The 144179-nt window shown below is 35.7% G+C and overlaps 1 protein-coding gene across 1 annotated transcript; it reads right to left on the bottom strand.

Annotated features, from left to right (window-relative positions):
* Window positions 1–38097: 38097 nt before the first annotated feature.
* On the bottom strand, window positions 38098–109912 carry LOC141482850 (uncharacterized). The gene is made up of 4 exons (XM_074176707.1): window positions 109906–109912; window positions 108893–109185; window positions 104428–104821; window positions 38098–38678 (listed from the first exon to the last, which is right to left on the bottom strand). Exons 1-4 carry the CDS (start codon window positions 109910–109912, stop codon window positions 38098–38100), a joined length of 1275 nt encoding a protein of 424 aa, XP_074032808.1.
* Between the last annotated feature and the right edge of the window lie 34267 nt (window positions 109913–144179).

Below are 144179 nucleotides of genomic sequence, written 5' to 3'. Positions count from 1 at the left end.
ACATCAATCAAACAAATACCCTATTTTTTTTTTAATGAAACAAATAAACAAACCATGGAGAAGTGGACCTACATATCACACAACTCTAATCACATACATCTTCTACAGACATTTATACATTGTAGTAATGTGTATTTTTCACATCAACATATTAGTGTATCTGTGCTCTAGGCAAACCTGAGATCCAAGCTTTGAGCTTATTTTTGAACAGATTAATGCCAAAAATAGTTTTGATATGTGCTGGAATAAGATTATACAGCCGAGGAGCTGAGTGAGTATAACACTTTTGTAAAGTATTTTTCTCTGGCTTTGGAACATAGGTGTACATAACTAATACGAGAGGTAATCAGTTTTTTGTTGAATCAGTTCTTTATCAAGAGGTGGTGGTATTGTAGTTGGCTAAGATTTTTCTAGTTGCGTTCTCAACACTATGTATGGAGGACATATACAGGGTCATAACTCATAGACAGTAACAGAATTTTCGAAAATAATTCACAGGATGGTCAAAATTTCCACCCAAAACATAACATCGAGAAAACTGATGAAACACAATTTTTTGAAATGGAAACCATACACTATTCTATTATTTTTGGAAACTATAAAAAAAAAGATATCAAATTCATGAAGAATACCTAAAAAACACCCCTGGCAAGATATATCCGATTCTGGGAAATATTTGAAATGTAAATCATTCGAAGCAATACCGGACCAAAAAAGCTTTGAAAACAAATGAAGTTACAACAAATATGTCAAAATTTGATGCGATATAATTGACGTGTATTTCGTAGTTTTCTAGTTGTGTGCAATATGTCGAGTTTGGGGTATTCTAATCAAGATTTCCTGAATTTATTAATCATTAATGGTGAATGCAGTAAAATAATGGACAGAACTTGTCGTGTTTTTGCAGAAAGTTTGCCAAAAATGGTATGTACTACCGCCATAATAGTCATTTTTGGGCAGCAGAAAATCCAAAGCTCGTTCACCATCGCGACTTTCAGGATTCATGAAGTTTTAATGTTTTTTGCGCTATAAAGGAAGACCGAAGTTTATGTTTATATCTCCATGAAGAGAATTTGAATAGCGATAAATATTCTCATATAATCAGGAATGTGGTTGGTGAATCCATAAGGCATGTTTTTGAACAATACCGTTTCAAATTATGGTATTAGATGGATGGAGCCCCTGCACATACTACTGATACCGTTGCTGGGTTTTTGAATGGAATGTTCGAAGATCAGTAGCTTTGCTACAATGGCCCATTTAAATTTCCTTCTCGCTCTCCAGACCTTACGCCATTGGACTTCTTCATCTGGGGATATATCAAAGAAAATGTTTATGCAGATCCTATGAGTGATAATAGAAAACATGAAACGGAGGGTTCTGAGAGCTTTCATTGATTTGATTCCTGACTACATACAGAAAGCTACAAATAGTGGTATGCAAAATAGAATATATTCTTGTTTGGAACAAAACGGCAATGTCTTTGAACATCTAACTGAACCATTGCTTGAATGGTTCTTTGAAAGCAATGGTTTTGGTTTTACCGAAGCTTATGATGTTTCAACACGTGTTTTGCCATACAATGGCTTCTTCAGTCGTGTCCTTACTAACCTGACCTCTTAGTGTGTCTTGATTGAGTTCGTATGTCGGAACGGAATTATATTTAAGGACACGCTCGAAGAAACCATTGTATGACAAAACACGTGTTGTGTTTTCGTTAAACTTCAAATTGAAAATATCAAAATGAAGTCTTTTTTGAATACGTAAAGTCTAATATTGATCATGATGAGCAGAACATTATGAACAGAACCATTCGAAAAGAACTGCCTTTTTTTATGAGCAATTAATTTAAATGGTAGTACTTTCGTTTCTGTGGAAAAATTCAGTAGACAATTCACTTTGTCTCCGCCTCTGATGAAATAAATCACTTGGAAACTACAGAAAATGCGATGAATTTCCAATTACATTATCTGCATCGATATCAAAAAACAATTTTCAAGAACTATTCTCATTCTTGAGCACATATAAATTGGTTCTATTTCTGGTTGATTATTGTAAAGAAGAGGGAGTCTCTAATCCATTCCTGGTAGTCTTTCTTATCTAAAAATCATTCTGTGTATACTCAATTCAATCAAATCTGAGAGACAAATCAGAACGAAAATCTCCAATGCAAGCAATCAGAAACTTTTCAAGCCCCTGCAAATGAGTGGGAGGTATTCACTTCCCATAAAAAAACTAATCAAACTGTCAATATTGACACCATAAAGAAAGAATAAAAAATCATAATAACCTCTTCTAGTGTCTTGATTGAATTTGTTCGGTTTATATGCCGGAACGAAATTATATCTACAGTCCGTCGTAAAATTCTCGAATTCGGCAGTAAAAAGCTGTAGGAAATATTGCTCAAATTCTTCGAGAAGGTTGATCCCACCGTGAAAAGTTTTCTGTAATTCAGATGGTGTTGAATGTTATTGTGAGAAAATGGATTTACCAAAAAAGTACTTTGAGTTACTGTATTCGTTGATAGAAATGAATTTCTATATTGTTCATTCTATTACTATTGCCACTAAAGTAGATGAGCTATGAATGTTCTAGGAGCGAAACGCCTATTTTCCCACGCATATCTTATGAGAAAATAGCAAGTTCAACATGTCGTTTATGTCACTAGATTTTTCGAAAAGTCAATAGATTTTCAAAAAAGTCACTAGATTTCCCCAAAATGTCACTATATTTCTTCAGAAAGTTACTACATTTACTCAACAATTCCCTAGATTTTCCCTAAAATAGTGAGAGTATGGGAATCACAATTCTCATTTACCCATATTAATCTACACAAGTGAAAAACAGATCAATTTTGTTGATTCTGTTACTGGATTCATTGAAATTTTTTTGATTTCATCAGTAGATTTTTTCATTCTATCACTATTGTCACAACAGTAGATGAGCTATGAATGTTCTAGGAGCGAAATGTCTATGTTCCCATGTATATCTTATGAGAAAATAGAAGATCCAATATGTAATTTATGTCACTAGATTTCCCAAAAAGTCACTAGACGAAACGTTTGCTACTACTTCGATCGTCTCTATCATCACGAAATCCTTTCTCGAAACGTGCTCTATCAGCTGAAATTTCCATATAATTCATAGCACTTCCTGTGAAGCGGAACCTAACCCAACTGATTACTATTCTGAAAACTCATTTGTTCTGGCTCCATATTAGATTGTTCGAACAAAACGAAGCCGATCCGATAATTATCGTAGACGTGGTAAGTTGGTCGTGAAACTTTAATTGATGCACTGGCTTCAACGGGAAAGTATGATTATAGATTAATTGAGTGTTCATAATTGATATCTAGATTGGATCAGAAAGAATACCGATTGAACAGACGCCATTAGCAACAGTGGAAAAACTAATCCGATCAGGAAGGTGGATGTAACGATTGTGCTAATGTGAATAGTCATAATAGTTGAAATTATTACAAAATTTCCAATGAGACTTTCCTTGTTTTAGAAATTTCCACCTTCCATGAATTGAAAATGAAAAATAATTGTAATGAAGAACTTCGTACAGGTGTAGGACGATAAAAATAAAGTACATTATAAAATTCAACTGTATGAATCGTGGAGTCAATATACACACCTCAAAACAATTGAAGGATCACTTATTTATGAGCTTCTGAGTTTTTAACGTTGAAAAAACTCATTATATGTTAAATTATTTTGGAAGGCAATATATCGAACCACTCTATATCGACTATCCTTCAGTTGAAATATATAGTTTGTATAAAAATATTCCACGAAAATATAAAGTTAAGTTTATCAGCTGCTCGGGCAGCTGCCTTAAAGAGAAATGCTCCAATTCCTGCTCTCTCATGGTCACGGACCATACAGAGAAGGGGATCTAGCACCATTCTGTCATGCAGACACTCCAAACGAAAAAAATATAATAGTAACAATAATAATAATAATAATAATAATAGGTCTTTTCTCCCATAATGATACAATAAGTAAACGGGAAAGGCTGAAGATCAGTTGGTTGCACCAAAAGATGCAACCTCTGTTTTTCATCTCAGGCCAAATGTTTCGAGCGAAACTTTCCGTATTGCGGATTTTCCACAATCCCTGCCGACCTCATATGCCTCTAGATACCGAAAAAGTTCTGGATTTTAATCATCTTTCCTGGATGTGAAGTAATCCACGAAATTACTGAATTCGTTTCAAGTTTCAGACCACAAGAAAGTTCAAAAGTATGATGGAAACAGCTGAAAGTGGGTATGACGAATCATGGATGAATTGTGGGTTTTCTGAAAGCCGTAGGCGCCAGTAAAATTACTGAGGGTGATTTATAAAAGGGCCACAAAATACACTCAACAGCAAAATCTGAGTATTATGAATGGAGACTGGCTTTTATGCGGTAAGATGAATGCAGGTAAGGAAAGGCTAGCCTGAACGGATTGTTCCTTCAGGTAATTTAATTCTTAGCCAGTTTTCAAGTATGCTCACCTACTATAGGTGAAAATCATTTCCCAATATGGGGATTTGGGCCAATCGCATATGCAGTTGGCTAGTATCTCGTCGACAGGCAGAGCGGTCGATGACAAACATGTTGCTTATAGTTCGCTTCAGCTTTGTCCGAGGTATGGTACTCTGAAAGAATTTGAGTTTTATTTATTGAAAATCACCGTAATCCTATTGATGTAGTACCTTGCACTGACGAAAAGCCAAATAAATCTTTTGAGAAGCAGCCTTTACAATTCCAGCGATATGATTGTGCCAAGACATATTGTTGTCCATTTCAACCCCCAACAAACTTATGGAAGCAGAAAGCGGAATTGTCTGACATGACATTATAATATCCGGTCCATCCTCCTGCTGCCGATGTCTTGGAATCTAAATGTAATGATAAGACAAGTGTGCTGTTGTCAGCAAAACAATATATTGGATTCTTGGTTTCCCCAATGAGACATTGAAATACAACAAATAGAGGGTTGGATATAATATGGATCCCTCGGGAACACCAGCGTCGATTGTGAAAGTTCAAGTTTCAAGTTTTTCAAGTTTTATTCAAGTATTGCATGTACAAAAAAAATATTACAATTTTTTTTACAAAATGGGGTAAGATTTGCTCTCTGAGTAAAACATACCTAGGTATAATTGCCTGTGTGTGTGTTTTATCCAAGGCTCCTCTGAAAAAGAAACTATAAGTATTGTACATAAAATTATCTTAAAAATTTTGGCCGGCAGAGATTCACAAGATAAAACAAATATACAAATAAGGAAGGTAATTAACTCTTATGTAAAGCATAACTTCAAAACACCTGTATATTTAATGTGTGCACGTATTTTTACCAAAATTCTGAAAGATATTCTACGATTTGTAAAGGACAGGGATAGCAGCAAATGGTGGGTGTATTTACTATCGTTGTAGTTTATAGAAAGTTTCCTTGTTTTTCAAGATATTGTTTTAATTTCAGTTTTAAAATTTCTCAGTTTGTCAATTTTTTTTAAATGTTCTGGTATTTCATTATAAAATTTTGGACCAAAAAATAGAAACGTTCTCTGGGTTATAGCTTTTCTAAATGTATGTATTGCTAATTCTTCATTACTAGTTTGTCTGGTTGGTTGGACAAATCTGCTTTGACGTGAGTATTTAGTTGTGTGAACTCGAATTATATATTGATAAACATACAAAAGACTGATTGGTAGGATTTTTGTTTCTTCATATGGTAATTTTGTGAAATACTGTTTCATTTTTCTGAATATGATTTTTATGATTCAATTTTGTATGATATGTAGAGGACGTAAGTTGTTAACGGAGGCTCCTCCCCATATTATAATACTGTATCTCAGAATGGATTCTACTAGGGAAGTATAAAGCATTAGTAGGTATTCGCGTGAGAGGATACCTCTTCAAGTGTAAAATCTGTGCAGTAATGCTCTCAGTCGTTTATTTAAATTCGAGATGTGCTCGGTCCAGCGAATGTGCTGATCCAGAGTCACTCCTAGGTATTTTATTGATGATACTCGATCTATTTCTGGGCAGGTACATGTATATGTGTCCGTGCAAGTTGTTTTGTGGAGGTTTATAGAATAATCTGTAGTTGGTTGTGTATCAACCGTAGGTGTAAAAGGTATGAGTTCAGTTTTAGAAACGTTTAGGGTGAGTAGGTTATGGCCCAGCCAAATATGCAAACTTCTTAGATCTGCTTCTGCAGTTGATTTCATTTCTTCCCAGCTTGTGCCTGTGAATATCAGAACTGTGTCATCGGCATAGCATATTATGTTGGACGACAAGTCTCGTATTTGAACTATATTATTCATATAAACCAAAACAGAAGTGGCCCCAGAATAGTCCCTTGTGGTACACCCATTTTGACAGTCAATTCTGAGCTCACTTCTCTCCCAATCTTTACTCTTTGTGTTCTGTATTTCAAATAATTTAGCATCAGGTCCAATGCAATACCTCAAATTCCATAGTATTCTAATTTTTTCAAAAGGATATTATGTGAGACCATATCAAAGGCCTTAGCAAGGTCAAGGAAAATAGCCAGACATTTTGATGATTCGTCTAACGCTCGCACTGTTTTTTCGAGGAAACCAGCTATGGCATTTTCAGTACTAGATTGTTTAATGAAACCGTACTGCCTGTCAGTTATAATTTTGTGCATGTTGAAAAAATCAAGCAGCCTATTTTCAAAGCGTGTTCAAATATTTTGGCAAAATTGTTGATGACAGAAATGGTTCTGTAGTTATTCATGAGAGTGATGTCTCCTGTTTTAAAAGGGGTTACGACAGATTCTTTCCATTGTAGTGGTATTATAGATGTTTCAAAGCAGAGGGGTGTTGTAATATGGTTGTGTATGTTCAATAGTTTTGGCTGTGATTTTATCATTCCCAGGAGAGCTGTTATTTTCAAGTATTGATATTATGATAATCATTTGATTTATTGTTACTGGTTGTAAGTATATTGATGAGTAACTTTTTTCGGATTTTGAAAAATTTGGTGGTAAAATTGTGTGAGCTATTTTCTTTGACATTTTGTATCCGTGTTTTGCGAAAAATGTATTGAATTTGTTTGTTTTGGTCTTATTTTCTTTTAGGTGCATATTTTGGTCATCAACAATTATTGTATTTTCAATGTGTTTATTTTTTTTGTTTTTTCCAGATGCATCATTTATTATATTCCAGAGTTTTTTGTAGTTCCCATTTGCCTCTTCAATTTTTGTCTGATAGTATTCATTTTTAGTTTTTCTAATCAATTGATTAGGTCTATTTCTGTGGTTTTTATATTTGATCTCCGAATTCTGTGGGTATTTCTCAATTAGTTGATGTTTAAGATGATCTCTTTGTTTGATTGATGTGTTTATTCCACAGGTGATCCATGGTTTGATTTTCTTTATTTTATGTATTTTTTCAATTCCAGTTGCATTATCAGCTATAATATTCCAAGGACATTGATAACTAACGAAATAATTTTATCACAGTTTTCGAAAGCACGTTATTTGGTAACATCCCGACGCCGAAGGCTGAGGGATGTTACCTAAAATAACGTGCTTGAGGAAGTTGTGATAAAATTATGAGTTATTTATCAATGTTCGAGGGATATTCGGTAAGAAATTTTTTTGCAATTCGAACAAAATTATTTATTGAACACACAGTTATTAAAAGAACAATTCGTATAATGATATTCCGTTGATCTTGCTGTATTTGCCTCGGTTACTGCATAGGTGTTTCCACGCATACTATTGATTATTTGGTTATGATGTTCCTGATCAATATTCAAATAAGGTTTTATGGAATTTCCATTATTGTGCCCAGTAATTTTCAACAATTGCTGTTCTTGAACTCCACTCTTAGCTAGTTGACTGACTGCAGTTGCTCTATTAGAGTGATTGGTTATTTTCCTCTGTTTCGTATCCAAGCCAATTGATTCAGCGGAAGATTTCGTCCATCCGTTGATTATATTTCTACCCAGAGGCATATTGTCATACCAGTTATCGCTTCCTGTCTTCCAGTGACGATTTGGCCTCGAAAATAATCTATTTGTCTTGATATTTGTGCCTCGTTTTGATAATAATTTAATGAATAATCTGACAGGACAAGCATTGTTATCACTATTTTGAACTAACCATTTGCTAGAGGCGCAGTTCTTTGAACCCCCTTGGCAGGTTTTACTGAAAATTGGATTATATTCTATCCTATTAGTTGGAGATCCATTGTTGTCCTTTTCGATATGAAAATAATCAACTAAGCAAGCAGCACCTTCACCACCTCTCCAAGCCAACTCCACCGCTGCTATGTGATAAAATTTGCGTAGGAGTCCAATAGGGTTATTTTCATCCCAAAAGTTTATAATTTTACTCATTTCATTTGAAGTTAATGGTACTGAGCTTGTTTTGCGTTTAGTGGGATCTGTTGGTAAATTTCTTCGTGCTGCGTCGCGTGCATTCCGCGCTTGTTTGAATGCAACACTTTCAAAGGGGTCTAGCATGATATTATACTCCTTGTAATACTTTTCTTGTAATAATTTGCTTGTTATATTCCATACGGTTTTAACAGTAGCCTCCTTAAACTCTGTGCTATCCTTTTTTCTCATATTAATCGCCCAATCCTTGAGTATTAATGCAAGCTCTTCGAGAGTACGATTTCCATCCAATTCATATTTTCTGGCGTCACAAAACTCCATAAATATTTTCCAAGTGTATTTTTTACTATTGACAGTATTTTTTGGTGTAAGCGAGGAAGTGACATTTTCGAAATAAATTGAATTACTGAAATGTCAAACAACTTTATTGTGTTGGTTGCTTAGCAATGTCATGACATAAGTGATAACTACCCGTGAAAACTATCCATGGGTAGTTATCAGTGTAATGATGGTTTCATTGGTTATTTCGACACACATGACTAGAAATAGACAAATTGATAGGATAATTTTTTTGGCAAAAAATTTTCTATGTAAGTTTTTAGTTTGTCGATGAAACAGTTGTAAGCTTGTTGTGTGTTGTATTGTAAAGTATTCGAGAGATATCGAGGAAACGTTCTTTCAGGAAGCTGAAGAACCATAGAGAAAAGTGAACAGACAAACCATTGTGCATCGAAGTTTGGCCAACAAACTCTCGTGCAACACACGCACAATTATTTTCTTTATGGCTTTGGCAAGTATCCATTTGCCCGACACTTTTGCTCAACAAAGACAAGTAAGTCTTCTCATCCCGTATACTGGAACCTGCAGCTGAATTCTGATAATTTAATAAACCAGATACGGTATCTGAAATATGTTGGGAAGGGCAACGTGGAATATCCTGGAATTCACCACATTCCACTTGGGTACAATGCGTGGACCAACATTGTCGAAACGCTACCTATAAAAAAGAGGGAGAATCCAGTATTATATACGAGAATACGGGCTGAAATGTATCCCATAATATTCTGGCTGAATCCACCGAACGATACGTTCGATAAAGTCGTATTTGGAAAATATTTACAGCAAAAGCAGCGATGTGGAGGCATGCAGAAATGACTATCGATTCTACAGAGAGATTTGAAATAGGTAAAATTTGGAAGGAGGTGATACACGATTTTGACTCCAAATAAATGGATAGCATATTATATCGACCCTTTTGTGAAATGTATTCCATAGGCGTGGACATGTTGAGGAATATTTTCTTCCAGTGCTGCAGTGTCTATTTAGATGAGTTGAAGAGTGTTTGAAAAAGCATGGGGTGTGAACACATATGTCTTTCTAGCTGCAGGATATTCGATTTTGCAATGAGCAAGACTTTGAGGCTTCAACGAAATGAATATTTTCACAGACAGCCAGGATACACTTTGGACATAGATGATATGACAAGTGACATCGAGACTGGTCCTGAAGAACTGAGGAAACCGACAGACCTAAATAGATTGACACTCTACTACATCCGAGATAATAAAAATAATGTTTGTTTTAAGGTGATTGACAATCTTTCATGATGAATTTCACTAGTTCGGATTTCCATTGTCTACTATATAAAATGATTTGAAATCCCTGAAACAACTAAAAAAGAAGAATTAGAAATGAATAGCTGAAAATGACAATCATATTAGGCAAAATAAACCTGAAATGAGATAATAGTGGAATAAAATACAAGTAAAAATAGAACAATTGAATGAATAAAGATAATGAAATAAAAATAAAAAGTGGAGAGATTCCAAGTCACGTTAGTTCACGACGTTTCGATTGTTAGTATCTACAATCGTCTTCGGGTGATGACTGGACTAATTCCTCTGAGAGATGACTATTTATAAGTCGTTCGAATACTTTCACTTATCCCAGCTTTCCATTTTCCGCTTCACTGGTTCCGTGGGAGATGACCGTTTTGGCGGGAGTTGGCCATTTTTCGCTTGATGATGGGTTTCCATATGTTGCGTATTTCTACGCTGGCTTGACTGAATACGTTGTTGGACAACATGTATGCGGCTTCTTTGAATTTTCTCCTGAACCAATGTTTCTCTCTGTGCAAGATCTCAGCTTGGGACCACTAGATGTTGTGTTGATAGGTCCAAACATGGTCTGCTATTCCTGATTTGCTGGTTTCCCCTCGTTGTGTGTGTTTCTTGTTCTCGGTAATGCGAACATTCAATGGCCTCTTAGTTTCACCAATATAGGATTTTCCGCACTCACAGGGTATCCGGTAAATGCAATTCTTGGAATCGCAGTCCGCGTTTGGTGGCCTAGTTTTCGTGAGGCTGCTACGGATAGTGTTACCGGATCTGAAGCAGGTTCTGATGTTGTACTTGGAACCAATTCTTCTTATCCTCTCCGATAATCCTCTGATGTAGAGAAGTACAAGCACTGGCTGTGACGGCTTCTCTTCCTTGCGAGGCTCCTGCTGTCTTTTAGCCAAATTCTTTTCTACTATCGCTTTGGAGTAGCCATTCCGTTGAAGATCATTTTTGATGATGTCTAGTTCCTTCTCGAGACCTTCCTTCGTATTACAGAGCCCAAAAGCACGGTCTAATAGAGTCTTGATGATTCCTCTTTCAGTCTATTGATGGTGGTTGGATTCGTGGTTCAGATACCGTCCCGATAATAATAATATTTATTTGATTACGTTACATAATACAATATGTTTGTGGCAAGTCATGTTTGGCTTTACAATACACAAGTTAAAATTTACAGAACATTTACAAGTTGAAATTTACACAACAATCACACTTTGAAAATCAAAAAGAAGTAGTGACTTGTATGTTACCACAAAAATGTGTTCTGAAGTCATCGACAGAATGGAAGCAATGCCTCAACGAATAATAATTCAATTTTCTCTTGTATGTGTTTAGACTGAGTTCTTTGAAATCTTGAGGCAAAATATTGTACAGAGAGTAATCTATGGATTTTTTTTTACGATAAGTGAAGACGAAATCGATTTATTCTAATGTGGTGAGCGTTTATGGATTTCGTGAGTGTTTTTAGTTTGTTTATATCAGTTTTTTCTTTGTATCGGGATTCATTTTCTCTTCTATTATTTTCTTCGAAGTTTAAATTTAGTAGTATTGGGTAATGATCTGTTTTTGGTGTTCTCACTATAAAATGCTTGGAATTATCATAATATGGTGTTTTTGTTTTGATGAAACAATGGTCGATGCAGGTTTTGCTGTTACCTTGAACCCTTGTATATTCATTGATTGTTGATGTAAAGTTATACTCACTCATTATGTTTAAGTACATTTCGCTAAGAGTGTCTGATATTTTTAAATCTATATTGATATCGCCAATTAGAATAGCAAAATCGAATGATTCTTTTGATATCGTTCTAGGTAAGTAGTTAAATCATTCAGAAACAATTCAGTTTTATTTGATGGAGGTTTGTATAATCCTGTTACATGAAATTTCATTTCATAATGTATGAACTTCGCTGATAGCACTTTGATATCTCCTATGTATTCAATGGTGTAACTAAACTGGATTGAATCATTGATGAGTATTATAGTACCATCGTTTTTATTCAACATGCCTTCATTGTAAATAATTTTATACCCTTTCATTTTGTATAAGTTTGGATCACGAATCTTGAATGTCTCGGATAATACAATAATATCCATATCAGCTTCAATCAATTTCTGACTGGCCACTGTCAACTGGGGAAACACCTCCATAATATGGGGTGTACAGGAAGATGAAACTGCCAGGCATGTCGTATGGATATGTCCGGAGTGTGTTCGGCGAGTCTTGGCCTTCACCTGCCGATTCAAAGGAGATGTCTCCCAGAGACCTGTCTACCTTCCTGAAAAGGAGAGGATATAATATCAGACAATGGAAGTCCGAACTGATGAAATTCCATCTCTGTCTCTCTCCAGCTTCATTGAAAACAAATCATATAGCGCTCGGAAAATCTTAAATACAAATAGTTTATCTCAGAACTGGTAGTGGAATGAACTGGTACAGGTTTTTTGGCAAACGCCACAGTATCTTGGCAGATAAATCAACTTACTTACTCACTAGAAGTCACAACTAAATCATGGATGATCAATGTGGTTGCCAACGAAGTAACGTATAATGCTTGTGCTAAAAAACACCCGGGAAATTTTAGGGTAATTTATGGGGCCGAAAAGTTGGGTTCAGTAATATATGGGATGTGACGGAACGGTAGGCTCTTGCAGGATTAACGGTGGGATCGTTTGAACTGTAGAGATTCTGTGAGAAGGAAATACATAGGGTGGATTTTGGATATAAAAGCTGTCTGGATTAATTTATGAATATTTTATTAATATAACTCATTTATACAACAAGTCAGTTTGAGGAATCATTCTCGTAAACTTTTTCAAAAATCTTCAGCTTTTTGTAGAAACAAAAATGCCCCTGAAGCACGAATTGTTTGCATGCAAACAAGCGATTCGTATACGAAAGAAGCCAAACAGATCATTATGAGGAAAAGTCAAATGACATAAAGCATATGATGAGAGACAACTGTCTCACTTCGCTATTGTCAATCGTCATCTTTCAGAAAAAAAAAGGTGAAATTGTTATTTTTCAAAATGTAGATGAAAACATTCCACTTCCTGTACTGAATGAGAAACATCTGTATATCGAAAACCTACTTACACAGGACAGTATCTGAACCAGGAATCCAACCACCATCAATCGACTAAGAGAGATCATCAAGACTCTACTGGACCGTGCTTTCGGGCTGTGTAATACAAAGGAAGGTCTCGAAAAAGAACTAGGTAACATCAAAAATGACCTTCAACGAAATGGTTACTCCAAAATAATGTTGGAACAGGCTCTAGCTAGAAGACAGCAAGAGCTCCACAAGGAAGAGGAGCCGCCACAACCAGTAATTGTACTTCCCTACATCGGAGGATTGTCGGAAAAGTGGCGAAGGATTGGGTCCAAGTATAACATCAGAACCTGTTTCAGATTTGGGAACACTATCTGTAGTAGCCTCACGAAAACCAGGCCACCAAACGCGGACTGCGACTCCAAGAATTGCATTTACCGGATACCCTGCGAGTGCGGAGAATCATACATCGGTGAAACGAAGAGGCCATTGAAAGTTCGCATTGCCGAGCACAAGAAACACACACAGCGAGGGGAAACCAACAAATCAGGAATAGCACAGCATGTTTGGACACATCAACAAAACATCAAGTGGGCTCAAGCTGAAATCATCCAGGAGGAGGAACACTGGTTTAGGAGAAAATTTAAAGAAGCCGCTTATATGTTGTCCAACAACGCATTCAGTCAAGCTAGCGTAGAGATACGTAACATATGGAAACCTCTAATCAAGCGAAAAACGACCAACTCCCGCCATACGCATACGGTTTTATACCTGTTTACCTGCCTACGAAACTCAACATACGACAAATTAAATAATTTTTTACTGTATGTTGGGTGGTTGGGTGGTGAACGAGCGATGTCTCGGGGGGGGGGGTGGCGATCGCCCCCTCTACCCCTCCCTCTGGATCCGTCCTTGCCCTTTACCAATCCAATAGGATGATATTTTTCAATAACAATATATTTTTCGTTATTTCCTTCTCATTTTCCACCACTAATCACATTTTTCCCCACTACATTTTCATTTCTTCAAATTCAGAAAGCTATATATAGACCTCCAATCTGAAATGTTGTTTAACGATGTTGCACCCCGTTCGTTTGATGCCTCTCTAGGAATTCAATCAAAATATTAATGAATGTCGGTCAGCTGACTGTATATTTCAATTGCCCGACATTCGTTAGCCTAATGAGCGGTAAAGTCAATAGTTATTGTTTTGCAACGCTATGCTATTATGTATGATTTAATTTGAAACAGTTGAATGGATTGCTCTATTCATTATATGACCAGATTGGGTTTTTGTAATTGGACCATCAGTTCAGATTACAACTCTGATATTGGCATTATATTGCTCCTTCGTAATTTGTAGGCTGTTATATAGTACGAGTCTCCAACTTGGAGAAAAATCAAGAAATCAAAATCGGGTTATTGAAAAAAAATCATATTTCATTGGCATTTATGATGTTTTTTCGAAACATGTTAGAATTTATTTCCACATTCCGAATCAACCAACACTCATGTGTATTATTCGTGATCTCAATTGCTCAACATCATCTGTCTCTCTCTTTCGAACTCAGCTCTTCAAGTAACCCTATCAAAAAAAGTCCACAGATGTGATTTTTCAAAATCTTGGTGGTCATTCTGTGGGCATTTTTCCACATGACAATGCTGCATCCAGACAATTGGAAACATGAATTTTGATAACAAAATATAGGGGTGCATAATTTTGGCGATACAAGATGTTTTCATTCGAAACTGATATTCAAAGATTGAGTCTCGTGGATGTCACAGATGGGTAGTTAGCTTAGCACCATCGATGTGTGTCACAAGACCCATTAAAACAGTCAAATTTCAAACTAGTTCAAAAATCTCCAATTATCCAGTTCCATTCAGATTGTCTTCAAAAATGATTGGACCTTCAACTCGATCATAAACAATTCCTGCCAAAACATCGACTTCTTGGGTCATTGATTGTTTCTCTCATCTCAACTAGTGCGAAATTTGTTTCTACCGAGTATCTATTGATTTGTTGGTTTGCCGCGATATTTGAAGTGAATGCCGATTCATCAGAAAATATTAGGAACTATTGAATGACGTCAACGGCGATCCAAATTTGATTGAAAGGGTCATAACTAGTGACGAATCAAGGGAATATGGTTATGACATTCAAAACCAAAGTTCAATCGTCACAATGGAAGAGCCTAGGGTAGACAAGACCAAAAAAGCACGCCAAGTTCTTTCCAATGTCAAGGTTTTGGTCAATGCACTTGCGAAAAGCAATAGAAAGGAAACATCCAGTATTATTTGAAAATAATGCCTCAGCCACCGTACGCACCAGATTTGACTCCCTTCGAGTTTTTTCTATTCCAAAGATGGGAGAGACCTATGGAGGAATCGCTGTGAAAACTCAAGGATATAATGAAAAATGCATGTCAGGATTGCTTGCAAGATTGGAAAAAACGCTGTAAGTGTATTATATGAATATTACTGGAGTTTTTTCCCAACACCAAATCGTTATTTTCAACACCTCGACACGTGTTTTGATCACCAAGTGATCATCTTCAAAGAGGAAGATAAAAACTAGAAAATAACTCGAAGCTAACCTTCATAGCCTGGAACATCGAAGAAAGGTTGAAGATTTGTCTCTCTTCTGTAGATATTTTCACGGGAAGTGTTCAAGTGACTTGGCACCTTTGATTCCACCAAGAGCGGTACATATCAGAAATACGCGACGGACTGTGGCTGCTCATCGTTTTGAGGTTCAACTCAGTACACCTCGAACGTCAGTGTTTAGGAACTCTTTCATCTGGAGAACTGCGTTTATGTAGAATAAACTTTCTGAGAATGTTTTTTCAAATCGATTTCAACTCCTGCGATTCAGGATTTTCCTGTATTTGTGTTTTGTCTTTAAAGAAAGGAAAAAGTCTCAACCTTCAACATCCACATTCACATTCAAACAGAGACACACAAAATAAACAGCAACAATCATTGGAAACAATGGAGAACAGTAGGTGTTTTCTTTGCAGAAGTAGGGCACTCAGTTTCAGAATCCACTCTGGAACAAACCCTAACATGATTTGGAAATTATCCTAAAATATGAACGACTCGGTGTCTATATGTATACAGGGTGTTCATTTGAAAACTTCCCACCACGGATTTATCGAAAACTACTGATTGAAAGAAAAAACGCCGAGACACGTCAGAAGATACATCAAAGGGGACAACTTTTTAACCAATAACTACTTCACCCCCTTTCACCCTCTGCACCCCAGGATCATTTCCTTGAAAATTTTAAATGACAAGGGGTATCGAGTGATAGCTTGTTTGAAAAGTCTTCCGAAGTCCTTCATTTTGACGTTTATTTTTTTCAAATCGGTCGATTCGTTTTCCAGAAAATTATAAAAATCTGCATTAATTTTTATTTGTTCCGATAGAAAACAAAAACACACGAAAATATCACTTTTCATTTCAATTACATTTAAGGTTTGCCAAATCCACAATTCGTTTATAATTCAAAACGAACGCTACCAACATAAACAGCAGTTCGAATGATTAGACGTGGCAATAACCAAATACCAATCCCAATTTTTTCCGCGATTTTTTCATCAACACAGATATCCTAGGCGAACTGTTTTTATTGTTTACATGTGTAGTTATTCTCAGTTGCTAGGTGAAAGAAGGAATTGAATTTCCTGTCAGTTACCTCTGTCACAGTTTTCAGATTGTGAAAAGTAAATCATTGATTCAGAATCTATTTCGAAAATGGTTTACACACAAGCCGAAAGAGTGGAAATTATTCTGATTTATGGTGCCCAAAATCAATGTGCTCGGCAAACTGCCGTCACGTTTAATGCCAGACATCCAGATAAGTTAACTTCGCATAGGTATGTTTTGGACCTAGTTACTAAATTTACTCAAACTGGATCGGTTGCAAATAAAAAACGTGATAATAGAAGAGTTTTGGATGAAGCCGCTCAAATTGAAGTTTTAGGTCATTTTGGAATAAATCCTAATACTTCGTTACGCAAAATTGCTGCTGCGACTCATATTTCATTAGGCTCTGTACACACAGTTACTAAACTCCATAAATTTCATCCATTCAAAATGAAAATATTGCAAGAGTTAACCGAAGATGATTTTGATAGGCGAGTGGAGTTTTGTGAAATAATGACTGCAGCGATTAATGATAATACCATTTGTGTGAAGAATGTCTGCTTCACTGATGAATGCACATTTTATCTAAATGGATTTGTTAATAAGCATAACTGTAGGTATTGGAGCAATGAAAATCCGCATGCTTTTGTGGAAAGGCACACCCAGTACCTTCAAAAAATTAATGTATGGGCAGGCATTTTAGGAAACAAAGACATTTATTTGGATATGTTGGAAACTACTATCAATCCGCTTATCACTGAACCCATTGAAAACCAAATCGAAGAGGATGGAAACCCTACACTTGATGAGGCTCAGATATATTTCCAGCAAGACGGTGCTCCTCCTCACTATGTTCTTCCGGTTCGACAATGGCTAGACAACGAGTTTCCCGATAAATGGATAGGGCGAAGAGGGCCTATAGAATGGCCTGCTAGGTCCCCGGATTTGACGCCATTAGACTTTTTTCTATGGGACCATTTGAAGTCCATTGTGTTCACTCCCCAACCTGCAAATTTGAATGAACTTCGTCAACGCATTATCGACAGCTGCCATGATATCCAACAACATGTATTTGAAAATGTCCGTCAGGAATTTGAACATCGCCTATATCATTGTTTGGCCACCAACGGGCAACATTTTGAACAATTATTGAAATAAAATGTAATATTTTTGTATGTATTGTTTCAAAAATTCCCAAATTAGGATCAATAATATTTTTCTAATTTTCTGGAAAACGAATCGACCGATTTGAAAAAAATAAACGTCATAATGAAGGACTTCGGAAGACTTTTCAAACAAGCTATCACTCGATACCCCTTGTCATTTAAAATTTTCAAGGAAATGATCCTGGGGTGCAGAGGGTGAAAGGGGGTGAAGTAGTTATTGGTTAAAAAGTTGTCCCCTTTGATGTATCTTCTGACGTGTCTCGGCGTTTTTTCTTTCAATCAGTAGTTTTCGATAAATCCGTGGTGGGAAGTTTTCAAATGAACACCCTGTATAGTAGAAAACACAAAGAATCGTTTACATGTTCATGGCTCGTAGTTTTGTAGAACGTCGTTGCTGACACTCGGAAAATCACCCACGAATCCGGGAACGTTTCCAAGTGAACCTCGAACTTCAACACTTGTTTTCCCAAAAGAAAAACCTGGAACGCATTATGGAAATGAGGTGCACTCAATCAAGACCCGGTTGCCCATTATAACACAGCCCTGAAACGTCTTTACTCACTTTAATTTCACGCCAGATGGATGTTCTCGTTTATTCCGCTGAAACTAGCTCATCTTACATTTTCGCGACTTCTTGGCGTACAGCCAAAGACTTTTTCCCAGCTCATCCGCTTTCATATTTATACAGTGGAAGGAGACTACTCGTATATTACGAGGCGGAAATTGAAGGAGCTTCATGGGAGTGTGTACATAGATTTGCGAAGCCATTATTGAAGCTCGTTCACGACGGTTTGAACGATACAACTCCACGATTTCTGGGAGTTCCACTAAATATTGTTGCTGTTGTGTTTGTTACTCGTAACAGTTAATATACTTCATTTGCTTTTCAACGGAAACTGTAACTGTTTCATTGCTGACAGTTTTTCAATAAATTTGGCAATATAATGTCGAATAATTCAAAGATGTGGAAACAATCACCAAGTGGAATGTTCAGCAGTGAACGAATAAATCTGAAAGGCAACGGATCTTCAAATGATTTTCACCCGTTTTAGTTTTTTGGAACCACCCTCTACCATGGTGGTTCCAGAAGTATCCAGCTTGACCTAGAGATAGTGGTAGTTGTTCGAAAATATCACTGTATCAGAAAGAACAACACAATCAATAAAGCAAATGTTTCAAGTTCGAAGACGCTACGTTGCCCAGTATTAATAATAATGATCTTTATTCATCTTTTAAGATCATACACATGATATACAAGTCATAAGATGTATATACACATAACTATATTACTTCAAACATATCGTCCATACAAACATATTTTTTCATTTTTGATATCACTTGGGAGATGATTGAAAAATTTCATTCCTTCATATTTAGGACTGTTGTAAAGTGACGTAAGGTGCTTTATACTTCTAAATAAGTCATCATGCCTCGTAGCATGATCATGAGAGTCAGAATTTTTTGAGAAGCTCTTGAGTTCAACATATGTTACAGTTTTATAAATGTAGATCGATGGTACCGTCAGTAATTTAAACTTTTTGAAATTATTTCTACACGTCATTCGGTAAAAGCCAAAGATTAGACGAATTAATGTGTGCTCTCACACAACACGTTCTAGATCAGTGGTCGCCAATCTCTTCAATGTGTTGAGCTACTTTGTTAATCTTGGAATAAACAGCGAGCTACCCACACGGAAGCCACGTAACGCAACGTAAATGAAATAATCCACAGTTAATTTATCATACATAGGTACTAATAATAAACTGATAACAAAATAACTAATATTACAAGTACGTACTTGTTCATAGCTACATTCCTACCTATCAAACGAAGGTGTTTGAAAAATAAACACAAACTTTTATCCAGCCACAACGGCATGTCACGTATGATTTAAAAATAGTTAATAATAACAACAAAAAAGTAACGCACTATCATGAACATAAACATTGAAAAATAAAAAAGCACGTTCAATGAGAAGGCTGACACTCAGACTCATCGTTTTTTTTTTAATGTTTGCAGTATAATTTGATGCAGCTATTCGAATACAATTATCTAAATGTTCATCTGTAAGTCGATTGTGATATTTGTTCTTAATAAACTTCATATTGGAAAAAAAAGATTCACACAAATAGGTTGAACTGAATAATGCTTTCACTTTCAAGGCAACACGGCATAGAACTGAATATTTGTCTTTACTTACAATAGGCCAGATACATTCAGTACTTGAGACTAACGATTTTAAGGCTAAATCATTTTGAAACTCAATGACTTCCATTTCTGTTGCAGCGATGTCTTCGCCAAAGTTCTGCATAACACAAGTTGCAAACTGTTGGATATCAATTTCCATAAAGGATGAAACAACAAACTGCGCGTCTAAAGCCATTTCATTGAAATCCTCAAAACGATTTTTGAAGTTATTCGTCAGGGTAGAAATTATTTCTACATGATATTTGTTGTCATAGGGTTCTAATGGATTTTGAGATATTTTTTCTGAAAGAATAGGAAAATGCTTGGCATCGCTGTTAATTAGGTTTTGTTCCCAAAACTCCAGCTTTTTGATAAATGCTTTCATATCAGAAATCATTTTCGCTAGTGTTTTGTCTCTCCCCTGAAGCTGCAAATTAAGTTCGTTTAATTTCTCTGTAATGTCCACGAGAAAACCAAAATCTCTAAGCCAAATTGAATGTTCTAGTTCCGGAGTCGGTTCATCGCGTTGTTTGAAAAATTGAACTATGCCAGATAGGACATCATTAAAACGTTTCAGCACCCGTCCACTACTTAACCATCGGACTTCAGAGTGAAGGAGTAGGTCCCCGTATTGACAGTCAACTTCATCGGCCAAGGTTCCGAATAATCTTCTTTGTAACGCTTGAGCTATAATCTTGTTCACAATTTTTACCACCAGTTTGATGACGTTGTTTAGTTTCAGGAAATTTCCACATATTGCTTGCTGATGGATAATGCAGTGGTAACAGAGAAATTGCGGAAAAGTTTCATCTTCACGACATAACGCTACCAGACCCTTATTACAACCCACCATAGCTGGAGCGCTATCAGTTGTCAAGCCTACCATTTTCGATATTGGAATTTTCTCGGAAGAAATAATATTTTTTAAATGAGAAAACAACTCATGTTCAGTAGTGTGTCCTTTCAGTGGAATCAACTTCAAAAGATCTTTAATCGTAAAATCACTAAAAACCATCCTGATGAACACGGCCATCTGGGCAGTGTCAACGACATCTGTTGATTCATCCAGTTGAAGTGAAAAATAAACACAGTTATCTAAGTCAGTTCTTAACTGTAAAAAAATAGCATTGCTCATTACTTCTACACGTCTCATCACTGTATTAGCAGAAAGTTGCATAGATTTTATAGCTGAAACTATCTCGTCTTCATTTCTAAAGTCGGCAAATAACGAATCAGCAGCTTCTTAAAACGCCTGTTTTATCATTTCCCCGTCTTCATAAGGTTTCTTTTTTTGTGCAATTATCTGGGACACACGGTATGCTTTAGTTGCAGCCTTATTTTTGTCGACTGTTCTTAAAAATATTGATTGTTGTCCAATTAACTACTTTTTTAACTGTTTCAGTTTCTCCTTTCTGGCGGCAGAATGTAGTGGGAATGATTTTTCAAAATTAGAATGTACAGTTTTATGATGTCTCTCTGTCAATATTTCCTTTTTTAGCAACGGAGACCGAAGTATTACATAACAAACACACATTTTTATCTTTAGCTTCTGTATAAGAGTATTGTTCTTCCCATTCCGAATGAAAGTGGTATGTCTTTACCTTTTTACAACTGCTTACCATAATATTATTTTTGTTGTTCTCTACTAACCCAACCGCTGGACGTTGGTTACGCGTTCAGTTTTAAACTAAGCGCAATGTCGCCGCGCCGTGCGTATTTATCCCGTTCAAAGCAATCCAGATCGTTCTCGAACACTAACGCGCTGGTCCGGCTGGTCGGTTCTAGCCGATTCTAGCTTGATGGCGTCAGCGGCAGATCGCTCACCGCAACGTTGCCGCTGTTTATGTTTAATATTATGACAATTGGATTTTTTTGTGGAATTTTCGGAAGCTTCTCTGATTTTTACAGTTTGTATTTTTCAAATTAAAATCGTTGTGAGAGCTACCAGAATTGCCTCCGCGAGCTACCGAGAGCTCGCGATCGACAGGTTGGCGACCACTGTTCTAGATAATGATCATTCAGTCAATTATACTAACACCAAAATTCTCCATTTCGAACTAGCTTCAAATAAAAGGCAATTTCTGGAAATGGCTAAAATCAAAATTAAAGAAAACAATATCAACAAAAAGACAGACATCGACAACTCAGCAAAATTTATTCATTTTTACTAACAAAAAATAAAAATCTGAATACATCCTGTAATATTAACACAGTATAAATCACCATGATGAACGACATTAAAAAATTAGAGAAAGTATTTCACATTATTCAATGTCAAAAAGTTGTCATTTTGATGTTGAAGACTTCTTTCGAACTTGAAATTCCAAATTAAATATCCTCACATAGCACATGTATGCTGTTTTATTCGTTATTATATTTTATATATATATATATATATATATATATATATATATATATATATATATATATATATATATATATATATATAAAAAACTATATAAAAAAAAATATAAATGAAATACTAGCAAAGTCAATTACATGGTCAATGGTATGAGAGATACATAATATTATATTAACGAAACGTATTGGATATAAACATTGTGAAGTCATACATTTTCAACAATATTTCTTATTTCTTTACGAGGTGTATTCAGTAACAACATTTTCCATTTAATTTTGAATTCATGGAAGATTGGTTCATTTTGTATATCCTGTGATAATGTTATGTATTGTTTAGGCCCAAAATAATTGGAATTTGTTTGTCCTATTGTTTTTTTCTTGAATGGTATCATAATTTTGTTTCCTGTATCATATTGTTTCCTATATCATAATAATTGTGAATTGATAGGGTCAAATTAGATTTGTTATTGTATTGTACAATAGCTAAACTCATGAAGTATATCATTCTGAGTCTCTATATAAAAGGTCACTAGGATTGTCATAGTTTTTTCGTAATATACATCCGAGGTAAGTTTTGGAAACTGAACCCCAGCCAACTATGCCATAGTTCATATGGGATTCTACCAAGCTCTTATAGAGTAGAGTATTCTTTGTTTTATATTCAGAATACCAATAACTTTTTTGAATTTGTAAAGAATACATCGTAATTTTTGTATTAAGTATTCTATTTGGTGGTCCCATCTGGGGTGGCAGTCTATTATTACACCTTAGTGTTTAATTTTTTTTCAGCTTTCATCGCGGCTTCTTCAGATACTACAAGTTCGTTTTTTTTTTGGTAAGTTAACATCAAAGCTACTTAAAGGTAAGTAAAAACTTTTGTTGAAATTGATTGACAGTAGCCTATAGTCAAACCATTTTTTAACTTCATACATATCTTGTTCAAGTTGGATTTTAAGTCATACCAATTATTGTCACTACATAAAATCACAGTATCATCCGCAAAACTGATGATCATTATTATTATTTTTATTATAATTTACCGAAGTATGCGCTGGTCAGGCCCTATTCCCCGAAGCCCCGATACATTCGGGAGGTCGCGCCAGCATTATCAACCAGTGACCACTCCTCACACCGTGAGGTAAGTGATCATTGGGTCCGAGAATCATTTGCCCTGAGCAAGCGCAGTCAGCCAAGAATGACAGCCTTCTGCAACTGTGCGGCTAAGATTTCTGCCTTAGTGCGGCAAGCCGGTATGATTTTAAGATTCGAGAGTAGAGAGGACATCATTCCACCAAGGACTCCAATTATCAGAACAACCATCTTGAAAGAGTGATCTGGATAGAGTCTGCGGAGTTCGAAGAGAAAATCTCGATATCTTATCCGTTTTTTTCCCCTCTTTTCTGACGATATTCGTCTCGCCAGGAGCTGAAAACTCCACGACCATGGTGGTCGAGAAGGAATACATCAGGCTTATCAGCTTGTATGAGCCTGAGGGTGGGGAACGAATAGTTCCAATAAATTCGGCACTTCTCGTTCCCCACAACGGATTCAATATTATTATTATAATATTACCGAGAGTATAGTGATTGCAGGAGCCTTTGAAGCGTGTTTGAATTCAAGGCCCTGTATGTATGGCAAATGTTCACGTAAGGCTCCGTGAACACGTATGTTTGGACAAAAAATCAACAATATATGAACATCTACAAGAATGAAAACACAAGAAAAAAAATTCAGAATCTTACACATATGTGTTGCAGGGAAGAAAATAAAATTGTTAGAAGCCATGGAAATTAATAAATCAATTGAAAACCCGAAATATATATCCCTAAACGAACAACTCGATGAATGTAGATCTCCCGTATAATATTCAGTGTTGAATTTTATAGTTGGCACCGTTGTTTATTCAACTACCTCGCCTTCTAGCTTACCCAAAAACTTCCTATAGAACCTACTTTTCAGATTTCACATGTTAGTTTTCTACTTAATAATGGGATAATCTGCACACTAATGCAGATCTCATGAAAAAATGAGTGGAACTCAATTTTTTCAAATGGAACACCTCGCATATTTCAACATTTTTGAGCTCTACATCCAATTTCAGATTAACTTTGTTCAGATAATACTATTTCTATTTTGAACCGTTTTCGAGATAAACTGTTTCAAACGGAAATTGACATGGTTTTCTTGTTCATCACTCATTTTTGTAAAACAGATTTCGTTTGATGTTTCTCAATTAGTCACAGATAATACAATAAAAAGATAATTATTAAAATACTCCTCAACCATCGAATGAAACTTCTCTTCAAACAATAGTTTTATTAACGCTGAAACACGAACTGAAAATAATAAACCCATAAATCAATGAGTTAATTTAATCGTCAATGTATTTCAGAATATGTTCAAACACATCTCCACCTCTACTTAAATAAACATGTAATCTCTTCAAAAGATTGTCATATGTAGCGCTTCTGATCAAGTCTGGAGTCAAACTATTGAAAGCAGTTGTAACTCTCGATTTCATATCTTCCATTGTTGTTATTGGAGTAGAGTAAACCATATTTTTAATGAAACCCCACACGAAATAATCTGATGGATTGCCATATGGTGTTCTAGGAGGTCAACGAAAAGGTCCATTATTACCAATCCATCTGTCTTCGAAGATTTCGGTTGAAGCTTCGCTGACTGAATGAGAATTATGGGGTGGAGCACCATCCATTTGGTACCATAAACGTTCTCTTCCTGATCTATCATTTGAAATCATTTGAATTCCATTCCTCAGTAAATCTTCATATTTTGATGCATTCAAATTATCATCATAAAACTCGATATGAAAAATTGACTCATTCTTTATGGCACAAAATACATTGAATTGCCATCTTCCTTGAAAACCCCTTTGGCGGACAACATGGGGATTTTCTGGCGCCTAATAATGACTGTTGTGTCTATTGAAAACTCCATTTTTTGTGAACTTGGCCTCATCTGTCCATATTATATTGTCAAGGAAATGTTCATCCTCTTGAGTCTTGACAAGTAACCATTCAAAGAATTCCACTCTACGAGATAAATCAGTCTGTTCCAAATGTTGGACAAAGTAGAACTTATAGGGATGCCATTTATGCTTATTAAGAATTCGACAATTTGTCACGTAGGGTATACCTATCTCCCTTTCAGCCTCGTGCAGAGAAGTATTTGGAAATGCATGAAAGTATTCCATAACTTTCATACCATTGTCATCATCATCCACTTTAGTCTTCTTACGAATGATTTTTGGACGGAAGGTTCCATTCAACCTACAGTTTTTTAGTAGTCGATTTATCACATTATTATTCGGCTTCGGAAATTGTGGATATCTTTCATGAAATACTCGGCATGTTATATTTGAATTTCTCATGCACTCACCATAAATTATCAATAAATTCAAGAAATCTTCATTACTGTAACCTAATCTTGACATTATTCTATTATAATTGGTAGCTATCACAATCAGTCAAAACCACCAACAAAAGTCTGACGTTAAATAATTGGTTCATTTATTTTTCTAAAGCACACTATTAAAAAATATTAATGTGTACTGTTGTACGTTAGAGACCAATACCTCAATGTATACAAATTGTAACTTTTTCTAAGGTAGGTACATACCAATATCGAATTGACTGATCTGAGACAGTTAAAAACTGGATCAAAAAGAAATATTACTGAGTATAAAAAAAATGTTGAATATCCAAAATAAGTGATGAATTCAAAAAAAACGAGCAAGCACTCCACTCCATTTCAAATTTGATCGTTTTAGTGCAAGAGAGTTCAAGATTATCAGCATTTGTAAAAGTTCATGTTTGGTAAAAAAAATATCGAAATTAAAAGTGATAATGAATCATAATATGATATTATATACAGGGTGTCCCATTTGAAAAATCAAAGAAGCCGCTACTTTATAGCAGAAGCGACAAAGCCGCTTCGTCTGAAATATTTTAGGCGTGTAGGTCATATTGATTTATGCATACTGTGGAATTTTCAGGTTAATCCGTTCAATAGTTTGTCAGAAACAGCTAATTAACGCTCATCATGAAAAGCCCTGTATAGTCGCTTATTTCATACAGAGAACTAATTACAATATAGGTATGCGAAAGAACTTCCAGTTATGATATAGCAGTTTCCAAACTGGGGCGAATAAACTAAACGGGCGGTATCCCAACGGGACTTCCAGTATCACATTTTAATGATGTTTTCATTCCCTGAGGAGTCCTGCGGCATATGTTTATCAACGTCCAGATTGGATCAGTTATACTGAACTCTGAATGGAATTATCCATCGGCAAGCAGCAGCGAATTTCTCTTTGAATAATAATCATACCGCAAATACCCTCCGTGTTCGGCTTATCGTAAACTACGTTTGGATCCCATATAACAGTGTTTTGATCCTCACAATTTATCGCCGAGGAAATATTGTTCACGCAATTGAAAGTAGGAAATGTATGCATCAGCAAGAAAATGGGTGAATATTGGAGTTGTAATTTCTTACTGAGATCATGTGTGTGATAGTAATTATAAGTCAAAGATAAAATCATAGCGGGTTCGAGTATACATTTTGAAGGTAGCAGTTTTTATGGAAACAGCCAATGAGGTTGAACATTTCCAATTCAGTGAAAGATGTCTTAAAACACAAAGTTTGGAGAGATCTGAGGAAAATATTATGAAATTGAAGAGAAGTATCAGCCTCTTCAATTTGATCCACACAATGAAACACGAATGCTAGAGCTTCTTTTGACAGGTGTTATTTGACAAAGCGATATCGATTTTGATGAACTTTTTCAGAATTTCTCTCACGGTATTCAGATTATTCCAGTAAGGTTTTTCTCCTACCGGTATTTAAGTGGTTCAAGCCGCAGGCTGAACGATCTATTTTCACTTGCTATCGTCTAACCCCTGTAAGGAATCATAAGTTAAAAGGTAAGATCTCGTTAGTCCTTAGCTCGCACAAGTTTCGACTTCTGAGGGTTGTCGTTCTTAGTGGTGTGACAGCTGCTTAGCGACCGTACTGAATTGAATATTAATTGGGATTTTTATGTGAAATTTGGCACTTCACTACTAATTTTTTTAGGAATTGATGAAATTGAATTGTGAATTTGACTTTTAGAGTATTTATGTGCGATTGAATTATCATAATTTCACCTTGTTTATTTCCGTATATAGTAGTTGAAATCTCTTCCCTTTTTTCATTTTTGCTCAGCATCTACAATTAAGTGGAACTTTATATTGGGCACTTACTCGTATATTTGAATAAAAACCCATAATTCAACATTGTTTCATTTTTACACACAATTTTCCAAAATGCTACTTGGTTGTAACGTAAGAATATGTATGTTCAAAGGTGGTTACCAGTGTTTTGTGGTGTATTTCATCAGTTCGGACTTCCATTGTTTAATATGATATAAATTGATTTGAAATTTCTGAAATAATATTAAATAGATTAACCGAAAAAAACAATTTCATTTAAACAAAAAAAACTGAAATAACAAAGAAATATCATAAAACCAAACAAATTTCAATTTCGATTCATTTCAAATTTCAAGTTCAAAAAATTAAAAGGGAGGCATTAAAGAAATACACTGTAGAGGATTATTTCAATAATGTACTGTTTGAAAATCTGTTTTTCCGGTAACCAGCTGTCGCATCCCTACGAACGACAATCCTCAAAAGTCGAAACTTGTGCGAGCCAAGGATTTACGAGGTCTCACCTTTTAACGTGTGATTCCTAACACGAGTTGGACGATAGCAAGTGGAAATCGATCATTCAGACTAGGGCTTGAACCAACGACCGACACGGCAGTCAATTCGAGTGAGTGAACAAAGCACCTACGCCAAACCGCCTGGCTACTGCCTATCCTGTACTGGTTTCACTATTTACCTTCATTGTGAAAGTCATATTGAGAGTTTAATCTTCCTCTTGAAGATGACCACTTGGTGATCGAAACACGGTTTGGTGTTGTGATGAAACTACAGTAATATTCATGACAAGGGAATATTCAGTTACTTCAGAACAAGCATTTCAGCGAATACTGATGCTATACAAATCGGTCTCGAATCAATCAATCAATCAATCAATCAATCAAACAATCAATCAATCAATGTACTTTATTGTCTGAAAGAAAAGACTCTTGTTGACAAAGCATGGTTTACATGTACGATACAATAGTACATGCCTATTAATTTGTCAGTGATTTATATAAAATGGTTAAAATTTGGACATATAAACAATAGATAATACATATATCTTTGGTCCAGTTGTAAAAAAAACAAAACATAAAAATAAAAATATATAAGTGAAAATATATAAAATTAAAAAAAAATGTTTTCCTTTTTTCCATCTTTCGATGAAATCATTCATAAATATAGAATACAGATAATTTAATCTTATAGATAAAATGCAAAAAGCTACAGTTAGCCCAAGATACTGTCACTATAATACTCCTGCAGGCTGTAGTATCCTTTAATTAAAAATATGCTTTTGACGGTTTTCCGAAAGATTCTCGGGCATGGTATATCTTTTACTTGGCTCGGCAGATGATTGAAGAGATTTTCAATCACAAATATGAGAGAGTGTTTGGTTAATGTCGTTTTTGGTAGCGGTAGGAGTAAGTCTTTTTGACGAGTATTATATGGTCTTAGAATTGTCATATTGGATTTTTCTTATGCATCAAGCACACTGTCTCAAGGATGAAAATACTGTATAGGTTCAGAATTCCATGTTTTATAAAAGGTGGTTTACAGTGATCCCTGGACTTAGCTTTTGATAAATATCTGAGAGCTCTTTTTTGTAAGACAAATACTGAGCTCATAAGCTGATAACAGCAAAAACTCCAGAACGAAATGCCATACCTTAAGTGTGATTCAATGAGAGAAAAGTAAGCCATTCTGTCTATTTTTGTTTCGAGTTCCGTAGTGATAACTCCGATTGCATAGCAGCCCGAGGCTAGGTTTTTGTTTATGGTCATCAAATCGTAATTTATCATCAATGTATATACCTAAGAATTTTATGCTGGTATTATTATTTATGATTTGTTCATTCGAAGTCAGATTTTCATAATTGAACTTGGAGGTCAGGATTATGGTTTTGTTCTCGTTGAAGCAAAGATAGTTTGAGTCACACCAGGTTTTAACTTTCTGTAAGTCTAGAAAGATACGGCCTTTCAGAATTTCTATATCACTTCCATGCCATAGTATGGTGGTATCGTCTGCAAACATGGTAGAGGTTCCATGTATATCAATCTTACTAAGGTCATGAATGTAAATAAGGAAAAGAATTGGACCAAGAACGGATCCTTGGGGAACTCCCCAGTTTATTTTTGAGATATCAGAGGAAAAACTCGGCAATTTGCCAATCTGATTTCGGTTCGAAAGATAGCTTGCAAACCAGTCGAGTGTCACTGCTTTGAATCAATAGCAATATAATTTTTTGAGCAGTACTCTATGATTAACACAGTTGAATGCTTTTGAAAAATCATAGTATACTGCTTCCATAGCTCTTCCATCGTTTTGGCCAACATACAGTTCATTCAAAAAGTTGAAAATTGCATCACTTGGAGATTTCAGTCAGAGAAAAAACACTGACGGAGATCCAGATTTGATAAAACACGTCCTGGTTCAGAAAATCATGAAACATTGTGCCTGAAATAATTCCTGAAACCCCGCCAAGAGTTTAAACGAAAGAATTGTATCCCAGTCACCACCCCGCATTCCATCATCTGCAATCCTCCGAGAGTATGGAAGAGTAATCGAGGTCACATTCACAACCTACTTCCACGTTTCCACGCGTGAGATCCATGAGAAGTTTAGGCCAGTGCAGCGGTGCCAGAAACCCAGATTAAACGTTTCAGAGCAAACGGCATGCGATATGTTTATTCAAGAGCTAAACGTTCAGCTTTGATAAATTGCGCATACTTCCAGGAGAAAATCCTTCCGAGAGTACACTTTTTATGGACCATTTATAACAGGTTCAGGACCTCGGAAGTCGAACGAAATTTTACGAATGTGAGTGAGAATTGACGTTAGAGTCGAAACCAATTACGTTGAATTTTTTTTTATATAGATGTCCCAGCAATTATTACGGTATAAACGCAAGATGCTAAAAATCAAAGTCTCCCTTCTCAAATGTCTATATGTTTGTCTTTCTGTCTGTCTGTGTTCCGCTAAACTAAAAAACCACCGAACATGTACCCATACAATTTTTGCCAATGGATGAAGTAATTCCAGGGGAAGATTGATGTGTAAGATTTATTAACATTTCGTTGATATTAACATTTGAACATTACTGTACTTTTATCTCAACACCAAACCGTTATTTTAACACCTCGACACATGTTTCGATCACCAAGTGATCATCTTCCAGAGAAAGATCAAACAGTTTACTCTTTCTCTAAAAGATGATCCCTTGGTGATCGAAACACATGTCGAGGTGTTAAAATAACGGTTTGGTGTGATCAAAACACGTGTCGAGGTGTTAAAATAACGATTTGGTGTTGGGGTAGAAGTCCAGTAATATTCATTATCACAGCATTGAAAATGCTGCCTCAACTATTTGAGAACGTATTTCCACAAAAAGTACTGGATCACATATGTCTATCTTTCGAAGATGGTGTGTATGTATGGAGCTCCACCCCTGAACATAACCTGAAGCTGTTGGAGTCCATCTAGAAAAGAGTCATTCACCTAATTGGAAACGCGAACATCACTCACAACCTAGATAGTCTGGAACATATCCTATCAATGATTACTAGATCATGCAGATGAATCAGAAAAAGGATAGGACCCAGAACTGAACCTTGTGGTACACCTGATGTATTATTCTCAATATGCGATGTATTTTCTTGGAGTTTTACAAGCTGCTTCCTGCCTGTTAGATAACTGTAAAGCCAGTCACCTGACAATCCTCTAAAGCAATAGCACTGAAGTTTAAATAATAGAACTTCATGGTTCACACAGTCGAACGCTTTTGAGAAATCACAGATTTCTGCACCAATAGATTCGTTATTATTTGAACCAATATATACATCTTCCAGAAAAGAGAAGATTACATCGCCTGTGTTTTTATGGCTTTGGAATCCATATTGAGGTTCGTATAGTATGTTAAGATTGAATGAATAATACTGGGGTTTTTTCCCAACACCAAATCGTTATTTTTAACATCTCGACACTTGTTTCAATCACCAAATGATCATCTTCAAAGAGGAAGATTTAAACTAGAAACTAATGCGAGCTAACCCTATTTATGCTATATAGGTATCCCATACAGGTAAACCATTCAGGCGTACCACCCATACAGGTATACCAACCTAAATTAATTTTACAATTTTGCCTTATCTATTATTTTACAATATCTGTTTATATAAAACAATTTTCAGCTATATAAAAATTAATTTCACAATATTGCCTATCCAAATTCATTTTTGCAATTTGTTCTTATGTAGTAATCAGTAAAGCCAACAACATTATTCTATTTCAACAAGCTATATAGTATGCTCTTTGGTGTAGATCCGTCATCGTTATTCATAATATTATTGTGTTCACTTATTTCTACACTCTCGTAGGCATCTAGTTGCCTGTTTTTGTTAACTTGTTTAACTAATCTCAATGAACTGAAGTCTAGGAAATGGTTTTGTTGCAAAATATGATGGGCGACTGCTGAGTTTTCAGGTCTTCCATATTTTAAGTATGCTATGTGTTCCTTATTTCTTACTTCAATAGATCTTTTTGTCTGTCCATAATATTTTGCATCACAGTCCTTATATTCAATTTCGTAAATTCGAGACTTTTCCGAATTCTCGACTTTGTCTTTTGGACTTCCCAAAAGGCTCTGTAATGAATGGCTTGTTTTAAAAACCACTTTCATACCTATTTCTTTCAAAATCTTTCCAAAGTTCCTCGTATATTTGGTATGGTATGGTATGGGTATAACAAAAAATTAACCAAAATACGCCAAACAATTTAATGACAAATATCCAGAGTTCTAGCGATCTTCCTCGTACTCGTCTCAGGATGTTCCTCAATTTCTAGCAGCACCGCTTCCTCAATTTCAGGAGTGCAGGCATTACTCTCCAGAGATTTTCCACAGCGTGTGAACTTCAGTCAGTGGTATCTACAAAGTATTGCACTAAATCCGCAATTTGAGACACAAATTTTTTTCACAGACGAAGCAAATTTTTCTCGGAATGCCATTCAAAATTTCCATAACAATCATGTGTGGGCTGAAGAAAATCCCCATGCAATAACCGAAACCCATTTCCAACACCAATTTTCGGTTAATGTATGGGCAGGAATTATAGGTGATCATCTAATAGGCCCATTTTTTCTAGCAGGACGCCTTGATGGTCGTTCTTATTTACACTTTCTCGAAGAAGACTTACCTGGGTTATTGGAAGATGTGCCACTTGCGTTAAGGAATCGAATATGGTACATGCACGATGGCGCCCCTACTCATTTCAGTGTAATTGTCCGAAACCATTTAAATACAGTTTATCCTAATTGTTGGGTAGGTCGCAGAGGACCTCAGCAATGGCCAGCAAGATCCCCCGATCTCAATAGTTTAGATTTTTTTTATGGGTTCACCTTAAAACTCTTTGTGTATACAAAAACTCCCGTTATTACTTTAGAAGATTTAAGAGAGCGAATAGTTGCCTCGTGTGAAACTATACGAAATACGCCGGGTATATTTGAACGGGTGCGTAATTCCATGCGTAGAAGGGCGGAAGCATGCATACTAAGTGCAGGTGGCCACTTCCAACAATTTTTATAATCAGTATTTGTGCTATTCGTTTAGACTTACTGTCACAAAATAAAATAAAACTCGTTTTTGTGAAAAATTTATTTTTTTGCAAATTATGTTTTCAAATATTATTAGGGAATTGGTAATGCGTTATGAAGCAATTTTCAGATTCTCATTCATTTTAGAATTGATCTAATTTCTTAATTTGCTTTCTGTCGATTTTTATTTTTTTGAGTGAAAATCATGCGTCGGACAAAGAAATACAAAGAGATCAAATTTTCTCAAAAACAAATGAGGATTTTAAAAATGATTTTATGCGAAACCCGTAGGGATGCCACTGTTTGAAAAAATACAAATTTGTGTACATCAGAGAAGGCGCCTTGAAGCATGGAACATATGTACCAAATATGCCAAAGATGTCTACAAAATTATCTCAGTTACATATTGAAAACTTTGCCACCCTGTATCTCAAAAGTTAAGGCGTTTAGGACATACGTCCATAGGAAGTTTTTTTCTTAAAATGGGTCTAAAATTATTATATATTATATTAGCATGTGTTTAAGGAACACCCTGTATAGCTTGTTAAAATAAAATAATATTGTTGGTTTTACTGATTACTACATAAGGACACATTGCAAAAATAAATTTGGATACGCAATATTGTGAAATTAATTTTTATAAAGCTGAAAATTGTTTTATATAAACATATATTGTAAAATAATAGATAAGGCAAAAAAGATGGTTTACCTGTATGGGATACCTATATAGCATAAATAGGGTTAGCTCGCATTAGTTTCTAGTTTTAATCTTCCTCTTTGAAGATGATCACTTGGTGATCGAAACACGTGTCGAGGTGTTAAAAATAACGATTTGGTGTTGGGAAAAAACTCCAGTAATATTCATTACTACACCAAAGGTTCCAAACAGTGCATCATATGTTAATATTACTTAAGAAGTTAATTACTCTCTTTTAACCAGTTTTTCAATTATTTTTGAGACTGTCGAAAGCAATGATATATGCCGGAAGTTTGATGGATCATTCATTTCAGCACCTCCATGAAGCGGAATGACTATTGCTAGTTTCATTCAAGTAGGAAATCTGCCAGAATTAAATGATTTATTAATGGCCTCAACAAGAATATTTAAAGTGTATTTTAGGAGATTTTCTGAAATTTCAACTGATATATCATCATAACCAAATGATGTTTTGTTCTTTATTTCATTTATAGTATGCTTCAGTTCATACATGTCTGTATCAAATAGGTGAAAGTTATCTGAAATATTTGTATTTTTCATAAACTCAGTAAGATGGATTGTCGGTTGTAATTCTGATGTTATTTTTTGTGCTATCATACAGTAGAAGTTGTTTAACAAATTATGATCTATACCCGCATCAGTAGGCAATATATTACCTTTTCCACGTAATTTATTTATTATAGCCCAGTTATCTTTTGCTTTATTTTCAGCCATGTATAGTTTGTCTTCAAAATATCGTTGTTTGGTAAGCTTTATATAAATCGTTCTGTAGATGGATTGTCGGTTGTAATTCTGATGTTATTTTTTGTGCTATCGTACAGTAGAAGTTGTTTAACACATTAGGATCTATATCCGCATTAGTAGGCAATATATTACATTTTCCACGTAATTTATTTATTATAGCCCAGTTATCTTTTGCTTTATTTTCAGCTATGTATAGTTTGTCTTCAAAATATCGTTGTTTGGTAAGCTTCATTAGTTTTCTCTAAATGTTTCTATATGTATTGGAATATGATATGAAAATTTAATCAGTTATGAATTTTTTAATAGTATGTAGTGATCTCAAATTTATTGCCGACTTTTTATACCTTGGTTTATCCAAGGCTTTTCTTCATTATTTTTGATTTTGATCTTTTCTATTGGAAAACATTTTTCGAATATATCTCTCAGGTAGTTTTGAAACATGTTAACTGAATCTTCAAAGTTTGCCCATGGTGTTATACTACATAGGTTTTTAAATGATTCTTAGTTTGTCTTGCTATATATTCGTCCATATCTATATTTACTTATTCACTGTTTGGAGCGACATTCCGAAGATGAGAGCTACATGGTCTGAAAGGCATGCTGGAACAGTCTAACAGCTAATATTCTGTTCTTCCAAATCTGAGCAGGTATAGTCAATGATAGTGACTGTTCTTGTATGTTCACTAACATGCATGGTCAAGTTTAGAGAGGTCAGTAAGTTATGTAGATCCTGCTTTACTATAAACTCTTCATCGTCGTTATTTATATCAAAGTCAACATTGAGTACAATCTTTCAGTTAACTGGTATGTTTTATAAAATAATTTCAAGTTTATTTAAAAAGTTTTCAACATCGGAGTTAGGCGATCGGTAAATGCAAATTATATAGATATTGTTCTTTTTTTCAAGCACCAAAATTCATTTTTTACTAAAAGACAGTCATACATTGAGTATTTCATCATTCGCTAGAATCATCGTTCCACCATATGCCGAGTTACTTCTGCAATATTTGGCTACAACATAATTTGGAATATAACATGGTGCGTCCTCTCTTAGCCAGTGTTCAGTGAGAAGAACGAATCCTGGCATATTCTGTGATTCAAGAAAAATGAAGAGTTCATAAGTTTTGTTTCTTAGTGATTGGATATCAAGTAATAATGAAGAGAGGGTAGTTTTGATATTGGCACATTGTGTTTTGGTTGTACTTTCCTTTCCATTTGGTGAATTTATGCGTACTCCAGTTCGTTCTGAAGCATTCGCGTGCATGAAAAATCACTATTTACATTTCGGTTGATCAGGTTTGTATTTTTTTCGATTGGATCATCATGAGTCAAATGGAAAGAGATGTCTCCACCTCAGGAAAGATTCTGTAGTAATTTCGATACAATCAGTTTATATCCACTTCATATGTGTAGTAGCAAAGACAAAAATCATTTATTCTGCATAATTACATTCACGAGAAATATTAAAACGGACTAGAACGCTCACATTGTAACTACTCTGATGGAATACATGTCAATGAAAATATTGTACAATCCTCCAACCAGAGGCATAGTCGCTAATGCCTGAATCAACAAGATAAACACGAAGTAATCCTATAAAGGAACTCTTTTCTTTCCGATAGACCGCTTTTATAGAATAGAACGGCGGATTTTCTCCAACAAAGGGACAGATAAGGAGAAATCAATCTTAACTGAAGACTATTATTTGCAGCAGTGTATCCCACAAATCCACCGGAAACCTAATGAAGGCTATTAGATCATGTAACAGCGGAGGTAACATCATCAGGACAATATATCGTCAGTCTCTTCTTGGAAGTATTGGATTCATCGGTGAAGGCATGAGACGCCCAAATCGTGTCTGAAATTGGTTGGTCCATGTCTAGCTTTGTCAGGTTGGGAAACAAATCAAGTTGTTGTTCATCATTGAAATGTTTGTTAAATACACATTATTATTCTCAGTTTCATTTCCATATTGAATGGCTATTTATGGTATGAGTCTTGAAAGTGAGGTTTTATTTTGAACAAAATGAAACCTACTTCTAACACGAATATCATACAAAGTTTTTTGTACAACTGTCCTGATTTCATAATAAAATAGATAAATTTCTATAAAAACACATTTTGACATCTCTTGTCAGTTAACTATTTTCATTATTCCATTTGCTGTGAAGTAGCCGTGTCAGGTGACGACGAATCACGCCTGCAGTTCACTGCAGGCGTGAAGAGTTGTGTCATTTATTGATAGAAGACATTAAATTGATGGATAAATCATTGATTGTTCAAATTCCAAAAACAAAAACCAAAATAGGTCGTTCGTTTTTGCATCGATGGAAAAAACATCAACGTTTTTTCTGGAATACTCAAATCATAAATGCATTGCCAACCCAGTTGGTATAAACACATTCGGAAAAATGTCCTCTCCCATTGTTGAGTTTCTGAACCTCCGGAACCAAAGGAATGTACAGGTCACTGTTTCGGAAGGTCTTCTACTTCTCTGCTAGCAGAATCAGGAGCAAATATAACAGATATTAAGAAGCACGGATGATGGAAGTTTACAACAGTAGCTGAGGGTTATATCGATCAATCTATTTTTCATAAAAATATTATTGCTGAAAGAATAATCTCAACAGCTATCTCCAGCGGTACATCATCGTCCGCTTAACTTGAAGAATTAAATGTTAATGCCTATAAAATTGTCAACTCAGCTAGTAAAAGTATATCACAAGGCTCTTCAACATCGCAAGGTATTAATATCAGCAGTTGTTCTAACTGTATATATATATATATATATATATATATATATATATATATATATATATATATATATATATATACATATATATATATATATATATATATATATATATATATATATATATATATATATATATATATATATATATATATATATATATATATATATATATATATATATATATGCTGAACTGGTTTTTCGGGTATTTGATCCGTGTATGTGATATTATCTCTAATTTCACCGACGTTTCGACAAAATCTCATTTGTCATTATCTAGGTGTGCTGTTACGTGTTCAGAAGTTTTGTTGACAAAACTTCTGAACACGTAACAGCACACGTAACTGAACACGTAACGAATACCGTTTTACCAGTATAGTAAGAAGTGAGTTGAGCAGGGTCAACTAACTTCTGAACTTTGAGGTTTTGTCGAAACGTCGGTGAAATTAGAGATAATATCACATACACGGATCAAATACCCGAAAAAACAGTTCAGCATAATTCTCGAACCACTTGTGGGTAATACCACGGATGCCATAGTGATATAGTTTTTTCAGCAGGATTCCATGATTCATACAGTCAAAGTCTTCAGCAAAATCGCAGAACACTGCTGCTGATGACTCTTTTTTATTAATGTTTCCCTAAACGTCATATAACAAAGAAAATATAGCATCATGGGTGTTCTTTTTTATTGAAAGCCAAACTGGTTATTGCTTATGACACTATTATTAAGAGAAGATGGTATGTTTTTTGTTAATTTTTCTGCTATGAACTCACCTTTGATAAAATCCACCGCCATCTCCAGCCCATACGTGTCCTTATCACAATCGTCCAACACATGCGCTCCGAGGGTAATATTTGGCAACACAAAAAAGTTATTGGCATTAATCTGATCGATCGTATAGAGCATAGCTTCAACCGCTTGCACGCCCCCTTGTGGCATGATCGGGCCGCACGTGATCGTGTCCTCTCTTTCGTGGACCATCATCAAACCGCCGATGATGAGGTCACCTTCGACCACCGCTTCCTTCTTCACCGGCCACGGGTAACTTTGGAGCACTCTCGTACCGTTAGCACTTTTGTCGGTCGCGAAATTGGGACCTTCCGTAGTACCTTCAGTGGTACGAATGGCTGTGAGAGAACGAGTCCAGATGTCGCTGAAGATGCTTGTAAAGTGTGCAACTGGTTGGTCTGTGGTGGTTCGTCGTGTGAGTTCATCGGGTGCTGGTGGTCCGGTTGGAATGGAATTCGAAAGGCTGGTTGTGTTGCCTGAAACGATAAAGTTATGTGAGTGTTTCATAAAAGAAATTTGGAATCGATGCTGGCATATGCACCAGAGCATTTTGTAGCTTAGCATAACACCACGTTCAGATTTGCAGATTTAAAGTACTTTTTGATGAGGCTTTGAAAAGAGTCACAGCGCAGAAATGGGAGAAGTGTGCTCGGCATGTGATATCGGAAGTCGAGACAAAGATGTGGAAGCTTGATAACATAATAGAGGCACAAATCGAGCCACTGATAATTCAGATTGGTGAGGATGACACTACTGATGAAGATACAAATACATCCAGTTGAATCATTTTGATTAATATTCCTTTTGATTTTACATAAAATAAAAATTATCAATAAAGAAATAATTACGTCTCTTTTCATATAATGCTTGAGTGCGCTGTGAAAAATCCAATGAAAATCTTTTTATATTACACGTATTATCTGCATTTTTCTCGTTAAACTTTTCCTTTTTCGTTAAATTTTTCCTAAGTATGATATAACATTTGCGATCAACAAGATGTTGGTTTTGAATACGACCCTGGCCAATTCTTGGGATTTTCAATATCATATGCGTAGGGCATGTCAATGTTTATATTCACTCTATCTTGGATTTGAATTTGCTTTAGTATTTACTAAAAAGTTGAAAACAAGCCTTTCAAGATCCATAATTTCAAATATCAAATCTCCATGGTACAAACTATGTGAACTTTTTGCTGATAACTACGAACTGCCTTATACAGTACTTTTTTCGAGTAGAGAGGAGAAGGAAATATCAAAAGCAAATCGTTGTTGCTTCACAGATGATTCAAAAATACCTTCAGGCTCTGGTACAGGTGTCTGAAAGCCTCATTTTGCCAATAGGACAGAAAGTACTTAGGAACTTAGCATTTCAGGCATTTACCGCCAAATCCAAAACATTATTTCAACATCCTTCTGTCACTCTGAGTCATATTTTGAACTGTTTGTATTATTACATTTCAAATAATTGTTTTCTTTTAATACAGGGATGTGGTAGCAATTTAATTCACTTCCAAATGATGTATCATAAATCGATTTCTCATTGACAATTCTGAAGTAATCGTTTCCAATGATGGGGGTGTCAATAGCACAATGATAACGTTTTTGGTGTAGACATTCGAAAATCGAATTGTTCAGCTACCTGCAAACATTTTGTTTTCCATCAATTCATTGAGAAACTGAAAATTGAAATGAACTTTTTGTATATTCATTTATTGATCTTTCCGGTTATTTCTGCCTGTTCTTCGTGAATCATTTCGTGGTCGAAATGATCATTTCGAATCAATCAAAAAACGTTAATCATGTTTCATCAAATACTATCTAGGAATGAAAATACGTCAAACACCTCATTGTTCCTGAATAACAGATGTCCTGAAAGTTTCAACCCTCTCTGTCGACTCGTGATCTCGCAATTATCCAAAACTGCTACGGTATTCCGCAACCTTTGTTAATGGTGAGAGTGTGACGATTCCTCAGACTTTGAAAGAAAGTTGGAAGTTCTGAGTTCTCCTGCCCATTTTGCTGAGAAGTTTTTCCGCGTGTCCAATTATGTCGCTTTATATATCCATCAGACTTGTTTTTCGTGCTTGATTGAAGAAGTTTGCGAAAGTTCTGTTTCATGGTCATGGCCATGATCGTGACTTTCCCTCATTTATCTCACACATACAAATCGTTTATTATTATTGGTCAAAATTCACAAACTTGCGAGCCCAGGCAAAAAAAAAGAAATCCAACTGAATGAAAATGGTTTGAAAAATGTGGATACTCCTTTTAATGAATTTCACTAGTTCGGACTTCCATTGTCTACTATATAAAATGATTTGAAATCCCTGAAACAAGTAAAAAAGAATAATTAAAAAAGAATAGTTGAAAATAACAATTATATTAAGCAACAATAAACCTGAAATGAAATGATAGTGAAATAACCTACAAGTAAAAATATAATAATTGAATAAATAAAAAATTAATGGAATGAAAAAAGAAAATAAAAAAATAAAAAAGTGTAGAGATTCCAAGTCACGTTAGTTCACGACGTTTCGATTGTTGGTATCTTCAATCGTCTTCGGGTGATGACTGGACTGATTCCTCCGAGAGATGACTATTTTATAGGTCGTTGAAATACTTTCACTTTCTCTACTTTCCATTTTCCGCTTCACTGATTCCGTGAGAGATGACCGTTTTGGCGGGAGTTGGTCATTTTTCGTTTGATGATGGGTTTCCATATGTTTCGTATATCTACGCTGGCCTGGCTGAATACGTTGTTGGACAACATGTATGCGGCTTCCTTAAATTTTCTCCTGAACCAATGTTCCTCTCTGTGCAAGATCTCAGCTTGGGACCACTCGATGTTGTGTTGATGGGTCCAAACATGGTCTGCTATTCCTGATTTGCTGGTTTCTCCTCGCTGTGTGTGCTTCTTGTGCTCGGCAATGCGAACATTCAATGGCCTCTTAGTTTCACCAATATAGGATTTTCCGCACTCACAGGGTATCCGGTAAATGCAATTCTTGGAATCGCAGTCCGCGTTTGGGGGCCTGGTTTTCGTGAGGCTGCTACGGATAGTGTTACAGGATCTGAAACAGGTTCTAATGTTGTACTTGGAACCAATTCTTCTTATCCTCTCCGATAATCCTCTGATGTAGGGAAGTGCAATTTTTTATTTATTCAATTATTATATTTTTACTTGTAGGTTATTTCACTATCATTTCATTTCAGGTTTATTGTTGCTTAATATAATTGTTATTTTCAACTATTCTTTTTAATTATTCTTTTTTACTTGTTTCAGGGATTTCAAATCATTTTATATAGTAGACAATGGAAGTCCGAACTAGTGAAATTCATCACGAAACATTGTCAATCACCTTCAAACAAACTCCTTTTAATGTATACGTGAGCATATATATTAATTACACACAATGCACCTGAGAAACTGAAAAGAAGAACTGAAGTTGAAGATATTCATTGAAAAATTTTGGCAATGAATAAGGCTCAATATTCCGAACATATCAAAAACACTATTCTTGTATATACATCCGGTACAATGTTTTTCTGCCAGTATGGACAACTGAATTTGAAATTTGCTGGCTCCATAATTCGGCTCTTATTTTGTGTTTGACAGACCATGTTTAGGAATAAGAATATAACCTTTGGGAAAGAAAGTTTTTGGCTTTCTACTACTCCATCTTGATACAAAAAAAGGTATGAGGGAATCTTCCAAAGAAAGGAAGGAAGTAATCAAATTGAAAATGAGTAACTCTATACATGGATGTGTAGATCATGCAAAGAAGTAACTTTTAGACACAAACTGAAAGAAAGTCCTCCTGAAACAGCTACTTTCATATAAACATTGAATCACACGAAAGAAAAAATTCTTTCGAAACAAAAACTTCTATATGAACACTGAATTATACAGAAGATACTTTTCTCTACTCAGTTTGTATTTCATACACTCGTTGTGGAATAAAAATCAGATATCATTCACATGAGTTCTACTTTGAATGAATGGCCAAAAACTCTCTTTTCCAAAAATTAATCACTCCTAAAAATATTACTCTCCCAATTCAAGAATATAACCCTTTCAATTTTGAGTCACTTATACAGCTATCTCTGGATACTCTGATTAATCACCTCGGCAATAATGGATTCTACACAATTGCATATGCGGATGACATAGTTATCTTCCAGACCGGCAAATTTGTGAACACACTGTGCGATAAAGCGCAGGATGGCTCAAATTAATAGAAACATGGTGTCGATCAATCCCTAGAAGACTGAGATGGTTTTTTTCATAGGAACAGAAGTTTATCGGGCTTAAAACCTTCCGAAATCTTCGAAAGCAAACTAAACTTCTCTGAAGAGGTGAAATGCTTTGGTACTATCCTCAACAGGAAGCTAACATGGAACTCCCACCTACAGAGTAGAGCTAAAAGAGCATATGTGACTTATGAGCTATGTCAGAGGACAGTGGGACGCGCATGGAGTCTTTCGCCCCGCGTAGCCACCTAGATCTACACAGTAATAATAAGACCTATGTTAACGAAAGGAGCCATTGCATGGTGACCGGAAGTTCTACAAGCAGCGGCCATCCAGAAATTATATCAAATACAGCGACTGGCTTGTTTAAACATCACATGAGCCATGATAACAACACCAACCGCGGCAATGAAATTGATTACTGGTCTGAACCCTCTGGACCTGTACATTAAGGAGGTTGCGTTAATGGTCATTTTACGATTGCGCATGGTTGATATATACCACGAATGAGTCAATTGAGGCTGAGCCTTTGGCGAGAAGCGCTGATGCAATTGATGTAGTGATGCAATTGAGCCCAGGTTTGTTTTTAATAAAACTCACAATATACAAATAAAACAGAACACAGAGTCAGATGCTACAAATACAATACAATACAATACAAATACAGTGCGGTCCATATGTATGGAATAAAATCATTTTTAGCATTATTATGTACTATGTAAAAAAAAACCTGAAACAGGTCGATTTTTATTCTCAAATTGACAATCTACAGTACGAAAATATTACCCCCCTCCAGCACCCCTTCTGAATTATAAGCACCCCCTCGAATATTTCAAATAGCAAGGTGTGACACCTTGTTGGAAAGGGATTTCACTCCTCTGTTCAGCAATATAAAGTTTTTTGAGTTTGGTGCAATCATAACTGAGAAAATTGATTTTTAGGATGTAAAATTTTGATAATGTCTCTAGGTATCACATTGTATTTACGTAGAATGGAGATAATAATGCCACATAATATTTAGAATGTATTTTTCAATGTTCTTGACGATAACCGAGGCGATTTTGGGATTCTCGTACAACATTTTGTATGACCTCGGTGGTTATTTAGTTGATTTCTTCCGTTATCCTAACTTTTGAATCAGCAATATTGTTTGGTATATTGAAATATACTTTAGATTTCAAATAACCCCATAAAAAGTAATCGAGAGGAGTCAAATCGGGGGATCTAGCCGGCCATTGAATCGTTCCACGTCTTCCAATCCACCTATTGGGAAACACCTCGTTTAAATAATTTCTAACTGTACGTGCAAAATGCAGTGGAGCTTCGTCTTGTTGGTAGTAAATAGTTCAATCTATCTCATTTGGATGATTAACATCAGGAAAATGTATTTGTAATGTAGGCACTGGAAAGTTAATCAAAAAATCTAGATGAACCTCACCATTAACAGTGCCCTCAAAAAAATAAGGGCCAATAATTTTATTGTTAATGATACCAGCCCAAACGTTGACTTTTATAGGATATTGAGTGTGAGTCGCACACATCCAATGAAGATTTTCTCTGCTCCAATATCCACAGTTCTGTCTGTTCACTGTTCCGTTCAAATTAAACGTCGCTTCATCAGAAAACAAATCTGCAAATCTGCGTTCATTCTATCCATCAACAATTCACAGAATTCTTGCCTTCTATCAGGATCATCTTCATTTAACTCCTGAATCAACTGAACTTTGTAAGAGTGGTATTTTTCTTTACGCAAAAGTCTCAAAATAGATGATTTACTTACATCATTGTCGGCGGCAAGTTCTCGAGTTGTCTTATGCGGATTTTCCTCAATGTCTAAAAATACATCTAACTTTTTTCCATCAGTAAATTGAACATTTCTACCTGGTTTTCCAATATTCTTGTCCAGTGTCACTAAACTTTTTTTTTATTTGGCTCACTGTAGACTGCAACACGTGTTGACCAGGGTATTTATTATCAAAAATTTCACGAACCTCCTTTTGAGTTCTTGTTTCATAACCACAACCAATCATAATTAAAATGTCTATTCTTTGAGACACGGACAAATGAGTCATAATTAAATTTAATACGCCCACAAATATTATACTGACGTCTTTTAGTAACTTTGAATACCTAAATGACAGCGGCCTACTAGATTCATATCAATCGTTTATTTGGCTTTTTATCTAATATTTTAGTATCTTCAAAGTTTTTTTCCAGAATTCAAAGTTAGTAAGGAGTGTGTAGACAAGGATGGTCTGTTTAATAGATCAGGTTATTGTCAAGAAGTGAATAATGGTGGTCATTTTCAACATTTAATTCAATTGTAAAAATTAATTTTCCCAGTTATGATTGCACCAAACTCAGAAAACTTTATATCTCTGAACAGAGGACTAAAATCCCCTTCCAACAAGGTGCCACACGACCCCCTTTGCTATTCAAAATTCTCGAGGGGTGCTTATAATTCAGAAGGGGTGCTGGAGGGGGATAATATTTTCATACTGTACTGTATCAATTCAAGAATAAAAATCGACCTGTTTCAGGTTTTTTTCACATACCGAAGAAGGTTCAGGATGTGGAGTGTACTCCAGATCACTGAACCTAAAGATTGAGTGGGGAATGGGGAAAAAAAGAAAGAACTGCCTGGTAAATAATCAGGAGAGAAATTTCAGGCAGAAACAAAACAATCTGTACTGATAGCAGACCAGCCCTATTACGTGTTACCTCAGGGATAGTACTAGAATGTGCCACCAAGATTTAGCCGAAGCCTCGGTAGATGATAACATTATCCTGGGGTGGGTTTAAGGACACGTAAGGAGTAAAGGTAATCGCATTGCCGACTCTTCAGCCAAGGAAGCGGCTGGACTAAGAATTTCAGGACCCAGTGACACCCACGGCCTGATGACTTCGACAATTGCAGAACTAGCCAAACGTCACACCAATGCTCAATCCCTGAAGAGATAAGATGGAGTCAAAGAATGCGATCTTGCCAGGATTAACCTGGGCGACCCTGGAAAACTGGATGGACGATGACCTAGGAGGACAACTCCTCGGGTCACATGTGGCCTAAGTGCTGTGGCCTAAGTACTGTAGGTCTACACTCACCCTCCCTATTCTACAGATACAGATACAGCTATCCCTCTATTATTTATTCGACTTGATTTCGTTTGTGAATAATTCAATAACACGGTGAAATTGATGTCTTTCGGATTTTGGAATGTTCATAAAAATATATTCCAATATCAATATTTCCATTCTTGTATTCTCAAAAAAAATGAGTTTGGCAATGGTTATTGAAAATATCTGTATTAGTGGAATTACAAAATGTTCTGAAACTATGAGTATCAAACAAAATGGGTTTCAAAAATATTTTGGTCCTCACTTTCGAATAACCACCATTGCTTTTTCAATTATCTGAGACACTTAGTGCGATTCAATTCAAGACGCCCCAGATAAACATCAATTTCAATTATAAATTTAATTTTTGTTGTTTTTCGCTCTTGATATCCGATCTGTAATAACCTCGAGAGAGAATATTAATATTGGAAGCACTGTCTATACCGCAGAAGAGTTTCATCTTCGTTATTAAGTTTTCCACGGAAACGGAAAATATTTGAGACCGCAATTTACTGAGATGATTCGTTTATATATTGCCCCATTATTAATTAATCAATATCCAGTTAGATGGCTGAATATACAGGCTGATTCACGGTGGATGGCACATTGAACGTTTCTGGTGAACCAGACAACGGATCACTTTGAAAATTTAATGGAGGGCATATTCGGACATTCTCTAGCCAACTAAAATATTTTCGACAATGCGGTGTTGCCGCTTCTATTAGAAAGCACTAGCAACTTTGATTTTTCAAATGGAACACTCTGTATATAATATTATTTTTGGAATCTCCAACAATTGCCCGACAACTTTTCTTGATATTTCCCTATACCTATCTGTTACCGTTTTCGAAATAAAAATTAATTTCAATTTTTTTCTTCGAAAATCATGACTTCTAAAAATGCCGATATCTTTCAGTTAAGGAGTACTATGATATCGAAATTTGGTTTGGAGTTAGGTGATACTTGGATACTTCCTACACGTCAGCCTAATCTCCGTTACTTCAATACAGGGTGGTAAAAAAATACAGTTTTTTTGTTTGCTTGAAAAAGTTGCTGAAATTTGATTATTTTGAATAGAACACCCTGTATATTATTGAAAATTCGGAAAGCTGCTGAAATTTGCTTTCTTTCTATGTATATCATACCTATACCTAACTAGTCAAGTTTCGGACTTATGAACATTTATTTGTGAAAATGTCCCTTCAGAATGGTATTTCCATTCGGTATTTGGTAAGCAGGCCATGATTACTATTTGACAGTGACGTTGTGACATTCTCCTAATAATATCGACATTTTCGTCACTTCAGAAGTTGCAAATACCTTCAAAACGATGGAACAAAACTATTCAAACGAAGTTCTTATGAATTTGATTATTATTTTTGGACAGTGTGACAAAATTATCAGCAGAACATGTAGAAAGTTCAATGAAATGTATCCGAATCTACCGCCAATGAACCTCAAGAAATTTATACGAATTCAGAACAATTTCAATGCATTTGGATCAACTTTAAAAGCACCAAGAAACTTGCCTCGACCCGTAACTTTCGAAGACAACCAGATTAATGTCTTAGCATATTTTCACGCATTTCCCGAGTCATCGATAAGAAGTGCTGAAGGAGATTTGGGTATAAAATATTCATCGGTTCAAAGAATCTTGCGAAGACATACAATGCATGATTATAAATTCACCAAAATTCAAGCAATGAAGCCTCAAGATCCTCAACAGAGAGTAGAATTTTGTGAAATGTTGTTGACATGCATTCAAGAAGATCCACTTTTTTTAAATAAAATTATTTGGACTGATGAATCGAAATTTTCGAGAGGAGGGATTTTCAATAGAAAAAATCGTCATTATTGGTCCAGTGAAAATCCTCACGTCACAAAAGAAGCCGGATTTCAAAAAAATTTAGTTTTAATGTCTTCTGCATGTTGATGGACAACAAATTGAGGTACGTGATATACGAGGAGTCATTAACATCCAGAAGCTACCTGAATATTTTGGAGAATACTGTAGACAGTTTCGTGGATAATCTGCCACTCGAAGATTATCGAAACTGTTGGTACCAACTAGAGGGAGCTCCTGCACATTGCACAAGAGAAGTGAGCGCAGAACTGGATAGACTATTTGACGATCGGTGGATGAGGCGCTTGGGACCATGGAATTGGCCAGCGAGATCACCTGATCTCAATCCATTAGATTTTTATTTGTGGGGAATGTTCAAAGAAAAAGTTTACAAAATACCCGTGCGTTCGGGAGATGAATTGTTAGAAAGGATTGCCCAAACATTTGAAAATTTGGATCCCAATGAAATCAGATCTGCCACCACGAAAGCAGTCAACGCCCGCATTTTAAAGTGCTTGGAAGTGAACGGCCAGCGATTCGAACATATTTTGAAATATTCCACATGATTGTTTTACTTTTTTATAATTATTCATATCAATATTTCCAATTTCAAGTTTCTTGGTGCTTTTTTAAAGTTTATCCAAACATATTGAAATTGTTCTGAATTCGTATAAATTTCTTGAGGTTCATTGGCGGTAGATTCGGATACAATTCATTGAACTTTCTACATGTTCTGCTGATAATTTTGTCACATTGTCCAAAAATAATAAACAAATTCATAAGAACTTCGTTTGAATAGTTTTGTTCCATCGTTTTGAAGGTATTTGCAACTTCTGAAGTGACGAAAATGTCGATATTATTAGGAGAATGTCACAACGCTACTGTCAAATAGTAATCATGGCCTGCTTACCAAATACCGAATGGAAATACCATTCTGAAGGGACATTTTCACAAATAAATGTTCATAAGTCCGAAACTTGACTAGTTAGATATAGGTATGATATACATAGAAAGAAAGCAAATTTCAGCAGCTTTCCGAATTTTCAATAATATACAGGGTATTCCATTTGAAATAATCAAATTTCAGCAACTTTTTCAAGCAAACGAAAAAACTGTATTTTTTTACCACCCTGTATTGAAGTAACGGAGATTAGGCTGACGTGTGGGAAGTGTCCAAGTATCACTCCAAACCAAATTTCAATATCATAGTACTTCTTAACTAAAAGATATCGGCATTTTTAGAAGTCATGATTTTCGAAGAAAAAAATTGAAATTAATTTTTATTTCGAAAACGGTAACAGATAGGTATAGGGAAATATCAAGAAAAGTTGTCGAGCAATTGTTGAAGATTCCAAAAATAATATTATATACAGAGTGTTCCATTTGAAAAATCAAAGTTGCTACTGCTTTCTAATAGAAGCGGCAACACCGCATTGTCGAAAATATTTTAGTTGGCTAGAGAATGTCCGAATATGCCCTCCATTAAATTTTCAAAGTGATCCGTTGTCTGGTTCACCAGAAACGTCTAATGTGCCATCCACCGTGAATCAGCCTGTATGGCTACAGTTCACTTAGTTTTCTTCGAAGATTTTTGAAAGTTCCTTTTCTTCAACTCCCCTAATCAGCTGCATTCTGATCATTTTCGAAAAAAATACGTAATTCTTGTATAGAATTTACAACAGAGTGGCAAAGAAATCTGCTCCGTCACAATGACAGACACCCAAAAAACTTTCATGCAATTGAATATCACAATGTCGTCCATAGAAATTCCATTCATTGAAAAATCAATAATTCCAGGAGAAATTTCTCTATCGGCATATCAATAGTAAGAATCGTCCAGAGGAGATAAAAAAGTATATTCTCCAATATTCTGATGAAGAAGATGGGGATTGAACAGGTTTTTTGAGAATGTCGTCTGAATTATCCGAATAAAAATCATTTCTGTTAGATCGCTGTGTGAAACAAGCCTAATGTCTCAATTTTTCATATTCGTCTACGAAAATAAAAGCATGTCTTCAGAAACTGCCGGATTTTGACATATTGGAACTCTTAATGAACAGCTAAATTTGACAATTTGATAATTCGAAGATGTGTACCAGAAATGTAACCGTTCCTTTTCGGGTTATTTGTTAATGCCGTTTCTCGGTATATCGGGCATCCTCAATTTCTCCTATATGCCGATGATCTCAAGCTTTTCAGAAGAATCGAAAGCGAAAATGTTTTTGATATGCTTCAAGATGATCTCAATAATCTATCTACTTACTTTCCAGTATCTGACCTATCTCTCAACAAATTAGGTGGTAATGTGGTGTCTAGCCAGTTTGGACATGGTATCCCTATTCAGCAATGTATATGAGGATGCATGCATAAGAGCAATCCACTAGCAATGGAACAATATTAAATTGCATTGTAGTCTCTCAGAAGACAATTTCATTAACCTTATTCAATTTCAATTTGATAATACTTATTTTTCATTCGATAACAAAATCTATAAACAAACGTTTGGAACACCAATTGGTGCTTCAATTTCACCAATCCTAGCTGCATACGTTATGGATAACCTATTAGACACAGTATTACCTGTCTTATCTTTTAAACCTCACTTTATAAAAAAATACGTTGATGATATCATCTTTGCATTACCAATGGATTGTACTGAAGAGATTCTTGACACACTTAACAGCTATGATCCTTACATTCAATTTACTATGGAAGCAGAAGACACTGACCACTCCGTGCCATTTCTTGACACAAGGTTTATAAGAACTACCAATAATAATAATGTGATAGATTGGTACAGAAAACATTGTAGTTCAGGAAGATATATCAACTACTGGTCATATCACAAATACTCGATGAAAGTGAATCTAGTGAAACAAATGAAAAATAGAGTGTTGAAAATCTCTGACATCCAATTTCACAAAAAAAATCTTGATATTTTGCTTAAACTTTTTCTGGATAATTCATATCCTTTAAGTATGTTAAAAAATATTTTGTTTAATTCCTCATCCATATCAGACATTAATATGACCTTACCACCAAACCCAAATATAATTGAAAACAATGGAATTAATTTTGCTCCAACTCCAGTTTTTTATAGTACTTTACCCTTCGTTAAGGAGATCGATCACCCGCAAACTCTCTAGAATTTTCAATGAATTGCCTAATATTAAAATAGCCACCAAAGCAGTTCTCACGATTAGAACTTCACACACCAGAGTTAAAGATAAACCCCTCATTACTTCTCGAATAAATGTAATATATAGTATTCCATGTCAATCTTGCAACAAAATCTATGTTGGTCAAACGTCAAGAACTTTAAGTTCCAGAATAACTTCTCACAAAAGCGATTGTAGACACCATCCTGAAAGATGTGCTCTAGCTGAACATGTCAATAAGTTTGACCACCATATGATGCCACTAAGGTCTTAGCTAGTGAAACACATCAAACAAAAAGGTCCTTTCTTGAAATGGCCTTCATTGCTGGAAATAAAAATTGCATCAACAAAAAAACCGATATTAATCATCTTAGTGAGATATATTCCTATCTTTCGAGGTTAGATAAAAAATCCATATAACAATGTTTCAATGAATTCACCCAATCTAGCATTAATAGAATAATGTACTTTATACTTTAATCCAAATGTTATTATCCTACATTCACTTTAAAAAAAGCTGCACAGGTAGAAATTTCCAAAAATAATTCTTTACAAGTCAAAGTTGGTAACAGCTTTTATCACTAGAACCACTGACATATGTCATGTCAACTATCTGTCAATCCTTCCAAATTAATGTTTTGTGAAATTTCGACATGTGACATTATTCTTTCTTCAAAATAATTTCAAACTGTAACGTTTTTCACAAATATTTTATCCAATATTAGACATCCTTTAACCAGTTTTATAAATGTATTGTATCAATGTTCATCCATCATGTTGTGTCCAATATTCTACATAATCATCGTATGAAACATCCTCAAAAAGTTGTAAGTCTAACCATTCATAATTATATATTAATATTACTTGCACCCTCAAATTATAGCATCCCTGATGATGGAAACAATTTATTAAATTTGGACAAACTTTAAAGAGTACTCTTTCATTTGCTGCTTAGCCCCATTATATATATAAATATATATATATATATATATATATATATATATATATATATATGAATTTATATATATATATATATATAAATATATATAATATATAAAATATATATATATATATAAATATATATATATATATATATATATATATATATATATATATATATATATACATATATATTTATATATATTTATATATATATATATATATATATATATATATATATAAAGATATACATATATATTATTTTAATGTTTTTATCATCTGACAACTCTGTCAGATGTATATATATATATATATATATATATATATATATATATATATATATATATATATATATATATATATATTACTGTATTTTTGTGAAAATATTTTTTAGTAGCATGACTGTATATATACATTGAGTACATCCACTTTTAACATCCGACAATCCATATTGGTATGCATAATTTTGGTTTTATTTAATTATCATGACCTCCTGCTCATTTTGAGCAGTTAGGATTTATGTACTACTATAGTTAGAAGCTTTGTCAATAAGAATTCCATCCTTCAGTTAACAAAGCATGCTTTGATTTGATTTGAAATATTTCTATCGTGTTAAAATCCACAAGTTGTTAAAACTTCGAAATCTGCACATATTTTGAACAACCCGGCACCTTGCTATGAACTGCAATTAATATTCTGAATGCACCCCAAGATCTTTGAAGTAAGTAATGAACAAATTTCTTCTTGAGCTGAGCTCTCAACTCCCAGAAGTATAAAGCTAACGTCTAGATATCATTCACATGAGGCGTGAGCTCATAACAGAACTTCCAGAAAATGAGAAAAAGGAGAAACGATGTGATTTACATGCAAATAAATTCATTCCAAGGACAGTTTTAATTTGTCTCGTTTGTAACGACGATCTTGAGGTCGAGGTAGAACTTTGTAATCCAATCAAATTCACTTTGATGGATACTTGGTGAGAACTCTGGTGTATGCACAGTACGAAGTTACCGGCTGAGTTCAGAAGTTACGAGGTATATGTTACACTTCACAAGGACTCTCTGTTTGTGTCAAATTATGAAGCAAAAATGAAAAACTCAGTAATAGAAATAGTGAATTGCAGATGGGTTTGAATATAGAATGTTGAAAATACCTCTTGTCTGATTTCTATTACGATTTTCATTTACTATGACCGGTTTCGGTATGTAATATTATTTTCAAGTAACTAACAAACCGGAACTGGTCCCAACAAATAAATAAATAAATTATGTTTACCCTATATCTACCTATACTGATATAGTTTTTGAGGACTTCGAACCTAACCTAACCTAACCTAACCTAACTTAACCTAACCTAACCTAACCTAACCTAACCTAACCTAAACTAACCTAACCTAAGCTAACCTAACCTAACCTAACCTAACCAACCTAACCTTTTTTTTTTCTCTCCGGGAGGAAAACTCATGTTCGCATCAGCCGCTTAGGGTCTAGCGCGTGCTGGCTGTGCCGGACTTTTACCGGCCAAAACCTCCCGGTGCCATAAGATGTATCGTGAAAGCGGTAGACCTTCCTAGGTATCCATCACCTTCACGTTGGCTAGATGTTTCATTGCTGCCTCATTCTTTCTTCCTGCTCTTTTTTCTCCATTATTATCCTCAACAAGTTGTAACCTGCGTTCCATGCCCTCTGTGACTAAGCATTTCTCCAACTAGCGTTTCCGGCGTGATAGTTGCCCCGATCTCCGTTTCAGCGTGATTCCTTTCGATTATCCATCTGGGATAGTGAAATATCGTATGCTCGGGCATATCGGCTTCATTGCAATAGGGGCACTTGTCCGAATCATACTTTCCAATTCTCTTGGTGTATGTGTTGAAAGAGTTATGTCCCGAAAGAGCTTGAGTGACGAAATAGTCCAGTCGTTTAAATTTACAATTTACCAATGCTTCTATGTTTGTAATTAGCCTTTTGGTCCACTGAGCGTTTGAACTGCCATTTCGCAATTGTCTCCATTCTCATGGCAGCCTTTCTTTCGTCATTTCGGCCTACGTTCTCGCGATATAACCTAGCTCTCTCTTCTATTTGTAAATCAATTGGGATTACTCCGCATATTACACACAAAGCATTGGCCGATATGGTTCGGTAGGCGGATGCAACTCTGATAAGCGCCTTTCCCTGCAGACTTACCAACATTCCCTTATACTTTTTGACTTCTAGGACCCTCTCCCATATGGGGGAACCGTACAGGACTATAGAATGAACAACTCCGGATAGAAGAAGTCTCTTCATATATCCGGGTCCGCCTATGTTGGGGGTTATCCTTGCAATTGCGGGCACAGACTTTTCGGCTTTCCTGATTGTTTGCCTCACATGCTCATTGAAAATCATGTTCCAATCCAGTCATATGCCCAAGTATTTAAGATATTTACCAGGTACTATATGATGTTCTTCCACCTTGAAGTAGATATTCTTGCATCTTCGGGCACCCTTCAGCATCACTGCTTCCGTTTTCGTTGGTGCGAGGGTCAATTTATTCTGTGGGAGCCAATTGGAGATACTAGCCAGCGTGGCGTTTGTGGTTTCGATCAATTCTGGTACTTTTTTAGCCCTTGTTATCACGGCCACTTTTTTCAGATTTGTTATCCGACGTTTCGTGTCCCTGCCACCATCATCAACTTTATTTTTTCTTATGGGCGCTGCACTGGACTTTTTCTGTTTTGGATTGAACCAGATTTTACCTTTTCAATGATGTATCGTAAGTTATCATTCTTTTTAAAAAAATTGGAGATATTGAAAACAAATTAATTCTTATCAAAATAGGCTTTGACTTTGGTGTTTCTAAATTTGACTTTCAATTTGTTACACTCAGTGACATTTTGTTATTTTACAAGTCATTGAATTTTTGTCGAAAATTGGCTTTCACGAATGAAGAAAACAGAGATATGATACAAATTTATTACAAATACGATAGAAACCGTATTGGGACATCGGAAATGTATTTAAACTTGTATCCCGAAAGACGACAACCACATCAAACTATGTATAAGTTCTTAGATCACAATCTCACCGAGTTTGATCCATTTGAAAAGCCGAGGAAAAAATACGGAGACAGAATGGACCAGGAAACTAAAGAAAATTTGATAAATGAGGTATGTATGAGGTATGTTGGACATTGTGACGTTATAAAAACTGATATCATTATCGTTTTGGGTATTCAATATAGATGAACTTCGTCTTTTTCAAAAGCTTTTATTTAACTTGACTTGTATGTATGTTAACAAATCTTGCAAGTTCAATTTGACCCACTTCCCGGTATCCGATTGACCTGAAATTTTGCATGGTGGTCCAGAACCGATAACAATGCATGATAATCATAAACGTGACCTGATGCTGCCAGGATTGGCTCCGTACGAGAGATCGCCACAGCGGTAAATTACAGGGACACGAAATTTTGTATACGCATTCGTTTATGATGGGCAGTTGGTAGGCCCACCATGAAATAGATGCCACATCCAGGTTTGCATTCAGTAAAGGAAATATATTTCTAGAAAAAAAAATTAAATCAAGCTTTTACTCCTAAATACCTACTTCCCGACTTTAAAAAGAGGACAATAAATGGTGTAGTAGTTTGTCAGAATCCATATTCATTTACATTGTGATGAAATAATTGCACAAGACAGTCTTATAGATTAATTTCACTAACGTGACTTGGAATCTCTACACTTTTTTATTTTATTATTTTCTTTTTGCATTCCTTTAATTTTTATTTATTCAATTATTATATTTTTACTTGTAGGTTATTTTACTATCATTTCATTTCAGGTTTATTGTTGCTTAATATAATTGTTATTTTCAACTATTCTCTTTTTTTTAATTATTCTCTTTTACTTGTTTCAGGGATTTCAAATCATTTTATCTAATAGACAATGGAAGTCCGAACTAGTGAAATTCATCACGAAACATTGTCAATCACCTTCAAACAAAAGTCTTATAGATTGTACTACAAAAAATGATAATATTGATTCAAATTATATTATACCATCTGTAATAAACAAGACTGCTCTAAGACAAGCTCTAATTATAATTTCAATTCTGTAGAGTCGTAAATGAATGTGGTTGATGTGATTTAAAATTTTATTTAAATTTCATCTGACTGAATATGTAGATTTCTTTTAGGCATCGCGACAAGCTTTTATTATAATTTCAATTCTGTAAAGTCATAAATGAATGTGGTTATTGTAATTTAAAATTTTATTTCGATCTTTATAGGGCACTTGAATAAAAGCTTGTTTAATTTGGATGCATTGTTTGAAAGTTTTCACGATAAGAACACCTTGATGCAACTCAGTAAGCCACGACGCGACGCGTCTACTGTACGACGACGGCGGACGATATGCAGGTTAGAGGGGCGATGTAAGCAATAAAGCGCCATCACAGAGAACGCGACCCGAAGGCATTGAGGAAGGGAATGATGAAAACACCTCAAGCCAATACATTACATTATTTAACACAACTAGTTTTATAATCCAGTCATTTAAGCTTAAATTAGGTAAGAATCTCGGAATTCGAGATACCCAGCTGTAAATCTGTAAATACTTGTATATTGACACCCTAAAAAATGTCTCAAAACCTACATATGCTAGGGTGTAAGCAACTATTGAATTTCAAGGTCAAAGGTCACAAAAATTGGTTTTTTGCGCTTTTTTTGGAAATATCTCATTTCCTATAGGTTTTTTGCTATTTGTATTCATCATCAATATTGTAGAACACAAAATTCTCTACAAATTTTGTTTGAAAACATTTTTTATACGGTGAACCGTTTTCGAGATAGAGGGCGGAGAGCGCGCGGTCACAGCATCACTTCAGGTCAACCGGTGCCTCCGGTCGAAAACACGCCATATATAGTTGATGAACTATCGATAAATCAATGATTATAAATATTTGTCAATTTTTATCAACTATTATATTATATTTTATCATTTTCTTCATGCATTGAATCTATATCTATTCAATAATACTGATAACCGTTTACTAAAATTAAAAAATAATCAAGAGAAAAACATTAAGTGGCTGTGACACAACTTCTGCGCTTTTTAGAAAGGGAAAAATCACTTTTGAAAGTTTTTGAGAAACTGACAAATTTGGATGAACTAGCTGCAGCATTTGAGGAAGAAAATTGTTGGGCCCAGAGATTGTTAGAGAATGGAACTCAAACCTTATTGGCAGTCTATAATGCTCCGAAATCTGTGAAAAGTCTCGATCATCTTCGTTATATGCATTACGTCAAGTCTACAAAACTTAATAAACCTGTGCAGCTTTCAAATATTCCACCAACAAGTGCAGCTGCTCATCAACATTTCAACCGTGTATATTATCAAGTTCGAACTTGGTTAGGACATGATTTGGAACCCCAGGTATGGGGTTGGGCAATGCGAAACGATTTTCTGTAGCCTATCATGACAATTTTACCACCTGCTCCAGAAGATTTGCTAAATACAATTTTCTGCAACTGCAAGAGTGGTTGTGGTTCGCGATGCGGATGCAGGAAAGCGGGCTTGCAATGCTCTTTAGCTTGTGGCCAATGTAATGGGCAAGCTTGTCTCAATGCTCTACCATATCAGAGCGACATTCACGAAGATGGAACCTTTGACCTCGAAATCATGGAAGAACTTGAGACAAATGTCGTTGAAGACGATAATGAAGACCAGTTTGAAATTTACCAACAGCCAGAAGACGACGATGAAGAGGAAGAAGATGATTAAAATTATAAATTGTAGTTTTTGTACCCTTTATTCCATTTCTTCACTTTCAATAAAAATAAATGTATTCAATGATATTTTTCAATAAAAAGATTAATTCATAATTTATTTGTTTTTTTTTTCATCATATAAGAAGTTATAAATAATAATCAGGTTAAAATTCAGATATAATTCCTATATTTTCATTAACAATTCTGCAATTACATGGGCAGGTAAGTGTTGTTAAATAAATTAATACTGAATAAAAAGTGGATAAGTTAGAAAAAAAATTATAAAATATAATATAATAGTTAATAAAAATTGACAAATATTTATAATCATTGATTTATCGATAGTTCATCAACTATATATGGCGCGTTTTCGACCGGAGGCACCGGTTGACCTGAAGTGATGCTGTGACCGCGTGCTCTCCGCTCTCTATCTCGAAAACGGTTCACCGTATAAAAATTTATTTTTACAAAATTTGTAGAGAATTTTGTATTTTATATTCTACAATATTGATGATAAATACAAATAGCAAAAAACACATAGGAATGAGATATTACCAAAAAAGCGCAAAAAACCGATTTTTGTGACCTTTGACCTTGAAATTTAATAGTTGCTTACACCCTACCATATGTAGGTTTTGAGACAACTTTTAGGGTGTCAATATACAAGTATTTACAGACTTACAGCTGGGTATCTCGAATTCTGGGGTGAACTTACTATAATGACTGGACCATTATATTCTCATATCCATTCGAAGTTCAGTTCATCTATTTTCATTGCCAATCCTCTTCATGGTTCTACAAAAATAAATTCTCGTCAATATATCTCCTTCATAACGTGTACACAAATCAGTCAATCACTTGCCAAACACGGTAAATAAAAAACCCTTCATGAATGCTTCTGAAAATGTCGATCCTTAACCACAGTCTGTCTACAGAAGCTTGTCTATTCACATGTGGAAATGCAACGTCAGCTCCTTCAACCCATCGATCATTTATATCTGCCGATTATTCTTCCTTCAGAACCCAACCGGATCGTCGCTCGAGTGGGATATCGATAGAATCGCTACTATTACTTTTCTGAAGTTCTCTTGACACAGTTTGATGAATGATTACGATATTAAAATGAGACCCCATACTGAGACGAGCAATCATAACTGTATGCCCGTGAAAATGCGGATGTGATTTATAGTCAAATAGTTTATTCGAGAAATGTGAACGAGAGAATAACTGGATGTCATTGGACAATGCAAAGATGATCATCATTTTTCAAAACGACCATAGTCGCTCTGGAGCGACTAACCTCGGGTTAGATTGTTGGGAACTGGCCCATGGCCTTTCCAGATCTACTGTGACGCTCCTTGGTTGTTGGAGCTCATTGTCTAGCTTGATCTTTTTGATGAGACTCCATAGCCTTGACACTGACCCCTTCATATAGCTGGCAGTCTAACCTTACTTCAATATAAATCAAAAGTATGTGAGACTACACTTGGTTGAAGACTGTATCAAAGGACTGTGATATCAATGCTTCCAGGTCAAATTATGAACGGAATATCTAACGCATATAATATCGTAGTCTACAAACACATGAGAGTACAACTGATGATGCAAGATGTTTATCTTTTTATCTACGCCAGATTTTCACCACCACGATTTCTTCTGGGCTGGTCTTCGGTTTATTCTTCCAAATTACTTAGCTGAAGTACTTCACATGCTCAAGTAATATCCAACATCATAGACCACGTTGGATCCAGAAGTATAGTTCAAGTAAACGATATAGTGTAACCTACCTTTCAACAGCTTTCCTTTAATGATATAATTAGGGAGCTAACTGACAGCTAACAGGGTGATAATTGAAAATACTACTTACTCACACATACAGGGTGTTATTTGGGTATGCACCATAAATTCAACAGACGATTCTTTAGGTAATTATGAGACGAAATAGTCATATCAACATGGGCCGCAAATCCTTCGTTCTCAAGATACAGGGTGTTAAAATAAAAATTAAAAAAAGTTATTCGTAAATATGTTAAATATCTCTTTTCTCTTGTCTTTTGAATATTTTCCGCATCTTGCTTAGTTTTTAAGAAAAAAAAGTCGACCTAATTGCATATCCCTGGACCTCACAAGGAATAATATGGGGAATTAAATGTTTCTTTTGGAAATTATCATTTTTACAAATTTTTCATTACTAATTATGTAACAATAACAACAAGTATTGAATAAAATTCATCTAGACTTACGAATTGCACTAAATTAAGTGTTGGAAATGGCCTCCTTCGGCTTCAATATAACCGTCTAGCCGCCGCATTATTGAATTTCGCACTTTTCTGAAAATACCATAAATAATAATCAAGGGTTGCCTTGGAAAACGATTGCAGCCTTCAATAAACAACTTGACAGTTGTTGTCAACTTTATAATCTTTTAATTTATAATTGTTATAAAAAGTGTGTTCAGTGGTTATTTTTCGAACCATTTTTGTAAAACATGGTTCAATTTACTAACAGTGAAATGGCAGTGAAATATGCATTTCTGTTATGGAATGGCTAACGGAAACTCGAATGCTGCAAGACGCATTTACTATGAAAGATTTCCTCAGCGTGTAGAAGAACTTTTGTACATCTCCATGCACGATCTTCTGAAACAGGCCGCTTTAAAAGACCGACGTTTGTCATTGAGAGGCCTGCAACGGTACGAACAGTTCAAATTGAAGAAGCTGTTTTGAATGAGATTGAAGTAAATCCTCATACCAGTACTCGGAAAATAGCTGAAGAACTGAATGTTACCCATGTCACAGTGTGGCAGATTTTAAGAGCCCAGCAGCTATTACCCTATCACTTGCAACGTGTGCAAGCTCTATTGCACACAGATTCTTGAATTCATCTTTATTGAAGTGAAACTTGGATGTAGGAATCTGGCCTTAGGCGTATTTTATAGGCCTCCAAATACTAATTTTTCGAGCATGATTGGTGAACTTGATAATATTTTATCCGCTGTTTGTCCTGTTTCTGATGATGTGATATGCATGGGAGACTACAACGTTGACCTTTTCAAACTACCCAATCCCCTACTCAACTGCTTTGAATGTTATAATTTGGAACAAATTTTTAATGAGCCTACTAGAATCACCAACGTTTCTAGCATGCTCATCGACCCGATTTTCGTTAGTAATAATAATCATGTTGTAAGATCTGGTACTTTATCAACCTAAGGTATTTCAGATCACAGGCTAGTTTACGTTGAATATTATTTAACAGAGAAATTCAAAATAGAACCCAAACTTGTAACATACCGCTGTTTCGACAATTTCACTTTGCATACTTTTTTATCAGATTAATACCAGTTGCCGTGGTTCGAAATTATAAGTGAAAATGATATTGATAATAAATTGTACAATTTCAATTCATTTTTAATATCTACTTTTGACAGACATGCCCCTCTTAAAAAAATTAGAATTACCACACCACCCGCTCCTTGGCTCACTCAAAATATCAGACTTCTTATGAAAGAACGTGATGAAGCCTTTCAAAAATTCAAAAAAACTAAATCTGTTAATGATCGTATGAGGTATAAAGATTTGAGAAATTATACCTTGTCAATAGTTAGAACTGAAAAAAAGGACATATCTCAAGTCTGTCTGTTCTGAAAAAATACCACGCAAAACCTGGAATGCTCTTTCTAACCTCAATGTTCGTTCAAAAAAACAATATTCATTACCCAATCACCTCTCAAATCCCGATGAAATAAACAACTATTTTGCCCAATTCATACAAAACGTTTCTAATAATTGTGATGAAAATATTGAATTTTATAGCAATAATTATTTAATCAGGCAAGATAACTTCTCATTTCGATTCTCTACTGAAGAAGCTATTCATGAAATCCTGAATGATATTAAAAGTCAAGCTTCTGGGGTTGATAATATTTCAATCAGAATGTTGAAACTTTGTAGCCCGTTTATAGATAAATATATTACGCATATCATCAATTGTTGTTTTGAACGTTCATATTTTCCAGACTTGTGGAAAATGGCCATTGGGAAACCCATTCCCAAGAATAATGATCCAGCTAGTTATTCTGATCTCAGAATTATCAGTATACTTCCAACCATGAGTAAAATTTTTGAAAGAGTTATTTATTTACAAATTAATGAATATTTCAATAACAATAATCTATTATCACCATCGCAATGTGGTTTTAGGCAGGGTTTTAGCACGGCTACAGCTCTTGCTACTGTTACACAAGACATTGTTGAGGGATTTGATAAGGGAATGATTAGCACTCTGGTACTACTATATTTTTCGAAAGCATTCGATACCATCAATCATGAGCTGATTTGCATGAAACTCAAATATTATGGTTTTGATAGTGCTGCCTTATTTCTCATCTGGTCTTATTTACTGGGTCGATCTCAAAAAGTTGTTGTTGATGGTCATCACTCCTTGCCTCTTGATATTCTATCAGAAGTACCACAGGGTTCCATTTTGGGACCTTTATTGTTCATCATTTATACTACTGACATTATCTTGTCCATCAAGAAATGTAAAATACAGGCGTATGCTGATGACATACAATTATACATGCACTTTAAAATCGATGAGTGTGCTGAGGCACAAAATCTCTTCAACACTGATCTTGATTTGATCAATGGGCTATCAAGTGAACATGATTTGAAAATTAATCCTAATAAAACAATGATGATGCACTTTGGATCGCAGAAAAATCGTAAATTTGCAGGAAACAATTTCCGTTTAGAACTAGGTTATACTATCTTGACTCCTGTCAATACAGCTAAAAACTTAGGGGTCATGCTTGACACTGATCTTAGATTTACTAGTCATGTTGAAAATTCAATGAAAAAAGCTTATATGTCATTAAAACTGTTATACTGTAATCGTTTTATTTTGAGCCAACCTCTAAAAAGAATGCTCTGTGATAGTTTGGTGCTGAGCCATTTCAACTACTGTGACTTCATATATGGGCTATACTTATATGATTCAGATAAAAAAAGAATACAAAAAGTGCAAAATTCTTGTTGCCGCCTAATTTATGGACTTCGTAAGTATGATTCAATTTCTGAAGCCTTTAAAAACTCCCGCTGGCTCAATATGAAAAACCGTATGATTCATCATTTGGGTTGTTTTGTCCATAAATTGATCACCCTTCCCCATTCTCCTCTTTTAATACAAAAACTAATTCTGCGTGGAAATATTCACTCAAGAAACATCAGACATAAAAACAAATTAACTATGCCACAACATCGCTCTGCAGAGTTTCAGAGATCATTTCTTTTTGGTGCTGTAAAACTCTATAATTCATTGCCTGAGCAATTGAAGAGATTCAATATCAGGAAATTTAAATACAAATATAAAAATTATATCTATGATAGTCAGTAATGTCAACTTTTACTTTTTAGACAACAGATCAATTCAATTAAATTATTTATCAACTATCTTCAGAAGGTAATCACAAATTATTATTTTATTTACGGATCTCATTTCGTGGTACCATCACTGTTAATTGCTTTTATTTTTGTATGTTTGCGTGCATTGTGGATTGGTGCTTGTTGGTTGAGTTAGAGTAGCTTTGAGCTAGACTTCGCCAAGAAGTACCAGAATCTCCTGTAAACTATTTTCATTCTCAAATATATTTTTGTATTGTTTTTTTTTGTATTTTCAATAAAGCCGATTTATTATTATAATAAGAAATCCAGGTTTCCTAAGTCGAATATTGTTTACAGATGAAGATTGTTTTTCTCGCAATTCAATTATTAACTTCCACAACAATCACATTTGGGCTGAAAACAATCCACACGCCTTGATAGAAAATAATTTTCAAGAACACTTTTCTTTTAATATTTGGGTTGGAATTGTCGGTGACCATCTCATTGGGCCTCACTTCCTTCCACCTAGACTCAATGGAGAAGAATACCGAAGGTTTTCAGAATTTGTTTTACCTGGACTTTTATCACTGTCATCATTCAAATCAATAATTAATTTATTTCCACCAATAATATGGAAGTGTCTAATCTCCATATAGCCTTTTATAACTGAAATTACTTCTTTAATCCATTTCTGCCAGTCTTCTTCGGTAATATCAGATACTTCTTCTTCAACTAGCTCTATTACCTATTTATCAAATTTTGGAAAATTATTTTTACGCCTGAACCTTTGTTTCAATTTTCCCCAAATAAACTCGATGGGATCGAAAACACTAAAATAGGGGAGAAGTTTTAATATGGTGTGTCCGTACTTTTCAGCAATACTTTCAAGGGCATACACTTTTTCAAATGTTTTTCTCTGTAAAACTTCAGGTAGTAGGTTTTTGGTATAGTAATCTTCAAAATACAAATTGTTATCCATTGAAAAAACTTTGTATTTCATCTTTCCTCGAATTTTCATTCGGTACTTTGATGAACTGTCGCGAATGATAGGAAGCGTTGTCAAGAACTATTACACTATTCGCATTCAAATTTGGGATCCATGTGTTTTCAAACCATTTCTCGAAAATATATGTTCTTATGGTAGACAAAATTGCAGTCCTCAAGGTTTTTTCCACATAATTTCATAGAATTCGAAACCTATCCTTTACTTTCTCCGCAATGCACAATGATGCACAGTCGGGATCCTTTGTTTGCAAGCATGTTAGGCGTACACATTGTCGAACTTTCAGTCCACCCTTTCGATACTGTGTCGTGAGTGTCACACCAAGTTTCGTCCAAATATAAAATTTGCCGATGTTCTTGTCCATATTTAGTATTCGTTACGCAATTCCACTAGTCTTCTGCTTTTCATAACTGCTTGACGTTTGTTTATTATTTTAAATATAAATCCTAGTTTCCTTAGCCATTTCTGAATAATTTTGTCACAGCAGCTCACGTTATGGCCGGAAGTATTCAATTTCTTCCTTATGATTTGAGTTGTAGGAAACTCATTGCTTTTGTAACAGTCGTATATTGTTTTCTTCAATGAGAACGAAGTCCGTTTTTGCCTGAACCTGTTTGGCGAAGTTTCTACCGGTGAGAAAGTTATCGAAGTGCTTGAAAAGAGGGTAGTCACTTGGCGAGTGGTCTGGGGAGTATGGTGGATGAGGCAGAACTTCGATGCTCAATAGATTAGATTTTCGAACGGTGATTTGTGAAACGTGTAGTCAGACGTTGTTGTCGAGCTGGATCGGACCTCTTCTGTTGACTACTGTCGGCTGCTGCTGAGGCAACTTTCGGAATAGTTCATCGATTTCTCTACAATAGGACTCCGGTTTGACCCTGTTGCAGAAAGTTATAGTGAATCACACCAGCCGTAGGGTAACCTTGATATTATTTTTCATCGTTCTGATTGCCCAAAAGCAAAGAAGAACAGCCCTCGAAATGTGACAATTCCAGTTGATCGTTCAAATCGTAGGGCACCAACTTGTCGAGCTCTTTCACTTTTCCAGTGCATTTCATACCATCAAAAATCGCATTGAAACGACATTGGAACAAAAAGAACCTCTGAGAAAACTTAATATCACTGGCAAGTACCCATTAATTCAATAAAATGACACAAACAAGAAGTTTCCAGTTGAATATTCATATATCATTGTCAACCATATATGTTTTATTAAGGATTGAAGGGTAGTTCTGTTGGGGTTACTTTATCTATGGGTGAATAATGATTATAATGACTGACACGAAATTGAGAAAGACCAAATTCGACTCTCCTCCGTTTTATGTTGCATCTACATTGTTATTTCCATTTTCGTGTTAATAGGAATGGCTCAGTAATGTATTTCGATTACGCTACTACGTATTTGTTACGATAACAAGATATACCGATTGTTGAAACAGTGGCATAATAACGTTTCCCATTCAGATAAGCTCAACTTCTGCATTGAATAATAATATTATTACTTCTCTCCAAAACTATTCGTTCACGTCTATTGTCATTAGATCGGTGTAGATGCTTCATTGCGTATGCATAATCCGCTCTGCTCATATTGATTTCCATGAATCGGTACGAACAACATTTCTAAACATGGCTCTAACATGTGTACACAGTGAATTCACTAGTTTTTGGGAGTCTATGCAGCGTCATTTGGGTATGAAAGAATATTTGTAATTGTATTTCATATTATTCTGGTTGGAACCCAATAAATCTAGCTGTCCAGATATTAAATTCACCAAACTCAAACGCCTGTTCATGAAGCTGCGGTTTCATGCAGCTGCTTTCCCTCCAACCGATTTCCTGGAGTCTTTGAAGTCCACTAGATATTCGTTGGGATAACAAGAGGATTATTTCGAATTCTTGAGGTTCTTCTTGAATACTCTTCGTGGGCAAAACAATAGCAGAATCAATACTCCTGACCGCTCTGAACTGAATGATTCCCTACAGTCTATCTCGTCTTGTGTTTGTAAATCTTCTGCTAGAAAAATCCTCACTTGTTTACTTTGTAGTAAATGTTCAAGAGGTAGCAAAAACGTATGTGACTTTCTGAAACTTCAACTAGCGTTTCCTAATATGACTAATAACCAGTCCGTGCAAAGCTTTTTGTTAAATCATCTAAAAATGAAACTTTTAACAGGTGATGATCGACTGTATTGCCAAACATGCGCTAAACTAACTGACTGTTATGAGGAAACAAGTATAACTGAGGCACCAGTCAATCTATCAATGAAACTGATGACCTTCAAACATAACTCAACGTCTGACGGAAGCACCAAACTCTTACAAAGGTTCGAACAAGTTGAACACTTCAATGTAGCAGACCACTATTATAATCTTCATGCAGTCATTGTTCACTGTGGTTCCGGCGTTGAATCTGGTGATAAATGAAACGGAGTAGTTTGAGTTTGACGATAGTCGTGTCACTAAGTGTTCTGGCGATGTATTGAATTTATTGGACCCCTCTGGAGACACCTCACATTTTCTTTTGGGAGAGATATCAGATCAGAAACGTTTATTGAAGATTTAAGTGTTAATTACAATACATTTGTGTAGTTTTGTTTGTGTGAGGCCCTGTTATAGGCTTATGCCTCTTTATGGTTAGTGGGTTGAATGTGTGTGTTGGCGTCTATTGTTGTGTTGTTTTGTGTATCGATATCTAGTGTTATGTTGTTTTGCGTTCCGCTTGTTTTTCTGGTTTATTTCGTTGTTCCGTAGGGTGGTCCGGGTCCGTTGCAGTGGTCTTAGTGTATGTGGTGTTCAGGTACGGGTTGTTAGGCCGGGGCTGTCTGATTTCAGTTCTGTCCGCTATCTGATTCCCAGTGGGAATTCCTCTAGAATATCCTGGATCGGCTCCGGCGGGTTTTCCATTGCTCCCAGGACTCTGGCTGGGGGAAACGGGAGCTTTTTCTCAGGTATCCTTATGGATCCTCCACGGGGATTCCAAGGCGTTGTGACCTAGTTGATGGCATGGATGTTCTCGCTGTTCATCGTTCTGGTCGCATATCATCCTTGATGTTCCTGAAATCGTTGGTTGATAGGTGTAGTATTGATGAGGTTATATAGGTTGTGTGTATTACGAAGGATTAGTCTCTCGGTTGTAAGGATATGGTAGGATAGTCTCGGGGAAAGCGTACAGTATATCGTCGCTTTGTAGTCTAGGACTGGTCTTATAAAAGTTTTATAAGTGTGAAGGAGAGTTTTACTGTTACATCTCCCGAACTTGCCTCTCAGAGCTTTTAGCAGTATGGCTCTCTTCCGGACTCTGTCCAGTGTCTCTCAGGTCGATCTTCCAGTTGAGGGTCCTCGTGAAGGTGACCCCCAAGTCGGACACCGAATCCTGGAGTATGAGGCGAATCCTGGAGTATGAGGTTTTCTCCTAAAAATCTGAGATTTAGGTTATCAGGATTTAATTTAGGACGAGTAGAGGTGTTAGGATGTCTGAATAGGATAGTTTGGGTTTTGATACGCCATTTGTTGCACCACTGATGAGAGAGAGAACATTGGCAGATCCAGATATTCAGATGATGTGGTGCTGCAGGTTTTTTCAGGTTTCCTGCAGCTGAAAAAGCAAATGCGTCACTGATGTCATCATGAATGTTCAGTCATTTCTCTCAATTAGGAGTATCCCACTTCTCATGTATGATGAAAATAGAAAGCTAAAAACTTTTCTTTCACAAAAAATATCATGTCTTTGAAACGTCATGTTTGAAGACAAAGTGATCAAAATTATTTTTAACAGTTTCCACCTCTACTTATGAAAAAAAGTATTGTAGTCACAAATATCTGAAATGAGTCTTCCCTACTTCATTCTGATATCATGTTTTTGATAACCATAATGATAATTCTGTTTGAAAACCTTATTTCGTCTGAAATTGGAACCGTGAAATGTCTACTTTCATTTGTTGGGGACTTTAGGGAGTTTTAAGGTTTTATCACTTTCCATTACAGAAAATGCGCCACGGAAAATAGATGATCTTACGTCCAAAGTCGTACACCTCGTGATTCTGATTAATGTTTCTATGATCCAGAGAAATTAGATTTTTCACTCACTCGAAGAATAATACACCTTCTTCCAATAATTTTGGTACACTGTCGATTCAAATGTGATGACCCCGTTATACCCAAAAACTAGCTATGAATATCGTCGAAAAATATCTTTCAGTGTTCCAACAATTCACTTCAGGGTAGATATATCGTGGGTAATTTCAAAATATTTGGATAAAGCTGACCGATACTAATAAAAAGCCATATCAACCCTGAGGATTATTCAAAAAAGCGAAACTAGTGTTGCTGTTTTTGTAGAATCCTTATAGTGTAGGTTACGTCAACATGTTCAGGAGTATTTTTGATTCTTGACAGTCATTTTTCTTGTTCAATTCCTTCGAAAAAATACTGCAGTCTCATAGACTCATTTTCTTTTTCTTCAGTTTAAACGCAACAATTTCTTCATTACAATTTTCTTGCTAGTTTCTTCAGGTCCTCTATTGAATGTCATATTTCGCAACGATTTTAGCTGACCAGTAATTACTTGCCTCATATGTGCCCCATATTCACACAAAACGCGATGGAATATCTCTATTTCATTGTTGCATTGCATGCAGTCTAGATGTTTGTCTATTCAGATGTCTTTTGAATGGATAATTCCCGTTGAATAGCCCTAGAATTGTCCTGAGCAGTCTCTGCTTTCTCAAAACAGTACTTCAGTTCTCAAAGAGACCCTTGATACAGGTTTCATGGCGTAGGTTTCCAGAAACACACACTCTCCATGTATGTTATTGACCCATTTCCTATTTGTGTTTATTTTCACGAACCTCAGTATGAATGAAGTTTCACAACCGTCCTCAATAGCACACAGTACAGTACATAGTACAGTAAGCAGTACAGCACACAGTACAGTACACAGTTTAGTATATGGTACAGTACATGGTACAGTACACAGTACGTACGCAGTAAAGTACTCAGTACAGTGCAAAGTACAGTACAGAACTGGTGGGCTGAATCCCGAAAAACAGGTTTTCTGGCATAGAGTGTGTGTTTCCAGAAACACACACTCTTCATGTATGTTATCAACCCATTTCCTATTCGTGCATAGGACTCTATGTTTGAGTAACATCCACCAAGTGCTGGTGGGGTTTCCACTGGAAAGTTTATTTTCCTAAAACTCAGGATGAATGAAGTTTTACAACCGTCCTCAACAGTACACATTACAGTACACAACGTAGTACACGGTACAGTACATGGTACAATATACAGTACAGTACACAGTATAGTATATAGTACAGTGCATAGTACAGTACACAGTACGTTCGCAGTAAAGTACGCAGTGCAGTACTCAGTACAGTGCACAGTATAGTATATAGTACAGTGCAGGGTACAGTATACAGTACGTACGCAGTGAAGTACGCAGTACAGTACTTGGCGCAGTGCACTGTACAGTACAGTGCAAAGTACAGTACATAACTGGTGGGCTGAATCCCAAACAACACAGTCAGCAAATGAAAGGTCACATTTTCTGTTACAAAGTTGACTGATAGAACTGTTCGTTTAATACTTTATTACGATAATCAGGACAGAAGAAATGAAGAGATCTTAATACTCGACAGAGCTCATGTCCTTCCTCAATAAGTTATATGGCATACGAACTCAATTTTCCACCCTGGAAACAGTTTCGATACTCTTTTATGCATGCTTCGAATGTCCTTTCACTCTGACCTATCTAACATCGTACTTGCCTTATGTGTACCCTATATTTACACAAAACGTGATGTTAAATTGCATGCAGTCTAGATTTTTGTCTGTTCAGGTGTCTTTTGAAGGGATAATTTCCGGTGAATAGCCCTAGAATTGACCTGAGCTGATCCCTGCTTTTTCAAAACAGTATTTCAGGCCTCAAAGAGGCCCTTGATACAGGTTTCCAGAAACACTCACTCTCCATGTATGTTATTGACCCATTTCCTATTTGTGCATGAGACTCTATGTTTGAGTAACATTCACTGAGTGCTGGTGGGGTTTCCATTGGAAAGTTTATTTTCCTGAACCTCAGGATTAATGAAGTTTCGCAAACGTCCTCAACAGTACACAGTACAGTATACAATATAGTACAAAGTACATGAATAATGCCTTTGCCATCGTTGCCCTAGCCCGAAGGTACACAGTACAGTACATATTAAAGTATGCAGTACAGCACACAGTACAGTACACAGTATAGTATACAGCGCATACACAGCGCATATATAGTGCGCAGTACACAGTACGTACGCAGTAAAATACGCAATACAGTACTCAGTACAGTACACTGTACAGTACAGTGCAAAGTGCAGTACGGAACTGCACGTACTGATATACTACCATAATCAGGACAGTATAAATGAAGAGTTTTGAATACTTGACAGAGCTCACGTCCTTCCTCAATAAGTTCAATGGCATACGAACTCAATTTTCCACCCTGGGAACAGTTGCGATGCTCTTTCATGCTTGCTCTGAATGGTCTTTCACTCTGACCTATCTAACATCGCAACTTGGCCCACACGACGATACACCATTAGATAATATTCAGGCAACGTCACTTCACTTCTAACATTCTGACCGAATATTACCGTAGTATTATTCCATTGTAACCTAACTAATGGTCTCAAAGAAATCGATGTGGTTTGGACTCGACTAATTTATCTTTCGGGCACAATTGCTCCGTAGTTTACAATACCATTCATTTTATCTTCTGACAGCTTGTCAGTATTATCCTATTTTATAGAATCGATGAAAGACTAGAATCGGTTTGGATTTCAAGGCATTCAAAAGAAGAGATGAGAGGGAAATGAGTCATGGATTAGGGCTTGACGTCGAAAGATATATGAGTCTCGCGGGGTTAACATTCCAAAATCTGGGAATAAAACGAGAATATGCAGAAGTCTCACCATTGAAGGGTTGATAATAGTCCAGTTGTTGAATCTGTAAACCAAAAATGTTGGAAAATACTAATTATACTAAAGTTACATGAGAATGATCAGTTTTAATAGTTTCAATTCTATGGGATACTACGAAAAATCTATGATATCTTACTAGGTACTGTGGAAGAAACTGATGTCCTTGAATAATCACGTTTTTGATGAATCAATCACATCTTGCAGGTGGCAGATTACTTTGCACTGCTTCTCCTCCAAACTATTAAAAAAAGTCGTTGACGAGCTTGTGTTGATCTTTGAATCTTTGAATCGAAACAAACTTTCCATTGATAACCAGCACGGTTTCAGGAATGAGATTTTGATCAAATACTTTCCTTGGATATGGTAAAAGTATTTTTCTCGTTTCCTTCTAATTTTCTTGTGATCGAAATTGTAGACCTAGGTTTCCAGACATGCAATTGGGGTGAGTGAAATAAAAATAATAATGAATTGTTCAATGTTTGCCAGTAAAATAATTACAGAACTGTAAAACTTGACCTTGAAAATTTCAAGAGTAATTCATCCACAATTCAAGATATTCAATCATTTATTGACTGAGCGAATTTGGACTATCTGAATTTGCCAGCGGTTTCAGGTTGATTTAAACAACTGATGAATAGTGTTGCTATCTACATTCGGGTTTGAAGGCCTTTGTAGTTTGGAACTTCATACTAAAGTTTCGCTGGCTTCTTCAGAAGTATATTTATCTTGATAATTCACCGATGACTGGTGATTTATGGTTCTTAGGTTGCATTTATGTTGACTCAAGAATCTTCATTCTGTTTATGTCGGCATCTGTAATATCAGATAGAATCTCACTATGCAATTGGCAATACAACTGTTTACTGCCAGTCTTCAAACATAGTCCACTGACTAATAAGAAAGTTTTTTTTCCTCATTCAGAAGAATCGGGCAAATTACGGATATGCAGTTGGTTAGTACCTCGTCCACTAGATGGAGTGACATTTTGTGGAATATCGTTGACTTTAGGTCGATGATGGTCACTATCTTGCACTGATGAGTGGCTAGTAAGCCCGAAACCTGTCTGCAAGTGTACTCGTTCCAGAATTGAAGGTCGACTCTTTCAGTTGTATTGCCAATTGCATATGCAGAGGAAATTTTCTGTGAAGATTCCTGCACTGACGCCTGTCGGATATAATCCAAGGCCCTTCGTGATATCAGCCAGGAAAGTATTTGTTTTCTGATAGGCGTCAGTCCATTGAACCTACTGTGTAGGTATATCGTGTTCATTTGCTTTAGATTTGTTTACTGCCAGTCTTCAAGCATAGCCCATTGACTAATTTGAAAATTTTTTATTATTGATGACAGAATGTAAGAATAGACATATTTGCTATTTATAGAAGATCATTTGGAACATATAAATGGAAAGTGGGCTCCAAAATAGTTTTTTGAATATTCATTTGATACTTGCAGAGATTTCAGTGCAAGTATTTTTTTTCCTACAGATACATACAAGCAATATCAAAAACTTGATATGGTACAACAATTATTTTCTTTCATAGATTTCCAGTGGAACACCGATTGTTGTGTCTTTTTTATATCAATACTTGTAAGGCATATACATATATATTCGTGAAGTTCAGTTTCGTTCAAATAATCTCACAAAACATTTTTTAATATTAATAACCCTACTATTATGGTGTATAACAATTTATTTTATGATTTTCGTTATATGATCATTCCTTCGATCTTGCATAATGAATACTAGAAAAAATTAATGACATCACCCTGCAAATTACAGCAACCCACAGCTCGATAACTTGGTAATTTTGAAACTAGACACAATTTTTTCCACAAATACAAAACCACCACTTACAACAACTCACTCTGTAATAATATTCCACGCCTCAATTTGGCTCGCTTGGTAAACGCCTCAGATACAGTCGGTTGCGCTGTAGTTCGGCCGCGCATAAAATTCGAGGTTGGGAACCTTGACCCAAATATGGCGGAGAGTGAACTTAATTGTGTTTACTTCTATACGGTGCCTTCAATAAGGGCGTGTTTCGCTACTGCCAACTTGTCTATTTGACCTAATCTAGGGTTTCTCCGATGTTCATTTTCCGTTGTACTCACAAATCTTTTGGTGGTAAGTTTCCCGGTGAGTTTAAACACTGTTTTTATCTTATGCTTCCCTAAGATTTTTCCGATTCTATCAGTAACCCTAGGAATGTACGGTAGAAATGCACGGGCAACCGTTTGACTTTCCTCCCTATTTTGACTTGTAGAAGTCTTCATTTTTCTGGCCTTGTTGACTTTGGTTACACTGTATACATTCGATCTTAAAGCAACTTGAAGATGCTCCAATTCTTTTTGTAGGTATTCTGGTTCACCTATTCTACGAGCATGTTCCGTCAGGGTGTTAATAAGCCCCCGCCTTTGACTTGGATGGTGGTTCGAAAATGCATGCAGATATCTGTCCGTATGAGTTGGTTTTTGGTACACTCTATATGTATCGCCTTTTAAAGAGTACATCTGGGAAAGCAATCCGTTATTCCTGTTCAGTCTTCATGATGAACTTGATGCTAGGGTGTTGAGCATGTAAATGGTCTAGAAATAGGTTCCATCTGTCTCTTCCATGTTTCCAGATGACGAAGGCGTTATCCATGTATCGTAGCCAAATGGTTGGTTTGAAGTGGAAAGCGTCGATTATCTTCTCCTCAAATTTCTCCATGAATGAGTGGCTCCCACTGGACTGAGTGGACTTCCCATCGCTACGCCGTCTAATGGCTCATAGAAATTTCCTTTCCATTGGAAGTAACTTTCCGTGAGACAGGCCTTGAAGATTCGCTAGGAAACATGAGTACTTCACAAAATTCTTGGAACTGCTGAGCTATTTTTCTGCGAATCCAGTTTTGTGCAACATAGCGTTTTTTTCCTCTCACATATCGGAACGGAATGTTGAGTAGTGATAACATAAAACGACAAAATTCATCCAGCTGACTGGTACGGGATCCACAAGAATGCCAAATTCGGTAACAGGGCTCGATTTAGAATTTAGAATCACTAGGTTCGCACATTCAGTCTCCTCGAGTGAGATGGAAGAACACAAGGAAGGACTTGAAGGACTGATTCCCCCTCGTGATAATGCTGAGCAATCGCCGGATGGAACGAGCAGATGAGGATTACATTTTAAAACTGGAGTTCGCAGATATACGTTGTAATCGATAGTGAGCTGTGGCTGAAGTATTATCGCTTTGAAGGAGAACTTCAACCAGGAGAGATGTGGTGATCACATTTGTAATAGACAATAGGGACTGGATTATGCGGTAATGCAATCTTCATCAATTCATTATTATATTATACTTTATTGTCAAAAGAAAAAATCTTTTTGACAAAGTCAGTGAATAAATATAAAAGAATACATAAATGTCCTATGAATATAAAATATAGATAGAATATAATGTGAAATGAAGTATAAAAACACTGAATAAAAAGTCACAAACAATGGTTGAAACATACATACATACACATAAAACATACTAAGTTAATAATAATCGATATAGAACTCAGTAAAAGTGTCTACTACTCAAAATTTCTTCAATAATTTCTCTGTACTGAATGTTATTAATATTTATCTCTTTAGTGTAACTCAGCAGAGGGTTATACATCTTCACACCATTGTGAAATAAGGAGTCCTTGACCAGAGAGTTGCAAGGGATAGGTAATTTATTTTTTTTGCATTCTCTGGCGAGTTGTATAGTGATGGGTGGTAACCTCAAGTTCCACAAGATGTTTCTTAATCAAATACACTGTCTCCAGAATAGAAAGAGCTACAACCGTCAATTTTTTTTATCTATAAACAGTTGATTGTATGAGTCACGAGGTTTAGCTTTGCACAAGTACCGTATAGTTCTCTTCTGTAATACAAATACAGACTCCAGCAAATTAAGGCTACACACACCCCAAAAAGGTATACCGTACCTTAAGTGAGACTCTACCAAAGCGTCATAATATGCTGTTTTCGCAGTATAAACTCCCAGTTCTCTAGCAATAACTCTCACTGCATAAGAGCCAGTGGAAATGTTACTTTCATTTTTCTGATGTGAGCATCAAATTTCAGTCCACCGTCTATATACAGTCCCAGAAATTTAGTACACCCTCTGTTATCAATGATACCGCTCGCTACAGATAAATTCTGAGGTGTACATTTGAAAGTCATAATATTTGGGGAGAGTAGATTGGAATCACACCAACACTTGATTTTTTGTATATCATGAGCTATTGTCTCATTGAGTATATATAAGGGCTTTTCATGATGAGCGTTAATTAGCCGTTTTTGACAAACTATTTAACAGTATGCATAAATTAATATGACCTACACGCCTAAAATATTTCAGACGAAGCGGCGTTGTCGCTTCTACTATAAAGTAGCGGCTTCTTTGATTTTTCAAATGAAACACCCCGTATATAATATCATATTATGATTCATTATTACTTTGTCAACAAATTCATATACTATTTTTCTATACCTATCTATTACCGTTTAGAAGATATAAATTAATTTCGATATTTTTTTTACCAAACATGAACTTTTATAAATGCTGATAATCTTGAACTCTCTTGCACTAAAACGATCAAATTTGAAATGGAGTGGAGTGATACTATGAGGATCTTCACTCCGAGTCATATTTTCATTTGCTTCACACAGGGTCTTCAAAAAATGCAGATACTTTGATCTCATGAAAAAATGAGTGGAACTCAATTTTTTCAAATAGAACACCCTGTATATTTCAACATTTCTGAGCTCTACATTCAATTTTAGATTGACTTTGTTCAGATAATACTATTTCTATTTTGAACCGTTTTCGAGGTAAACTGTTTCAAACTGGGCGTGTAGGTCATATTGACTTATGCATACTGTGGATTTTTCAGGTTGATCTATTGAATAGTTTGCCAGAAACGGCTAATTAACGCTCATCATGAAAAGCCCTGTATATACGTTCACTATGCCACAATATAGTGGTGTCATCAGCGAAAAGAGTGAATGTTCCAGATATACTTATGTTCATCAAATCGTTGATATACAACAGGAACAATATGAGGCCGAGAGCCGATCCCTATGGTATGCCAGTATTTATTTCAGTACTGTTTCAACATTCAATCGTTTTCACAATCTGACTGCGACCATTGAGATACGACTCAAACCAACGTAGTTTAATCTCTCTACATCCATAGATATTCAGCTTACGTAGCAGTATTTTATGATCACCGCAGTCAAATGCTTTTGTAAGGTCACAAAACACTGCTGCTGCAGCATCTCCATTATTCATATTGGAATACACCTCAAACAGGAAAGAGAATATTGCATCATGTGTGCTCTTGTTGTTCTGGAATCCAAATTGGTTTTTCCTCATAATGTTATAGCGAAGGAGAAATGCATTGAATCTTTTTTTAACTAGTTTTTCGATTATTTTTGCAATAGTCGGAATGAGAGATATTTCTCAATAATTTGAAGGATCATCTATAGAGTTACCTTTATATAAAGTAATCACCATCGATTCAATATTCATTATCTGAAAAACACATGGATATAATTCAAATAAAACCCGAAAATTCAAAAAATAAATTCGATAGGTAGATGTTAGTGAAGTACATTGTGCCCAAGATGCTAATGTTCTGCTGATTTTATTTGTTCTTTTATAGATTTCGAATCATACTGGAATCACATTTGGCAATGGAAGTCTGCACTAATAGAATTCAAAATGAGAAACTGTTTTTTATTTCAAATCACATTTCGACAGAAGGTGGTGGCTCAACGGTCAAAATAAAACAGTCCATCATGTTTTAGGAAAAAACAATTTTATGCCCCGGAAATATTTTTTTCATTCGTCTTTCTGCGGAGGAATAAGAACAAAGAAGCATCGCAATAGCTTTTAAGGAAATGAAGTAGGAATGACTAATTCAAGAAGTTTGTGGTGACAAGTTGCAGAAAAAGAAAAACTGCTCGAAGGAATGTCAATCTTTATTAACGGCAGGAAGGGAAAAAGTTTAATATATTTTATTCATGAGAGGTTTGAAACACAGAAGTTCGGCGTACCTTCCGTAATGAATTACAAGTGATATTACTTTTATTCTTCAACATCAGTTCTGTTTCCATGGAACGGTTCTCTGGTTTTTTCATTTCCTGACATGGAAATACTGAAAGGGAAATGTTTGGTATGAAAACAATGCATCAATCCAGTTCGGGATGAGTTTAATAGCCATTTATTCCAAATGTTAAAGGTTACATCCCAAATGATTTTGTTGGAACTCACAGGATGCATGTAAAATCGTAGAAAAATAGTTCAGGGTTTGATTTGTAATTCAATCTTTTCAGTAATAATAATGAAATAATGGAAAGAGTGACTACATTATCAGTAAATAATACTATTTTTGATTTCTGAGAATTTATCAGTCTACTTAAATATGTTGAAATGAATTTGAAAAAGCACAGGAAAGATATCAGTTGTTTATTGAGGATTATTCAGTATTCATCCAAATTCACAGAGATACTAAGAAAATGAATATTTCTGATCAAAATCCAAAGCTTTCACTTCTCCCAACATTTCAACACAGTAGGAGCTGAAATAACTAATTCTCTGGCTGATATCACGTGGAACATTGAATTTAATTCGGGAGACATTTGTAAAAGTTCCTTCACAGAGAAAGATTGCATATAATTTGTCATTTCCTACCAAAATCAGTGTGAGAAATGACAATATCGAATTTTCATAATTACAGAATGTTTTTGTAGCTTGTCAAAAGAAATAAAGCTATTCACAATCTGAGGCAGGATTTTTGAAGTGAATCGACCACTTAAGGAAAAAATCAGGCCATATCTGAATAGGTGGGTCCGAAAATTCGGACCCACCTATTCAGATATGGCCGCTGGGTGACAGGATACCACGTGACAATATGGTGTACTCTGGCTGACTGGGTGATCTGTCTCCCTTTTATGTTGAGCTAAGGGGCGACCTGGCTGATGTGATGACGTCACTGTCTGCCTGAACCGACATAAAGTCTATGTTGTCTGCGTAAAGTAGGTGAACAAAGAGACTTCTGGCTCAAACGGGAGGGGGGAAAACGTTTGACGTCATCGATGCAGGATGGAATGAGTATCGGAGAGGTTCAAAGAGCGTGGGCTCCCTGTGAACTTCGCTCCCTTAGCCCCCTTAGTACTCCGCATCAACGCTCAGGCCCCTTTGGAACTCCGCCTCACCCCTCAGCCCCCTTGCCGCGTGTCAGTCACGTGATCCTAATTGAAAAAAGTTAATAGTTATGACGGTCGAACCCAGGACGTCCGCGTGGTAGACGTTGTCCTTAACCTCTACCCCAACGTAAGATATTGAAAGTAACTGCGAATGACGGATTTTTATAGCGTAAGTTTTGTTGGGACCGAAATTGACTCATTTTATATACTTGACCGCATTTTTTTTATCTCCGTAGAATCTTAGGGAAGTTGTAACCGTAATCATCATGTTGAAGATAGGAAAATATAGATTTGGGAAATGAATAATATTTCATATAAAGATGTGTATGTGTATGTGTGAGAGCGAGAGACGCGTGTGACGTAATCGAGGCAAAGAGAGATTGGGATGGTATCAATATATTACGTTCCTAGCACAAGCAGATGTTGCCGGTTGTAACGGGTTTGAACTTGGTTCAAACAGAGTTGAGGTCGAATACTGAACCGGGTTCAGCAGCTGCCGGAAAGAAAAATGCTCCAATTCCTGCTCTCTCATGGTCACGGACCATGCAGCGAAGAAGTCCACGGCCTCCCTGTTGTCGTAGAAGTACAACCGTGTAACGGACGATTTGGGATGCAAACTCCTATAGAGATGCATCATTTTTTGAGTCTTCACGTCGAGTTGATACAGCTCCTCTCGAGTCCACTTCACTACTCCAAACAAGTAGAGTGAGAATAGAACGGCAAGCATATTCGTTACAGCAATTTTGTTGTTTCCCCACAGTTTCATTGACCAGATCTGTCGGAGTTTGTGCTGATACTTGTCGCGGAGGAAGTTCTCCACTGTTGTTACCTCTTGTGACTGGCGTTGCTTCACCCCGAGGTGAGTATATCTCTCTTCGGAATCCAGATGGTGCAGAATACTGCCATCTACGAGCTGCACATCCTCTCCAACGGACCGATGCACATTTGTCTATCCCAAATTCTATACCGATAGCATGTGTGTACTCTTCCATGACCCCCAAGGACTGATGGAGATCCTTTTTTCTAGAGGCATGAAGTTTAGAATCATACATAGAAAACAAATGGGTGACTTTGTGACTCCGGTTTCCAGGGATGCCATAATTATACGCTCGAGTATCATTATTATCAGTTCGAGATTAATATTGCTGGGCTGACTATTGGCAGGATGTAAGAGAATGATGTGAACAATATGACCACACCTGTCTCGATATTCTGCAAATTCCGTAATGAACCCCGACAGAATCAAGATAAACATTTTTGTTGATTTTCTTTGCCGAGTTCTGTTTTTTTCTGTGCTCACCCAATCGGTGAATTGAATAAAACATTTCTCAGACCGTACACAAGTATTTTTTGCCACTCTTCGATTTGTACTGGTCCAGATTCAATTTCGCTAGAAATATCGGGTACACAACGGTTACAAAAAACAGATTTATTTGCTTATATCTCTGAGAGAGGAGTTCTTTGTGCGCCAGTTCTACATTCGAGTAATCAAATTACGTTCCCATCCATTTTAGTCCCATTTTCAACAAGAAGGCATCTCGTAAGTGGAACATCCGACAAAAGACCTTATTTGGGAGTAGTTGAATGGAGGCTGCCAAAGTATCATTTTTCACAATTCGATGCATGATTTCCAGACCAATATTACAAATGGAAAAGTGGTGAAACGAAAGATCTCTTTGTTGAGAAAAATGATGCGAATCAAAAACATATACATGATATTTTTGAGTCAATGAGTGTCTAAAATTTTACAGAATGATTTGTCAAGTGTTTCAAATAGAAAAGTTCATACAGGGTAGTTTACCAAGGTTTACAGCTTTGTTTGTAGGAATGAAAAATCTTCATAACTGTAGGAAAAAGTATATTGTACAACAAGTGAGAAAGAAGACATATTCCCCACGAGCGCAAATCAAGCGAGTGAGAAATATGTCATTTTCTCACACATTGTACACTGTACTTTTTCTACGGTTGCGTTGTTTTCAAGTAAAGAAAATTAAAATACATATATTATATAATAATACTTGTATGTCATTATTTCATTTTAATTTTTCATTTTAAATAGTAATTAATAGTTATATTTGAACAATTTTGTAAAGTAATTCCTGGTAGGTCGTTTTGTTTCAACATGTTTTCGGTAATTGAAATATTAACTGCCGTCGAAGTTGAAGTTGATGGGGAAACGTACTGAGCTTCCACAGCATTGTTATGTTCAGGTTCTAATGGCGCTGGAGGCTGAATAGATTCTACTATACTTTTTAAAATTTCCATTTTGTTAGCTATGGAATTGTCGATATAAGATTCAGTAACATTGCTGGATTCCCAACCCCCATCGCGTTTTAAAGTTGAAAGATCTGCCTCTGCATTAACTAAAATACTCATTTTTCCAGTCCATAGACTTTTTGTAAACGATTTCATATTTTTCTCTTGATGTGCTTGATAGTGAATTATTGCAAACATCTATTGCTTTCTGAACAATTTCTGTAGGTGTATTTTCCAACTTTAAAATCTTCGTATTCCATTATATTCAATATTTAGTAAATCTGTAATGTTTATACTATAACAATCAACAATAAAACTATTTTCGTTCGGTGAGTTGGCAGCAATAATTATGCAGTGCTTCGGTTTTGTTGTTATGGAAACGCCGACAATGGGCTACTTGGATATTGCACGCAAATCGTCGGCGTAGCGTTGTGAACATGGAGAACGAGTCATATTAATCTGACATGTAACAATTAATGACTGACTTAGGTTATCGTGATAGCAGTGAGAAATTATTTCTCACTGCAATAGCGGATATTTCTCACTGCGTGAGAAATCCTTCATTTTGAACGTATGAAAACGATGAGAGAAGTGGCACATTGTATAGCATCCGTAGAAAAGTATACTTTTTTGTCTGATGCATCTAGCAAAGCTTTGCCAGATTTGAATTATAGGAAAAGATCAACAAGTTGTCAATTGAGCAGATAAATAAACTTCAATATCCTGGAATGGAAGAGGAATAGGGGCTTTCATTTCAAGTCTGCTGATAACTAGATCTGAATTCGAAATTGACATTCATCCTCTCACATATCAAAACGGAATGTTTAGTAGTGATAACACGAAACTAGAAAAAACATTGAATACGTAGATTTTAGGCTTGCCTCAAAGAACCTAAGGATTGGGTGGAGAATGGGAGCATTACCAGCGTGGTTCGAACAAAACTGCCTGGTATCTCAATCTCCACAAAAGCAAAAACCAGAAAAGGAATTTCTGACCAAATTATAACAAACTCCATTGATAGCGACAAGCCTTAGTAGCCTTGAACAGACAACGTGTTACCTCAAGACTAGTACTAGAGTGCTACCAAGACTTAGCCAAAGCCTCGGCAGATAATAACATTATCCTAAGGTGGGTTGAAGGGCACGACAGGAGTAAAGGTAATCGCATTGCCGACTCTTTAGCTAAGGAAGCGGCCGGACTAAGAATTGAAGGACCCAGAAACAACTACGGTCTGATGACTTCGACAAAAGCGGAACTAACCAAACGTTACATCCATGCTCAATTCCTAAAGAGATGGAATGGAATCAAAGCATCGCTCTGGACGACCCTGGGAAGCTGGCGCCGAAGAAATATCTGGCGATGACCAGAAAGAACCTACGCTTAACAGTAGGATTTCTGACTGGCCACTGTCAACTAAGGAAACTCCTCCGTATTATGGGGCTTGTGGATGCTCCTCAAGCAGGATGTGTGAACAGGAAGATCAAACTGTCCGGAGTTATCGTCAATAAGTGAGTGTGTGTTCGGCGAGCCTCGGCCTACACCTGCCGATATAAATGAGATGTCTCCCAGAGGCCTGTCCACCTTCCTGAAAAAGACAGTATGGATGATGACCTGGACATCTCCTCGGGAGGATATACAATGGGTCATATGAGGCCTGAGTGCTACATACTCACCCTCCCTACTACAGATACAGAACCATAAATTTCTTTAATTTTTCTAGGGGGCTAAGCCCACCCTAGACCCTTCCCCAGTTCCGCCATTGCCTTGATAGTGTGCATTGCATCATATTCTGCATTAACTATATCTGAGAACTCTTCAAAAATGACATCCAGACTACATTATTCACAGAAAATAACGAATCATATTATTTTAAATCACCTCGAAACAATGAAAACACCTACCAGGTAATTTTTCAGTTTCAATTAGCGACCAGAGCATGGACCCTCTCTCTATTTTATTCATCCCCAGAATGAGATGTATCATCATAAAGTTTGCAATCACCCACAATGAATATATATTTCATTATGAAACTGTGGGCTTTCACAAGGTAGATAGGCGCGAAGCGACTATAAAAGAATTATATTCCTGCTAGATTCAATGAATAGCATTATCATTTCATTTTCGAAATCACTCGTATATGGATTCAAAAATTCACTGTTTTATGGTAAGGAATGGAGTTATGAGACCATTCATTGCATGGCTTTATCTAAATGGGGTAGGCTGTGATTTTATTCAAGCTATAATAATATTGTTTGATATTGTTTATTGTTTCATATAATTACCATTATTGTTGTCAGTTTTGTTTTTGAATAAAAAGCAAAATGTCAAGTATTTTGCAAAAAATAAGTAGTTTGTCCAAACATTCCTAGGTCTAAAAAAACTAATAAATAGAGTTTATTCTATGAATTTCACTATAAGGGTTTTACAAAAACCGCGTGTTTCGCTATACAATAGCTTCTTCAAGCATAACTAAAGTTACTTCTAAATTACACCTTATATACTATAACCTAGTACTATTCGTCTATGTAAGTAATAAATCTACCTGAAAAAATATACCTGAAAAAGTCAGGTATCAATACATTTTTCGAAAGTCTACCTGTAAATATACCTTCTTACTATTATTACCTGCGTGTGAACAAATTCAATAAAGGCGAATTATTCAATTCAGATTGATCGTTCATAAGATGGTCTGAGTTTTTGAATTTGTTTATTTCCATACCCTCCAACAGGTTAAGTTTCAAACCTTTCTTCAGGAAATGGAGGGGTTTGTATTCATGGTCGAACACATGTCCCTCTGAGATTAGATGACTGGCATATGTGGAATTTATTTTTCCGTTCTGAAAACTATATTTGTGTTCCTTCATGCGGGTTTTAAACGTCCTTCCAGTTTGACCTATATAAAACATTGGACATGACCCACACGATAATTTATACACTCCTGATTTTTATGAAACTGAACTCTTATCTTTGTTATTTTTAATATACATGCCCAAGTTGTTGTTGGTTTTGAAAGCAGTATTTACACCTTTGCTGCGCAGAAAATCTGAAATATTTGTAGTGGGCTGGTCTAAGTAGGTTAAGGTTCTATAACTTTTATCCTCCTCCCTTCGAATTGGGTAAACTTCTTCCAAAGCTTGACTGTATAACTTCTTTGATAATAAAGAATGTATCAGGCCACTATCATAATCATTGTTGACGGCTATTTGCTTTATTATATTCAGTTCTTTATTGAAATTCGCTTCTGACAAGGGTAAATTTATCAGTCTGTGGATCATACTGTTGAAAGCTGCTACCTTATGCTGATATGGGTGGGTGGACGAATTATGAATGATAATATCTGTATGTGCCGGTTCACACATCCTGTATAGAGGTGTGTCCTGAACTAATGTGTTCAGGAGTGAGAGCTCCTCAACTCCCCAACTCCAGATCCAACAACTGAATCATAAAAAAAAGGTTTGGTGGTGCAGCCAGGAAACTACTGAGTCGTCTTCACAAGAGCGGGGTACCTTATGAAACCGCCTTGCACCAAATTCTTGAGCAGCGTACGCAGAATCTGTCTTAGGTAGGGGAACAGAGTTCGGCAGAGTTCGGCAGAGCCGTACTCATAGCATCTGAAATACCACTCACCATACAAACTAATCGGCTTCGTAAAGTAGCTGGGTTTATTTGGTCCTAACCCAACCTAATCACTGACCCCATTTTATGGAGGTGTTTCCTTAGTTGACAGTGGCCAGTCAGAAATCCTACTATCAAGCGTAGATTATTCCTGGTCATCGCCATATATTTCTTCGGCTCCAACTTCCCAAGGTCGCCCAGGATGATCCTGGTAAGACTGCATCCCATCCCATCTCTTTAGGGATTGAGCATGTGTGTGACGTTCGGCTAGTTCCGCAATTGTCGAAGTCATCAGTCCGTAGGTGTCACTAGGTCAAAATTCTTAGTCCAGCAGCTTCCTTGGCTAAAGAGTCGGCAATGCGATTACCTTTACTCGTGTCGTGCCCTTCAACCCACCTCAGGATAATGTTTTTGTCTACCGAGGGTTTGGATAAATCTTGGTGGTACTCTAGTACTAGCCGTGAGGTAACAAGTTGTCTGTTCAAAGCTAATAGGGCTTGTCTGCTGTCAGAGCAGATTGTTATGTTTTTGCCAGAAATGCCTTTCCTGGTTATTTCTTTTGTGGTGATTGAGATATCACCAGTCAGTTCTGTTTGGACCAAGCTGGTATTTTTTCACATTCCACACTGTAAGTGAAACTTATTCTGAGGCCAAAATATATCTTTCTACAAAAGTGGTATTGGAATGTTAGAGGGGTGCTAGAGTGATTGTGTGGCTCTTGATGAAGATAACAAAAAATCTTCTTTTCAGCCCAGGTGTTACAGCCAATAATCACACTTTCAGAATTATCAGAAATTCTACATCAAAAATATGTTTCAGTGTGGAATTCAGGATGTGAAAATATGTTGTTTTCTTGAATAACCCGAAAAGAATGATGAACATGCAAAAACGATGTTTCCCAAACTACTTGTGGAACGAAGTTTGGTTCATGTGATGAATTAGAGTCGTGAGTATTCAGAAGGAATGATTCCACATTTCAATTTTTGTCACGCATCCTAAACCCTTCACTATTCAACACAGAACGTATAATATCCAAGTAAATGAAATATTGCAGCTTCAGGCTGCAATTACTGGACATTTTCGAGCCGTGGGAGAATCGTGGATTGATAAAAACGCTTTTTCATTGCGCATATATGGATTTCAGAAGACAGCTCAAATATTTCATTTGCCTGAACTGAAACTACTCGTAAATTACATTGAACGCGACTCACCATTTGTCTTTCTCGTGTCCGCAGATGATTTTTCTGTTGCTGATTCAACTTCCAGAATTTGAAGTTCTCGCTTCTCCAAACTGATTCATTACAAAGTGCAACAGACAGAATGAAGAGAGGAATTCTGACAATGAATCGCATTATATCATTCTAGAGGACCTTCGAGAATAAAATAATAACTCATTGACAATACAGTGGAATGGAAAAACGTTGTGATGAATTTTGGATCAGACATAAGTCGTCTGATATCTAATATCCCATAGACACAAAAAGCAAGAGAAATTGGTAAACCTAGACTGTGATGCTCTGTTTGGAACCTTTGGAGTAGTAATAAATATTACTGGAGTTTTTCCTGACATCAAACCGATATTTCAACACCATAACCTGTGTTTCGATCACCAAGTGATCCTCTTCAAGAGGAAGATCGAACTGAGTTTAGCAGACTTTACTCTTGTCACCCAAACTGAAATATCTATTACCAAATAAGCTAGTCGCCTTCGTGGAGAAGATAGACTTGTTCAATTGAGCTTGAATAGGTTTGATCCACAATAAACCCTTGCAAGTTGCAGGACATCACCAACCTCAAGATATTCGCCATTACTGCATATCCTGGAAACCGAATTTATTCAACAAATATCAACTGACCATTTATGTATATCATAGTCCATTTATGTACAACTATCGAATTGCGCCTATCTAAATGAGAACATATCGGGCTCAATACTGGTCGAAATTCTGTCGAAAATATGAATGTATGACAATCATTAATTAAAAATATCACATTGAATAATAGCTCTTGTGCGATTCTAACCAGCATTTGAGTTATTATCGAAACAGGGTTGATCACCATACGCTAATCCCAGCGTGATAATTGGTCCCCGAATATTATCAATAATAATGAAGCTCAGCTGTATAGGAGTGATAAATTTTACAGAACGAAAATTGATTTATAATTTCATTTCCAGTTATTTATATGATGGAAAATCTGGTCCAATCCTGTTTTCTGTTTGCTCGAACGGAGTGGCAGAGTGGATTCTGGTTTTTTGCAAATCCTGTGATGTTTCGGATTAAAATTATTCAAAGGTAATGCGAGTATCGGTTTTTTGTTTGCAGTTCAACGCCGTCGTTTATGGGAAAGAGAGATTTTATGAAAAATGCCACGAGAGAGTGTTTTGATATTCGAAACAAGATAATGCTATTTAGCCGATGTGTGCCACGATTCGCTGAATTTTCCATGTATACTTGTAGCATTTGAATTTCAAATAACATGAAAATGAGATGCTATTTGTTTTCTTTTCTTGATATGTGAACTATTCAATACCATGAGATAAAATTCAACAGCATAAAATTTATAGCCTTTATTTGTGAATTGATACAGTGTCACTATGTTTTCTTTGATGAATCTACTTCCCAGTAGTACAGTGTTGTGATAACCTAAAATAAGACCAAAATTCATTTATCAATTCTTTAATTGAATGATATTCTCGAGCTTACCTGTTGTCTCCTGGAAGTACACATAAATACATAAATTTAGCTTTCTGTATCTCATATGCAGAGTCTAAACCATTTTCTGTAATGAAAAAAAATAATTTTATAATTCAATCGTAATTACTTTCATTTGATGAATTTGTTTGGTGCTATACTATCTCACTCACCTGATGTATTATACCATGTATATTATTATTATTATTTATTAACTTCAGGTACAATATAAAATATAGAATATAGACATAGTAAAAACAAGTTAAGTTAATAAACTAAGAAGTCACATAAACTATTTCCAGTTTGTGTGTGACTGTGAAAATTACAATCAAAGTTAAAATCACTTAAAGAAAACTAATAAAATAATAAAAATACAACATTCATATTCAACCCTAGATATATCCTTATTTACACTTACATTAGCTAAAATACATATATACACATATATACATACACACATTTTCAGTTTTCAGTTTTTTACTATTTTTTATTCATTTCAAGTAGTTTTTTCAATTGGAGGTGAAATAGCATTCATTTTAGGTACTTCATATATGGATCCATTAAGGTTTTCTTTCAATATCTTTGGAGTAGATCAGATTCTACCTCTCTGTTTCATACATTCTTTCTCGGTCATGATATTGATATTGATATTGATATTGATATTGATATATTGATATATTGAAGTACAGTTTATATATTTACATGTAATATATCGTGTTTTTCAAAAGTCTCAGATCCAGTAACTTGGCCTAGATATGTTTATCTGTTCTGCCATGTACTAGATCTATAGACTTTCTAAAAAAGTGTACATTTTATGATAATAACTAAGAGTAGAGAAAAAAATTAGTAGAAAAATTAACATGATAGATTCAATGATTTTTTTTAAAGAATAACAAACAATTATATAATATAAGTTGCAAATGGTGAGGATTCCAAACCGTTTCAAGCAAGGTCAGTTACAGAGGAGAACAGATAGTTTTTAAAGGTAAGGTTCATACTAAATTATTATTCATTATGTTATAAAATTTGTTTGAAAATTGTAGAATATATTTCTTTGTTTCTTTTTTGAATTGTTTTAGTTTTCGAATACATTTCAATTCAATCGGAATGCAGTTGAAGAATTTAGGGCCGAAGAAAAAGAAAGATCTTTGCGTTAAAGATTTTCTGAAAAATTGTATACTGAGATTCAAATTACTAGTGGATCTGGTTATTCCAGTTTTTCTCTGGTTAGGTGTTTCGTGTCTGATGTACATTCTTTTTAAACACTGGTGAGTAAATAACAGTTTTATATTCAAGACCTGTGATTCTTGGTATAACATGTCAGTGGAATAGCGTTTATTTTTTTTCAGAATAATTCTTAGAAGAATATTTTGTGTTTTTTGCAGAGAATCAAGTGTAGTATTGAAGGCCCCACCCCATGCTGTGATACAGCATGGGGTGGGGCCCATGCTGTATCACAGCTGTATCACGGTTATTAACATTTGTGATGTGATCTGACCAGCGCGTGCATTGATCTAAGACTACTCCTAAATATTTGATTTTTTCCACTTTTTTTACTATGGAACATGTGCAATCGATCTTATGACAGTTTGTGATGTGTAATTGTATCAGAATATTTTTTGGTTGGGTAGTGACTGTTGGCGTAAATGTGAGAAATTTTGTTTTTTCAATATTCAGGGTGAGTTTGTTCAAGTTTAGCCAGTCGTGTATTTTTTGCAAGTCAGTCTCAGTAGTTTCTTTCACTTCCTCCCAAGTTTCTCCTGTGAATATCAGAGCTGTATCATCTGCATAACAAAAATAGTGTCCTTTAAATCCATTAATTCTTGTAATATCATTCATGTACACAAGGAACAGTATCGGTCCTAATACTGTCCCCTGTGGTACACCGATTTTTACTTTTGAAACGTTACTTATTTCTTGTCCAACTTTCACCTGTTGTACTCTATTTGTTAGGTAATCAGTCATAAGTTCAGCCGACAGACCACGTATACCGTAATGGTGCAGCTTATTGAGTAAAATTTCGTGAGAAACTGTGTCGAAGGCCTTGGCAAGGTCGAGGAATACTGCAACGCATTTCATCGATTTGTCCAAGGCCCCGACTGTCTCCTCTAGGAAATCCACTACAGCATTCTCAGTGTTTGAGTTCTGTACAAAACCATATTGCCTATCAGTGATGACATTATGTTTGTGAAAAAAATCCAACAGTCTTTTTTTTACCACCTGTTCAAATATTTTTGCTAAGTTGTTTATAACAGATATTGGTCTATAATTACTTGGTTCACGACGGTCACCTGATTTGAAAATTGGAGTGATGAGAGACTCTTTCCATTTCTGTGGAATTTTTCCACTTGATAAGCATAGATTAATTATGTGTACTAGTGGGGATAGGATAAATTCATGAATGTATTTTATGGTTTTAACTGAGAGTTTGTCTGGACCTGAAGAACAATTATTTTTCAGTTTAGATATCTGAATAATGATTTCATTTTTTGTTGCAGGTTCTAAATATATGGTTGAATCATTTCTTGCTAAGGAGTGTCTGGCTGAATTCATTTTGGGAATTTTTTCTGACATATTGATACCGAGATTGGTGTAAAAATTATTAAACATGTTGGCTTTTTCTTTGTTGCTTGTTATCATATTTCCAGTTTTATTTTTCAATGGTGTGTCTTCTATTTGTATATTGTTCTTTTTCTTATTGCGACCAGTTATATCATTTATGACATTCCATATTTTTTTATTGTCTTTTCCAGCTTCCTCTATTTTGTGCTGATAAAATTCATTTTTTGTTTTTTTAATTAAAGCATTGAGTTTATTTCGAAATTCTTTGTAGTTTCTCTCGTTTTCGACGGTGTGGTTTTTAATTAGTTTTTTTTTCATAAGATCCCTGCGTTTAATAGATGTGATGAGACCTAAGGTAATCCACGGTTTGATTTTTTTATACTTTTTATTATTTATGATTCTTACTTTACTTGAATTTGTTATGTAATAATTTAACTTGTCGATGAACAGTTGATACGCTGTTTGGGATTCATTTGATATGAGAACGTCATCCCATGTTTCATTTATAAGAAAACTTTTCAATTTTTCACAATTTACGTTGGTAATTCTGACATCATTTTCTGTATTTTCAGATTTGTTATTGTTCAATGGAATATATATGAAAGGTGTGAAGTGGTCTGTCATGTCAGTTCGAAATATCACGGGTTCGATTTCGGTTTTGTTTTTTATACTGTTTTTCATTCTGACAAATATATGATCAATTATAGATTTTGTGTTTTCTGTAACTCTTGTAGGTTGATTTATGTACGATATGAAACCATTTGAGTTTAATATATTCAGGTAATTGCTTGATTCTTTTTTCGAGATGTCAATATTAATGTCTCCAATATATACCTCTGTATTTTGTTTTTCAATGTTATTTAAGTATGTCTCGAGGTCCTCCATAAATACTGTACAATCTGTTGCAGGTGGTCTATAGTATGCAGTAATACCTATTTTACATTTTTTTGTCGAATACCCTACGTTACATATTAGCCTGAGAAATTTACTTTTACTTTTTTCAACAATAATCGCTTCCACTGATATGCTATTTTTTACGTATATAACCACACCATCACATTTATTAATTGTAGATTCGTTGTAATGAATACTATAGTTAGGAATACTGAAGTTAGAAATGTTTTTAATATTTCCCGTTTCTGATAATACAACTATATCTAATAAAAATTTTGCATTCTCAATATAAACCAAGAGTTCGTCAAAGTGCTTTTGAAGACTTCTAATATTGAAGTGAGCTATTCCTATGCCATACCTGTTTCTATCTGTTATCTCCTGTATGTAGCCCTGGAAATTATCGTGAACTTTCGTATCAATTTCAGTGTTATTATCTAGCACCTTCAGGAAATCTATCATGGTAGGTACAGAAAATTAAGAGCAACCTGAAAAATTGAAAAAATTCATTTAATTTATAGAATGAAGTAGTTAATCTGATATAGTAACATTACTCTGTGGGATTTACATGTATAATTTCACAGAAATTTTTCAAAGTCCTTTCTAGTTTTCATGATATGTACTTTATTGCTATTATTGAAATAGATTTTGCCATTATTGGTCCAAACATTTTTCAGTCCGAATTTTTCTATTGCGACATTCACTTGCTTCACTCTTGCTTCCGATAGGTCTTCTTTTATGACTATTCCCGTTCCTTTGAGTAGTTTCTTCTTTCCATAAATTATTTGCTTGAGTTCCAGACTATTTAGCTTCAGAAAAATTCCTCTCGTTTTATTTTCCACTTTTCGGCCAACTCTGTAACAATTTGAAATGTCCCCATCTGTCAGATTGAGGGACATTTTTGAATTGATAATTTTTTTAATTTCTTCCTTTGTTATTTCATTTGGTTTTTCTTTGAGGCTAAATACTCTCAAGTTACACGACCTGGTAGCTTGATCCATTTGATCTACCTTGTCTTCCATTTCATATTTTTCTTTTTCTGCTATTTCTAATTTGTTCTCCATACTTTTGAATTTTTCATTCATATCGGTGTAATTTTGTTCGAGTTCCGCCACTGTAGATACAACCTTCATTAGTTTCTGTTCTAAAGTTTTTGCTAGGGCCTCGGTTACTTTGTTTACTATTTGATTGATAAGAGAATCACTTTTTATGGTTTGGCTCACTGCTTGATTGACTGCGAATTCTATTTCCTCACGAATTTCTCTTGTTAGTACCATATTTTCTTCTTTAATTTTTGATGGTTGATACCAGGATGTCACTATGATTATAATATGCACTTTTCAATTTTATTTCAGACGTAGTAACTTGTTTATTTGCTTGATTTTCAGGAGCTCAATTCACAATCGACTACTCGCTTCCTTGCATGGAAGTATATATATATATATATATATATATATATATATATATATATATATATATATATATATATATATATATATATATATATATATATATATATATATATATATATATATATATATATACACACACATACACACATATACACATATATACATACATACACATATACACATACATATGGTCAGTTTGTTTTTCGATTTAAAGATATATTTATATAATAACGGAACACTATTTGAGGTTAATAACTATATAATAGACACAGAAATATTATCAATACACTATTTTATGTATCTCTGTACGTGGCAAACTGGTAATGTAGTAATTTAATCGTTTTTTAAATTCATTTTGGATTTTTGAACTTTTTATTTGATTGGGTAGCGAATTAAAAAATTTGAGGCTGAGGTAGCTGTAGTTTTTTTGTCCTACAACTTTGTTCATAAACGGCATTTTGAAGTTAAGTTGTTTTGTTCGAGTGTTGTATTCGTGTTCTATCCTGGGGTGTTTTTGTTTTGATTTGAAGCATTTTATATTAGTAAGCAGAAAGAAGAGCTGCACGGGATCAAATATATTTGTTTCGTGATAAAGAACATCTGTTGGGTGATTCCTCTTTTTTTTGAAAATTATTTTAAGGATTTTTTTTGTGTTATTATCAGTTTATTCATAGTAGTCTTTCCAGCTGATCCCCATGCCAGTATCCCGTAAGTTATATGCGTTTGGATGAGAGCGAAATATAACGTTTTGAGTGTTTTGTTGTCTAATATGTCTCTTAGGACCTTGAAACGGTGCATTAGAAATTGGAGTTTTTTTATTACATAGATTATATGGGATTCCCATTTGAGTTGGTCATCTATAACAATCCCGAGATATTTAAACTGTTTAACAGGTATGATATTAAACAAGCTGGACACATTGAGGGAAGTAAAAGATGGTGAGGAGCGCGCAGAAGCATAAATTGGTAGGTAGTACGTTTTGCTGAAATTTATTGTGAGGAGTTTATGTGAAAACCATTTTCTGATATTTCTGAGATCAATCTCTACTTTATTTTTCAGGGAAGACCAGGTAGTGTCCTCATAAAAAATGGCTGTGTCATCAGCATATGTGAAATTTTTTTCCTATTGTTGGTACTGAGAATAAGTCATTAAGGTAAATATTGAAAAGAATTGGGCCCAGGGTAGTTCCCTGAGGCACACCATATTCTATATTCTTGTATTGACTTTTGTGGTTTCCAATTTTTACGCCTTGCTTTCTGTTTAGCAGGTAACTCTGAAACAGCTTTAGTGTTGTTCCTCTTATACCTATGTTTTCAAGTGATTTAAGAAGGAGTGGGTGGCTAACTGTGTCGAAAGCCTTTGACAGGTCTATGAAGACACATAGAGATGCCTTCTTGTTATCCATAGCAGAATACATTTCAGTTGTTAGGTCTAGGACAGCATCTTGGGTCGACATATATACTTGTTGATCTCTTTGTATTGTTGTGATAATCATAACATTTAATGTTTATGGTCTTACTGAATCTCAAGTAATCTTTCCGGAGTGGTGTTCATTGTTTACATTTGAATCACAGGTTATTTACCTTCAAGGTTAACCCAATGTAGTTGACATCTCTGTACCATCTTCTGCTCTTGCGTCAGTATAAAATCATCCAATACCGTTCATCCAATGTTCATGGTGCGACCTTTAATTTTTCAAAACCTTGTACTCATTCTGTACTTATTCTGACATGTATTGAAGAGAGATGGATATTACACTTCTGTACGTTGGCCAAAGTTTCAACTGAAGCTGAAGGTTTTAGAGTTCAAGTTATTTTTCGTTCAACAAAAAAAGTTTTGAAAATTGCCATTTTTATGATATTGTGGATATTGTGAATATTGTGGATATTGTGAAAAGTACAGTCAGTATTCCATCCGTTTATTTGTTTGAAGACCTATCGTGGTTTGAAATCCCTCTGGAGTCATGAGGTATGTAAAAAAAACTGTTTAAAAAAAACGTTCTACATCGGAACGACAATTTCAAATCACTTCCTTTCATGCAAATATAATAAACATAAAATGAGTAGTAAAATGTACCTATTTCACAGGGTCTTTGTTTTGGGTCGTACTTTTGGAGCTTCCTGGTTCCCAAGTTTCCATTTTTTTTCAATGCGAAAGGCAGCAGATTTTGATGGATCATCGTGTTACTGTACACCCCTCAGTCGCTGAGATGCTCACTTGCTGAGCCCATTTAGTTTTGAGCCCATATGTTGTCGAATCCAGTTCATTTTTTTCATTCCTGATTCTATATTTTCGTCTGAGCTTCCATTCAGATGAACGAAAAACATTATATCCACATGGATGTCACCACTACCTTGTGAAGATTATTGAGGTCAGTTTAACCTAGTTTTAAGTATGTTCTGAAGTTATTTCATATATGAGTATCATCTGATTGAAACATTATCATTCTCCTATTTTCATTACATTACATTTATAGTATAAGATGGTTTCATTAAACCGGTTGAAAACCGAACAATTTAAAAACTGAGCAGTATAAAAAATATTCATAGGTACTCAGTTATTCATTGTATACAGGGTGTTCCTTAAACACATGCTAATATTTAAGTAGGTAATTCTTAGACCCATTTTAAGGAAAAAACGTCCTATGGACGTATGTCCTAAACGCCTTAACTTTTGAGATACAGGGTGGCAAAGTTTTCAAAAATAATCAGTTTTTTAATAATAACTGAGATAATTTTGTAGACGTCTTTGGCATATTTGGTACATATATTCCATGCCCGAAGGTGCATTTTCTGATGTACAGTTTTCTTAATTTTCTCTGCCAGTGACGTACGTACGAGTTTTGAAATGTATATTTTTGTCGAAAAAAATACTACGCCACTGCTTCATCTTGAATTAAAAATTATCTTTAAAATCTCCATACATTTTTGAGCACATTTGATTTGCTGGGTTTTCTTTTTCCGACGCATGGTTTTCGCTCAAAAAATTAAAAATCGCTTTACTTAAGGATGAATTCCTTAAAAATCTGATGCGGTATCGTGCATCGACTGAAAGCAAACAAAGAGATCAGATTTGTTGCAAAATAATTGAGGATCTAAAAGGTATTTGTTTGTTGTCAGATGCACTGTTCTCAATTAAAATTACGTCATAACGCAGCACCGTTCAATAATTTTTGAAAACATAAATTTAGTTATCCTGTAATAAATGACGTGTAGCAGAATTTATTTACTGCACCTCTTGGAAATATGGAGTTTGTCAATATGTGATTTCTTTTAAAGATTAAAAGAAGAAAAAACAGCGTACCCACCATAGCAATAAAAAACGAATTCTCTGTATGTACAAACGTCAGTAGCTACTAATATTGATGTTGGTTTAAAGTAAGGTGTTGGTGTTAAAAACTGTCACAGCGCGTTTTGATTGATTTTGAAGTGTTATTGAAGTTATTTTGGTAGTCCGCTGTTTTTCTGAATATCAGTAAATATGGTAAATTATACGAATGCGGAAATGGCGCAAATGCATTACGTATATGGCCTTGCCGATGGTAATGCAACAGAAGCCAGGCGCATTTATCAGGAAAGATATCCTAATCGTGCCTTACCAGATAGCCGAACCTTTTCAAATATTCATTGTCGACTTGGGGAAACTGGTAGTTTCAAGAAAGGGACTCCGGAAGGTAGACCTCGTGTAGTAAGAACTCCTGAAATTGAGGAAGCGGTGCTGCAAGAAATTGACGAACATCCAGAGACGAGTACGAGGAAGATCGCTAGAACTCTGGATATTTGTCATCAAATTGTTTGGCGTATTTTGGTTGATTTTTTGTTATACCCATACCATATTTCAAGAGTGCAGGCATTACTCACCAGAGATTTTCCACAGCGTGTGAACTTCAGTCAGTGGTATCTACAAAGTATTGCACTAAATCCGCAGTTTAAGACACAAATTTTGTTCACCGACGAAGCAAATTTTTCTCGGAATGCCATTCAAAATTTCCATAACAATCATGTGTGGGCAGAAGAAAATCCCCATGCAATAACCGAAACCTATTTCCAACACCAATTTTTGGTTAATGTATGGGCAGGAATTACAGGTGATCATCTACTAGGTCCATTTTTTCTACCAAGACGCCTTGATGGTTGTTTTTATTTACACTTTCTCGAAGAAGACTTACCTGGGTTATTGGAAGATGTGCCACTTGCGTTAAGGAATCGAATATGGTACATGCACGATGGCGCCCCTGCTCATTTCAGTGTAATTGTCCGAAACCATTTAAATACAGATTATCCTAATCGTTGGATAGGTCGCGGAGGACCTCAGCAATGGCCAGCAAGATCCCCCGATCTCAACAGTTTACATTTTTTTCATGGGGTCACCTTAAAACTCTTGTGTATAAAACTCCCGTTAATACTTTAGAAGATTTAAGAGAGCGAATAGTTGCCTCGTCTGAAACTATACGAAATACGCCGGGAATATTTGAACGGGTGCGTAATTCCATGCGTAAAAGGGCGGAAGCATGCATACTAAGAGCAGGTGGCCACTTCCAACAATTTTTATAATCAGTTTTGGTATTATTACTAATTAACAAATTTGTGCTATTCGTTTAGACTTACTGTCACAAAATAAAATAAAACTCGTTTTTGTGAAAAATTTATTTTTCTGCAGATTATGTTTTCAAATATTATTAGGGAATTGGTAATGCGTTATGAAGCAATTTTCAGATTCTCATTCATTTTAGAATTGATCTAATTTCTTAATTTGCTTTTTATTTTTTTGAGTGAAAATCATGCGTCGGACAAAGAAATACCAGGAGATAAAATTTTCTCAAAAATAAATGAGGATTTTAAAAATGATTTTATTTTGAAAAGAAAGCATTGGCGTAGTACTTTTTCCCCAAAAATATTCAATGCGAAACCCGTAGGGATGCCACTGTTTGAAAAAATACAAATTTGTGTACATCAGAAAATGCGCCTTGAGGCATGGACCATATGTACCAAATATGCCAAAGATGTCTACAAAATTATCTCAGTTATTATTAAAAAACTGATTATTTTTGAAAACTTTGCCACCCTGTATCTCAAAAGTTAAGGCGTTTAGGACATACGTCCATTGGAAGTTTTTTTCTTAAAATGGGTCTAAGAATTACCTCCTTGAATATTAGCATGTGTTTAAGGAACACCCTGTATACTCATCTAATCGTGTCATGTATTTGGGTAATCATTGAAATTCAATTGGGTATTTTAAACTTTTATTTCATACCTCTCTGTCAATACTCAAAAGGTTTCTGAGTTCCACAACATCAAAAACTTCAGTGGTGCTCCGTGGCAATTGATAATAAAAAAATTAAAGGTAACGTATCAATAATGAAATCATTTTACGTAGTTTGAACCCATGACCCAGTGTCGCCAGACAAAGAGCTGCCGTTACCTAGTGCAGTTGTAAAAAAATGTATACGCTACATACTCTTACACTGAACTTTTTCTTTTAATTAGTGAATCAATTGTATTCCTTGGATGATTTTGATGAACCTCAGCTTCATCATGTCCGATTTGGAAAAATACGTTACCTCAGGGCTAGTACTAGAGTGCCACCAAGATTTAGCCCAAGCCTTGGTAGATAATAACATTATCCTGAGGTGGGTTAAAGGGCACGACAGGAGTGAAGGTAATCGCATTGCCGACTCTTTAGCCAAGGAAGCGGCTGGACTGAGAATTTTAGGACCCAGTATCACCCTGGGCGACCCTGGGAAGCTGGCGCCGAAGAAATATCTGGCGATGACCAGGAAAAATCTACTCTTAACAGTAAGATATCAGACTGGCCACTGTCAACTGTCAACTTCATTATCAAAGAATAACAAGATGTTATTCTTTGATAATGAAGCATATTTTGATGGATTGATTGAGTATTGCTGAAAACTATAGACACACCATAGACTTCTCACACATAGACTTCTCATCTATTTTCGTGTTTTCCATCACATCGAGTTGATTTGGGAAAAATTGAAACAAAGCATAAGGCGTAAAAAAATTGATAAGAAGGTAATAGAGCTGGTTAAAGAAGAAGTATCTGATATCAACGAAGAAGACTGGCAGAAAAATTTTACTTGAAAAAGACTATATGGAGATTGAACAGTTCCATATTGATGGTGGAAATGAATTCATTACTGATTTAAATGACGACAGTGATAGTGAAACAGAGAATAGAAGAGAAATTATCAGAAGCTTTCGAAGAAAGTAAGTGAAATGTTTTTGAAGCGATCGATTGTATATATTGTCAAATATAGGAAATAATCATGAAATAATTCAGATTCATTTAAGTAAATATATGAATTGAAAGATATTCCAACCTCACTTCAATATTTTAACACAAGAACACTCAGTATTCAGAATTCCATCTTTTGATATTTCAAGTTCATAGACATCGAAATTGATCCGATCACAGGATATGGAATATAAAACAATCTCCAAATATGCAAACTTGGCACAGATTGCATGCTGTGCATTTTACCTCAGTACAGTGACCGGATCAAAGTCGCAATGTCAGCGTATAATTCTTTATAAATATTGAGGGAGGTCAAGATCATGGATCAGAGTTAACAGTTAACAGTCAACAGACAGTATTCATTTACGTATCGATTGGGTCATCAGAAATGCAGCACATCTCCTTTTCTTCAATCCTGCTGGGTGGCAGTATAATGTAAGTTTTTTGATTATTTTAATGTATTTTTTTTATTAACATTGAGTGTGAGTTTATTTAAAGTATTTTTCCGTTTCTTTCACAATAAATATTTTATTAAGTTTTAAATGAGTTCTTTTATTATTTGGATGAATGAATGAATGGGTGAAACAGCAAATAAAAATCCTCTCGTGAATAGCCAAGCGAGAACTGAGTTGCGACAATATACGTGAGTGAGTAGTATTCAGAAGTATTCACAATCATTACTCTGTTTTTTGAATCCCTACTTTCCCACTCATCTATATAAACGAAATATATAATATAGTTATTTTGATTCTTATATAATGAGAAATGATTATTGAAAAAACAAAATTAGTTAGCTCCCTTACTATATTATTAAAAGGGAACTGTTGAAAGGTAGATTGCACTATATCGTTTACTAGAACCATACATTTGAATAATGATTTTTTTGTTGATACGTTCGTATCAAACATATATATAGAGTAACAGCTGTTAAGAATGTTCAGCTTGTTGGTGAGATGCATAAAAGTTAAAAGAGTTTTGCATTTTCGGTGATTTTCTGCCATCGAGTTGGTGCTCCCGTTATTCAGAACGCATTTACTACAATGGTTATATTAGACTTCAGATTTATATTATTATAAGTGAGAGTGGCAGATTTCAATAATGTTAATTATCAGTAGTAGACGAAACCGTCAGGCACAAAAACCTGCAGACCACGGCCGAAAAATGCGGAAAGTAGCTTTCGCACAGTTATCTTTGGCCGTGAGGGTTTACATTTTTTGAACTGATGAGACCTAGAGAGTCTGAAAAGCGCTGCCTGCGTTGTATTTGGGCTGTAGTTTGAAAAAAAAAATGTTAAGATCATTTTTCTGTATTTATCACTCCCAAACCCCCAACCATTTCTAAAACTGAGGCATTCAAAGATTAGAAAAAGTGTTTTCCTGGTCACTCCATTCCCAATGACTTACCAATGTTCGTATTCATAAAACCCGAATGGATTTCAACATAACTCCAACACCCATAACCGATAAAATATCCACGACGCCATTCAGAATTCGAGACAAGACCCAGTTGGATATAACATAATCCAACGAGCAGATATCCTCAAAACCAAAGACATATTTTCTGGGAAGTCGTATCGAATATTTGATATGTATCTCACGATTGGATCGTAGTGGTCACCAAACCGGAACACGTCCGCCAAGGAAGAAGAAAATGGATCGAGTGTCGCCTCGATTCCGTTGTTTGAACAAAACTGAGTACTGAAATCGAACAAAAAAAATTATGTGATAATAGTGATGGAAAGTTGTCTTCAGCTATTATTGAGTCAATTGTGAATTATTGAGTCAATTGTGAAGTTTGAACATGATCGGAGTATGATTACCATGATTACCTCCAATATTTTCTAGTCCAGTTACAAAAATGGTCCTCAAGCTCCGGGCTACAAATATCTTTGGAGAAGACGAAAAGTATGCATTTCTCTGAAAGTCTCAAGGATAATTTACTCAAACTACGGATGTACAAAAAGGATTTTTGAGTATGTTATTCGATCCAAAGCTGAACTGGAAATAACAATAATCTCAAAATGTCATGCCAGATTGGTATGAACCTGCATGAGAACCATTGCTTCAAGAACTTGGGGTGCAGATACAAATATGTTGATGACAATCTATAGACCCCTAATCAGATTGAAGTTAGATTACGGATCAATAGTATATAATCCGACGAAGAAATCGGTTCTGAAACAACTGGATACTGTTCATAATACTGCTATCAGAATTGCCTTCAGGGCAGTCTGCACAAGTCCAACCGAAAGATTACAATGTGAATCAGGCTTTACCAACCCGAAGGCAGTTTATAACCCTCATTTATGCTGCTTCCATTACAGCAAAGATATTTTCCTGACAACTACAGACCTATCTCCATAATACCAATTCTAGGAAAAATTATTGACATCATTCTGAAAAATCGGCTGTATTGTTTTTTTTTGTAAATACAACACGATTCACTGTTATCAATATGGATTTTGAACGAACTGTTCCACGGTCCAGGCGGTAAACAGAGTCGTGGGAGGAATAGTTGAGGGCCTTCAGACTGGGAAGTTTACAGATCTCACACTCTGTAACTAATGTAAGGCGTTTGACTGTGTCTCACATGAGCTGCTGCTGGCAAAGCTCGAGCACTATGCGGTAAGAGAAACCCCACTGAAGCTCTTGAAGTCAACAAGTGGTATCTGTCAATGGAGATACTTCGCTACGGGCTCATACTGACCATGGCGTGCCACAGGGATCCGTACTTGGACCATTGTTGTTCATCATTTATGTCAATGATATATTCCATTACTTGTTTCCGGATATGTGTATTGCATTTGCTAACGACACTTCAATAAATTTTTTCGGGACTCAGTATTTTTGACCATTTAGTAAATTTTGTTGTAAGTTACACCCTATATATATATATATATATATATATAGAGAGAGAGAGAGAGAGAGAAAAGAACAACTCCTTGAAAATTTTTATTGTTTCCTTGAATTAATCACCCAATTATACTCCAGCCATCCCGTCGATCGTCATATAAAAGAACTGATCAATATACTCTATGCGTGGGTATAATAGCTAAAGAAGCTTTTATCAGCCCTTTGAACAGGAGAGAAAACTATGTTGTTCATACAGATATGAAACCCTATTACAAGAAAATCCTCACTGAATTATGGCAATATCAATGGAATGGGTCTTGCAGTAAACTTTCCAAAGTAGAAACGAGTGTACTTTCATGTATTCATCTCCCGAGAAGTAGGAAAACACACGGCATAATAATTTGCCTCACACATGGATACCTCATTGCCGGCGACACAAGCGCCATGTGTGAAGTGTGCAACTCTTTCGTGACTATTGACCATATCTCAACTAATTGTGTGCTGTATTAAAACGAAAGACCAACTCATGGCATCCCGCCTTCAATTAACAACGCATCAGGACCTAAGTGTAATACTGAAAATATTGTAAAATTTTTAGAAAATATCAACTTGTTCAACCTCATATAATACTCCTACAACTGATGCATTGTTCAGTCACTAGTAACCCTGGAGGGTTGCGCTATCTATTGGGGGCATCCACAGGTGGCGGATAGGGCTACGGCCAGGGGACTGGCGCCCCTGTCCGGGAAGCCAATGTGGCCTTACGGACGGGGTCGCTGGACCCTTGGTCAGTGGCAAAATAAGTAGGGTGAGAGGAACTGAAACCTCCCAAAAACCTTTGCAAAACATGCCCCCGTGGATCAGCCTACCCAAGCTAAGTTGTAAGGAATCGTGCCGATAGCTGAATGGCCGCAGGGCGAAAGCTCATTGTAATCAGCCTTCCTCTGGTGATAAGGGGCTCTGCCAGAGGCGACCAACTATTCCCTTGCTACTCGTGGAAACACACATGGATGAAACAAACAGAAAAACAATAAAAATCAATCCCGAGGCTGGACAGAAGTGCTCACCTCAATCTGAGGCGGTGGCTGGAGATGAACAGAAATGTCCACCCCAATATACCGCTTGAAATAAGGCTGGATATAGCAGATCACTTCGTGATGTAATACGAAGGCCAAGGCGTAGGCGCATTTGCGGCGTCAAAGCCAAAAGGAGAAAGAGAGCAAAAGAGGTAGGAGTGGCAGCAACTATAAGTGCACCCTTCTCCTCTCACTCCACCTCCAACAGCAAGGGCACTTTCTGCGGCGGGCCCGCCTTGAATGAAGTCAAGGTATCTTGACTTTATTCTTCCAAAACCTTTACGGAGGCCACCGTGAGACACCTCAAGGTTGCCAAATAGAGTGTATGTTCAGCGAATTTTAGCCTACACCTACCAATATGAAGGATATGTCTTTCAGTGACCTGTCCATCTTCCTGAAAAAAACGGGATGGACGATAACCTAGGAGGACAACTTCTATGTGGCTTCCAGCAAGAGAGGAACTCATGATTTTTCCATAGCACTCGATAGAAAGTAAATCATAAAAAGATTTTGAATGTGTATTTCCTGCATATAAATGGCTACTGACGATATTTCAAATATTTTGGTATAATTTCCACCGTCATCTTGAAGAAAAGCAACATTTAATAATTTTTTCACCGCACATGGCATCAGCTCAGATTTCCGATATTTCATTTATAACAATGTACCCAAATCATGTACCAATTTACAGCTCTATGCGAATGAGTGTCAATTTTAATGCCCAATTCTACCGGACTAGTATTTTTCGGGGTTCTGTCGAGGCAGGGCTATACACAATTGGGAAAGTATAGACATGTTTCATTCATCTTCATGTCGATGAGATGTCTGGAACAAAAATAAGCAGGGAAACAGTTCCCTGATGACGGCCTAAGTGAATGGTTATTACACAAAATATCGTTCTATTTTTCCGTACTAAATTGCCTAGATAACTGCCTTAATATCGTCTTGAAAGAAGTCGCTCATCCAATCAGGTTTTATTTGGTGGAAAATTGGACATTCAGCTTGATGACAAAGTAATTTTAATTTTTGGTTCTGCAAAGTGGAGTATGTAGGCTGGAAAAATTATCCGTGAATCTCGTTCAAGCAGGAATTACTTTTCATATAGTCCAGTCAATGAGGTTTATCCAGTATAATTCTGACAAACAACACAAATTTGGATTTTCGTTCTACTTGCCTTCTAATTCAAAGCCAACCCTAGAAAAGGTCCATAAAGTTTTTACTGAAAATCAATACTTTTTGTGAGAAAAATCTATAAACAGTTTTCAGACGGTTTTTCGCGAATAACTCAAAAAATTGGTATTCCAATAACTCGAGAAAATTATCTTCGGTGGAAATGTAGTTTGTAAGGAACTGAAAACAATAATGGTTTTGTGGTGTCGTTAGATCCGTAACTTTCCCGGATATACTTAAAATAGTGAAAATTATTCTTGTCTATGAGAGCTGAGACAGAAACATGTCTATCCACCAAAAAAATGTTTCTACACCGCAGAAGAATTTATATAGGGCCTCTCGTTAAGCTCCTCCTATCTCAGAATTAGAATAAAATATGTGTTTTTGATGGATTGGTATCGTCTCAGATTTGATAATTCTGTTCGTTCACGTACCTATTCATACAGAAATGAGCCTCATCCCTGAAGATGTGTAGCTTTTTTCCTGCACACTCTCACAATCAGCGGTGATTTTTTCAGCGTAGTTAATGCAACATGCTGTTTATTTATTCATATTATCATTCTTTTTTATTCTTTATCCATATTTTAATTTGTATTTGTTTGTTTTCCAATGTGTGTCACTTGATTTATTATTCAAAATGACTCAACTTTCAATACTATACATTTATATTATACCGAAAAAATATGACCTGTCCCATCTTCATAATATACCACACAGTACTAATAAATTTATCTTACTATTTATCTATACGGTCATGAAGAAATTGATAATTGTTCTACAGTTCCGGCTTCTAATGAGTGTGAAATCATTTTAATCAAATTAAACTATATATTTCCTTCAGAAACAAGGAATAAATAAAGCATTCAAGACAAACAAAAACTTGCATTCATTAATGACTGATTCCAAGTTAGCATGTGACAAATTGAAAAAATTAGGGGTCTACAATCTCAAGGGCGATGACTGCAATACCTTATATACAGGGTGTGACACATACCCGAAAATGCTTCGTTTCGGAGATACGGGGTGTTGAAATCAAATTTTTTGTTCGCTTTTTGAAAATAACTCTTGAAAAAAATAAGTTATTTGCACGAAGTTCTATACCCGGGTTTTTTTGATGTCGGAAATCATAATTTCGTATTAATTTCCATGTAACATCTAGAGGGCGTTGCGTACGCTGTCATTATTTATTTTGAATTGCCCTAACTTTCTCGATAGTGAACTTTTGGTACTTTTCATGAAAAAAAACTGACTCCCACACCTTTTCCAAGTAAAAAAGGTACATCTCCTCAACAACGCTGGAGGTGATCGAGATATTTACAATTTTCTATATCGATGCATATTACTTAGCTCCTAGGGCGCTAAGTTAAGTTGCTAAGAACATTACAAAAACTATAAGTATGTGTTGGATCTCGTCAAAATAAACAACTTTTTTCTATGAAATGTTTAACGAAGAATTATTCGTTTTCGAAATGAAGATTGTTGAAATTTTTCCAAAACATGGAAGGTTTTTGTCATAAGTGTTTTGCAATTTCAGTTATTTTCATCAAAGTTCATACGCAGTATACCCGTATGGGTATACTGAACTGAGCTTTATCGAACTGCTTATTCAATCCAAATTGTCAGGTTTGATTAAGTTTAAATTTTTCCATATAGGGGAAAGATGGGGAACCTTTCAAATTTCATTTTGGATCATATTTTGAACAATCTTACTGATTTTCAGCTTGGTGGGAATTTAGGTAGCTTTATTCTTATTTTTTTGTCTGATTTGACTGGACTATAGACTGAGTGTAACATATTCTGATAATATAAGCAAATCTTACCTCCGTAGCAATCCAGACATCCCTGCTGTTTTCCTGGCACCACATCCCCGCTAGCAACACTTCTTTCAGTAACACATTCCAACTTTGAAATGCCACGAAACAACTCTTTGTCACTCATTTCTTTGTCGCACTTGGACCTTTCAGATATATCGGAGCAGTTAAAATCGACTCTAATAACTCCCAATGTGTCATTATCCCAATTTCCGCAATCCTTTTCATTTCCGTTCCCCATGTTTCTCTTCGGGACGATTGGAGACATCGTTGATGAAACTTCGGAAAAATTCTCAGCCGTTAGGCCGCTTATGGTGATTAGAAAGCGGAGGAAAATCAAGAAATACGGCAGCATCATGGTTATATTACGTTGCTGGAAAGCTCGTTCTGAGAAACATTTCACCTGAAACAAATTCGGGATGTAAGATTATTGAACTCCCGTAAAATTTGGAAGGGACATAGAGAAGTTCTCGTCGTGCTGAATGTCGAACTATAAATTTCAATTTTCAATATATTACGGGTCAGTTGAAACCTTTTTCAATGGCACTGCTAACGCATGAAAAAATAGCCGATGTGAGGATTTGATTCATTGAATTTCATGACAGAAATATTAAAAACTTTGCATCACAAAAAAAATTCAAATGAACCAGGTGTGGGATAGTGAATTATTTCGTTTATAGTTCTTCAAGTAACTTCTTGCAAATATATTTTTGAAGATCCATAATATCTGAGTTATAATATACTGCAAGTTGGGCAATAATTGTCCAGTCGGTCGTTGGTCAGGCGGTTCGACGTGGGTGCTTTGTTAACTCACTCAAATTGCCGTGTTGGTCGGTGGTTCAAGCCCTAGTCTGAACAATCGATTTTGACTTGCTATCGTCCAACCCTTGATAGGAATCACACGTTAGAAGGTGAGACCTCATTAATCCTTAGCTCGCACAAGTTTCGGCTTCTGAGGGTTGTCGTTCGCAGGGGTGCGACAGCTGGTTGATGGAAAAAACAGATTTGAACCAGATTTTTTAATTTTTGCAGCATTGAGAAGGCTTTGTACCTCAATTATTTACAAGACAAAACAAATATACATCATTGTCCAAGAAACATTGACTTCTTATTGATTAAGTGTAAAAGTACACTTCAAAATGCATGACGGAACAAGAACGCTGCAGTAATAAACTCATTTACATGAATACACAAGTTTATATGTGTAACATTCAATAAAAAATGAAAAAATTTAAAAAGTTTGTATGAACATTTTATAAAAAAAATTGTATGGAAAATGGTAATCTAAAAATCATCACAGAGCTCCATTGTGACATTCTGAAAGAGTGTAGGAGGTTTTTATATGAAAATCATTTTTTGATCATTTTTCTATAAAATGTACATGGGGTGATATTCTTTGAAAGACTTTTTTTGACGTATGTTAAAAGAATTGAAACTATTCACAATCTGAGGCGAAAGTTTCAAAGATTAAACTTTCTCTGGAAAAGAAAGATTGAACTTCCTCTTGAAGATGATCACTTGATGATCGAAACACGTGTCGAGGCGTTGAAATAATGGTTGGGTGTTGGGAAAAAAACCCCAGTTATATTCATAATTATATTTATATACAGTGTCACCGTTAAAGTGCGCACCATATGGGAAACTTTTTTTTCGAAAAGTTTCAATGAAGTTCAACTTCGGCACTTGTTTGTGCTGTAAATTCAACTGTGACCAACTGCGATCCATTGACATTCAGTGTTTGTCTAATTCAACATTTTTTTTTTATTGAAAAAGTGCATTTCTAGATCGAATTTAACAAAAAGTTACTTGAAAAAGTTGTGTCTACGGCAATTTTATATCCATATGCCAAATTTGATGCAACTAGGATAAGGTTAACGTTCTGCTTATTTTTGACAGATATCCCTTTTATTTTAAAAAACAAGTTTGGTTAATTGTCATCAATTCATGTATACATAACAAACTCATCATGGAGTTTAACTTTTCTGATACATTTTTACTCATACGGATATTTTTAGAGAGAAATTAAAAATTTGCTATGAAAATTTTAACATGACTGGTGCAAAGTTTCAATCACTTGGCTATTTTCTTAAACAAACCTCTGATTTCGAAAAAGCAGAGGCAACTGAAAAAAAATGCAAATAATTTCGATAGAACTATTATTATCATTATAAATTTTAAACACCAATAATATTATAGAAAATACAAATGTGTACAAAAAATTACTTATTGATCTAAATGAGGTTTTCAAACACTTATAGCCTACATTTTAGCATGTCGTCCTCCACGTTCAATACAAATTATGGTCCTTCTACTGACATATGTAACTGCATTTTTAATAAATCGGGGATTTATATTCTCACAGCACTCGCGAATGGTATTTTCCAGATGTTGTATGTCAGTAAATGGTCTACTTCGGTAAACTTTTTGTTTCAGGTAACCTCACAAGAATAGGTCTGAAGGCGTCAAGTCGGGTGATCTAGGTGGCCAATAATGTTCCCAGTTACGTCCAAAAACTTTGTCTCTGAAAATTTGTTGCAGGGAGTGTTTTACAGCAACCGTGTGATGTATTGGTGTGTCATCAAGCTGATACCATAGGTCGTATTTAATATTCAAAGGCATATTATCTAAAACTTCACTAACCTCATTATTTCAAAGATTGAGATAACCGACGGATGATAAATTTTCCCTTAAGAAAAATGGCCCAATTATTTGGTCGTTAAGTATCCCACACCATACATTAGTTTCGAAGGAATATTGATCACCACATTCAACTATGAAATTGGAATTTTCTTGGGCCCATCATCGGCAATTTTGAGAACTTACCGTTCCATTTGAAAAGAACGTTGTCTCATCTGTCCATGAAATGTTATACGGAAACTTTACATTTTCTTCTCTCTCTCCTTGAAACCAGAATGAAAACGCCAAACGGACATCAAAATCTCGTTCTTTTAATGCGTTAAATAAATTTTGGCTTTCAAGGCCAAAATTTATTCTTTAATAAAATTTTTCTAACACTTTCTCTCTTGTAATCCGTATTTTTTATAATATCGGGTATGCTCGTTGGCCCGTGTTCAATAACTTTTAAACATATGTTCAGTTGGGGCTCCTCATCATATTTACTTGGAGTGTACTTTTTCCTTAATTGATTTGCTACGGATCCTGTTTCTCTGAATTTCGACATTATCCTTGACACAGTAGTGTGTTGAACATTTTTTCCTGGATGCCGTTCATTAAAAATGTTAGCTACTTGCCGGTATGGTGAATTCTCACCACATATTAAAACTATTTCTATTCTTTCCTGAAGAGACAACATTATTGCAACAATAACTGTTAAAAATTTGACAAGTAAATCAACAACTTGAATTTCATTCAACGTAATTGAGCATCCTTACCGCCCTAGTTAGTGTGTATAAATAATCTGTAAATACTGAATATTTTAATGTAATTTCAACTTTAGTGATTCAATTAATACTTATTGCAGTTTTTGAGTTGTGACTGCTATTTCAAAATTGGAGGAACTGACGTTTGTTTAAAAAAATAGCCAAGTAATTGAAACTTTGCACCAGTCATGTTGAAATTTTTATAGCAAATTTTTATTTCTCTCTAAAAATGTCCGTATAAGTAAAAATGTATCAGAGAAGTTAAACTCCATGATGAGTTTGTTATGTATACTTGAATTGATGACAATTACCCGAACTTTTTTTTTATAATAAAGGGGATATCTGTCAAAAATAAGCAAAACGTTAACTTTATCCTAGTTGCATAAAATTTGGCATATGGATATAAAATTGCCGTAGGCACAACTTTTTCAAGTAACTTTTTGTTAAATTCAATCTAGAAATGCACTTTTTCAATTTTTTTTCAAAAAATAAGTTGAATTTGACAAACACTGAACGTCAGTGGGTCGCAGTTGGCCGCATCATTCCAAGTCAAATTTAAAGCACAAACGAGTGCCGAAGTTGAACTTCATTGAAATTTTTCGAAAAAAAAGTTTCTAATATGGTGCGCACTTCAATGGTGACACTGTATATGTTTCCACTGGTTCAATTCGGTAAGGATAGCGATGTGATCGAAATTGTGAAAATGAAGCATAAGTAAGCCCTCACAATCACATATGGTTCAAGAATAATGACACCTAGGTGTTAATTTCATGACTGTCAGTGTTATCGGTTTTGAAATGAAGCATCTATAGCTGTAAAACTCGGTTTTATTCATTCCAAAGGTTTGAAGGTGAATGTTTTTAGGGAAAATAATCGCGAAATGTGTCTACAATATAAGAAAATATGGAAGTTGTTCGATTATTGTCATACAAAGTGATGATGATTTTCATTAAATAATAGGTCAGTTTATTAAGAACTATAAAAATACTGTAATTACAAATAATAAAAATTGTCCACAATCAACTTAAATTTAACTCACAACATGAGGTATAAATACAGTTCTTCCAATTCATATGAGCTCCATTTCACGATACCTTCATAATTTGAAGAACTTTGTCCAGCTTTACATCTTCTTTGATTGTATCCTCTCCTGATTCTTTATTTTTGCCTCCTTTATCTAAACGGAGGCGTTTCCTACCTTCACCTTCTTCTTCACTATCAGAAAATTCATTTTCTGGAACTATTCTTTTGTCCAAGTCTTTTTGTGGAAGTCTTTCATCTTTGTCAACCTTACCTTCGCTATCAGATTCTTCATTTATAGCATCCTCAGGGATGGTTTGTACTTGAACTCCAGGGGCATGTGAACATTCTTGGATTTTCGAATAATCTGCTTTTGATTTTCTCCAAATATTCAGGAGTATTTTGATTGGCCATGTTCTGGGACTGATATGTAATTCAAAGTCAGGTCCAAAGTATTCAAAATGATCATTGTAGGGCAATTCATCAGCAATTTCGACTCCTCAAGCAACTGAAGTTTCATAAGTCCAAGCTCTGGATACATTTCTGATGGTATATTTACCACCACCTACCATCATGAATGAAAGATTATATTTTTTGACAAATTCTACACATTTTCCATGACCTTTGACTGTTAAATTAAAGCATCCCAAACGATCCCCTGTCAATGAATCAGCACCACACTGTAGAACAGTTCACATAATCACTCGTTTGTCTTTTACCGAAATACTCGAATATTGACCCAATCAATGTAGTTGTCAATATCTCAAATTGATTTATTTCTCATATCAATCTTGCGTCTCAAACCGAATATTTTTCATTAACGCAGGTTTTAACTTTCTTCCGCATTTTTCCCAACCCTGACACTTCCATTCCAGCTTTCGTCAACAGAATCCATCACTTTTTCATGAAGTTGTTTACCTGGACCTTTGATTGATCGGTTATATTTTTCGAACGAGGGGAAATCCTAATTAGAGTTGGATGAAATATGAATTTTTAATTATATCAGGGGTTGATTCGCTCGATAAATACAGCTTGTTTGATCTTAGCAAATAAACAGGGACGATTGAATATACCTTTTGATGTTTACCTTCCATTTCGAGATCGAGGTGAGTTATTTTGGGAGTTTCGATTCCAATGAAATCATACCAAAACTTTTTGAGGAAATGAGATATTGAACTGCATATAGAACAAGCTAGTTGAAAATGATAAAAATAAAACATCCAAATTCGAGAAATCAGGAGTATATCAATTAAATTGTCCTGAGGTATACCTATATTGGTCAAACTGGCAGAACATTTAGGAATGTAATGCAGGAACATCATATGAGCTATGTAAATAAGAAAACATGTTCAACATATTCAAATCATATTCAATTGCCTTTACAAAAGAGCTAAAACGATATGCAATTACCGACTCAACATCCACCGACACCTTTCACAACTAACGTTATACCTTACATTCCAAGACTATCTGAAAAAATAAGACGAATTGGAAATAGGTATAATGTTAGAACTACTTTCAAAACAAAAAATACACTGAGATCTATACTCACACATACAAAACCCAACAACACTGAAGAAAAAACAAAAAATTGTATTCATAAAATACCTTGTTCTTGTGGTAAAAGTTACATTGGTGAAACCTCAAGACCATTGAAAGTGCATGAGAATGAACATCGAGATTATATTAAAAATAGACAATTGACGGGATCAAAATTATCAGAACACATTTTGAAATCAGACGGTGAACATCAGGTGGAATGGAATAGGACAAGGATGATTACCAATGAGACTCATTCTAAGAGAGGTAAGCTAAAAGAATCAGCGTATATTCTCATGTCTGGAGAGAATTGTATCTCGAATAGCTCCTTAGAAATAGACCGTACTTGGTTACCCATCTTGAAGAAAACTTTGGATAGCGGCAAAATGGCAACAGACTGATATCGGAGAGTATCTTGTATTACTTCGAGTGTGTCAGTTGTCAAGCAACAACATTGATATAATTTCATATTTCAAAACTTCTTTGACATCTGTCGAAGAAGTAAAGAAATAAGCTATCAAAAAAGGAATAACTGCGAATATATTCGAATTTTTTTATCCATTTCTGAAGACGGAGGCAGATTTTGGCCTCCGAAACGTAAAAGATAAGTATCATTTCTTAATAATTTTTTTGATAGGCAAAATTGTTAAATACGACAAGTTACTGATAAATAGAAGATTTTTCTTTGTGAAAAATACTTTGATTTTTACGCAGTAACTTATCGGGGTAAACTAAAAAGTTTGACCTTCTACACTTGTTTAAAGTTCTCCATTATGATTTTTACATTTTTCAGATTCTGGAAGGTAACAAATACCCAAAAAAAGGTCGATAAAAGATTAAAATAATCTTTCAGAAAAAAATCATATCTTCAACGGAGAGTTCGAAATTTTACACGAAATTTTACACTTAGAGGTTTGAAACTGAATCTTTTGGAAGCAATGGAAATCAATGATCTTAAAAATTCAAACATTTTAATGAATGACCAACTGGATTTGAATAGATCACCATTATTGAGCTTGTTTTAAAAAAACCGAGAAAGTATTATTATCGATGTAGAAGTGAGGTAATATCCTTAAGGTAATCATAACTGAAGAACTACCTCAGGTATATAAAAGTTATAGAGGTTTATGTAATTTGATAGAGGTAAGTTTCAATTGTAGTTACGGGTGGTATATAAATATTAGCATGAGGAGCAACTTATAGTATTCAAATCACTGTTGAAGAAGCTTCTGTATTAGCGAAACATGTGATATATTTCTCAAATAAAGTTTGTGGAAATGAAATCGTGAGCTGTAGTTTATGAAACTACTATGGATCTTCATTAAGTAACGGCCGAATCAATCAGAAAAAATCGTACCAATATGTGGAGCTGCTCAGTTCATTCATGGACTAAATTGTACTCTGTTTTTTTGTGGAGGAAATCAGATTATTATCGACCTTCCTTGGGTATTTTCACTTGGGTATTTCTTCCAATTTCGACGTTTCATTTTCACATTGATCGCCTGCTCCTTCTCCATATTCAGCGCATCATTGACATATTTTTGTATTCGGACCTAATCCAACCTAACCTAACTTAATTCAACCTGATCTGAACTATTCTAACCTAACTGTCTCAACCTATCCTAACCTAACATGTCCAAAATGAACCAAACCTCACCTAATTTTACCTAACCTGACCTAACTTGACCTTAGCTAACCTAACCGTACCTAACATATTTTAACCTGACCTAAAAGAACCTAACCTCACCTAATTTCACCTAAACTAACCTAACCTAACTTAACGTGACCTGAGCTAACCTAACATAACCTAACCTCACCTAACACAACCTAACCTGTCGTAAATGAGCATATCCTTACCTAATTTTACCTAACCAAACCTAACTTGACCTGAGCTATCCTAATCCAACCTAAACTAACCTAATCCAATCTGATCTGAACTATTCTAACCTAACTGTCCCAACCTATCGTAACCTTACATGTCCTAAATGAGCCAAACTTCACCTAATTTTACCTAACCAAACCTAACCTAACCTGACTTGAGCTAACCTAACCTTACCTAACCTGTACTAAAAAAACCTAATCTTACCTACTTTTACCTAACCTAAGTTGACCTGAGCTAACCTGATCTAACCTAACCTAACCCAACCTAACCTAACATGAATTATCCTAACCTAACTATCCTGACCTAACCTATCCTTAATAAAAATTCAAACCAAATAGCCTCTTCGAAGCATAGGGAGATTGCAAAGTTACCAACTTCGTAAAACTAGCTTCCCTACTGAATAAAGGATCCGCATCACTTCATCCACATTCCATTTTCAGAAATGTTGAAAACTTGAACAGCATTACATACGAGCCACATTCGGTACCTGTCTCCCGAGATGATTAATCCTCATCGAAAAGATAATTAACATTTCATTCGACATCATCCTCGTATCGATGGGGATGGAAGTTCATTGGGAAGCAGTGAACACCAACACGTTCTGTGATGGATTCGTTTCGATGCTGAATTATTTATCCCGATGGAGTTATGGAGTTTGGCAACAGTTTTATTTTCTTCCATCTTAGGAACTGAATGGATAAAGCACATTCAGTATTCATGGCGTAAAGTATTGGTTTGGTTGCTGTTATGGCTGAAGGAAAAATTAAAGCTACACAGGTAATGGAACAAAAAATCAGTTGATAATGAGAAAACATTTTTGAAACAAACTTCGATTTGTATGGTCTGTGGAAACTAAATGCACACTGAATCAAATCCATTAATGAATACAATACAATATAAAAACGTTTATTCAAGTTTGAGTCAATTATATATGATGGAATCGGCCGATACTTGATGAAAATCCATAACTAACGTATGCTAAAAACACTTTATTGTGTGATTTTCACTAGATAGTTTAACAAAAACGCAACACGTGTTTAGCCATACAATGGCTTCCTCGGGCGTGTCTTAATAACTAATTCTATACATTAAGTGCTACGTATACCTTATTCTACAATTTGAGGTACCTGAATTTCAAGTACCTGAATTTCAAGTACCTGATTTTTTACCTAAGTTTGTAATGAATTTAATTACCTGAACTTATGTTCCATTTTCCACATTTGAAAAAATATTCAGTAACGGAGAGTTGCATTACATAAAAAGGACTACATAGGAAAAACTCTAGATTTCCTTAATTTAGGAAGCTACGAGATTCTGAGGAATGACCCTACAACTATGTACCAGAAAAAAGTTAAGGAAACTCTCAAAACAATAGAATTGGTTGAGAATGGAAAGGATAAATGTAGAGCATTGATCATAAATCCACAACCACCAAAACTGTATTCCCTTATTAAGTTACACAAAACCAATTTCCCGATTAGACCAGTGGTGTCGTTTGTAACGGCACCTACCGTAAAAATCTCAGAAATCTTGATTAAATTGATTCAAACCTATACCAATTTCTAGCCAAAATTCAGTATAAATACTTCTTATCAATTAGTGGATAATATTAAAAACTTAATTTTTCCGGATGACGCAAAATTAATAAAGTTTGATGTCCAAAATTTATTTCCCAGTATTCCGCCAATTGAAACAATTGGGCTAGTTGAGTGTTACTTAGACAAAAACCGTGAATCCACTGATAAAACAGAAAATTGTAGATTTACTCACCATTTGTCTATCTCAAAATTATTTCCAGTTTGACGGAAAATTCTATTCATGCAATGAAAGACTAATAATGGGGAACCCTTTGAGTCCCTTGCTGGCGAAAATTTTCATGTAAAACATAGATTATGAAATCCATAATAATCAGTTAGCTAACAGTTTTTTGTACTGGTACAGATACGTAGATGATATCTTAGTATGTTTTACTGGTACCGATAGGCAATTAGACAAGTTCGTTGAATATGCCAATTCCATCCACCCGTCAATAAAATTCACCACTGAGAGGGAGGTAAATAATTCAATAAATTTTTATGAATATAAAAAATAATATAAAACTAAAAGAAACGATTTTATTGAATAGTTATTTGTTCGAAAACCAGAGCCCAAACACGACGCATTTATGACTCAACACCAGACAGCGCTGTTTCGACCAGCCATAGGTTTCATCAGTGGTGCTCTGGGGCGGATATAATCACGTTGAAAAGGCATGAGAGTTGAAGATCGTCAACTGTAGCTGAAGTTTATATGGAAAACTCTATAGCTGCAAGACCAAATGTTAGTTGAAGACTTTTCTCGGTCCCAAAAAACAGAACATACTCCTCCGGGCGAAGTGAATATCAAGAGCAGAAAACTGTTGGTTCACAGATGGATCAAAAACACTTTTCGGTTCTGGTGCAGGTGTGTTCAGTCGCAGACCCCGAACAGAGATATCTACCTGCCTAGGAACTTATGCGACTGTATTTCAAGCAAAAATTTATACTATTGAATTGTGTGCGGAGAGATTGGATAAATCCAACCTCACACACAAGTCAATAAAAATACTCTCGTACAGTCAAGCGACGTTGGAAGCACTTGGCTCCTACCGTGCAACGTCTAAATTGGTAGCAAATTGCCAAAAACGACTCTTCTCGATAGAAAGACTTAACAGATTGTCTCTGGTCTGGATTCCTGGCCATACTGGCCTGGAAGGCAATGAGGCTGCAGACTCCTTCGCAGACAGCTCTGTTTCGACCAGCCATAGGTCTCATTAGTGGTGCTCTGGGGCGGATATAATCACGTTAACAAGGCATGAGAGTTGAAGATCGTCAACTGTAGCTGAAGTTTATATGGAAAACTCTATAGCTGCAAGACCAAATGTTAGTTGAAGACTTTTCTCGGTCCCAAAAAACAGAACATACTCCTCCGGGAGAAGTGAACATCAAGAGCAGAAAATTGTTGGTTCACAGATGGATCCAAAACACCTTTCGGTTCTGGTGCAGGTGTGTTCAGTTGCAGACCCCGGACAGAGTTATCTACCTGCCTAGGAACTTATGCGACTGTATTTCATGCAGAAATTTATACTATTGAATTGTGTGCGGAGAGATTGGATAAATCCAACCTCACACACAAGTCAATAAAAATACTCTCGTACAGTCAAGCGGCGTTGGAAGCACTTGGCTCCTACCATGCAACGTCTAAATTGGTAGCAAATTGCCAAAAACGAGTCTTCTCGATAGAAAAACTTAACAGATTGTCTCTGGTCTGGATTCCTGGCCATACTGGCTTGGACGGCAATGAGGCTGCAGACTCCTTTGCAGAGGAGGGTGCTGCAAGCAGCTTCATCAGACCAGAACTTTTCATTGGCATCGCTTTATGCTTTGTAAAACAAAGATTGAACACCTGGATGGCAAGAAGATTTATGGACTGTTGGCAGAATCTTTCAGGATTGGCTCACTACAAAGCGTTCATTCACCCTCAGAAGCTTGATACCAAATAGTTGTTGGACTACAGTAGGGATGAACCTATGTCCATCAGCCTTCTTACAGGTCATTGTCATTTGAATCATCATATACAGAGACTCGGGCTGTCGGAAGACAGTGTGTGCCGCCTCTATTTGGAAAATGATGGAAGAGCAGAGCACATACTTCGTGCCTGCCCCTTTGTGTCTGGGAAATCAGTACGGCAAGCCGTACTCTTACCATCTGACCTGAAAGACCACTCACCATATAAACTAATCGGCTCCGTTGAGAAGCTGGGTTCATTTGGTCGAGTGTGAATAGGTGTGAGCCACAATAAAACCTTGCGGGTTGCAGTGGAGGGCCGAATAGACCCACTTACTTTGAACTTAACCTAACCTGTTGGTATGGAAAGGGGTTTTCCTGAAATATATCAAAGGGTTCACTTTTATGTTACTCACCTTTTTGACGAGGAAAGTGAATTCGAACGCTTGTAAAAGAGATCCTACTTTATGTCTTCTTTACGGCACACCAAATCAGACTTGTCCCCATTTGGCAGAATCTCGATCTACCTAGCTGACCTGAAAGATAACTCAACAAATAGTGGTCGACTCCGTTGAAGAGCCCGAAATGAGTCATAATAATTCCTGGCGGTTTTTGTAGAAGATCGATCATACCGACTAACTTTAGACCCATCCAACCCATACCTATTCGAGGAATACAACTTCATAGTGGGTCAGTGTCTGTGCAAAATACAACACACCATATAGTATCTCCATTGGAGTGATTCACGTATTTGAATGTACATATTAAGTGACGACTATTACGATTCCGAAACCACGATCCATTCTGATTAGTCTCTAATAGCATAACCGAGCAACACCGCTGGATGTGTTTGAATTCAACATAGTTTCAGCTTACTCCATCAGGGAATCCCACGTACCAATTGTGAACTTGATATGCGGTCTACTGCGGTTTCTGAATTCGAATTACTCAATTATCACATCACCCTGCTCTGAACAATACTCAGTATTCCAGGTGTAATTTCGATTCCTAACTCTCTTGGTCATCTGAGATTTGTTTTCGCATTCAAAAATCGTTGCTTGCTTCACAAAACAAAATCAAATTTTTCTGTAGTATAAGCGCCCAGTTCAGGAGAAGGAAACTACAGAATGAAAAATGGCGTGAGCTGAAGTGATATACTCCAGCTACCAGCAAATTTAAAAAAATCATTGTGTACAAAGTATCTCTTCTCAAGGTACCCTTCAACTACTCTTTTGATTGACAACTGTGCTAATTGTAGTCATTCATTTTGTATTTTCAATCCTGACTGAAACCAGACCGTTTCCGTCGAGTACCTCATAGTTTTCATTGACATATTTAATTCCACAAGCGAGACTACGAGATTAAAACGACCCAACTTCGTACGTCTGCGTTAATGTCATTTACAGTGGATTCAGTTAGTCCTCGTTTCTGTTTGAAATTACTGTGACAGTAATAACCACGTAATCCGCAGATACCAATAAAATCAAATTATCTCTCATGAACCTCATGAAACTTTACAATAGTCTCTTTTGTTGGCAATTGAAATTGAATACAATTTCATTGGAATCCCTCCTTTCAACTGGGAATTGTTTTATCGATAGGTTCAACACATCAGTGTTATGAGACAATGTCATGGTGATGAGTAAATGGTATTCCATACATATCGGGGTGGTTCTAGGAGTACGCGGACTGACCTAGAGATGGCGGTAGTTGTTTGAAAAGTATCACGGTATTAGAATGTACACAGCATATGGTTCAAGTTTGAAGACGCTGTTGTTTGGCAGTCAACAATAACGAACGTGTTCGGTGAATTCGTGAAAATGGAGGATATTGGTCATCGTTATGTGGTACGATACTTATATTTAAAAGGCTTTAGCACAACCAATATAAAAACTGCACTGGATAGCGGAGTCGTACGAACTGCCAAAACGAGCATTACACTGATCGACCAAATGAGGTGACGACTTCAGAAACGGTGAAAGAAATCGTCAGCTGAAAGTACAGAACAGGTAGTGTGTAGTTTATATCGATTCATCATCAACACAGAAATACCAACCTATTTATATAAAAAATTTTGTTTCCATCATTCGTGGCATTCAAACCAGACATAATCTGCCTATTTTCGCGTAAGAAAATATACTTTAGTCCCATAGTATTAGCTGTTGAGGTTTTCCAACAGCTAATACTCTAAAATATATCAATCAATCAATCAAAATATGCTTTATTATCAAAGAATAACATCTTGTTGACAAAGCCTGTATAAATAAAATAAATTAAATTAAATTAAACGAATAACATTTAGATAATTATTTACTTAGTATACATAGTATACGTAGTCACTACTTTATAAAATTGAATTGTTGAAAAGCAATCAGTCACTCATTTGAAATTTGAAATATAACAAACAATAGTAGGTATATGATATCAAAATGTAAAGTTTTGGTATATTTATTATTAGTCTATTATATCCGCATAATATTCTTCCAAACTATAATAGGTTCTATCGGAAAGAACTCTTTTTACAGCTTTTCTGAAGCCGGTGTTGGACTGTATATTTTTTATATAATTTGGAAGGTGGTTGTACATCTTGCAGCCGTTATATATAATGGAGTCCTCAACTAGAGTGGAATATGGTAAAGGTAGTTTGATATGGTCACTTTGGCAGGTGGCATATCTACTAACTGTAATGAAATTTTGTTCATGTTCATAAATGAGACACACTGTTTCAAGTATAAATATACACACTACCGTGAGAAGGTTATGTTGCTTGAAGTGAACTCTACACGAATCGCGAAATTTTAATTTACAGAGGTATCTCAGGGCTCTTTTTGGTAAAACAAAAACACTTTGAAGAACATTTCCACTGCACACTCCCCAGAATGGGATACCATATCGCAAATGTGACTCTATCAAGGAGTAGTATACTAACTTTGCGATTGTGTAACCTAGTTTGTTTGCAGCAATTTTTACAGCGTGATAACCAGATGACAATTTTTCATTCAGGTTTTTGACATGTTCATTAAATTTGAGACCGTTGTCAATGTATAGTCCTAAAAATTTAGAAAACACACTGTTTTCAATGATCTCGTGGTTGATAGAAATTTCAGATACTGCGCACCATAGTATGGTGGTATCATCGGCGAATAGTTTGAAACTTCCTGAAATGTCAAGCATCGTCAAGTCATTGACATACAATAAAAACAAAATTGGACCTAAGACTAATCCTTGCGGAACACCACATTGTATATTACGTAAGCTTGACATTGTTTTTGTTTTTACTACTTGTGGGCGGCCAGTTGAATATGTCGTAAACCATGAATGTGCCTTATTTCTAAATCCGTAATGGTGAAGCTTTCGCAGCAGTATCTCATGATTCACACAGTCGAAAGCTTTCGATAAATCTCAAAACACAGCCGCCGCAACTTCCCCATTATTGATTCCACTATATATTTCATATAAAAGTGAAAAAATTGCATCATTTGTGTTCTTATTGCACGGAAATCCAAACTGTTTGATGCTCAATATATCACACGCCTGCAAAAAGTCAAACATTCTTTTCTCAACGAGTCTTTCGATAATTTTGGCTAACGTAGAAATGAGTGAAATGTGAAATTCCTAGGAGAGCTCACTTCACCAGCTTTATAGATCGGTATGACAATTGATATTTTGATAACTGTGGAAATATGCCTTCTTTGAAGGATCCATTTATCAGAGATACTGGATGGTTCTTTCAATTCATCAATATTAGTGTCATACAAGATTAGGTTTTCATTAATATTGAAGTTTGCTAGATTCATTAGTGGATCATAAGCTACGGGTATATTTTTTGTCAATTCATCTGCAACTGAAGTATAATACTCATTTAATGTGTTCGGATTCAACTCCAAATCTACTTTCTATTTGGGTTTTTTTCCTACAAGATCATTTACTATCTTCCAACTCTCCTTTGATTTGTTGGTGGAACTGTCAATGCGATTTTTATAATAATTTTCCTTTGCTAACTTTATCAACTTTCGATATACTGATCTGTACATATTGTAGTAGTTATGGAAAGAATCTGTATTTGTATATTTTCTTGCAGAATTCTTTAATCCTTTTGTGAGCCATTGTTTCTTATGTTTGTTTTTAATCTTTCGAATTGTAAAAGTATATTTGAAGATTTCAAGAAGTTTATTGTGGAAAACTTGAAATCTTTCTTTTAATGTTGTAGGAGATTCCCAATTCGTTTGCTGACATTTCAAATAGAACCTATCATAGTTGGATATAGTATATATCCTACCATATTTATATTTTTCACTTTTGCATTTTGAATCAATGTTACCTTCTGTGCAGAAACCATCCTCATGGTCAGAGAGACCTGCAGATACAATCGAACATGTGACTTGATTTGAATCTAAGTTACTGCATATGTAATCTATAGCAGTACTACTATATTGTGATATTCTAGTATCCGATTTCACATGCACTGTCAAATCAAAAGCAGTCAAGAGGTTGATTAGTGACTGTGTGATATAACTCTCTTTTATCATTGAAATTGATATTGAAATCACCTGTTAATATTATTTTGCATTTCATAGGAAGATCGTTCAAAATTGACTCCAATTCGTTTATAAGAATATGAGCGTCTGATAACGGTGACCTGTAAATGCAAAATATGTTCAAATTGATTTTGTTACTGACACTTATGGAAAATTCAAATGCTTCATTATACATGAAGAAGCAGCTTTTATATGATGATCCCTGAGGAGAGAAAATGTGAAAGCTCCAATCTCAGACGCATTTGTTATTTCCACCTATCTTTCTCAATTCAATTGAATTCAATTCAATCTTGCTCTGTAACTTTCAAGCCGAAAGACAATCACCATCTCAACGAATATCTGAGATCGCATTATTCACTTCAATGTTATAACAGCTGCTTTGCCGCCCCCTCTAGCGGTTGTAACTCTTTCAGAAAGATCTTGCTAGCAGTCGAGACGTTCGTATTGTCCCTTTGGGGCCTGCTTCAATCGAATTAACTCCCCCCAAACAAATTAAGCAGACTTTGAACGGAATTCTCCCCGTGTAATTGAATAGATTACACAGGATGAGATACAAAAACTCTACATCCTCCGGCGAAATAGCCTATTCGAGGGTAATTTTATTCATTAGGGTCTTTCAAAAACCCGAATGATGTTAGCGGGGGAATTTAGAGCTGAGGTAAGTTCCTTTTCCGGAATTTGACTGTAGGCCCGTTTGGGGAAGGGACATTGTGTACAAACTAGGGCAAAATTAGAATGAGCGTGACGGAATTGGATCATCCTCGGAATTCCACTGTGGCAATTACTGCATGACTGATGTTTCTAATTGTAGTTTTCTATGAAATTTCCATTATATCGTAGATTGATTATGTGGTTATCCCTCAGCATGCATACTGGGAATTCACTGCATGTGCTCTGTGAAGGCGGAGCGATAGCAAGGCTGAGACACGCAAGATGCGGGGAAGAAACACCAGAGGGTGCCAGCTATATGAAGGGGTCAGTGTCAAGGCTATGGAGTCTCATCAAAGAGATCAAGCTAGACAATGCTCTAACAACCAGAGAGCATAATAGCGCTGGAAAGGTGGCAGTGAATCAGGCCATGGGCCAGCTCCCTGACAATCTGATCTAATCTAATGCATACTGGGTGACTTTCCAAAAATACATCGGTAGGTTATGCGAAAAAAACAGGTGAAAATAATAATGAAAAATTGGGGAAATGAGAATAACAGTTTTGCTGAATTAGTTTCACTTTCGATTATGTTGAGTAGGCTCGGAAGTTTGTTATTTTGTATAAAATATACTACTTCGAATTCAAAAGAGACTAGTTTCTTTTTAAGGACAGAACACAAACACTACAGAAAAATCCTTAGGGTGATCTCAGAGCGGTTCCTGTGCGAAACTAGCGATTTACATTGGATTTGAATCACTGAAGATCAACTCCATTTGGAAAAACTTCCTCAGGAAGTTCATTCCACATGAAAGTACACCTCAAACAGTAAAGTTCGAGGTGTACTGATATGTACTGCTCTTTGTGGAATCTCTAAGGGCAGCGTCTACCACGCTTATGTCCTGGGTTCGAATCTCATACCTATAAAGGTTTTTTGATTAGGAACACGTGACTGGAACGTGACAAGCGAGCCCGAGGTGTGAGGGGGCTGAGGGGTGTGACGAAGTATTGAGGGGGCCGAGGGGTGGAGTCTCACGCTCTTTGAATCTCTTCGATATTCATTCCATCCTGCATTGATTACGTCACACGTTTCCCCACTCCTTTTCGACCTGAAAATTGCAAAAAGTGAAGCTCCAGAAGAAAATACATGGGATTGTGGGCTCGTGGTGTCTTTGTTCATCTACTGGTGGTTTGAATTTCCCGCTGTATGCGCGGTAGCTGATTGGTTGACTGAATGACGGCAGAAATGAAGGAGAGGGCTCTGAAAGTCTAAGGCCTGATTCACACTGAATGAAAGAGATATGGCGCTGACCTTTGTCCCTTCCGTGTGAACTAGGCCTGAGGTTCAAAAGGGTCCAGAATGAACCTGCTTAAGTTTGCACGTGTTTTACCATGAGGAATGGCTCAGAACTCCTATAACTATATTACTTGAACACTTTCCGCGGAAGTATCTATAGAAGAGAGACAAATCTCCAACTTTTCTTCGATGTTCCAGGTTACACGTGATGTTCGCCTTTCCAATCAAGCATAAGGCTCTTTTCTAGATGGAATCCAGAAATTTCAGGGTATGTTTGGGGACAGAGCTCCATAGATAAAGAAAACCGATGCTGCTATATATTTGCTTGTAACTGAAAAATGTGCTAACGAACTGGTATCAGTATGTTTTCAACTTAAAAAAAATCCCAATAGATTAAAAAAGAATTCTCAACAACCCACTAATATGTACTTATTTATCATTATCATTGATATACAGTGTGACCCATTTTTAATGGAAACACCCCCCTAAAATTTGAAGTTGTAAACCGATTTTAATAACTTTTTTTTTGAAATGTCAAGTACTGAGAGGTCTACTTTGGGACAGAATTTGAAATGTTTTTTAAAGTTTCAGGGCATACTACGATATTTTTTCTTAGACGAAAATCAGGATTTTTTATTAGCGATTTTTTTACTGAAAAAATCACTAGGCCACTGGATTCAAAGTGCCTCTTAACAGGTGTGACCAAAATTTCATGGAAAAATATTCATTATTAACAAAGTTATGACAACCCAAAAATTCGAAAACTCACACAGCTAACAGTTACAAAAAACACCCTATATCAACAGATATAGCCATGAGAATATTTTTTTTATGATTTCAACAATAAAGTGCCGCCAGATAAAAAAAACAAATAGCGTAAATATTTTTAATGAAAATAACGGAATTACATTCAAGTTTTCACGCAAATTAATTAAAACTAAGACCTAATATTTCAATTTAAATCTTAGTTGCCATGGAAATGATATTACAGTTTGACACTTGTGAAAGATTTAAGTGTACTATTGTGAACAATATTCACCTTACAGTTCTTCGAATCATTTTGTGTCATGGCTGCAAGATTGAGCGTAAGAGAGAAAATTGAAATTATACGCCTTTCAGGAGATGACGTTAGAAGTGCTGGAGAGGTTTGTAGAGTATTTAATGAGAGACATCCAGATCGTCCTCGTATTAGCTACGGTACGGTAAATAAAATGAATAAAATATTCAATAAAACTGGTGCAGTATCAAAAATGATGTTAAAAAGTAATCCTGTACAAAGACGAAACAGGAATGACAGGAATGATCAAATCATTTTAGATTATTTCGGAAGTAATCCTAATGCCAGTATAAGAAATGCCACTTTAGATTTGAATATTTCACGAGAAACTATTCGGAGATGTCTCAAGGCGAAGAATATTAAACCTTTCAAGCCAACATTTTTACACACACTTCAAGAAGGCGACGATGCAAGATGTCTGGAATATTGTTTATGGGCCCAAGGGGAATATTTAAACAATAGAAATTTCCTAAAAAATATTTTATATACCGACGAAGCCACTTTCACTACAAATGGAGTAGTGTCATCACAGAATTGTCGCTATTGGGCAGAGGATAATCCTAACTGGGTAATAAACTGTAAAAGCCAGTATTCCCAAAAAATCAACGTCTGGTGTGGGATATTGAACGAACGAATTATTGGTCTTTTCTTTTTTGAGGAAAACATTAATGCGCAGAGGTTTCTAGAATTTTTAAACACAGAGTTTTGGGATGCTATTCACGAGCTGCCAATCAATGAACGATCAAATTTAATTGTCCAGTTAGATGGATGTTCAGTTCATTATGCCAGAGCTGTGAGGCAATGGTTCAACGAACATTTCCCAAACCGATGGATAGGCCGTGGTAGTCCGTTTATAGAGTGGCCACCCAGATCTCCAGACCTCACAGTTTTGGACTTTTTTCTCTGGGGACTTCTCACACGAAAGGTTTACAAAAACCGCTCAAGAGATAGAAATGGACTTTGTGCAAGAATTCGACAGGTATGTGCAGATATCAGTCCTCAAGAACTAAGGAACGTAATCAGAAACATTCGTAAGCGCTACGACACATGTATCGAAATACGTGATGGATTGGTAGAGGCTACTAGAATATGAGTTGCACCGAATCGAAACATTTCAATAATTAGTTATTAGGTACGTTCATTAAAATTTTTTGCTTCATTGTTAGTTGAATTGTGTGAATGTAATTCCGTTATTTTCATTAAAAATATTTACGCTTTTTGTTTTTTTTTTCATCTGGCGGCACTTTATTGTTGAAATCATAAAAAAAATGATATATTGTGATTATTAGCTGTGTGAGTTTTCGAATTTTTGAGTTGTCATAACTTTGTTAATAATAAATATTTTCCCATGAAATTTTGGTCACACCTATTTAAAGGCACTCTGAATCCAGTGGCGTAGTGATTTTTTCAATAAAAAAATCGCTAATAAAAAATCCCAATTTTTGACTAAGAAAAAATATCGTAGTTTGCCCTGAAACTTCAATAAACATCTCAAATTTTGTCCCAAAGTAGACCTTTTAGACAAAAAAAAAATTATTAAAATCGATTCACAAATACAAATTTTAGGGGGGTGTTTCCATTAAAAATGAGTCACACTGTATTATTATTATCACATCGCTACATCTTATATTTCAATGAAACTTCATTTTATTTTTGAGCAGATCTCATTCAAACTCCAGCTCACAGTATAGAGTTTATTAGCACAGATCATAATATTCCCTCAACTTTTCCAATAAATATGTCTCTCGAGGAAACTTCCCGTGACATATTCAATATAATATGTCTCAACGATTTCATCGAGTTACTGGAAAAAGAAGACGGTTCGCAAAAATACTGTCAACAGTTTTAGTCACGATATATTATGTGATATATATGAGAAAATGAATTTTTCTCAAAAGAAAGTTACGGAATGTCATGAATAGTTGATAAACAAGTGAAAAAATCAGTTTTCGAAAAATATTTTTGTTTCGTCAGAGTCATCTCTCTTTACAAATATAAAAATGACTAGTATTTTCTCAGGAATGAATATTTTATTTCCATTTCACCTGATCTGTACTTCTTCATGGTTATATTGAAGAGTATGAAAAAAATCACATTCTTACAACTCCCAACTCTTTTGTTATTATACATTGGTCCTTGATCTTGAATCTTGGAAAGAATATCGACATTAATTATTCGAAACATTCTTCAACCTATGAAAAAGATGAAATAAACGAGCATCTATATTGATTGTAACCTGAAAGTTTTTGAGAATGAATGTTATTATCGCAGTGATAGTGTCTGGAAACATCATCGAACTACCGGAGATATTTCCCAATCCATAGTTTTCAATCACTTCTTACTTTACTAGCAATCTTTTTTTGTTTCATCATCCTGTAGCACCCTGTCAATCCATCCAAAACATAATACTGTGAAAGCTTTATTTTTTCCAGCCCATAAAATAAAACACTTATACTCGAAGAAAACCATGCAACCGAAACCTCATCTTTTATGGCTGTTTTCATTTAGTTCATTCAAAGAAAATATTTTCCTTGTTGAAGTCGCAATATCAGGCTATAAAATATGCGGTTGCTCAATTTTCTCTTCACTGCTTCTTGTGATGGTTTCCTCCGATACTTTTCTTGGAAGGATTCCGGTCAGGATTCAGAGGATTCAAAGGACTTCTCCACGAGCAAATAGTGGATTTCCAGGGTTTCATGCAGAGGAGCATATCAGAATGATTGATGAGTTGTTTAGGGAAGGATTTTGAAAACGAGTGTTCAAGGATTGATATTTCAGTCACTCAGATTCCATAATTGTTAAAATAAATATTCCAGTGAACCCATTTACGTTTCAAAATTCAGCCAACATTCGCCAACCGCTATTCTCAAAGTTCGGGAGATTTTAAGGGCGTTATCAGTTAGCAACGAACAAGCAAATGGAAAATGGAGGCCTAAAGATTCATACATGACTGAACATAATTTCTCGCAAGCAAGAAGGTCGTATCAATAAAACACAAAATGTTTGTTCATACCTGAGAGATGTCCGAGTTCTTCGACAAAGTAAATTTCAATTTGGGAGTAATTCCTACATAAATCCTACGACAGTAGCCTAATTGATTATCTTCCTTGAGATAAATCAATTGTCGATTCAGGAATACTTTGAAACCTTCTTTCAAATCCGCAAAATTGTGATGTTCTTCCCGTGTCTGGTCCAAAACCCAAAAAAGAAGGAAGAGACGTTTTCTTTCTGAAGTTTCCAAATGTCGAAATGACATGAGCTCTTATAAAAGATAGATGAATTATTTGTAAAAAAAAACGATATCTTATAAATGAACTTTGTGAATATGCCGATTCATACGAAAACTCGTTTCATATTCCTGGCATATACAGGGTTATAATAAACCGTAATACGAAATGAAATATTTTTATTATATTTCAAGTAAACTATGAACCACATGGAATTTTATAGACTCTCCCTTTCTCCATTATAAAATCTACTGGGGGTTTACTAGACTGTACTTACGTATTTTGATGCGTAGATTACGAATCCGAAAGAAAAAAGCGGCGCTCTCCCTTATTCAAAAAGTTACGGCCCTTCAAAGTTCAGGAAAGGGCAACTTTTCAGCCTTCTTTTTCACTAAATAAACTATTTAAAAACACAAGCATTTATTCACTAGGTCACCTTTACACCTTATTCCTCCTTCTTTAACACTTTTCACTTCAATAATCAACATTTTTCTTATAAAAAACTTAATTTAAAAACGAATGCTTCTCCTGGTGACATTATTCTATTTTTAGGTTAGTTACTAGTGACATTTCAGAAAAAAGCGGTTGGTATTTGCCGTCGCCTACTATTTCAAATTCGTAATACACCACCAAAAACCAATTTACGATCTAAAGAATGAAGGTAAAAAACATTTGAATTACTTCAGGAATATGGACTGCATCAGTCGTACCAACCATATCATTAACCTTAAAAACGTAAAATACAATGATATGTAACCAAAAAGCAGCTCCGTACATTTTTTAACATTTTTATGAGAAAAATGTTGATTATTGAAGTGAAAAGTGTTAAAGAAGGAGGAATAAGGTGTAAAGGTGACCTAGTGAATAAATGCTTGTGTTTTCATATAGTTCATTTAGTGAAAAAGAAGGCTGAAAAGTTGCCCTTTTCTGAACTTTGAAGGGCCGTAACTTTTTAAATAAGGGAGAGCGCCGCTTTTTTCTTTCGGATTCGTAATCTACGCATCAAAATTCGTAAGTACAGTCAGAAATTTTTTCAAAATCGCCGGGTGTCCACATAACGAAAATTTACCATTTATTTTTGTAGTAATCCAAACTATGATAGAGATTTTTTTTAATGAAAATCATCATGAGGTTATGAGCACTCCTTGGGTTTCCAGTGCTCCTGAAAATTGTGGCAGAACGTGAATACTCGTAAACCATTGTTCCAATGCCTTTACAGCCGCCAATTCAACTCACTGAATTACCCTATCGAATTCCAATTTATTTTCGAGCCTTGCTTTGAGATCACGAATAAACACACGTAAACAGAAATATAAAAATTGCCAACAACACATTCAGACAGACATATAACTGAGAAGCAAAATAACCCTTTTTTGTTGTCTGATCGTAGATAGCAGCGAAATGAAAATAAATTCAGAGTTTTGTGTATTCCATGCATGACTGCGATATTTCGCTTTTATTGACCTTGAGAGCGGTGAATAAGTGTTTGTACATATAGTTTTCTCATAAAGATCTGGACAATAAAGTTGTAGGAATGGAAAATATATTGAGTATTTTCACCATTTTGACCTATAATTTGAAATTATTGCAATACGTGAGTATTTTTATGGAACAATCAATCAATCAATCAATATTTGTTTCCAATTTTAGACACGGCTAACATGTATTGGAATTATCAATTAGTAGGTGAAGTAGTACATTAAAGTAAAATTCGCATTAGTTATTCTATAATTCCAAAATAATAAGCACTGAAATCCTCAGAAATGACAGACGTTTTTGCCTTTAATCTGTCTCTCGCAGTGGCGTACGGAAATTATACTAAACAGATGGGGGAAAATGATGAAAAAATATATGAAGTCACAACCTAGACAAAAATATTTTCATTTTGATACAATATTTCTGAGAATTCAGTGCCTACTATTTAGGAATTGTACTATAGTTGTCCATGGCATTATACTAAACAAACTAGTAGCCTTTGGATTATCTCCATCCTTAATGGCACTCTTTCCGTCTTATCTTCGGGATCGAAAACAATTTGTTCAGCTCAATGGTTTCAAATCTACCGAATATAGTGCTTCTTCCGGTGTTCCACATGGGTCAAATCTGGGACCGTTGCTCTTCAATATCTTCATCAATGATATTACAGATGTTATAGATGTGTATTTCCTTTTGTATACCGATGATCTAGAACTATACTGCCTCGTTGAGAACATAGATGATTGTGTGAACCTCTCAGCAAACGTAAGACGGGTTGTAGAATGGTGTTATCAAAATAACTTGTCGCTAAACCCGAATAAATGTAAGGTCATGTCCTACAGTTTGAAAACGAAAATCTTTATCTTTGATTATTCAACAGAAAACGTTTCCCTGGTGAGACCAGAAACATTTACTAACCTTGGCGTCACATTTGACACTGCACTATCATTTGATAGGTATATCGATAATGTTGTAACCTCCTCCTGTCGTTTGTATGGATTAATTACACGTAACAGTAGTGATTTCAAAGAAACTTCGACCTTAAAAACTTTATTCTATGCTTTTACAAGATCAAAGTTAGAATACGCGTCAGTTGTGTGGAGCCCCTTTTATCAATATCATTTTGATAGAATATAAGCAATTCAACGATGATTTTCAAAACTGCTAAGCCTAAAAGCCGATGGCATTTATCCTCCAATAGGAACAACCCACTCCGAATTGCTACGAATGCATAACTTTTTCAGTCTCGAAAAAAGGCGTGAATATTATAGTGTTGTACTGAACTATAAAATTATCAAAAGCATAGTTGACTGCCCAACATTACTGGAAAAGTTCAATATTTGCATTCACAGAATCTTCTCCAGACACCCGAGTACTTTCTATATAAAAACATCTTGCACAAATGTTCTGGAAAATTCTCCGATCCCTTCCATGTGTAAAGTGACAAACTCTGTTAGCGATAATTTAGATATATTCAGTTGCAAATTGTCAAATATAAAATCCTACTTCTTGAAATAATTGTTTTGTCACCTATAATAAATATAAAATGTGTGGTCTTTATAGTCACTCGTTTGTAGTGTTTGTAGACTTTACAGTTATTTGTTTGTGATGTATTTATTATACTCTGTTATTTCCTGCTCTGTAATTGGGCTATTTCCTGTAGATTATTGTATTACCAATAAATAAATAAATAAATAAATAGTTAGCATACACTAACATTAAAATTTACATCTCACAAAGTATGAATTTTTATAAAATCACATATCATACAAATCAATTGAAAACCAGAAACATATACCCCTAAACGAGCAACTTGATTTATGTAGGCCTCCTCTCTTGAACTTATCAGTTTAACAAGCCCTAGAATGGGGAAGCAAACTGTCAATTTGTTGTACATAGAGGCAAAGTGTTTGTCATCAAAAGATATATTGGTTATATGAAAACATTTGTGATTTTTCGTTTTTATTCAGAGAAATGGGTCGTTGTGCTTCTTTCGGGTGCAAGGAAATGGGAGTTTATAAGTTTCCTGAAGATACTGTTATGAGAAGAAAATGGGAAAAATCTTTGAGGATAGTAAAGTTCAAATGTATTGATCATTCTAGGTTATGTGGTGAACATTTCAAAGATTCTGATTTTGAGACTACTTCAAAGACAACTGGTAAGTAGCATTCATTCTACTTATTTATATGTGATATTGATTTTATAAAATTTTATAGGAGTTTCACTCCAAAGGAAATTTTTTGAAAAATCAGCTGTACCTTTCATATTTCGCTGTACTCCGAATTCTATCAGTCCACGGATGTTGAGATTAGAAAAATGGAATGCTAAACGTGATTTGAAGCCAGCTACTAGTGAATCATCTGAAATATTCGAAGATAAAAATAACCAGCTTCCTCTCAATGGTAAGTATTCAATAAATAAATTTATATATTGACCGTTCAACCACCACTATATTCCATTTGATTTTCAGATATAAATTACCACCAACAAGAAATTGCCTCAGAAGTTACTTTCCACCCCGAGAAAGATAATCCTGATAAGGAAAGCCACCTAATCAGTCAGCCCACACAAACACCAACTTTATTCAGATTATTTTCCAATGATGAATTTCTAATGAACAAAAAAACCTGTTCTTTATTATACAGGTCTCTCTTGAAGGATATTCTCGAAATTAAAATGTCTATCATAAGCCTCTAATCTAAAAACAAAATTGAACCTTGAAACTTGTATGTTTTTGAGGTTAGAATAATGTTCATTGATTATTAGTGAAAAAAACATAAAGTATGTGGCTTTTTTCATTAATATATTTCTTGGGAGCAAATTGGATGCAAAAAACTGTCTTTATAATGAGAGAGTTGTTCAAATATGCAAAATTATGAACCTTTCCACTAGATCAGCTTTCTTTCCTCCTAGGGTTGCACCTTTCCTCTGCAACTCCTCTTTCAACTGAGCGATACGCCATGTAGAATGCATCTTGAATTGCAAGCAATTTAAATAAGAAACTTTCAAATAAATCAATAAATAACCGTGGAAACTTTGACAGCTAATGACCAATGAGACAAACACTCAGCGCACTCTGCCGGATGAGTTTCCAGTAATCATCCCCATTTTCAGGATGGTATTTTGAGTTGGCATCCTGTCTCTCAAATACCTGGCCTTGCAGTGTACCTGAAATTTCTATGAAATCGATGTTCCAAATTCAGATCTCACTTTTATCCTTAATAATGGGATCAAACCCGAAACCGATCGTAAAATAAAAAAAATTCCAGTGGTATTTAGACGCAGGTACCTAGCAGAGATATTCATGGAATGAATAAGGACAATATTGTATGTGAAAAACTTTTTTCAACCGGGCCACCATCATTGTTTGACCCGGTTGTAGAAAGGGTAAATTTTCGTTATGTGGACACCCGGCGATTTTGAAAAAATGTTTGACTGTACTTACGTATTTTGATGCGTAGATTACGAATTCGAAAGAAAAAAGCGGCGCTCTCCCTTATTCAAAAAGTTACGGCCCTTCAAAGTTCAGAAAAGGGCAACTTTCCAGCCTTCTTTTTCACTAAATAAACTATTTAAAAACACAAGCAATTATTCACTAGGTCACCTTTTTACCTTATTTCTCCTTCTTTAACACTTTTCACTTCAATAATCAACATTTTTCTTATAAAAAACTTAATTTAAAAACGAATGCTTCTCCTGGTGACATTATTCTATTTTTAGGTTAGTTACTAGTGACATTTCAGAAAAAAGCGGTTGGTATTTGCCGTCGCCTACTATTTCAAATTCGTAATACACCACCAAAAACCAATTCACGATCTAAAGAATGAAGGTAAAAAACATTTGAATTACTTCAGGAATATGGACTGCATCAGTCGTACCAACCATATCATTAACCTTAAAAACGTAAAATACAGTGATATGTAACCAAAAAGCAGCTCCGTACATTTTTTAACATTTTTATAAGAAAAATGTTGATTATTGAAGTGAAAAGTGTTAAAGAAGGAAGAATAAGGTGTAAAGGTGACCTAGTGAATAGATGCTTGTGTTTTTAAGTAGTTTATTTAGTGAAAAAGAAGGCTGAAAAGTTGCCCTTTTCTGAACTTTGCAGGGCCGTAACTTTTTAAGTAAGGGAGAGCGCCGCTTTTTTCTTTCGGATTCGTAATCTACGCATCAAAATACGTAAGTACAGTCAAAAAATTTTTCAAAATCGCCGGGTGTCCACGTAACGAAAATTTACCGTAGAAAGAACAGAATTCAAAGAAACTATTTTTATTTTCATCTGTTCGTCTTATATTTCAAATGAAATGGAAATTATGAGTTTTGTAATGTAACAACGCAAGAACGACACGAAAATTTGAATACGTTATAAATTTCCATCAAGAATCATCCAAGTCTGTTACATATCTGAAAGCATCAATGATTAAAAAAATTTCCATTATTTTATGGTCACTTCACCCTGCTGGACTGGAAAGTCATACAGTCTGTCTGGATTTTCAAAATGTCTAAACAATATATCATGTGACATGTTCCGTGACATGGAACGTAAAATTAATTATAGAACTCTGAAAACAGCGACAGAAATATACTTTCTCTAGGTTCTTGCCCGTTGTATAGTCATTAACAATATAACTCCGGGAAATGTCGAGTAAAAATAAAACCCCATTTCGTTTTTTTAACTTTGGAACTATATGAGAAAGTCATCCACATGATAGTTTCATAACAGCGACGCGAGATGTTTCATAGAGATTGGCACGAGTTTCCAGAAGCTTGAGGTTGATAAAAACTTGAAATACGATGAACTAATATGGAGTCTTTGACATTACATCGAGTTCATTACTCACCATAGCGAAACGATGGAGTAACGGGTGAGGAGGGCAACAACAAGATAGGTTGGAAAGATATGGAAGATTTCTGCTGTACTCTCTTTGTCAAGTTTATAACAAGACAAAAATTAGTAGTTACGGAATATACAATCAACGAACCAAGATTCAAACAGATGACAGTAAATTTCAGAAGGATGAGGGTATAGTTTCAATTAACTTTTAGTGAACATTTATATATGGATTGTTTCAAAAAGTTTCGTCCGTTTAATTGTCATGTGGTTCTGAAGCTCCATATCTCAATCAATATTTAATCTACTGTGTGGTGACATACAGGGTGTAACTTAATAAGTGTAAAACATTCAAGGAGGTGATTCCTCATCGAAAAAAAAATAGGATCTTTCATATAAAGGAATTTCATTGAAGCATCCCTTGTTAAGATACAGCCCCTCAAAGGGGGTACATAAAATTTGTAAAACAATTTTTTTCACAAGCACTAAGAAAGTTAGAATATTGCAATCAACCCAACATTTTGTACTACCACAAAGACACTTAGCCAGAATAATATTTGGTTTACCCCATGGTTGTAAGGGGTGGAAAACGCAACCCCTAAAATTTATTTCCAATGTAACTTTTTGTCTTATCATTTGTTTATCATTTAAAAATTTATTTCCGATAGCCTGTTTCATTCTAAACAAAAAATGTCTCTTGGATTTTTTGCCCAAAATAAACCAGTTCGCAGCAAAAAATTATTTTACGAACAACTACAGAGATACATCGTCAGAAATGCGAAAATACGAAACTAATCTATCTAGTAGGTCGCTATCAGCGATAGTGACAATTGAATTGGTATGACGCTGTCAGTTTGTGAATTTTCTACATTGAATTAATACTAATTGTGTGTTGTTGTTCTGTTCTTAATTTGTTACTTCAATAATTCACTTGTTTAAAATGGCATACACAATTGAGGAAATGGCCGATATGATTAACGTTTACGGTCTGTCGCAGAGAAATGGGTTAGAAGCTTCTAGAAGATATGCTGAAATGTATCCTCAACATCAGCATCCTTCACATAAAATATTTGCTCGACTTTATCCACGATTACGAGAATATAGTTCATCCGACAAAAGAACGCAGGATTGTGGTCGCCATCGAGAAGTACGAACACCACAGCTTGAGGAAGCTGTACTCAATTCGATTGAAGAACAACGTACTACCAGTACTAGAAGAATTGCTTTCCAGCTAAATGTTGATCATATGACGTTATTCCGAATTTTAAAGGAACAACTCTTATACCCTTACCATCTGCAACGAGTACAGGCACTGTTACCGCGAGGCTTTCCGAACCGTCTTGAATTTTGCAATTGGATGCTGGAAATGATTAGAAGAAAATGTGACTTTCTGAAGACGATAGAATTCACAGACAAATATAGTTTTTCTCGGGACAAGATTATTCATTTTCATAATTACCACATATGTGCTGATGAAAATCCTCACGCTTTTGTCGAAACTAACCATCAAGAACAGTTTTCTCTTAACGTGTGGCTCGGAGTTATTGGTGATGATTTAATTGGGCCTCAATTTTCACCTCCTTGATTGAATGGTGAGGCATACGTTCAATTTTCAAGTGAATCCAGTACTGCTGAAGGAAGTTCCTTTGGGCGTCAGAAGGGATATATTTTTTATGCATGATGGGACTCCCGCCCCATCATCATCAGCATTTAGCTGAAACATATGCATATCAGTGGATAGGTTGAAGAGGACCACAGAACTGGCCCGCTGGATCTTCGGATTTTAATCCTCTTGATTTCTCTATTCGGGGTCATCTACAGCATTTGGTTTATCGTACCCCTGTTCGCGATGTAGAGGACTTAAGCAACCGCATCATCGATTCGTGCAGGGTAATCAGAGAGACTCCAGGATAATATAATAATCGACTGTAGCTAGCTCGTTGATAAATAAAAGGAATGAAATGGACCCTAGAACAGATCCCTGAGGCACCCCGCAATATATAGCCGAAATGTCCGAGTATACATTATTGACTTTCGTCAGCTGGGATCTACCTTTAAGGTGAGACTTGTCCCTCTCATGCCATAACAGTACATTTTTTTTATAAGTATATCATGATTGACACAGTCGAAAGCTTTCGAAAAATCGCAGAAAACTGCCGAAATCACTTCCTTCTCATTCATATTCAAGTATTTTTTTCCAATAATGAGGAGATTGCATCATCAGTGTTTTTAGAGCTTTGGAAGCCAAATTGACATTGATTCAATATTTTTCCATTTGATAAATATTTCAACAATCTTTTCTTCACTAGCTTTTCGAATAGTTTCGAAATAGTTGATTATAACGAGATGGGTCTGAAATTCGAGGGGTTGGTGACCTCTCCACCTTTATGGAGAGGTAGAACAACTGATGCTTCAACCCTGAGGGAAATATTCCTGTAACAAAAGATTTGTTAATCATCTCAGTTAGTACAAGTAGAGCTTTTATCGGTAGGTTCTCAAGGAGTCTTCTAGTTATACCATCCAACCCAGCGGACTTATCATTTTTTATTTCCTTGAGAGTTTGTTTTATTTCGTAAACATTTGTAGGTATTAAGTTGAAATTATCATGACATTGAATTTGATCAAGATAACTCAAAGGGTTGAGTTGAGGTACTATAATGGCTGTTATTTGTTCGGCAATAGAGCAGTAAAAATTATTCAAAGAATTCGGATCAATGTTGATCACTGCTGATGAAAATAGCCCTCCTCTACCCCGCAGAATAAAGACAGTTCATTATCATTTTTATTATATTATTCATTTATTAGTACGTATTCCTTCGAGTATCAATCAGTCCTTATCAAAAGCAAACTTTATAACTGTGAGGCACCAAAATAAATTAACAATTTCCACTAAACTGTAATGCGTTCTCAGATTTGTAATTCTCGGTAGAGTTCTGCTTGAATTTAATGAACCTTTTCATCATTCCACGGACTTTATTAAGACTTATCTTTATAGCGTTGTATACTTCACCCCCTTTTCCACTTCTGGAGCACGTCTCAACAGGAATCTTGAAATTGCCTCATAGTTCTCCTGATGCCGACGGAAAATTCTCCGAAATATTAGTAGGATCTCGCTTTTTTGGAGCCCAAGCTTTTATCAGCACTTCTTGTCTCATCCCCTCACCGTTATTAAATGTGAATCTCCCGGCTGATTCCCGAGTCCCGATTTATTCCTATCAACCATCGTATCGCTGGAAATTAGAAAATCCACCAGGCTGGTTGAGCATCATTTGATGAACGTATTGATGTAATGACTTCGTATAGATGACTATGTTACCGGCCAAACCCGATGTTAGGCCAAACTAGTTTTACCTAGGCTAAACTAGTTTATCCTATATGCGATCGGATAAACCGGTACAGACTAGGCGAAACGGGTCTGTCCTAAGGTTGATAGGAGAAACTAGTTTAATCTAGGAGGAACTGGTTGGGCCTGATATGAATAAGTACACTTCAGGATAAACTAGTTTGGCCTAGGATGAACTGGGTGGGCCTTATATGAATAGGTACACTTCAGGATAAACTAGTTTGGCCTAGGATGAACTGGTTGGGCCTTATATGAATAGGTACACTTCAGGATAAACTAGTTTGGCCTAGTCTATTCTATGCTAACTGGTTGAACAAGTGGAAGATGCGGAAAAAAGGACACCTTTACAACAAAGACGACTCAAACGATTTGGTGTGCTAAAAATAGGAGATGTAAAAAAACTAATAGCACGGAGGGAGGGGAATATAAAATACTATCTACAGGCTGATGAGTTTTATGATGTGATTGACGCAGCTCATGTGGCGGTTGGACATAGAGGACATGACAAATGTTAGCCGAGACATCAAAAAAATATGCTAATATCACAAAAGAAATGATGAGCCTCTATTTATCAATGTGTGATGTATGTCAACAAAAGAAGACAAAAAAGAAGAGAGGACTAGTTTCAAAGCCGATTCTTCACTCTGAAATGAATAGCAGATGCCAGGTGGATTTTAGCGATTTTCAGACACAACCTGATGAACAATTGAAATTCATCATGGTTAACTAAGACCATTTAACCAAATTTGTTCTTCTGCGTGCGTTAACATCTAAGAGAGCGGCAGAAGTGGCCTACTACCTGAATGATATATTTCTAACTATAGGAGCACCATGCATTCTCCAATCTGACAATTGTAGAGAATTTGTCAATAATGTGATTAGTGAGCTCGCAACTCTTTGGCCAGAATTTAAAATTGTGCATGGAAAACCAAGGCACAGTCAAAGTCAGGGTTCCGTTGAACGCGCTAATCAAGATTCAGAGAACATGATAAGTTCTTGGCTGAAGGACAACAATTCAACGAAATGGTCGGAGAGTTTAAGATATGTCCAGTTTATGAAAAACCGTGCCTTTCACTCAGGAATAAAACAATCGCCTTACAAGGCCTGATTCGGGTAACTTCATCGTTACCGCAAGAAATAATAAATGATCTTCAGGATGAGGATCTTCAGAAAAGTTATCGAAGATGATTCGAATAGTAACCATAGTGAAGATGGAGATGGCGGCGTTGTGGAAATTGATACACAGAACATTAAAGATGCTAGAATAACGGCGGCAAAAAATCTTAAAAAAGCAAGCAAAAAAATGGAAGCTTCTTCCGACAAATCCCATCCACCTGCCAACATTGAAGACAATGTAACTATACCAATTCCAGACGTAGACAAAGGCAGAGGTGATCTCAGAAACATTATTGGGGTTATTCTTCGGAAAAACGATGAGGATCTTTATAAAGTTGGCACCAAACATGGTGTTTTGCAGAAATTATATTGCAGGTACAGATTTTTTGCTCACTGTATTCTTAAAGCCCATTTTAATGGGCGTACGCGGCCGTATGTGTTGGAAAGTGATGTTGGTGTGTTGCGATTTTGACGGTGAACTGTTTTAAGTGTCTGTAGGCAGTGCAATTTCTTTCCGATTATTTTGTATCTACCATAATGGGACAGATTTTACAAGACTGGGGTCTTGTACAGTTGAAAAATATTTTCATGAGTAAGTATTATATTTGGATAAAACTCCGCTATATCAGTATCGCGTTGTATATACGTATTACAGGAGAGAAAGTGGAAAACTTTGACAGCAACTCTTAATTTTGCCTTCATTTTGCAAAAATTATACCAATGCTCCGTAATTTTTCACACATGCATTATTACATTTGCCGAGCTCTGCAAGTGTATATTAATTTAAACTGAAAAATTCTCCACGTTGATTCAAATTTGCCAATCTCTTGTTTTGAACATACATTTTGTCTTGTTTCAAATAAGAGCATTTTCTCTGAATAAAATTTGATTTTAGAAGTACTTATAGTTTTGTCAACCAAAAACCAAAATGAATATGGAATATAAATGTAAAGGTAGATAGATATGAAAGATGTGTACATATTTGATGAGGTATAATAAAATATGATGTAAGTATCAGGTTTTTCTTTTGTATGGCATGATTAGTCAATAAGACTGTGAATTGTTGTTCTGGGCAGTGAGAAAATATACAATTTCAGGTTATACTTGAATGTAGTTGGCCTTGAAATATTTTGAATTTCAGTTGGAAGACATTGGTATAGTTTAGGACCGAAATATGTCAGACTTCTTTGTCCTTTTGATTTTCTCATAAAAGGAGTCAAGTATGTGAGTTTTCTGTTCCTTGTATTGTATTGATGTTCCGGGTTCTTCAATTCGTGCTCAGAATTATTCTGTTTTATTGCTACGTAAAAAGAATAGTTGCCTTGGATCCATAATATTAGTTTCATTGAATAGTCTATCCGATGGATATTTTATATCTTCATTGGGTATAATTTTAAGTAGGCGCTTTTGAACAATGATTAATTTTTCGAGGTGAGACTTACTTAAACCTCCCCATGCTAATATTCCATACACAATATGTGGTTCCACTAATGCCTGATATTTCGTTCTCATTGCTTTGAAATCTAGAATATATTTAACATTTTTGAGTTTATGAATTAAAAACTGTATTTTGTATTTTCTTAGTGATGTATTCGATTTGTTTATTCCATTTCAGGTTATTGTCTATCATAACACCATGGTATTTGATCTTATTACAGCTGCATATTGAGATGTCTTCGGTGATTTGCAGGCTATCATAAGAAGGAGTACTTCTCTTATCAATATGTATGGGTAGAAAATTTTTTTTTAATTTAATTGTTAAAACGGCACGATTCGAATTCAACTAAAACAATTTTAGGGCTCGGTACTAATAAATTTTCATAAACAAAACTTATACGATTATTATCATTTCAATTTTCAGGGAAATAATGCTCCATCTATGCTTCGAGTTTCATCAATAATTCAAAAAGTATTACGGAACTATTTAACATCGTTTCATTCGAGCCTACTGCCGACTCTTCAAGTCTAATCATAAATTGTGTTCATGAACTTTTTTGCCGCTTTAACTTCTGAGCATGAATAACGATTCCGTGATTTTTCCACTACAAATCCCAACATGTAGCGAAGTTAGTTCGGAATAAAGTTGGGCCATTAAACTTTCAAGAAGTCGGATAAAAGAAAGCGTTGGTCCACGAATCAGTGGAAGTATAAAAAACTGGGGTCAGTTCATCATTTTTGATTGGTTGAGAGAAAAATATACATTTAGCTAGAGGCAACGTTAAATTGATGATATCTAGTTGAAAATTATTTCTGGCAAAGCTGCCCATTGGATAATCTTGGATAGTTTTGGGCGAAAGTCGACTGTCAAAATTTTTTTACGTTCAGAAATATATTTTATAAGAAAACTTTGCAAGTTTTATTGTTTGTGTATTGTTTGTGGAACAAAAGTAGCGTTACTTTCCAAAATGCTCATTCAATCGTGATGTTCCTCGACAGAGCATTTTAAGCGTTTCCTTGCGTTCAATTTATAGCATGCTTCACTCTACACGACTCTGTCTCCCCTTTATATGTTCACTATGTTCCTTTTTCCTCACATCTTGGGGTTTCAAAGTTTCGTCTATCTACCGTTTTCGAAAGGAACAATGTATTCTTGAATACACTTCGCTTCTCAATGTAAATTCCGAAGCTTTGGAAAGCTCAATTCCAACCACCTTGTGATATTATTACTCATATTATTAGAAACACGACAGTTTAAAGCAATGTTCCTTGTCAGAATGGTAACAACCGGCGCTTCCGCCAGAATGTTAAATTTTCGTCCTTACTCATTCGCCAAAATACAGCATCGAATTTTAAGGCTACCTAAAAACTGTTTTTGTGAAAAATTCTTTCACGTACCGTTCAACGTGATTGTTCGACTAGAACGAATTCAATTTTTCTTCGAGTCAAGTAGAAACTATTATCTACTATAATAACAAAGATTCTTGATGGAACCAACTAGCAAAATTATTTTTTATTTCAAGATTTTCAATAGAATGACATGAATGAAAGGAAAAAATTTTCTCCCGAGGGGTTAGTTGGAACAGAAGTTATACTCTGGAAACTGCTCAATAATTCCATTTATCCCTGGAAAACCCTGGGATTCTTAAGTGATGTTGAATATTTTATTGGCGGAAGAAAGTTTCCATTTTATTTCTGCTCTTTATAGAAATGTAGCGGAATTGTATAACTCGTAGAAAAGATTTACATATTTCCGATGAACAACTTGCATAATGTTGTCTTTCTGGGATTCACTTCCCACAATTAATTTGTAGTTCATATAAATGAGCATATCATGAATGAATTTGACTTCATTTGAATTAAATATTCGTTAGATTTCAATGACATTATTCTTATTCAAGTATTCTGATTCGTAAGTGTGAGGAGGGTTAACAAAAGTTTTTTTTCGAGAAATACAAAAGTTGAGTTGATTTCAAATTGAAATTCAGCATATTATTCCAATTATTCAATGTAATAATACTGACAGTGATAACATTATGAGATATTATACTGAGAAACATCTTTCTGGAACAGTTGTCTATGAACTGATCGCAAAATTCACCGAATTGGTTCAAACAAAGTCAAAGAAATATTGATAAAAATTACAAGGGAGAGTATAAACTATGTTTTCGTGTCCAGCAAATTATAGCTGTCATCGCATTCTGATTCATCTTAAAACACATCAAACCACACCGTCCAGAAACTTTTCTTGAGAGTGCTTCGTTATAATCCGATTTATGCCTCTTGATTTCGATACGAGACATTATATGATATTCTGAAGGCCGGGTTCTTCGAATCTATTTCCAGGAAATAGAAAGTATGACTACACTGAGGTCTCAATCTGCCCTCTCCTCAGATAGTGACTAGCTTCTAGTGTTTTATGACTTGACATCAGGGTCCCGATCTGCCCACTCCTCAGGTAGTGACTAACTTCTGAAGGTTCTGTGATTTGCCGCCTAGGTCTCAATCTGCTCACCCCTCAGGTAATGACTAACTTCTGAAGGTTTTGTGACTCGACGCCAAGGTCTCAATCTGCTCACTCCTCAGGTAGTGACTAGCTTCTAGGATTTTGTGACTCGACGCCAGGCTTTCGATCCGCCCTCTTCTCAGATAGTGCCTAGATTCTAGGGTTTTGTGACTTGACACAAGGGTCCCAATCTACCCACTCCTCAGATAGTAACCAGCTTCTAGGGTTTTGTGATTTGCCTGTTAGGGTATCAATCTGCCCACTCCTCAGATAGTAACTAACTTCCAACGATTCTGTGACTTGAGGCCAAGGTCTCAATATGCGCACTCCTCAGATAGTGACTAGCTTCTATGATTTTGTGACTTGACACCAGGATTCCCATCCACCCACTCCTCAGTTAGTGACCATCTTCTAGAGTTCTGTGAATTGACGCCAAGGTCTCAATTTGTCCACTCCTCAGGAAGCGACTAGCTTCTAAGATTTTGTGACTCGACGCCAGGCTTTCGATCTACCCTCTCCTCAGATAGTGACTAGCTTCTAGGGTTTTGTGACTTGACATCAGGGTCCCGATCTGCCCACTCCTAACTTCTAAAGGTTCTATGATTTGCCGCCAAGGTCTCGATCTGCTCACTCCTTAGGTAGTGACTAACTTCTGAAGGTTTTGTGACTTGACGCCAAGGTCTCAATTTGCTCACTCCTCAGGTAGTGACTAGTTTCTGAGATTTTGTGACTCGACGCCAGGCTGTCGATCTACCCTCTCCTCAGATAGTGACTAGCTTCTACGGTTTTGTGACTTGACATCAGGGTCCCGATTTGTTCACTCCTCAGGTAGTGACTAACTTCTGAAGGTGCTGTGATTTGCCGCCAAGGCCTCATTCTGCTCACTCTTCAGGTGGTGACCAACTTCTAAAGGTTTTGTGACTTGACGCCAAGGTCTAAATCTACTCACTCCTCAGGTAGTGACTAGCTTCTAGGATTTTATGACTCGAAGCCAGGCTTTCGATCTACCCACCCCTCAGATAGTGACTAGCTTCTAGGGTTTTGTGACTTGACATCAGGGTCCCGATCTGCCCACTCCTCAGGTGGTGACTAACTTCAGAAGGTTCTGTGACTTGACGTCAAGGTCTCAATCTGCTCACTCCTCAGGTGATGACTAGCTTCTAGGATTATGTGACTCGAAGCCAGGCTTTCGATCTACCCACTCCTCAGATAGTGACTAGCTTCTAGGGTTTTGTGATTTGCCGCCAGGGTCTCAATCCGCCCACTCCTCAGGTAGTGACTAGCTTCTAGGATTTTGTGATTTCATGCCAAGGTCTCAATATGCCCTCTTCTCAGATAGTGACTGGCTTCTATGGTTTTGTGACTTGACGTCAAGGTTTCAATCTGCTCACTCCTCAGATAGTGGATAGCTTCTAGAATTGTGTGACTTGACACCAGGCTTTCGATCTACTCTCTCTTCAGATAGTGACTAGGTTCAAGTGTTTTGTGATTTGACACCAGGGTCCCCATCTGCCCACTCTTTAGTCAGTGACCATCTTCTAGAGTTCTGTGACTTGACGCCAAGGTCTCAATATGCTAACTCTTCAGGTAGTGACTAGTTACTAGAACTTTTGACTTGACGCCAAGCTTTCGATTTGCCCTCTCTTCAGGTAGTGACTATTTTCTAGGGTTTGTGACTTGACGCCAGGATCTCAATCTGCCTACACGCTGCTCAATTTTGGAACAATTCACTTCGAATTTCCATTTTGTTCACTTTCTGACCTTTCATCAATGTAGTTACACATAGCTTTTCCGGAATTTTCGAAGATTTGAATGGGTTTCATTCACGAGATTGACCTGTTACTAATTCAACAATTCCTCTCTTCAACAAATGATCCATACATGCAGTAGAGCCGCGTTGAAATCAAACTTTATCTTTTTTGTATAATCGAAAAAACTCTGTTCATGGTCTACATATTTTATATACAAATGTTCCTCTTCCTTTGACGTTTCCTGTTCTCTAATATATCAATGAGAAGTAGATAACCAACATTTATTTTTTATTTATGGATAATCCAAATCTATCACCCCTCACTCCGACTCTGTTCTTCACTTCACTGGAAGAAAGTAGCTATTTTATGCAAAACGTTCATACTTGCATTCAGCACAATATGGCATTGAATAGGAACGAAACAGAAGTAGGCATTCAACTGGAAGAGAAGAAAATGTACCCCGAACGGTTGGTATATTGCTAACTTGGAGAGCAAATGGCTGAGAAAGATTAGTGGATCTTTTGGTGTGCGCGTAGATTAATGTTGAATACGCACCGGAGTTTATAACAGCTCCGGGAGGGAACAATTTATCGTCTGGAAGAAACTCTAGAAATTAATGGAAGTTGAAGTGTTCAAGTTTATGAACACTTAAGCTCGTGTCACCTGAGAGTACTAGCAGGGACAAACATGTCAAATTTCTCGCTAAACTCCGATTTGAAAAATGTCCCTTGCTGGATGTGATTCATTTTTCATAACCACAATCAAATAGGTGCATGACCGAAAGAAAAAAGTAGAATCACATATTACTGAGTTGAAAAACAAGGTATCAAACAATTTCACATATTTTTTTCGGATATAGGTATGTATGTCACCTTGAGGAGAATGGATTATGTAGTGGCATTTTCAGGTCGAATAATCAATATTGATTTTATCGATTCCCAAGAAACTACGATGGTTCATACAGAGAATTATTTATACAGGGTCTCTCATTAGTCGCTTCCTAACTTTGAATTCGAATAAAACCTCATAACAAAATCCTACGCTGATAGAATCTGCCTTTCTGGCCAGTGGGTCGGTCGGTAGCCGGTCTGTTCGACGTGGGTGCTTTGTTCACTCACTCAAATCGACCGCCGTGTTGGTCGCTGGTTCAAGCCCCAGGCTGAACTATTGATTTTCACTTGCTATCATCCA

This window comes from Leptinotarsa decemlineata, unplaced genomic scaffold (assembly GCF_025532065.1).
Source record: "Leptinotarsa decemlineata unplaced genomic scaffold, Ldec_3_MD MMD2_tig00002082_RagTag_RagTag, whole genome shotgun sequence".
NCBI lineage: Eukaryota > Metazoa > Arthropoda > Insecta > Coleoptera > Chrysomelidae > Leptinotarsa > Leptinotarsa decemlineata.
The sequence above is the reverse complement of the archived record's forward strand: the minus strand, read 5'-3'. Positions and strand labels throughout refer to the sequence as shown.

Coding starts and splice junctions, on each gene's coding strand:
- LOC141482850 (XM_074176707.1), bottom strand. Junction 104,822..108,892: donor AAGTTCTTCAAATTATGAAG/GTATCGTGAAAT, acceptor AATTTGTTTCAG/GTGAAATGTTTCTCAGAACG. Junction 38,679..104,427: donor ATGTCTGGATTGCTACGGAG/GTAAGATTTGCT, acceptor TTATCGTTTCAG/GCAACACAACCAGCCTTTCG.